Source organism: Pygocentrus nattereri, chromosome 24, assembly GCF_015220715.1.
Source record: "Pygocentrus nattereri isolate fPygNat1 chromosome 24, fPygNat1.pri, whole genome shotgun sequence".
NCBI classification, from domain to species: Eukaryota; Metazoa; Chordata; class Actinopteri; order Characiformes; family Serrasalmidae; genus Pygocentrus; species Pygocentrus nattereri.
The window spans coordinates 27,085,505-27,217,480 of NC_051234.1; the positions used below are offsets into that span (position 1 = coordinate 27,085,505).

Genomic DNA, 131,976 nt, shown 5'->3' on the forward strand with positions numbered 1-131,976 from the left:
AAGGTTCTTCAGTAAAGAAAATGGTGCTATATAGAGCCATGAACACCCAAAGACCCCACTGCACACTCTTAAAAAAGATGGTTCTTCCAGGGTTCTTTAGTAAAGAAAATGGTGCTATATAGAACCACGAACACTCAAAGAACCCTTTGCATGATCTAAGGGTTCTTTGTTCCATGAAAGGTTTCTTCAGATGGAGAAAGTGGTGTAGAACCTTTTTGAAAAGGGTTCTATATAGCACCCAAAGGCTTAAGAACCATTTCCTTTACTAAATAACCCTTGAAGAACCATCGTTTTTGGGATTGTACATCTATTTCCAATTGACATCTATGAGGCATTTACATTCATGTCATCACTTTACACAGGCAGGCTAAGGTAGTGTTAGGAGTCTTGCCCAAGGACTGTTATTGGTAGTGCATAGGGTGCTTGCCCAGGCAGGGGTCGTACCCCGTGCACTGTGCCTTCCATTGTTAATATGCCTACTCACCTCATGCACTGGTTCCACAAAAATCTTTGGAATGAGATTTTCTAGGTAAAGACTAGGATAAAAACCCTTCTGATGATGTATCTTGAAGGTAGGAGGGACTTTTAAAAAGCTGCTACTTTGGAGTGGATATATTGCGTTTCTGATAGTTTGATAACGCAGAAGGAAGCAAGATACCTAAAGTTAGTGCCAGGAAGCTGGATATCATATTCATTTTTGTTCCCCTCTGCATCAGTGGCTGAGCTACAGGATTTTTTAATCGCAGTGTCGGTGGTTCCCAGCAGTTGTATGATGTAGTAGCGTAATGCATGCTGCTTGTTATAATGAGAGTCATCCCAGGGAGGGTGATGCAATGATGCAATGCTGCTACAGAATACTACATAGCATGACAAATAACATACTAGGTATTAACATAAATTTGCCCTTTTATTTGCCCTTTTAATTCATTCCTTTACCCTCTAATCCCATAGCAGTCAATGTAGAAACAGAATTTAGACGAATGTAGGCTCACAATCTGAGACTGCCATGGAAAATTTGGCACTAAATGCAAGTGGGAAGGCCGACTTATTAGGGTGGGAACAAACTGATGTGAAGTTTATAAACCAATCCAGTGGTTTCCAATGGTGCGCTCAACACTGACCAAGAGGCAGCAAGCTTGTTATTAGCCCATGCATGCAATGTAAGTTAGCATGTGCATGGGGCAGTCATGGGCTGGAGGTTAGGCATCCAGCCTTGTGACCGGAAGGTCGCCGGTTCGATCCCCAGAGCTGACAGAACATGACTGAGGTGTCCTTGAGCAAGACACCTAACCCCCAATTGCTCCCCGGGCACTGCGGATTGGGCTGCCCACCGCTCCGGGCAAGTGTGCTCACTGCCCCCAGTGTGTGTGTGCTCACTAGTGTGTATGTGGTGTTTCACTTCATGGATGGGTTAAATGCAGAGGTGAAATTTCCCCATTGTGGGACTAATAAGGGTCTCTTAACTTAATCTGAATAGTCTTCCCAAAGACTCAAATTAAGTACACAGTGTGTTCCATGTGTAGAGAACACATTTACATGCAGTCAGAAAGTAACATTATCACTTGCAAGGGAAAAACAGTTGCTGGCTAGCTTGTTTTGCATGTTATCCATTGTACTGCAGATATTAAAAGAGGAATTTGGGGGCAGGTTGAAGAAGGGGATCGCCTGTTTGCAGTGGATTCCCTCAGTACCAAAAGTTTAAAAAGTTGTCCCTAGACATGTATTGTCTTCACCAGATCACGTCTGGCCCCACAAGACTAGAATAAATTCAGCATTGTAAATACTGTATGCTTGACTAATTACTAAGCCTGGCTATGAGATTAAGTACTAGAGCATAAAGCCGAGGTATATGACCACGTGAATGTGACTGACTGTGTGTGGTTACTGTAAGTGAGTGGTTCTTGCCGGACCGGTTTAATACAATGAACAATTGTGCATTGGTCTGTAAGTCTGTTAATAAGCCATAAAGCCAGTTATTAGGGGAACCCAGGCGTGTTGTTCAGTAAGCTATAGGTGTTCTACACCCCAAACCCATGCTGGATTAGGTTAATCTAGGAAGAAGACCACCCCCCACCAACTAATGCAGTGGGATTGAAGCTAGCATGGGCCATATGGGTTTGTGCAACACTTATACACAAGACACCACACTGGGGAGGCCACTGTACTCAGACACACCCATAACACCCTCTCCATTATAAGCACTTTTATAGACAGCGCTGTGCAGAAGTTTGTCAAGAGGCTTGTTGAGTATTGATGTCTGTGGTCTTTTATGGTTGAGAACGCAACAATAGGACTGGGCACTGACTAATCTTTAGAATTAGTGCTTGTTGTGACATTCTGTACGAAGAGAGCAAAAGGAGCAGCGCTATTGAGTTACACGCCAATACACACAAACAGTACCTCCCGCTCCATTGTCCCAATGTGTCACTTAGCCTCTGTGCAGGGCTTTGCCCTTGACAGTAACAGTGATGCTCAGCTGCACAGATGGAGCAAAACAAGTGTGCTAATCCAGCAAGCCAAAGCTAGAGATGCAGAAAAATGACAGCACCTAATAAGATGATGAAATGCAAATCGGGATGTTATCCAGAGTTACGGTGGAGTTCTGTCTTTCTCTTTTTCCCTCTCTCTCTCTCTCTCTCTCTCTCTCTGTCTCACTTTGTGGTTTTTGTTCATTTCAGATTCCTTTATCCCAAAGCAGAGATCTCAGAGGATGAGTAGCAGCCTAACGATGGCCTAAAGCAGTTTGTTTTTAGCTAAAGTATTTGAGCAAAATGAATATTTTTTATGCAAACAACATGCAAAAATGTATCTCTGCTACAAAAAACCTAAACTTTGTTTCCAGCTCCTATTCTGATGGCACATGTGCAAATATTACAGCTATCCTATTGGTAGGGTTCATGTTAAATGTAAAAGAGGGACTAAAATGGCTGGTAAATTGATGCAAAACAGTTCTATGCTGTTTGAACCAGACAAGCTTTCCTACCTATATACATAAATATAAATATTCCTCAGAATAAATATGATGAGCCAAAAGAGGCTCTGGCAAATTATATTTTTGACCAAGGTAATATCAGCACAATGATATAAATTGAAATAAAATATAATTGTACTTACATGGCATCTATGGTAACCTTCAAAAATGGGCTGGTTAAAATGTATATGGGGGTAATGAACTTCGCTCACTATAATCTCTCATTATATTCCTCTGGGATAAAGTATAGAGGCTGTACTTTAGCTTAGCTCTCACTGTCAGCTAACATGTTGCTGTGCTATAGGCACCAAGAGGCTGTTTACTATAATATAGGAGTGAATTTTGTGACTTAAACACACAGCCCAGTGACTGAAAAACACTTATGATTGCTTCTGTGCTAAAATGTAAGGGGGAATCTTGAGAAATATGATCTCCAGGGTGAATCTTGAAAAATGCCTGTCAAAATTCACAGATGACGTTGCTATGGGAATAGAGGAAGATGGCCAAAAGCATTTTCTACTTAAATCTGTTCATTTTTACAAAAATCCCATGTTACATTTTACCCTGTGCTAGACTGCCCTGCTCTGTTCCCTAGGGTCACTAAGACAATGACTGGAGATGGGTCAAGATTAGTGTGATTGGGGCAGCATTCCAACTTCTGCTTCACACTGACAGAAAAGCTGTGGGAGTGGGTGGGTCACTGATTTTAAAAATTCAGGCACAGAAGAAGATTTGGCCTGAATGATTCAGCCCTAACACTCCAAGGCGTAATAATGAAGGAGTCCCAGGATGAGGCAAGCCATGACGACTAAGTGCCAGGATAGCAAAGGGGAGGTGTACAGGGGAAGCTCCCCTGACTGCTACGTGAATGCAGGCATTGTTTCACGTCACTGACATGGAAGAGGGGGTCTGTGTCTGGGGGGTGGGAAGATGAAGAGGGGTGAAAGAGCGCATCCATTTCAGAGGAGGTTCATCCAGGATACCCGCCAGGATCCACCGGACGAAAAACAGAAGATATAAAAGGAGACAGGGAGAGCTGGTACACCCCGGTTCTTTTGGCCTGGGGAAACTTCGTTATTATTTAAATCAGTTCAAGAGCATGACTGTGCATGCCAGCAAGTCTTCTCTGCCTTTTGTGTCAAAATGATTCCAGTATTGAAAACCATGATGGAGAAGTGTGTAACAAAAGGTGGTCTAGACAGACTCCAGTCCTTAAAAACAGCGAGATCTCTCTTGCTTTTTTAACCAACAGACGAGCACCCGCCGACATGCAGGGCTGCTACTGAGCAAAAGTTGGGTGTAACGGGAGTCACCCTGTGCCCATATGTTGGAGGCAGATGGGCTGAGCTTGAGGAAGGGGCAACACGAGCACATGGAACATGATCAAGCAGCCCAGACAGTACGGGAGAGTTGAGGACAGTCAACAAGAGCGGTGCCTTAATCTCATTTAAATTTCATTAGGCCATTTCTGAGGTCCACTCTTCCAGTGTGTGTGTGTGTCAGCACAGAAGGAGAGATGGTGAAATATTTCACTAAATGAGCTTCGCCACTTTATCCCTGTAATTTCTCCAGTCAGCAGCATTATTTAAATCCCATGCACAGACACCAGAGCAGCTATTCAGCCCCATGTTTTCCTGAGCCCTCTCATCTGAGAGGGATTTTCAGCAGTGGCTTATTTTTGTTTACACTGGGGGGTTTTGTTCATTCACACTGTTTTTCCTCTCTTAGCGATGATGATCGCTTATTTTTGAAGGTTGTTGCATTTCTGTGTAAATCCGTATTGTAATAGCAGTATTTCTCTTCATTGACATTGTGATCTATGAGGGGAAACGTAACAGAATGTGCAAACAGTGCATCCTTCTCTCTCTCTCTTTCTTTTTCTCTCTTTCTCTCTCTGTCAGCGTATTCATTCTTCAGTGTCTGGTTGAAAATGCAGAGTACATATCAGCCTCGTTTTCCGTGGGATGGAGGGAATAAATCTAGGATGAGGAAATAAATAATGAACGTAAAGACAAGAGGAGAAGGATCTGCGATGCTGAAGAGGTGGAGGAGGGGGAGGAGGGGAATGGTGGGGGCGGAGAGAAAAGAGCACTGGCTTGCCTCCAACGCTGACGAAAGCGGCTTAGCCCTCCCAGTTACCATAGAGACTGTCATGAGCAGCCACCAGAGAAGAGAAAGAGAGAGGGAGAGAACACAGACGGGCAAAGGCAGGAGCCAGAACCACGGGGAAAGATTGAGAGCGGGAGAGAGTCTACAGTTAGAGATAGAGAGCAATAAAGTGAGCGATAGATATACAGAGAGGGGGATTTAGTAGAGCAGCCATGATGGAGGCTCAGACTGAATGTATTGAACCGCCTCCATGTGAGCCCCAGCCATCGGGAAAGATCAACAAAGCAGCCTTCAAGCTGTTCGGCAAGCGTAAGTCCGGCAGCGGCATGCCAAGCATCTTCTCGGTCAGGAACAAAGGGGAAGGAGGCAGCAAGAGCGGTGGCAAGGAACTCGTTAGGAGCCATACCCATGATGGTTTAACGACAGATGTTTCAGCTGAGTTGGAAGGGCAGAAGAAAGAAGAGTCCATCAGTGATCTGCTCCATAGTGCTCCAGTGGAAGGAATCTCGGTTGCCCCTGTGCGCAGTGCCATCACCAAATCGTTCAGCTTCTTTTCCTTGCTGCGCCGCAATAGCACTCGTGTTGGGGACGGAGCAACCACATTGGGGCACAGGGGCCGTGGGCTAAAGGGGCTGTTCAGCAGCATTCGCTGGCGCCGTAAGCCCCCACCACGGGATGACTCTTCTGAGATTCAGGAAGTAGCCAAAGAAGTGAAAGAAGGGGATCTCATCCCACGCTCCAGCTCCAACAGTGTCACTTCAGAAGTGAAGGAGAATGTGTCACTTACACTGGAGCCCTCAGTGCAGGTATTTGAAGAGTGTCCTCCTGTAGACAATTCTGGCACCTGGAGTGAAACCTCTTTGCAAGAGTTACAGGATAGTAATGGAGAGTGTGAGAAGAGCTCATCTCCCCTGGTTGAGGAGGAGGCCACAGAGGAGTCTCCAGCTCCCTCACCAATCAGAGTTCAAACAGGAGGACCTCTCAGGGCCCAACACAGCAGTCCAGCCTGTTTGACCTCCATACCAGCCACTGCTATGACCCCTCCACTGGAGCACAGCTTAGTAGACCCACCATCTGAGCCCTCAGTTGACCGCCTCTGCTCTATGTTCACTGATGTGACCTCACTCAAGAGCTTTGATTCACTAACAGGCTGTGGAGACATCATTGCTGACCCAGAGGAGGACTCTGGAAATGGGGGCAGTGCTAGTAGCAGTGGGACAGGGAGCAGTAGTGGTGGATGCGGAGGTCGTAGGGTGATTGGAGCAGCAACTGAGAGATGCTCCCCCGCTAAACCTCCCCTTCCTCCCCAAGTGACCAGCCTGACATCCATCTCTCCCTACATGTCATCTCACCAACGAGTGTGTCCACCAGCTAAAAAGCCACAAGGCAGTGGAATAGTTGCCTATATGGGTGGTGGAGAGGAGATGGCCAGTCCAGAAGGTGTAGATGATGCAGACATGCAAGGGCTTTGGCACATGCTACCACAGAAGGGGGAGGATTCCCCAGCTCTATCCCGTGCTGACCCCATGCTGCATCACCCACCAGTTCGGCAGGAGAAGAAAGCACCTCAGGTGAAAGCTCTTGGGCTCAGTAAGATACCTATTAGTGGAATCAGCAAAACAGGGAAGCAGCAGTCCGCCTGTCCTTCCTCTCCTCCAGCTGATAAAGAGCTCCAGGATGCCCCACCCAGTGACGAGGGCTACTGGGACTCTCCTACACCTGGACCAGAGGATGAGGACAGTGGCTTCCCACGGCGGGACGGCTTGCTGAGGGACAGCTGCTCCGGAGACGCACTTTATGACCTCTACGACCTTGACAGCCCAGGTGCTGCTGGTTCAGATGATGATGACATGAGTTCACCCACACCTTCCACGGGTGATCTCAAAATGAGCCCTCCCTCCCAGAACCCTTTGTCTTCCTCTTCTTCCTCTTTCCGTTCCATAAAGGGCAGCACCAGTCTTCCTCGAGACTCTAAGATCCCCATCAGTGTGAAGCAGACAACGCCATCTCACTCCTCTAGCCAGGGTGCGCTGTCTTCCTCAGTAAGCCCCACCACGGGCAACCCTCCCACAAAGAACGCTCCAGCACGCACTCGCATTCCTGTTTCCAAGGTCCCTGTCCGTCGCTCAGGCAACAAGAACATCAACACAGCGCAAAACAGGAAGTAGAACTCCCAGCCACCTCTAAAATGCTTCAGACAATATAGACCCTTCACTGAGAGCTTTAGGCCAAATTACTAATTACACCAGTGGTTCCTAACCCAGATCCTGGAGTACCACCTGTTCTGCACATTTCCGAGTTTCTTCTGCACCATACACACCTGAAAACACTTCATTGTGACGGGCAGGAGGTATTTCAGGACCCAGGATGGGAAAACTCACAGTTTCCACATCAGCGGGTCACACTGTCCTGTAGGACGCTACATCTTTACAAATTTTCCTGTGTTTCTTTTCGCATCAATACAATTAATATCTTGTAATGTGTCACATTACATGTGATGTAATTAATACATATGTAGACATAATTGCATTCGAAAACATATTACATTTGTAACAATAATCTGAGCTTGTTTGATTTTTTTACCATGCCTGCCAATCTGTGAAAAGATTATGTCTTTGCCACCCAACATACATACTACAGAAAAACGCTGAACCTCAGAATGTTCTCCTTAAAAAAACAACTCATCCCAACATGTCCCTCTGGAGGTCCTCTTCCTCCTGAACCAGCAAGCAATGGAGTCTTTGGCTCCACTACATAAAAAACCCTGTGCACTCTGGGAAACACAGCTGTCTCTCTGGGATTTACAAAAACAGAGTCAAAATGAGAAACCCTGCAGGATAAAGCAAGGCCGAGGACTTCAAATACTCCGAACCAAGCTTCACAGAATCTTTACTCCTCAATCAGGATCAGGGAACACAATCTTCTCTTTTCTTACCGCTTGAGACGACTTCCTATGAAAAACAGATGACTTCTTAAGAAAACATCTTTTTTATACCGAGTTCTTGCTCACATTTTTCTTACTCTTTTTTTACAAGACAGGCCTCACTGTGGACATGTAGACTGCTTGTTTTTATCTCTGCTGGACAACAAAAAGAAGATGCAAAAAAAAAAAAAAAGCAGGGTCAGGAGTGCCCCGTGCTTCCACTGACTTCCACAGCACTCACTGATCTACAGAGGTGAATGTAGCATGCCATCACTCTACACACACACACACAGCACACAAGTCTGTACGCTCCGTGAAAGAGAGCAAGAGAACGAGAGAAGCTAGAGAAGCAAGTCTGGGTCAAAAGTCAGCTGTCTTCCACCCTTGCAGCCATTCTCGGAGAGACTGTAGTCTCCCCTCCTTCTCTGGACACAGACTGACCCTGCTTTTGAAATAGCCAGAGGGTCCAAACGATCGGGAGCACATAAGGTTATGCTTCAAACACTGTCAGTGCTGGATGGTTTATTTTTCTCCTGGTAATTTTTTAAATCTGTCTCTCCGCTCTACACACTGTATCCTTGTTTGAGTTGTAACAATGCTCCTCTAGGAAGGAACGACTGTATTCTTCCTCTTGTTCCCTTCTTTTTTTGCTGTTTTTCCTCTTTCTGTTCCACTAATTTATGAATAAAACCCCGCTGTGAGTATGCCAAGGTGGTGGCTCCAGACTTGTGAATGTACGAGCATCCATTTCACACACACCACAGGGCCACGTGGGCAGTGAGCCACAGAGATGTGTGAAGCAGCACAGATGCAAGGCTTTTGCTGCCGGAGGGAGGTGGCTGCTAGGATAAGTGCTAAATAGGCATGTCAGATAGTTCAGTTGAGGGTTTATGATGGTGAGTTGAAACCTTCTTGTTAGAAAGTGGGATTCATTATCAATGTCGGTGTGGTCGTGGGGGGTTAAGAGTGTTTTAGCTGAATGCAGATGAGATAGAGGTGCGTTAAATGTTGAGTAGCGCTTCTTGTTGGTTAATGAAGTATTTCACAGATTTTTTAAAACTGTAAATGTACCAAAATCATTCAAAGTGGTTTGAAATGATGCATGAGAGGAACTTGCCAACTTTGGGGATGACTGTTACCAGGGGTCACAATAGCATAGCTATTTTATTTACTATCCAAAATGACCGCATCCTGAGTTTTTTAATTGCAGTTGTCGGAAGAAAACTTATCTCTAAAGTGGTAACTTTACAGAAACCTGCCTTACTTGTAATGTAAGTCAATGGAACCAGACTTTTTTCCGAGTCCTTTTGGGCCATTTCTTTTCGTCCATTCTTCATGAAATTTACACATAATGTATAGGTCAACAGGCATTTTCAAATCATGTCAAAAACTTAAAAAATGATATGTTGATAATAGTAAAACAGTGTTAAATCTAAAAACTTAAGTTTTCTTTGGGCATTACTTTGCCTTATAACACCCTCTCTGCTGGAAATGGCTTTTGAAAAATATTTCTTATGCCAAGAAGTTACCTCAAAACCATCATACAGCAATATTCCAGGTATCTGGCAGCATATTCATGCTGATTTTATGAAGTAACTTTCTGTGAGGTAGCTTAGAGAGGCTTCAGACGTCTGGTTCCTATCACCACTGTTGTAAACAGTTTTGCTCTAGAATACAACACTTCACCTCAGACACCTTTGAATGACTTTGTTTACATCTTAAACATTAACCATGCAAGCATTTAGCAGAATCAGTGGAATTCCCCTTTAAGGGGGTGAGAGCATGCATAAAGAGGTGTGTGCATGTGTGAGTGAATGGAGGGGGGATTTGGTGCAGTCCCCACTGTAATGGTGCAATGAGAAACACTCGTTCCTAATCATTCTCTCTCTGCAGTGTGGATCCTTATGTAAAGGCCTTATGTAACACCATAACACTCATCCATGACAGACCACGGTGCATGTTTGGCTGCTACTACGGTGACCATGGTTTGATGGATTAGGATAGATAGATGGAGCTACGCCTGAGTTTTAATCTGGCCATTGTATATCCAACAACGTGAGGCATTAACCACAGGAATTATGTGTACATTTTCATTAATCTCCATTACTGTGTGTGTTTATATGTGTATGCATGTGGGTGACTGTGAGTGTACGTGTGTGACTAATGGTGGGATGCCCCAGTTTTCAAAGACCTGATTCTGTGAGCTGGCAGAGAGAGAAAGAAAGGCACAATGGAGAAAAATGAACCCAGCTACTAGGATGGGGATTTTTTCTTGAAAGATTCTGAATCAAATCACAAAATGTCATAAACAGACTCCGCAATAACATAAACTTGTGTGCACTCAGAGACATTATGAAGCAGGATGCTTTGGCATAGCCTGGCTTGATAGAGAATAGAAAATGCAGGACCTCACTAATGCATGCATGTTAGCAGTCGCATACTGGACACAAATTTCATGTATATGAGGTTAAAGGCCCATCAACCATAGTGAAAATATCCTATGTAGTTACATGGCTTTGTTTAACAACCAGCTCAGGAGATGCTAACCAGCTAACAGGATTAAGCTTTAGTTAAGTGAAAAAATACACTGAGGGTTTCTCAGAGTGAGACATACCATCTGAAGAAAATGCTCAACATGCTCTGTACAGCTTAAGAGTCCCAGTGGTTCAGATGAACTGTAAAGTTATGAAAATATAACACTTCATGGTTTCCTACATTCATCTGTTGCTGAATTCTACTATGATGATAGTAGACACCTCATTTTTATCACGTAACGCCCACGGACAACTTTGAAACTCACACATTTACTAAGAACGAGCATGTGTGGCAGTCTGTTTCTCCAGCAGGGGGAGCTATGTGTGCACAAGTTGCTTTTGTTTTTGCATTTTAAAGCGAGAAAAAGAGCAATAATGTTCAAAAGCCCTGAATCGTAGCAGATTTCACCAAGAAACAAAGCCTGTTTTTGAACATCGCAGCTGTTATGGCCGATCTTTCTAGTTTGTGTGGGGTGTTTTGCTGAAGTTGGCAGTCTTCCCACGCCAATTCAATGTGTAGCAATAGTAGCAAGATTTGCATTTTGACTCCTTAATGACCTCGTAATTCAGAAGATCCAGATCCATACCTAGAAAAGATGTGCATTTGGCCAAACATATCAGATTTGGAATATTTTTGTTTACCACATTGTGCTATAGCAGCAGTTTTTGAAAAGCACATTCATTTTTCACATGGAGAAATCTGATTAGACCAGGAGTTCCTAATATGGATATGATGCTGAAAGCAAAATGATGACATGACTCTAGAGGTCTATGCATCTGTTTCAGTCATAACCCTTGACTATATATGTATATATAGCTCTATAGCTTATATATATAGTCTATAGCTTACATTACGACAGTAAAATTCATAATCCAGACTCTATAAATCAAAAACGGAAATGTATCAAGATGCATCAACAATCGTTTCATTTTGCCACTTTGAATCAAAAATCGAATCAAACCGCAAGGTGTCCTGAGAGTTGCACCCCCAGACAAAGACAAATGAGAGAAGAACAACATAAACGAATGATGTGAACAAACATGCAGCTGTTGTTAAAGCGAGCATGCGCTGTATAGAACTATGCTAAGACTGGAGGATGGCCAATGTGTGTCAGTGTGCTGAGGCCTGTGGACCCATATGGACAATAGGATGGTGTGATTGTGGCTGACAGCTGAGACAGAGGGGTTGGGGTGTTGGGAAGCTGTTGCTCATATTCTCATTAGCCTTGTATCCCACCTGGGGGCCACGCAGGCACCTCTGGGCCCAAGCTGCTCCCTCACTGCCGCTGACACTGAGGGAGGCCCGGTTAATGAGCTGCTAGGCCTACAGAGCGAATCTGTATTGGTGCCAAGAATTAGCGACCAGGGGAAGTGAGAAGTGCACAGGTCGCACTGTACGGCTGTGCCGTATTAGCCAGAGCTTAAATCGATAGTTCAGCGAAAAACTGAATTTATTTATTTTTCTACTTAACCCAAACGTTTATGATGTTAGTTTTGCACTAGAGCTATGCAGCTAAATATGAAAGTACACACTGAGATCTTTATTGGTCACAGCTTGCAGAGACCACAGCATGAATAACACTACAATATTAAGTACAGGCCATGCAAATCTGCAGAGCTGTCTGTGTGTCAAGCAAATGCTGACTGGCTGTCCCATAATGTTGGGGGTGGGGTGAGACCCAAACAATACTCAACCCATACCAGAACTAAGACAAAAGCAAAGGGACTGGGTTAAAGATGAGCTAGCAGACGATAACATTACGACCCGTCTTCAAATTATTACAAAACCGGTGAAGTGAGTATTAGGCTATGTTCACATTACAAGCCTCATTGCTGTAATCCACATTGTTCCTCAGATGGGATCTTTCTACCTTAATGGTTTGCATGTGTGTAGGTAAGTGATTAAAGTCGATGATTAATGTGAACAAACCTGCGTCCTGAAACACGCGTATATACACACACATCCTCATCAGTGAAGTCACATGTATAAACCACGTGCATTATGAACAACAAATAAACAGAACAAGCCTTCACTGTGGAGATAATAAGTTCCAAAGAACTCTCAGCTGTTCTTTATTAGAACAAAACGAAGATGAAAATGAAGCAGATGCGTTGCTTTTGCACTGTTTACTGACTCCACTTTTAGTTGAGGCACTGTTGTCATCTTAATGAAATAAACAGGAACCCTGATCTGACCGTTGTCATCAAGGTCGCAGGTCCACGAATCGGGTTTATGTGGCCGCACAGCTCTGAAAACATCAAATCTGTACGGAAGTCTGGAGAGGCCATGATGTAGTAATTTTCTGGGTTGTTATTTTGAGATAACAAGTTAACTATCTTGTGATCTCAGGATAACAAAGTTGCTTACTAGAGATAACGAGTTACGTGTCTTGTAATCTCAAGATAATGAAGTTGTTTACTTGAGATAAGTTTAGTGCCTTGTGATCTCAAGTTAAAAACGTCATTTTGAGATCACAAGACACTTAACTCGTTACCTCAAGTTATAATGAGAGTGTCTTGTGATCTCAAGGTAGCAAAGTCGTAGTGTTTAGGTAACAAATTATCTTGTGATCTTAAGGTAACAAAGTTGTTAACTTGAGATAACGAGTTAAGTGTCTTGTAATCTCAAGGTAACAAAGTTCTCATCTTGAGATCATGAATTAATCATTTTGTGATCGCAAGATAACATAGTTGTTAACTTGAGATAACAAGTTAAGTGTCTTGTGATCGCAAGGTAGCAAAGTTGTTGTCTTTAGGTAACGAATTATGATCTCAAGATAGCAAAGTTGTTATCTTGAGGTCACAAGATAATTAACCCATGGCCTTTACGCACTTTCCTAGATCTGTGTAACATGAAGGCAAAGATATCATGTTGGTGCCAGTTCAGCCTGGTAATGTGAACATGGCCTTACTTTTTTAGACGGAGAGGAAAAAGTGAGACCTCCTCTTTGTTTATTGTGCAGTCTGGTTTGCCACCTAGTGTATATGTTCACATTACGTGCCGGCACACATTTATGTGAACATGTTTACAGATAAACAAATGCAGAATTCTACTTTGATCTTATCTCGTTATGGAAGCTTTTACCCCCTTAATCACCACTGAGCAAACTGGACAAAAGTATGTCTACAGGCCAAATTCATGCTTCAACATGGCTGCTATTTGTAGCTACGGGACAAAGCCTACTTTTGTCCATTTTCATAGATAACAGCATGTCATGCAGTGTCAGAAGGCATAGAAGAAAGTTTACTTAAAATGTCTGAATGACAAAAGGGCACCATCGGGGTCTTCTAGGCCTTCAGATAAGGCTTAATGACTTCTGTGAAATAAAAATTATACAGGTCTGTAATTTTTGTTCATTTTTTACTTAATATAACCATCAACAGATTAACCACATCATCAGAAACTGCCATTGAAATCAACAATCCCATTTTTTCAAAGGGTTGGACTAAATTGGTGAGATAAAACCTCACTCTAGGCCTCCTGGAAGTCACTGACTATGAATACGAGAAACAGACTAACAGGTTTCAGTTTGTTGTTAGGAATGGAGAACAGCAGTGGCAGCTCTATTCCAGGATTCTTTACTTACTTTTATTTGCATGCAAATAAAATATATCGCTGTTGTTGGAAGAAAACCTTGTATCTCCAAAATGGTAACTTTACAGGAGAAGGAAAAGACATACTTTACTTTTAATGTAAGTCAGTGGAACCAGGTCATTTTAGGTCATTTCTTTTAGACCATTCATCATGAAATTTAGGCCACGGGCACTTTCAAATAATGTCAAAAACTGAAAAACGTCAAAAATGGAGACAGCAGCAATGCGGTAATATCTGTTACATGCTTTAAACAAAACAAGTGTCAAATCTGATTTGATCACATCTGAAGAAAGGGGAAAATGGTATACACACCCCACTCCACCAAACTGTCTCTTTAAGTGTGTGTGTGTGTGCGCTGGAGACAGTGTATGCGAGAGACCGAGAGATTGCCAAAGTGCTATTGGAGGGCTTTGGCAAGCAGGAATTTTGAATTTGCTCACCGAGCAGAACAGAGAGCAGATACAGAAGAGTGCATTTACACAGACGGGTAAAAGAGAGCGAGAGAGCTGGAGAGAAAGAAAGCTCTATTTCAGCGATGAGTAGGCGATTGTTCAGAGAAAACTACAAATGTCAACCAGTTCATAGACGAAGCCAAGGCAAAACAGCAACCTCACACACAGCTCCGGTGCCTGCTGGTGCGCGAGATAAAAGATTCTTGTTATGATATGCGCTAATGAAATTATTCAGAAATACTATCACTGCAAAATTACACATGGAAAGTCCCATTGACCCTTGAGTGGCCTTCAATTTTACCTCTTAGAAATGTGAGGTCATTTTTGGTATCTGGGTCAACTACAGTTACAATGAAATGATTTATTTACATGAGATGGTCACACATGCCATATGTTGCTATTTTCAGGAGACCCTGGGCTACTCAGATGTGCCATTATTTGACATGTAAACGTAAACAGAATTTTGATATCTTTGTGATTTTGCCAAATTTTTGATAAAAAGTGACATAGTGCCTGCAAAATCTTTGCCTATAGAGATCTTGAAGACAAGTTGCACCTCAGAGACCTTTTCAGAAGTTGTTTGTCTGTAGTGTCTGTGAGGTGAAAGTGCAAGAATTTTGATGGTGATTCATTTTATTGATCATTATTGAGTAAAAATAAGCAATTAGCATAAGGCAGCCATGTTTTTTTATTGATTTTTATTTTATATTTATGGCAAATGTTTTTCAATGTAAACAGAAAAACAGAGCTATCGATTTTATAATAATATGTATGGCATTTAGCGGGCAGTCATGGGCTGGAGGTTAGGGAACCAGCCTTGTGACTGGAAGGCTGCCGGTTTGATCCCAGAACCAACAGCACATGACTGAGGTGTCCTTGAGCAAGACACCTAACCCCCAACTGTTCCGGATTGCACTCCGGATTGGGCTGCCCACTGCTCCGGGCAAGTGTGCTCACTGCCCCCTAGTGTGTGTGCTCACTAGAGTGTATTTGGTGTTTTGCTTCACGGATGGGTTAAATGTGGAGGTGAAATTTCCCCGTTGTGGGACTAATATGGGTCTCTTAATTTAGTGTTATTTATCTGTTAAAATGTATTTTAGGGTCTTTTGTGTGATTCTGAGGGAAAGACTGTAGTCCACTCACTATGGTGGATTGGAACACCAACGCTGAAACAGGCATGGAGCACACAGCTAGTGTATATTGTTGTTATATTCAGGTTTGTGTCGTTATTTAGCTGTTAACTTCTCATTCAAGTCAATCAGAGGACTGAGTTCCAGATTGTATGTGTTGTAAGGCGTTTACATGGGCAATTAAAAGAGCATAAATGCAGGATTTGAATGGTGGTTTACTGAATTGGATTACTGACTGAATCTTCGCTGAACCTCCAGAAGGTCCCTCTGGACACACAGGGTAGACAGGGTGATCACTGTGATGTGTGAATTGCGTTTTTATTTTAACCCTTTTGTTGCCATATTAAGGACAAAGCAAAAGGCTAATAACAGGTTTTACAGTGGATCTGGCTGTATTCACTGTATTTCTGTAAGTGGTTTGGTAGAGATGGGATTTTCACTCTGGCTAGTCAGTGCAGGCTCTGCTGAGTGTTGTTGTGTGTGAATCAAGTCACTAGTTTCAACCCTTTGTTCATAACTCAAAGGCTAACAGCAGAGATGTAATATAACAGTAGCGAGTGGGTTCTGGGTGATTTTGGAGCTGGCTTACTGGCTGATGGATGGTCACAGGTGGAAGAAGCCACTCTGGATAGTGAGGGCAGAGTCTGATAAGTGCTGTAATGTGTGAATCATGTTGATATTTTCCCTTCCTTGGAATAGGAAGGCTAAAATCAGAGCAATAATATTAGGATTCAGGGTGGTTTTCCGAGCCGAATTACTGACGGGTAGACGTCAACTATGCATTTGCCAGCAAAGTGATGGCAAAGTTCAGGCCCAAGGGGTTAAAGGAATATTCCATTGTTTTTCAGCCTAATCTTTATGTAGTGCATCTGTAGAACATGATGAAGCCAAAGGGAGGGTGTTACAGCAGCCCATTGGCTTCTATTGTGGGTGTTTTTTGAGTTAAATGTTTTTTGTTCTTTTGTTAAGCACAAATAAGCCTGTCAACATTGTTGTCTGTGGTAATCATCTATATGCTACAGATGCAATAGACAGAGATAAGCTTGAAAAACACTAGAGTCTTCCTTTACATTCCTTTAAAGATCTCAGTCGCCCTCTCTGTTTCAGTTGAATGCTTATTCCTTCATCTCCAGGGGAGACCTGAACTAGTTGCCTAAAAACTTCCTGAACGTTTGCACACTGCTCGAGGCTCCAGTTCTCCCCAAGCCTGGAGTACAGAGGGGTGAAAAGTGCTTTTAAACTCCAGAAAAGCTGACACTGAGGAATCTCCAGCTCTCCCTCTTTCTCTCTCTCTCCACCAAGAGAGCCCTCTCCACACAGCTTCAGCTGGGAAAGACAGGCAGAGCTTCCGTTGTGTTAAGTAGGGCTAAGAAGAGGATACGCAGCAAAACAGGCTACATACACACATGAGCTGCTGCAAAACCCCACCATGTGTTTGAGAAACAGACAAAAACAGGACTAACCTGTCTATTCAGGAACTGAAACATAGCCTTGACTGTGTAAAGCAACATGTTTAATTTTTTTTTAAACTGAAAGATCGAAACCATTTCATTTTTGTTATTAAAGTGAAAGTTAAGGTTAGATTTAGAGTTAGAGTATACTCTAATACATATATATATATATATATATATATATATATATATATATATATATATAGGTTACCTATTAACACAATTTAACCTATTAACACATATTAATGCATATGGAACATATTAACACAGTATGTATAGGGACTTACATACTTGCATATATACAATAAATATGTGCACATTATTATTACATGCATTATATATAATACACATTATTATTATGTTATGCTATTATGTTACACACACATATATATATATATATATATATATATATATATATATATATATATATATATATGTAACATAATATCATATATATATATATATATATATATATATATGTGTGTGTGTGTGTGTGTGTGTGTGTGTGTGTGTGTGTGTGTGTTATTATTACACATTCACATGTACAGGATACATTATAAATATGGAAATATGGGACAATATTAATACATATAGGCACTTACATACATAACACATATGGGGCATGTTATTATTGCATGTAATTACATACACATACATGCAATACAAAAGGGACATATAATTATTATATGTAGGTACTTACGCATATGTAATTCATATGAGACCTATATTATTTTTCATATATATATATATATATATATATATATATATACATATATATATATATATATATATGTGTGTGTGTGTGTGTGTGTGTGTGTGTGTGTGTGTGTGTGTTATTATTACACATTCACATGTACAGGATACATTATAAATATGGAAATATGGGACAATATTAATACATATAGGCACTTACATACATAACACATATGGGGCATGTTATTATTGCATGTAATTACATACACATACATGCAATACAAAAGGGACATATAATTATTATATGTAGGTACTTACGCATATGTAATTCATATGAGACCTATATTATTTTTCAGAAAACAATGTCCTGAATTTGCGAAAAAAGAGAAAAGCTGGTCTAACCCACCACAAACATGGTCCTTAAACAGCAAAACATTTTGGTTGCTGAGAACATATTATTATTATTATTATTATTATTATTATTATTATTATTATTATTATATTATTATATATAGGTACTTAAACTTCTATAATACATAAAGGACATTATTATCATATATAGATACTTGCACCTATATAATACATATATGACATCATTTTTACATACAGGAATTTGCATATTTATATATGATACATGTTGGACATACTGTGTGCATGACCCCACATGCTGACATTGTATAAAAACAAATGTGTGTGTGTCTGTTTGTGTGCACATGAAATCGTACGGTGGGGGCCATTCACAACCTGCACCCCTTCTTTCACAGGCTTGTCCCACTACACAAGACTCCATGGCAACCTCAGTAGGTCATCCAATGAGAGGTGGGGGTGGGGCTGGGGGGAGCAAAGCGAGCCCACTGAAAATGAGGGAGCTGATTGGAGTGAGTGTGGCGCAGAATGTGAGTTTGTGCACATGTAGACACACAGACACACACGTACTCACCCACCACCACTCATGCAAGAAAGACAAGCTCTCAGATTTCATATGTTTCTCTCTTTTGCTGCAGCCTCTTGAGATTAACACCCTGCACGTGGTGCAAAAGGCAAAGGCTCCCTCTGCTTTCATCCCAATCATACAGCTGCTCTACAGGCCTATAGTGGCCCAAACTGGCCTTTCTCACAGTCATACTAAGGCCTAATAAGAGTACAGTTCCCAAAGGATGATGTCATGTTTTAAAAGTAGGTCTGACTCTCTCACGATATTGTTAAGTGGTTGTTCCGTCTTCATCAATAATAGATCCATTCCTTTGCCATCCTTGTGGTGTATTTCATAAATCATTCACTCTGAGTGGTGGGAACAAGCCTAAAAACAGGCCGAACTGTGTAAGGATATTGTGCAGGTCCGTACGGGTCTGAGAAACGTGTGTGTGTGTGTGTGAGGAAGATTTTGTTTTTGTACACTTGCAAGATGAACATGCTCTGAAAACTGGTCCTGACTTTGTAAAATAGTTTTTAAAAAAGCTACATATTTCATTATCTAAAATTGAAAAAAAAAAAAACTTTTTTGTTATGGAGGTTGAGGACCGGATTAGAATCAGGGCTTAGAAAGTCTTATTACATATATACATTACATGCATATGAAGGGTTTTGTCCCAACACTTTCTTTTGTATAACATATGTTGCTGGGGAGTGAACACATACAAGAAATATCAGTGATATATTATGAATAATATCAGCTTCATTAACCCCTTAACATCCCAGGTTTATTGTATACAAAGGCCTATTATTCTAGTAACTACAGGGACTTCAATGCAAACTAATGGAACTATTCTTAGGATATATCCATCCATCCATCCATCCATTTTCTAAGCCGCTTCTCCGTCAGGGTCGCGGGGGGGTGCTGGAGCCTATCCCAGCAGTCTTCGGGCGGAAGGTAGGATACACCCTGGACAGGTCGCCAGTCCATCGCAGGGTCATAGGATATAGAAGTGTGTAATAAACTAATATAATAAACTTATATATATATATATATATATATATATATATATATATATATATATAAAAGCATAAGAGGCATATTATTGTACCATATAGGTACTTACAGGCATATTATATGTATGGGACATATAAGACGTAATATTATTCCACATTAATCTTGATGTATGCACAAATGGATTGGGCAGATTTTCTCTATAAACACGCAATCAGGAATTTGTCAACTGATTGTTTAGATTTGAGCCAATGTGTTTCAATTTAATGAAAATGTTTTGGTTACATAACATAACATGAGCCAAGTACATGCATACATGCATTTTCATGAACGCTGCTGCTGTACCTACACCCAAATTGTCATAACATAATTATGCATGACTAAATATAAGACCAGAAGCCTCACTTTCAATATATCACTTTATTTATGTAAAAAGGCACATAATTGGAAGTTTAAATATAAACGCCAGTAAGAAAAAAATAAAATGTAAAAGTCCCATTAAAGATCAAAGATTGCTTTATATTATCATATTATATTGCGACTGTGGCTAATACAAAGTGCTAATGTACTTGTTTGGCATGTGCAATGTGGGCATCAATCTCAATGAAAAGAAATAATTCATATGGGACATATTATTACATGAAATACATACATATATATATAACACATATGAGAAATATTATGACATGTATATATATATATATATATATATATATATAAAATACATAAGGGGCATATGTATGATGCTATGTCCTCACATTGTACCAAAACATGTGCATGTGTGCTCCAAAATACAGGCATGTGTCTTCATCCATTTCTGCTCAGATGCTCCGGCCACATCACTGCATGCAGCTCTAACACACTGAGGGCACTTGGCTTGGGGCCTAGCATGCAGTGTGGAGGTTAATCCTCTGAAGAGAGATTAGAACAATCAATCTGATCAATATTCTGGATCACGCTGATCTGTCATGTCAACTTAAACATCCCATCGCCCAAATCTCCATTCTGGACAGGGAGTGGCGGGGTGAGGGTAGAGCGAGAGAGAACGAGCAACAAATTCATCTAGAAACTGTGTCAAGTTCCACTGGTGGGACACTTCATAAACATTCTCTTTCTTCTTCTGCTCCTAATTTGCTTCTGGACTGCTGAGTACCAGTTCAAGGTGCACTGAGCGGTTGAGTCAGCCTGAATAAATCAGGCCAGATCAGTCATCATCATCATTTTTATTTATATAGTGCGTTAAGATGGGGGTTTAATAACACAGGACGTTAAAGGAATAAAGGAATACAACCTAATCTCTGCCTGCTGCATCCACCACATGTGGTCAGTTATCATGTAAGATCATTTTGATGTGTTTACTTATACTGAAATAGTGAAGTACAGAAAACATAACAGAATATATAACACAAGCCAATAGGCAGGTGCTGAAGCAGCTTCTGGCAGGCTTCTATTATAAGAATTATTATATTATTCTATTATATTTTCTTTCTGCTATGAAACTGCCTCATAATGCAGCTCAACATGCTTTGGAGAACACAAACTGCCTCATAATGCGGCTCATCATGCTTTGGAGGAGAACATTAACTGCCTCATAATGCAGCTCAACATGCTTGGGAGAGAACACTGACTGCCTCATAATACAGCTCAATTTGCTTGGTGGACAACATGAACTGCCTCAGAATGCAGCTGAACATGCTTGGAGGAGAAGATTAAGTACCTCATAATACAACTCAACTTGCTTGGAGGAGAACACTGACTGCCTCATAATACAGCTCAACATGCTTGGAGGAGAACACTAACTGCCTCATAATACAGCTCACCTTGTTTGAAGGAGAACATTAACTGCCTCAGAATACAGCTCAACATGCTTGGAGGAGAACACTAACTGCCTCATAATACAGTTCAACATGCTTGGAGGAGAACACTAACTGCCTCATAATACAGCTCAACATGCTTAGAGGAGAACACCAGGCCTCTCTACCAAAAGACTGAAAACTATGAAACTGTAACAAGGTAAACTATATGCCAATATGTCTGTCACAAGCCTTGTGTAAAACACAGAAGGCCTTTTAGAAGCTTCAAATGTCTGTGTTTAATCTAAAACTGCCAAGAACTGTTCATGTGAATCACTGATAGCTCAGCCCTAACAAACTACTAGAATCCCATAGGGACACTAGCAGAAGTTAGGATTATTGTTGAGGTGGGGTTTTCCTCATGTTTTGACATTTATGGCTCGAATTAAGGGCCGAGCTTTAACAGTCAAGGTGCGCCACTGCTTCCAATCCATTCACAGACACTGTGGTCAATTTGTCTGTTTTGTTTCTGGCCACAAAGGGATAGAACTCTCTATCTCCAGGGCCAAAAACATCAAAATCATCATCTGTGGTACTTGACCGTAGATGCCGGTTGAAAAATATTGGGTTATTCCGCTAACAAGACTGGATAACCAGTCTCCTACATAATCTCACATTTATCAACAAAGGAGATGACATGAGTGACAGCACCACAGAAACAGCACATTCACAGGCAAGACGGAGGGAAAACATTTAGAGAACGGTAAAGAACATGTGTCCCGGCTGGTCAGGAGGAGTGAGCTTCATACCTTTGGAGCAGTCTTAACAGCAGTGAATGGAGATTTCTCACACTGTATCACTTTCCCACAGACAGCTCAGCCACAATCGCTTACAGTAGTGTCACATGATCAGGCCAAACAGCAGTTACATAAGAGGCAGTAAGTCCACAGCTGGTGTGTGCGTGTGTGTGTGAAGTGTGCTGCTGTCAGGATGGGGCAGTAAGGGGCTTATCCCTGTCCTGGCTAACCGTAGCCCACCAGTCAGCAGGCATTGCATTCAAAATACTCATAATCCCATACAAGACAGGACAACGTGAGGGTTTACTCTATTCTCTCTGGCTCGCACACACACACAAAGCAGCGGAATCATCTGATTTGCCTGTACCTGTAACCATAAAACCACAAATAAAAGAAAAACAGCAGTTAAGTGGAACTAAACAAGCATTCACAAGATTGATATCAATGTTTTCACTAAGAAAGGAGCCATTTAATCACAATGTATCAAATTATGTTAATATTATTTTAATATGCCATTCCTGTACAAATTCACAGATTTCACTTCATTAGTAGGAAAACCACACATTATGAAAATAATGAGGGAATGTTATAATATATACACAGAGCTGTAGATTATTCAAAACTGACAGTGAAAGCCATAAAAGACTGAGAATGAAGCTAAAATAAAACAAAGAATTTCTGTATTTGGAGAGTGACGACTAAACCTCAAAGCAGCTTGATGACAAATTATAATAAATATATCATAACAACATATTCTTTATTATGCAAACCAAACATACATGAAATGTCTTATACTTTATAATATTTAAAGAGCCTGTGTCCTACATTTCTCTTGTATTTCTTTATTCTCTCTAGAGCTCCACTTAGGGCTTTTGTGTAGGTTCATGTATCAAAAACAGTCATAACTCTTTTTACAAAACCTCTTATTTTCCCTTAGAATTCACTTCTGTGGCTCATGCAATACGTAGCCGCGGCTGAAACGCTCCCTATAACATCTGTGTGAGTGGGCGGGGCTAAACTAGCTGGTTTTTATGACATCATGAAAACGATGAATTCAGAAACAGGCAGTTTTTGGAGCTTCATGTCCATATATGGACTGTTTAGACTTGAGTAATCCATATGTTTGAAAATTTTAACAGTGTTTACTTAAATGAAGCTATTTAATAAAATAAATAAAAGAAAAAAATGTTCATGATATGAGCCCTTCGTCGGACGAGTTACCAATTCATGTAAAATAACAAACATGGTAAATATGACATGTTTATTTATCAATTAGTTTTTTTGGTGCCCCCAAAATACCTAAAACATTCCTTGAAATATTATAATATGAACAGAATCATGCTATGTGAATATTCTAATACAGTGTTAATCTTGTATATTAGGCAGGTTCTGGATGGAAACAAAGTGGTTAAATGAAATGTTAGCCCATCAGGACTTGTTTTTCTCCATTGTATCTCGGTAGATAAATCTAAGCGAGCTCTCCTATTGGTCAGAACTTCAAGAGGTGAAAAGAAGGCCTAACGTATTACATGACCTATTAGCATGGATATGAAGTGACAGAGGAATCAGCCATCATGCTTTGATCTCCAGTAGCAGGACTGATCTTGTGAGGACAAAAAATCAGTCTAGTCTTTTTGGAAGTCACACGTACGTCACTGACGGAGAATGAGAGTGGCAGCCTAAACTGTAGGCGTTAGAAAAAGAAAACAGTAATGGCTGCTCTTTAGCAGAGCTCATTGCTGAAAGACTCACTGTGAAACTGCTAAAAGGTGAACTACATGCTAACATGTCTGCCACAAGTCTCAAGTGAAACATGTACTGTGTTTTAGAAGATACAGACGTCTGTGTTTAATGTAGAACAGCCAAACAATGTTCATGAGAACTGGCGTTAGCTTGGCGCTAATGAACCTCTAGAATCTCAAAGGGACGCTAGCAGCAGTTAGCATTATCATACCGTATCACATAGGTGGGTTTTTTCCTCATGTTTTGATGCCTCTTTCATGAATTATATTTTTCAGAATGTATGTAGTTGACAGATATGTTTATATTTGTTTTCATTGATTAATTTGACTGGGGTAGTCCTCAGTACTATAAATGAGCCAGAGTTAGCCCTATAGGCCTAATTTTCATCTCTGGTCCCTGGCCAGTTCTTAAACATGGCAACATAAAATTATAATAAAATGATTCATCACAAATAATATATACAAATACATACAAACCTAAAATGAAGCCTATGGAAGTCTGGAGAGGCAATGAGCTGTTGCTATAATTTTCTAGATTGTTATCTTGAGATAGCAAGATAAATAACGCGTTATTTCAGGATAACAATTTTCCCCAGGACCCAAAAGATAAGGAAGGGCTTTAGATGATGTGTGTATGAGATAACAAGATAAATAACTCGTCATCTCAAGACAACAGCTTTGTTATCTTGAGATTACAAGATGAATAACTTGTGATCTTAAGATAACAGCTTTGTTATCTTGAGATAACAAGATAAGTAACTTGTTATTTCAAGATAACAATTTTCCCCAGGACCCAAAAGGATAAAGGCCTTAGATGATGTGTGCGTGAGATAACAAGATAAGTAACACATTTTTTCAAGATAACAATTTCATCTTGAAATAACAAGAGAAATAACTTGTTATCTCAAGACAACAGCTGTGTTATCTTGAGATTACAAGATAAGTAACTCATTTTTTCAAGATAACAATTTTGTCATCTTGAAATAACAGGATAAAAAACTCATTATCTCAAGACAACAGCTTTGTTATCTTGAGATAAAAAAAGATTATTAAGTTGTTATCTCAAACTAACAATCCAGAAAACTGTAACTGCCTCATGGCCTCTGGACGTCTGAACAAGTCAGTACAATGCAAACAACACACATTTAGCTAATATTCTAATGTTCATACAGCTGAAGCTTTTGGTTATTAATAATATTGGTTCCAATTGGATGTGCAGCATTTTAGAGTAAAACTGTTCATTTACTCTTCATTTCAGTGTCATCCACACAGCATAACTGACAGCTGCAAAGACACAAGGTCAAGTTCAGCTGGGCACACACTGCGACGAGGTCAGTAAAATAGACAGGACCTTTCATAGACCCCCTCACCAAACACACAAAGGCTGTGTGTGACTGACAGTCAAGGACACAGAATGGATCCTCACTGTAATCCCAGGACGGCGGGGGGCTCTAACTGCTAAATCATTCCCCAGTTACATTGACAGCCCCCTAACATAACACTGACCCCCCTGATGTGTAATGTCCCATAATGTGCCATTAACTGAAACAACCCTGATGAAATATTCATGCTGTGGGTGAGGGTTACGGGTTTGCGTGCGTGTGTGTGTGTGTGGGGTGGGGGTATGACTAAGGGGGTCTTCTGCCTCAAAGAGCAGTCACTGTTCATCCATACATTTTGCTCACCCCCACCAACCCCCAACAAAATCTCACCGCTCCAGGCTGTAGGTCCCCATCACAGAGACAGCTGCAACAAATGATATCTTGGCATTTGAAAGCAGCTTAAACGTAGATGATATTTCAAATATTTCCTAATGTGTCCTTGGATGAATATTATAATATTATATCTAGTTATTCAGCCTGTTTCTACACATCTTTGGTACAGTTAATTGATCATACCAAGTTAAATGATTTACTATATTATATCTATACTACATTTACCATATAATTTTTATTACCATTTAAACGTTTGAACTGTTCATTTTCTAAGAGAAGCTAATTTATTTAACAATCTTAAATCCAAAGTTGTTCTACAAATTTTAGTGCACAATTTTTATTAATTTGCTGAGGTTAGCATATTGGAAAAAATAATAACAGAAAATATGAAATGTGCCATAACTTTTGCACTGGCCACATTTTATGTTTTTTCCCCATATGTTAAATTCAGCAAATAAGCAGTAATTGTGCTTTAAAAGTGAAACCTGTACTAACACATGACTTTTACAAATGACTGCATAAAATATACCAGACTGAATATTTACATAGTTTAATAATAATAATAATATAGTGTAAGGGATCTGGTGCTATAGGTTATTTAATAGTATTAAAAAGAATCAGAAATACAATCATTACAGAAGTTAGTTTAAAATGTGATGATGTGATGAGTAACACTTCCCACAGAGGAAGTGAATGCTTTGCTGCAAGCGACTTTTAAAATCAGAGTGTGGTGTGCCCTTTCCAACACGCCCTGGGTCACATTCAGGGAACTGCAGATATGGACTGAAATCTCCCAAATTCGCATGTGACTTAGGCGCACCCTAGGCAGCTTTGCTGAGACGCTCACTGTGGTGGAGGTCCAGAGAGCCAGAGAAATTTAGAGTGAGCAACTGTGAATTTTACAGCATTATTGGGCATTATGCCCCCTCTCCAATGACACATTACTTTTTATTTGTGGTCATCAGGTCGCTTTGATTTGGTTTGAAAAAAAAAAGCTCAATGCCAAATGATACACTCCGTTCTACACTCTTAGAAAAAAAGGTATGACACTGTCACTGGGGCAGTACCCTTCTTGTCACTGGTGGTACCCTCAGGGATACATCTCTGTACCTTTAGTCAGGGAACATAACCATAACATAAACATAACGTACCATAATCCACTGAAATTATATTCTCTAAAATGAGACTCCACACACCGCAACTCGTCTCCAGCCTTTTTATTTTATTGCTCTGTTTTAAAATACTTGTTTATAAAAACATGCAAATATCTACTTTTTCACTAGGAATAACATATTTAGGGTACACAATTGGACCTTAAAACCCGGTTGTACCTTTGTGGGAACATTTACATTGTGTGTACCTTGATGAATGAATCATGCACCAGCATAATACCTTTATTTCTAACAGCGTAGACAAACTTACAGACTCCGATTTCTCTACAGTGGTAGTGATAGGAAATAGCAATTGCAACAACTATGAAGCAAACAGCTAATTTTATTTACTACCCAAAACCTCAAAAAGATCAGAGAACCTACAAACGTCTTCTTTATATATGCAATATTAAAAATGATAAACTAGTGGGAAATCTGAGAAAAAGCCTTCTCAACGCTATCGTAAAACTGTGTTTCATAACTTTGTGTTGCTTTCAGAGGCATTCAGATGTCTGGTTCCTATCACTACCACCGTGAACAATTCTGAGAATTAGTTTCTCTGGCATGAAACATTTCCCACCAAACCTCTCTGAATGACCTCATTGACATCTTACCCATTTTAATGATGCAGAATTGTTTTTAAATCAGTGGTATCACCCTTTAATATGACTTGCCATGAAGCTGGTTTTTGTGAAGGGGAGGTAAGACAGGGCAGGCCTGACCACAGGCTGAGTGTCTCCTGGGATCAACCTTAAAGGAAATTACAAGAACCCCATATGTGTAGCCCCTGAGGACACACACCGCCCTTCATATGTGTGTTTGGGTCAGACAGACGGTCTTCCCTCATTTCCACTCTAAACCTGACAGACCAAGCTTACTAACGAAAGGGCAGTGTCTGACCCCTGACCATGACATTTACTCATGCGGTTGAAACAGTGGGTTTATCATGCTCTGCTGGTAGCGTGTATGCGTGTGTGTGTGTGAGAGAGAGAGAGACAGAGAGAGAGAGAGAGAGAGAGAGAGAGAGAGAGAGAGCCTTGCTGTAGGATCTTGAAAGAGATCCGGTTAAACCAGGGGGAGGGCAAAACACAAAAGAGGGAGGCAAAATGAAAGAGCCACATCAGCAGATAAAAGACAAAAAAGATGGAGAAAATGGATAGTTTGAAGGGGGAGAACAAGAGACATGAAGGAGAACGGTGGTTGTTTGATGTGTCATTGAACGCGGCACGTCAAGTACCTCTTTTCAACGTGGGAGGAAAACAGAGAATCTGACAGGCTTGAGTTTCCTTGTGTTCATAAACCATCTCATAGCTCTGAGATGTAGCTCTGCTCATTCAGGATCAGTCTTACTTTAAAGTTAGTTTAAAAAAAAAAGAAAAGAAAAACAAATTCACACATTACACAGTCATTTTCACCCCACGTGCAGCTCATCAACCAAGACATGTGTCTATAGTTTGCTTCTTCAGTTTAACACCGGAGCTATGCTAATGGAGGCTAATGTAACAACTAATGAAGCTCAGAGTTTAGATTTAGCCTGTTTCTTCAGGCTTTCTTGTGGACGTTCAGTCAGCCCAATGGAAATTATTATTATATCATATACTAAAATGAAACTGTTATCAGATTCACTAGGACATGTTGGCTCTCTGTGTGTGAAATGTGACTCTGTGGAGCTGCTAGTGAGCAACGAGGGGTGAAAGGGGAGGGCTGAGAACCTCCTGCTCTGAGAACAATTCACACCTCTGAGGTAAAACAAACTAACACAACTGCTTTATTCATATCAGAAAATCATATATAACTGCCATAATAGAAACAAATAGCATTTAAACACAAGACACTTCTATACACCAATGAAGAAAATTTAGTTCATGTAAAGGTTTGTAAATCATACATTTCCTTTGAACTATGTTCCATCAGTTTTATTGAAGGAAAAAATGCATTGAGGGACCTCCATAACAGGTGGAACTGCCTTTAATGGTCACTGTGAAAAGAGTATCTAGTCATACTATAGAATAAAAGGGCTAAAAATGACATATATCATTAGCTCACACATTGTAGCATTACATTAGAGAGGTCTTCTCCAGTTACAGCAGTGACTCACTGAAATAAGGTGTGTAGCTCAAAACAGGTCATGCTTAATGCAGCACTATGTAATGTTTTTTGTTAAAACTGAAAGACGCAGCATTACTAAGTTAGGAGAAAAAGGAACACACTGAAATATGGTGAGTCGCCCTCTAATGCCTGAAATCATTTAAAAGTCAGAGGTACCATGATGGATTTGGTGGGAGTTTTTTGGATCACATCACACATATTGGCTCAAAAAGAAGGTCTGACTCAATGTTTAGGTCTCAAATGCCTAATCTATATTGTACTGATGAAGATATGACAATAGTAATTTACTTGCATTTTTAGAAGACGCGACCTTCACCAAGTTCGACTGAGTTCTCTTCAAAAACTCTTTCAACGCACTCACAAAAATCATATTCATCCATGATCATGGGGGTCTGAAGCACAACCCATGTTACAAAATGTTCTTCCACACATTGTGTACAATAACCTCCAGAGAGGGCTCCAAATCCCCAAATTTTACATAGTGTTGCTTTAAATCAGGTGTGTCCAATCTTATCTGCAAAGGGCCGGTGTGGCTGCAAACTGACTGATAAACGAGTGGAATCAAGTGTGTTATTCTTGTCTGGAAAGAACAAGACTGGACATTTGGTGGCCATTTGATTGGACACGCCTGCTTTAAATGTTTAATTGTTGATGTGTACCATCACCAGCAAGCTGACAGAACAATGACAGTATATTTCACAGCAGCACAAACATGAGCTATAACACAAACAGAACACTGCAAGAATTAAGTGCAAATCATTATTGAAGGACTCAAAAACAGCAAATATTAAATATATCTTACCTGAAGCTTTTAATGTGTACAGTTGCTACAGGGCTTGGAAATGGATGTCATCATTCTGCCATATGGGCATGGTTTGTTCTTTACTGTGAGAGTGTAAAGAATTTGCTTATTTATTACAGTTTTTCAAGCTTGTCATCCTTCATATCGTATAAAATAAAAATGAGTGTCTCTTAACCAAATCTAGAGTGATGTCAAACAATGATACAATTATTTACAAACTCCAAAACAATGAGTGGTGTAATGATCTGGACATGCTAACACTTCCTCTTTCTTTCACAGATTTTTCCTGGCTGGTGTGAGGTTTATGTGTCTGTTCCATTCAGTGGAACTAAAGTTTTAGGCCACTCAAAGACCATATACAGTTTACAAACAGTCCCTCGGCCATTGGCATATTTACCTCAGTTAGCTAACTTACTGACATCTTTCACTCAGCGACTGGCAGATTTTCCTCAGTTAGTTAGCTTACTGACATCTTTCACTCGGCCGCTGGCAGATTTAGCTCAGTTAGCTAACTTACTGACATCTTTCACTCGGCCACTGGCAGATTTAGCTCAGTTAGCTAACTTACTGACATCTTTCACTCGGCCACTGGCAGATTTAGCTCAGTTTGCTAACTTACTGACATCTTTCACTCGGCCGCTGGCAGATTTAGCTCAGTTTGCTAACTTACTGACATCTTTCACTCGGCCACTGGCAGATTTACCTCAGTTAGCTAACTTACTGACATCTTTCACTCGGCCACTGACAGATTTAGCTCAGTTAGCTAACTTACTGACATCTTTCACTCGGCCACTGACAGATTTACCCCAGTTAGCTAGCTAGCTTACTGATATCTTTCACTAAAATCCTAAAACCTAAGATCTATAATCTTCGAGATTATATATGAACACAGAGTCCGGTCAGCTTGATAAAAAAAGGGGTAAACACAACACAACAGCAGGACGCAAAACTCAGGATGAATAATGTAAGACCACCTGAGGCTGTATGTCCACTGTGCATATTAGAACTAGGCCAGTCACGAGCCAATCAGAGAACATCTGGTAATGGTTAAATTCCATCATACATGTACAGTGCGCTGATAATAATGAACACCTGAATGTGTTTGTAGTAAAATGCCTTCCCTAGTATTCTTAGCATTATTTACAATCTCAGAATTTGAGGTATTTCCACAGAACAATGAGTTCCACGATCAACTGTGAGGGGTATTTTTGAAAAGTGGTAGTGTTTAGAAACCGCAGCAACTTGGGCACAAAGTGTCAGACGTAAAGCTCCAGAGTGGCTCACTGAACACTGAGGCCCATAGTGCATGAAAGTTGCCAACACTCAGCTGACTCTGCAGAACCGTTCCAGCATGACTGAGCACCACTGCACAAAGCAAGGTCCATAAAGGCCTGGCTGGGTGAGTTTGGTGTGGAAGAACTTGACTGGCCCACACAGAGCCCTGACTTCTACCCCATCAAACACCTTTGGGATGAGCTAGAATGGAGATTGCGAGCCAGGCTCTCTTATCCAACGTTAGTGTCTGACCTCACAAATGCTCTTCTAAATGAATGGGCATTAAATTCCCACAGACACTCTCCAAAATCTTGTAGAAAGCTTCAGAAACTGGAGCACCTGGAGGACTCCCATGCTGACATGGAGAGAACATGCACACTCCACACAGAAGGAGAGCCTGGTCAAAATCGAAATCATATTTAGAAGTTGTAATTGTATAAATATCAGAACTTACAGGTTAGTTAGGTCACATAGTATCGGTACTTAGAATCGGCTGATGCTTAAGGATTTGATATCAGTATCTGTATCTAAAGGGGAAAAGTAGTATCGGTGCAATTTATCAACCTACACTCTATCTGCCTAACTAGAATCTTGTGGTCGAGTACCACAGACAACTGTTTTTGCAGCCTTAGAAGAGAAATGCTGTGGAACTGAAAGATACTTATAATGGAAGCCAATAACATCTTTTACATCAACACAATCACTGTGGAAATAATGGACACATTTCAGTGTATGTGAGTACGCGAAGTGCCCCAGTAATGAATGCGTGAGCCCTCCATCTGTTACTGGGTGAGTGTGTTTATAGTCCAACAGGCTAAAGCAGTAAATGTTCACGCATGGCCAAGTTGGGATTGCGGTGAAAAGCATGGCAAATTTTTACAGTAATCTGACTTGGCGGAACATCCACTGCATGCAGTAATCTTCTGATCGCTCTGAGAAATCCACTTTGCACCTTGTTATCGTGGAGAGCCTTCATTTGGTTTCGGTGATGACAGCAAAGCCTGGGCTTTTCTCTAGGAGAAAACAGGATACACATATGAACCTGACTCACAGGCGGTATCTTCACCAGCCCTGAGCCGCAAGGCCACAGCATTAACCAGAATTAGAGCAGGTTTAGGACTAAGCCCTACTGACATGGTCATTTGCAGAGGTGCCAAGGGGAGCATTTGATTTCCGCTGCATGTACTTCAGCATAACTGGGTTGTTATTGCTTCTTCTGTAATGTACATGAAACTTCAGGCTAAGGATGGAGCATCACTTGAGAAGGAATGGCTTCTGACACACAAAACAGGTCACGTCCTCATTACATGACCCACAAATCTATATACGTAGTCGTCATAGTTTCTTTCTTGCTTTTTTTGAAAGTTTCACATGCGATCACCCATCAATCCACACAGTCCGTATACAGCAACTAAGGTGCAAGAGCAGGCTGCTTCGAATTCATAGGCATGACTACAGCGGTGTTAAATTGTCTAAACTGAGTAGACCAAACAATAAAAATGGGATGACCTGACCAGTAACGTAGTATTTTTTGACTATTTGCTGTTTGAACACACATTTTCGTATACTTTTGTTGGTGTTTTGCTGTGTATACAGGTGCTGGTCAACGAATTAGAATAATTTGAAATAGTGCAATCATGAAATTCTTTGAATGCATTTTTTGTGCAGAAAGCAAATCAGGTGTTCACCGCACCTGTCCTACTCGTTAGACTAATCACAGAACTCGTTACCTGTAGAAAATTTGCTCAGCTGAGCTTTCCAAAAGGCCCATTTAGGCCATTTAACTGTGACACTGTTGTTTTATTGAATTAGAATAATGGAGTAACCGTTTCATTGAATTAGAATAAATGCTCGAATTTTTGTTTTCTGTGAAGAGTGTTCACTGTGCAGTATAAAGTCAGGGTTGAGTAAGCCAACAAGGCTTGACCCAAACTAAAATTGCTGAGCAGCTCGGCATCAGCCAGTCTTCCGTCTGCAAAGCTCTCAAGAAAAACTGCAGCAAGCGCACCAACTGTTCCGGCGTCCGAAAAACTTCTGCTCGCGACAACAAGCAGCTGAGAAAGATCGCAGTCAGCAACCGGTTCAAGTCCACTTCCGAGCTCACCGACTTGTGGAACAAGCAGACCGGCGCTGACGTCTCCAGATCAACCACTTACCGTCGTCTGCACGAACTCGGCTTCAAATCTCGCGTTCCAGCAGAAAAATTGATGCTGAACAAGAAACAAATGGAGAAACGGCTGAAGTGGGCCAAAGAACACAGCGAGTGGACTGCTGAAGACTGGCAGAAAGTGGTCTTCAGTGACGAATCACGCTTCTGCATCTCCTTCGGTGACCAAGGTCCTCGTGTCTGGCGTCGTGGTGGCGAAACCTACAACCACGAGTGCGTGAAAAGATCCGTCAAGTTTCCCCAGAGCGTTATGGTCTGGGGATGCATGTCCGCTCGAGGTGTAGGGAAACTCTGCTTCCTCAAGAAGACTGTCAATGCTGCCGTATATCAAGATATTCTGGAAACGTTCCTGATTCCGACTGTTGAGGAACAGTTCGGCGAAGAAGACTTCATATTTCAACAGGATCTTGCACCGGCTCATGCGGCAAAGTCGACCAAAGATTGGTTCACTAAAAAACAGCTTGAAGTTTTGGCATGGCCGGCCAACTCGCCTGACCTCAATGTCATTGAAAACCTTTGGGCCATCGTCAAGCGGAAAATTCGCGACAGAAAGCCTACTACGCTGGACCAACTGAAGCAGAACATCGCCACTGCCTGGGAAGCTGTGAGTGCGGAAACTTGCGACAAGCTGGTCAAATCGATGCCGCGGAGACTTCAGGCAGTCATACAAGCCAAGGGGGCAGCCACAAAATACTGAGAAAGTGATGATTGTAATTATAATAAAAATTATTCTAATTCAATGAAACGGTTTCTCCATTATTCTAATTCAATAAAACAACAGTGTCACAGTTAAATGGCCTAAATGGGCCTTTTGGAAAGCTCAGCTGAGCAAATTTTCTACAGGTAACGAGTTCTGTGATTAGTCTAACGAGTAGGACAGGTGCGGTGAACACCTGATTTGCTTTCTGCACAAAAAATGCATTCAAAGAATTTCATGATTGCACTATTTCAAATTATTCTAATTCGTTGACCAGCACCTGTATATGACAAAAATGCATAAACTCTCTTTAAAGTGCCCGTGAAAACAGAATTTACCCATAATATTTTGTCTGATGTAGTATGTGAACATAGTTCAAGTTTCAAAACACCATTAACTCTCCAGTCCACATATGGAAAATAAGCTGCAAAAACAGGCCATTTAAAACGATGTCACAAAAACCAACACATTAACATATTTCCACCTACTTTTATTCAACCTACTGCAGTTTAGCTTCTCCCAACTTACAGTTAAGTGTAAAGTTTAAGAACAACACAAGGCAGCCAATCAGAACAGGTCATCTACATATATCAGTGTTAAAAAGTAAATAAAAAGGCATATTTAGGTTGGAACATTAGAAACCATCAGTGGACAAAATGGAGAAAAAGACAATTACAGAATTTGGTCCCTTTAAAAATAAAAGGCAATCTCTATAGAGAAGTAGCAAAGCCACAAAGAAACTCACACAGGCTTGTTTACACAGGTATGACGTGATCTGGCTTTATTGTTCTGGACGCAAAAATACAGGTGCATGCACGGTAAACAATAGCATAAATATCGTCTCAAAAATAGGACATCCATTCTAATATATTCAGTCAGCTTTGTGAAATGTACAGCATACCAAAGCTCAGCAACATTCACCAATGGCGCCGTGTCAAAGGCTGCCGCTGCCCCCTGCTGGTGATATGTGAGTAGTGGCGTCATATGGAGTCCATCACTGTAGTGTAAATGCAATAGCAAATGAGAGACTGAATATCTCTCCATGACGAATGAAGAATTGTCAGTTTCCTGAATAAACTATCAGACCACAGGCAGGTGAAAGCAGAACTGTAACTGAACTTCTAATAAAACCAAGCCTAAAAAGTTTTCAGTCTTCACATACACAAAACAATATATACTGCACTTGAGCAATTGAGATATGAACTATTGTTATTTTCCAAACTATTTTAAATTATATTCCTAAATAGTACAGTTGCTAATAACAAAAGTGGTTGTCTTGCATACCCTGAAACACCATGGTCTTGACAACTCAAATGGCTAATTATGGTTCTGCTGCAACTTTTGCCACATAAAAAATAACATTAAAATATACATAATATGAAAGCATACATCATATATCACCTTTGGTTACTGTGAATATTACAAATGGCAAGCCTGGTCATCACACAACACTAAAACTACACTCCTCATTATATATATATATATATATATATATATATATATATATATATATATATATATATATATATATATATATACACATATATATACACACACACATATACACACACACACACACACACACACCCCTGTTGTGTAGTCAGTAATCCTTCAGTGTAGGGGGGCATTATAATGCTCTTATCAAGCTTCATCAAGCCAGTAGCTGGCAATTAAATGTCAATGATTACACAATAACAAGAGTGTATGTAGTATTTTCAGAGCATGTTTATGTTTGTACATCATAAACAGTTACCTAAACACTGGGTCTATAACATGCATAGTTTCTTTCAATACATATAAATAACCTCAATCATAAGATCACCAATGAGATCTGCTTCTGAAATCTAGACCTTGGGGTCTGAAGATTGAGTCTGCATGAGCAGTGCTTACAGTCTTATGGTTTGTGTTTTGTGGATTTTCTAAGCAAATAAGTTAACATATCCCCTACAGAGAACACACTTCGGCACATTTTAATGTACGATTACTATTTATTTGTTGAATTTAACATATTGGGGGGAAAAAACAAAACGTCATCGGTGCAAACGCTATGGCACATTTTCTATTTTATTTTTACCATTGTGCTAAACTCAGTAAATAAATAGCAAGTGTGCAGTAAAATGGAAAGAAAATGGTCATGTTTACGTGTGCTCTCTGTGGAGGACCGGTGACTTATTTTCACTTTGAAATTCAACTGAACATGTCATTCGGATGGGGGGGTTGTAAAACTGTTGCATACTACTGTATTAATGTCACTTCTAGCCAGTACACTGCATTGAGGCAAAAGATGCTAGCTGGTGTCTTCATATCAACAAATGAATTGCAAAAGATTATAATGAAGGAAAAAAAAGAGACAAATAAATACAACACATTAAAAATGAGCTAAAACCATGGCAAATGCTTCCAGACTAGCCACTGCTTAATGAAATCGTAATGTGCAGCCAGTTATATACAAGCTAGGAGCTTAAATAAGAGCATTACAGGGTAGGATAATGTCCCCCTGTAATCAAGTGTTACTGTGTAGACTCTTTACACAGACTTTGCATTGTGGATTATGTGTTTCCACTTGTCTTTGGTAGAAAAAACAGCATGACCCTTAATATCGCTGTAGACATCCCTGAGGACCAATACACAAGGTGAGGACTTCCAAACACATAAAAGCGTATGACAGTCACTCAACATGTAGCCCTTCAATGTTAGAATTAAGGTGTCCCACCAAACATGATGGAGAGTGCAGTGATCTCAGTCTAGAGTGTTCCATCAATGCATCATGCCTGGAACCACTTGGAATTCACTGCAATACAACGTTCCAGTGTGGTGACCGTTGTGGTTCCCAACTTTATAGATGTGGTTACATTGGCAGAAAATCAGTCACATGGTTACTGGTCACTTACATGAATGTGAGATGAATGTAAAAACATTTAATCTACCAAGAAAGTGATTTTGCTCACTTAATTTGGCAACACAGAATTGAACAAACAAATTTGATAAAGTCATTGTGGTGGACACGGTCAATATAAGACCAGGAATTAATTAAATTAAAAGAGAGACCATTTGGCCAAAGCATGGCTCAGATAGCAGCACTCAGCTAGCTAGCTTACATCATTTTACGTGAAGGCAGTGAAAGGCTCAGGCCTGAGGGTGGGCGAAATGGCAAAAATATAGTGGGGAAGGGGTCTAAAGCACAACCCATGTTACAAAATGTTCTGCATGTTGCATGCAATTACACATTTCCACCAGAGGGGTCTCCAAGTCCTCAAACTGGCATAGTATAGCTTTAAGACACCCAGCGATTCAACGAGGGGATCTTACAGGAGTATTAAAGTTAAACTCCAAAAGCTAAATAGATAGCATAGTAGAATTACTACTACTACTACTACTACTGTATCGTCACTGTTCAAAGAGAAAAAAAAAACAACAACTCTATACTATGTAAACATGGCAGTTGTCTTTTACATTGCGTACATTTTCATGACAAATGGATGAGTAAAATGGTCTAAAATCACTGGGAATAAAACTTCACATTACTCTTACCTAAAAAGTTAGGACCATTTTGCTTTCTTACCAGTTTGGAAAGACAGTTTTTTGGCAGCAACAATAGGAGTTGGCTAGTATTCTATCACTCTACAAAATTAGGCCTTAAATTAAACAAGTAATAATTCAGTGCTGCACTGATGGCACCTAATGACAAAGTAGATCGGATGCTGCCAGGGCGGACCAGCTTGGCAGGAGGGGAACATTCGGTCACCACACTGGATTAATCTAGATACCATGAGGGGGTTCTTAATGGAAACATGGCTACTCAGTGTGTATATCTCACTCTCTCCCTTTTCTCCCTCTCTTTCACTCTCGCTCTCGCTCTCTCTCTCTCTCTCTCTCTCTCACACGCACACACACACACACACAATTTTTGGCCTGTTGCAGTCGTTGGTTTTGGCTAGACTCTTAAAAATAAAGGTTTCTGCATTGTTCTCTAATCAGTCTCTAATCAGAACTGAAACTTTACACTGTAAACTGGAGGTTTTTAAAAGAACCTCGTTAAAATACACTGGAAGATTCTTTGGTGAACCAGAAGAAGCACTTGTATGGCATCACTTCAAAGAACCATTTTCGGTACCTTTATTTTTAAGAGTGAACTTAAAAAGTGTTCATGTAACAAGTAAGGCACAGACAGAATACAGCTTCATCAGCATTTGAAGGCACTTTAGATAGAGTCCATTAAAGCGCATTAGAATGCAATGCAAAGATACACATCCAGTCCATTACTGAGACCTTAACCTTGCAAGCCAGATGACCACCGCACCTACAAGTCAATCGGGGATACAATATCCAATGACACGGGAAACATTTGCACATCTACACAGGGCTCTGCCACTGGATCACGTGACACATCCTGGGTTAGAAGAAGCCCAGAAGCTGGAGGAGGTGCACAGCACCCGTCCATACCAGACTACTGAAGACATCAACACCGGCGGCCAACGATGGAGAGTGGAAGAAGTCCGGACTTTAAGGCACACACTGGAAAAGCCCTCCTAAATCATGAACTGAGTGTACCCCTCAGCTCCTGTGACGATGACATCCATCCAGATTCGCATGGCCTCAGGAGAAGGAGCCACCATGTAATACACACGATCATGAGTCTTTACGCTGAAGGTTAGGGACGGGTTTGGGCTCTGAAGAGGAGGCAGAAGAAAAAAAGAAACAAACATTCAGGCCACAAGGGGGCAGCAATATTATGAAAAAAGGACTAGCTTTTTAACCCCTTAAATCTGAAGCGTTCACATTCAGACCCACACTTCACTGCTCACAACTTATAGTAGTTTCACAGAGCATATAAACAAAAACAATTACAGTTCTCAAATCGACATTGACAAGTCATATGCTAACATTTTATACACCCCTGAAGAAATAATGTTCTGTTTATTCTCTAAAGTAAGTTATTCCACCAGTTTCACAAAATATCTTCATAATTAAACAGTGAAGACGCAAACTAAGCCATTCAGAGTTTTTGATTTGAAATGCTCCGTTTTACAGAAACTAAGCCAGGTCAGTGGTGGTGCTAGGAACCAGATGTCTGAAGTGTTTAATGCCTCTGAAAGCTCCCACACAGAAAGTTATTGCATGAAATAGTTATGAATACGTTGACTGGAGTCTGAGGCATTGCTTTCCAATAGTTCTGAGAGAAGGCTTCAGCCAAAAATCTTTCATGGAGGAGAGGTACATGCAGGACGTTGAAGGACATTCAATCAGTATTAGAAATGTTGAAATGTTACACAGCCTACCTTGTGTGCATTCTTTAAATGGTCGTAATACACCTCCTCAATAGCCTGGAAGTAAATAACTCCTTTCAGCTTGGCCTCATGCTTATCTGGAACCACAGCAAAGACATTAAACCAATATTAATTCACTATAGACTGACAAGATCTGACAAGATGCTGCAGACTCGTGGTCATGTACATTAGCCTGACCTGCGTAGTAGGACAGTGTCCTGCGGTTGCGGTCAAAGACAAACCAGCGCTTCTTCCAGGTCTTGATTTTGCCACCCATCTTGATGAGGAAGCCGCGGCACGTCTTCTCCGTGATGGACACATGGTAGCACGTCTCGATGCTGTGGCCGGCCGACTCGATGTGTCCCCGCAGGTCAAAGTCGTCCTTCCTCACGGGCAAGTAGCGAGTAAGTGGCCGAGACTGGACGGGCAAGAGCAACCGAGGCACACAGAAAGGCACACCGTCTTAGACAAAGTGATTTAAGTGAGTCTTGTCTTTTTTGAAAATTGTCAACATTGAAAGATGGTCTGGCAAAAAATCTTATTTATACTTTTCCTCTTACACCTAATGTAGTCAATCAGCCAAACTCAGCTTGCTTTTTTATTTTTGGACTGGAATGATGAGGCAAGTGTAGCTAAAAAGTAATGAAAGCTGTTTTCCCTAAACAGCACTGTCTAAACCGCAGGCCTCAGTTATTACACTCTTGCCTCAGAACATGAAAAGTAAGTACAGTAGACAAAAGCAGAGACAAAATCCACTGTTTTTCTTTATGCGGCTCACTTTTGTCCATTTTATAAATAACTCTACATCATACAGTGTCAGAAACTACATAGGTAAGTCTATTAGTGATGACTTAAGGGGCCAATATTATTAAAAAACACATTTTCCTCACATTTTGGAAATAAAAGGCTTTACTGCTTTAACAACAGTAGAAGTAGTGTTATTATATTACAATAGCAGTGTAATTGTATTGCACTTTTCCCAGTGCTTTTAGTCCACATATGGAATATAAACTGCAAAACAATCCATTTTAAACTGATTTATTGGTGAAACTCAATGCATTTCCTCATACCTGCCTATTCAGCCTGCAGCAGTTTAGCTCTGCCTTTTCACAGAGAAGTTACAAGTTAGTGTTTCAGCCTGCACTGCTTTTTGACCAATGCAAGGCAGCCAATCAGAACAGAGGTCATTTACATACAGATTTTTATTTCTAAGGGTTAAAGAGAGGCTGGCAAACAGTGAGGAATAATCAATTTTGATTGGTTTTGGTCCAGATATTCACACAGATGTGAAAAAAATGGAAGCACTTTATAACAACTTGACAGTTTGAGGTAAATATGTGATGCAGTTTCTACCATTTTACCATCTGCGAATTTTGTGGGCTTTAACCCAATATCAACCTCATAGCTTCACTGCAAAACTAAAGTGCAAAGCTGAAACTGATCAGCTATGCTTAGGGTAAAGTGTTAATTGTGTAAACGTTTTTCCGTTCACCAAACTATTGCTTTTCATCGTTTCTCTCACCTGGGCCCTCTGTTTCTCCCGTAGCTTCACCTCCCTCTCAATGAGTTTTTGCCGTCTGCTCGTTTCCTCCTGGAGCCGTTTTTCCAGGTCTTCTCTCCTCCTCCGCTCTTCCTCCAGAGCCTGCCGACGCACCTCTATCTCCCGCTCCTGCATGACAAGTAGAACACAAGGAATAAGGTTGGACAGAATCAAACTCTCTTTCTCATCTCCTCCCTACAACAAATATTCTGACATTTTATATATCCCTAACAGATCTGAATATATGTAAGTGGTGTGTAACCTTTAGGTGCTCTTGACCGAACAAGACTGATCTATTTAAGTACACATGTTAAATGTTAAACCCAGCCTTGCAGCTGAGAGCTTTACTTAAAACCCCAGAATTAGCACTATTAGAGCCTCTGCAGCCTCCCATGACACACCACAGGAAGAGTGGCTGATTTCCCACAGTGCTCAGGCCCAGTTTGTTCCTCTTGACCGGTGAACTTCTAACAGAGTAAATAAGCTCGCAGTTAAAGAGCTGTAAAGCCCTTTAGCAAAGAGGGACTGGTTTCATGTACGGGTTTACAGCCCTTGGCTGAAGTGTACTGTGGTCAGTAAGCATCAGCTGTACACTAAGCCTATTCAAAACAGCTGATTGTCCAATCTTTCATCTAAAATCAAGGGAGTTTATCTGTCACCTATGCTACACACTTCACTATTAGCCCCTAAGGATTTCTACCAGATGTTGGAACATTACTACTGAGGTACTGATGTTGGGTGATTAGTTCTGGATCAGAAATGCCACCCTAACTGTATTTTTTTGGTGCTCCATCACTCCATTGACCTGGCTTTCACTGCTCCACAGCCTAAAAGTGGTTGGTATAGAGTAGTGGGTGCTCTCCAAACAGCAGACTGAGGGTCAACTCCCTGCCTCTACACCCCATGTGTCAAACACAAGGCGCGCCACACAATCCTGTCTGGCCCGCAAAAGCCTTTTCATTTTCTATTAATATTAGCCTGTTTTACAATGCGCTGTCCCGTAGTATAATGCTGACAAAAAACATTCTCAATCAAATGTGCAACTAGTTTCAGAGCATTAAAAGTTTAAAATGATACTTATTTTTGTACTTTTTATTCATATGAAAGGTCACATTATCAGGAAATTTGAGCTTTTTGGCATGTTAGCGAAGATAATATTAGCACTGTGACCAATTCGTTGTCATTTCTAACCTGACTAGTTTTAGCTTGCCACATCATCAGCCAGCTTTGCCAGCGAAATATTTCTCAATAGGTTAAACTGAATGTAAATGTTCTGCCAACCTAGCAACAGCTGCTAGGAAAGAGTTTGCTTGGCTAAACCGGGGGACATAACATTATACAAAAATCTGAGTCCTGAGACTCACCTGAGACATTGTGTTCTGCTAGTATATATCATATACACATTTTTTTAAACTATATGCATTTCATGAATAGATGACTATACTATAAAGCATCCTATTTATCCGTTTCCAAGTAGTTTGGAATCTTAGGCTTACTATTTAATCAAGGCTATTTTCTGGTTTAGCCTTTAAGCTTTTAAGTTTAATCAAGAGCTGTAATACTTGTTTTTCTAAAGCAACAAAGTGAGAAAACCAATTACAGTTAACTTAAATAATTCAGATCGGCTCAAATAGTTGTTACCAGGTGATTATGTAATAATTGTGACCGGTAAATGTTCGTTCCACCACTGCATTTGAGTTGAGGGACGAGTATCTTACTCTGTGCTCCAGCAGCCGGTGTTTCTCGGCTTGAGCCTCGCGCAGAAGCCGCTCCATCTCTTCTATTTTGGCTGTATTGGAGGTGCTGGCACTGTAGAGAACAAATGAGATGAGGCTTTATTTTCTCCTTCATTACTGCAGACCTCCCATCCGTAGACAATACGGCAGTATGACACCGCACATGAGCTGCAATGACTCGCATAAACATCTTCAGTTCACGAGTTAACACAGACACACACACACACACACACACACACACACACACACACACACACACAAAGATGCTCATCCGTTTCAGAATGCAGCAGGAATCAATAAAGCTGGTCAGTGCTGGAATGCATTAGAGCCCAGGCGGCGAGCCGGAGCGCAGACCAGATTCAGATTCCGATGCTTTCCATTCAAACTTCAAAAGCAACATGTGGAACATATCGAAGCTGCCCCTCCTCCCCCTAAAAACCTGTCCACTTTCCCCTCCTCTTTCTCCTCTAAACTCTCCGTCTCCCCCCAACCTCTACAGACCCATCCCTCTCTGTCCAAATCCTTGCTCTCAACCTTGACAGGCCTACCGGTCAACAGTCTTGCAAAAACAGAAGACTCAATCAGACAGCGTGTTCCTGGAATTCAAACTCATTGCTTCAAGTGAGTTTCACTTTTCAATAGTTTCCCCTTTATCCCAAATATAGTCAATCATCCAAAACATGTTTATTGTCTGAAGTTTGCTTTGCTTAGTTAGTTTTGCTCATTTGCACAGAGGCTAATGAAGCTCACAGCCCACCAGTTAGCACTCCATGACTAAAGGGTCAAACACTTGCCTCTGTTTGGAAAAACAGGCTTGGTTAAGTGGGCAAAAGGACACTGTGTAGGAACTAACAGTAGTAGCGGTCATGAATTTTGTCGATACTTTTTTCTCTTCTTATAGCTAAAAACTTTATTTGTTAGTTATTTGTTTTTGTGGTTTTTGTCATAAAAAGGCTCGTAGGTAAAAAGACTTTTAGCCCAGTTATCACTTTCATTTTGCCTGTGACCTGTTGCCCACATGAGGGGATCTGATTGACTTACTCTCGTATGGAAGCCCACTCCAGCCAGGTAGAAGAGGGGGAAAAAATCCTATCGCTGTTGTTGATACAACTCCAAAATGGTAACTTCACAGCAGAAAGTAAAAAATCTACTTTACTTTTAACACAAGTCAATGGAACCAGACCTTTCTCCAAGCCATTTTGGGCCGTTTCTTTTGGTCCATTCATCATGAAGTTTACAAATGGCAAAAACTGAAACTGTTTTGTTCCAACAACAGGGATCTGCTTCCCCCCCATGTTTTCTGTATCTGGTAGCAGTATGCCAAAATATTAAGTTAATATCTTAAAATAATAACTTATTTTCTTGAGATTGAGATACTATGTCCATGTCCCTCTTTGTCACTACATTCCAAGAAAGTAAGCAACTATTTAATAAGCCATCATGACATACCACAATAGTATTCTGAATCATTATTTCAAGAAAATTAGTTATTTTATGTCATTATTTTGACACAGTAAGTCACTATTTTGTCAAAATAAACTTATTTCTACGTAGTACTTACATCAGTAGTTTGACAAAACAATTATTTCATCACAGTGAGTCAACAGGCCAATAAAAAGGGTCAGTATTTCATTCCAAGTCAACATTTTGACATACTGCTTCCAGAAACAGATGTTCTCATCTTCCTCATCTAGGCTTCCATACCATTCTTCTCTGACTGCAGGCGCGATCCAGGGCAGGTGTGAATCTACCCTGAACACCAACACCGCAGTTATGTAATGTAGCTGTGAGAGCACCTACTCTGCGTTTGACGTCAAACTGTTTGCCGTTAAGTGACCCCTAATTATTCTAGTACAGTGTAATCACAGCTTCGCTACCTAATAGTTACTAACAGACACAGACAACCAGCCAAGCCGCAGCAAGAAACAGTCCAAACCAGCATGTAGACATGACTGTACCACTCTCAAAATCCTTTGGCAAGAGTAGCTGTCTAACAACAGACAGACAGACATAAATCCTCAGTCCTGTCTTTCCTCCCTTCTTTTCTTTTCCTCCTCTCTCCATCCAAGCTGGCATGCATCTTGCACCCAGCATGAGGCTCAACATCTGCACACCTCCTCTCTCCTCAGCTCACACAATCACCACTGAAGCATTTCTTACCTGCGACGGTGTAAATGAACCGTAGTCATGTCTGCTCTAGAACCAGCAGAACCTGAAGAAAACCAGCTAGAATGCACTGCAGTGCAGCAGCACAAAGAACATGCATCCACCCCGCGCTCTGCTGTTGATTACATTCAAACTGGGGGAAAAAAAATCCTCAAAATCTGCTTCCTCCTGCTCCTGCTGTAATCCGAGCCCCCCTGTCCCGGGTTGAGTGATGAAGGGGGGGGACGTGCCCCCCACCCCCAAACATAGGTCCTGATTCTCTAGAACTCCAGCCTCAAATCCAGCACACGCTTTACATTAATCCAGCATATCATTCATATTACACCAGCAACAGACCCCAGCTCACACGCACATTTGTTTTTATACCTTGTGAGGACGTGGGGCCCCATATATACCACTGGTCTACATATTGTATCATACATGTAAGTACCTCTAACTGTAATTTTTTATTGACCCAAGTCTTAACCTTAACCTCAGTCTTAGTAACCGAAAACATGCAGCACTGGCCAGACAGTTTACAGCAATAATGCATGTAGATTTTGTTAAAAGCACCTTTCTGTTACTGAAAAGATCATTTAGCAGAGTTTTTCTCTGGTTCTCCAAAAAAAAAAAAAAAAAAATTAAGGATACTTTTGTCCTGGAAAGGTACAAAAACAAACACACACACACACACACACACACACACACACACACACACACAACATACACAAAAGTACGCTCAGCATTAGCACAACTCCACTGCTGTAAGACATGATCTCATACAGGCTTGTGTCACGTTTCCTTTTCTAAAGCTTCCTCAAGTAATCACTCCAAACACAGCTTTAGAGTGAACTGTACTGCAGCTATGGTTACATTTTTGCCTTTGGTCTTTGGTGTAGGAGGAGACTTTTAAGGGAATCTTGGGTGGCAAAAAATAAAATGGATCTCTGACTAAATCAAGCTTCACCTCTCACTCTGAACTGGAGCTTTTACGTTCAACATATTCTAAGAGGAACAACTTCATCAGAAAAAAATATACTTAGAACAGCTGAAGGTAAAAGAGGACGGCCAGGATGAAGATGGATGGATACAATCAGAGGAACCAGCAATTAAGAAGCATGAGGATCTAAACAGAACACAGGATATGCTGGAGGAACGCTATCCATATAATTAACAGAAGTAGGAATCTTGGACTTGACGACACATTTTTATTGTCCATTTATTATTCATTAAAAAAAGCCCATCATGCTCTATAATACTATAGATTATATTATAATATAATCTAAAATGCATAATGACACTGCAATGCAAAACTGTGACTATGTGCATCGTGAAGAATGAGAACATTCATTCTATTGATTATGGCATCTAAACTAAATCTATGGCAACTGAAAATCAATCAATGTTGTTAGTAAGTTGCTCAACAATATGATTATAGCTATTATTTTTCTTCATTCTAATTTTGTACAAAATATTGTCAGAAAGACCCAGTTTTGCAAAATCAAATCATGGGTCCTAAAAGAAGAAACCGGTTGCTGCAGCTGTAAATGGACAGGAGCTGAAGTAGGTATAACAGCTAGAGTTGTTAATTGTTCTAATAGGCCAATAGCAAAGGTCCAACTGACCACAGAAATAATCATCAGTTCCACAGCTTAGAGGTGATGCTTCTCATATATTGAATTTCTGCCGTTTCCATGCAGAAACTAGAGAGGCCGACCTGGAGATGTTGTCAGGTGAACAGGCGGAGATGCTGGTCTCCATGCTGTCAGAGCTGTCCACGCTGAGCGTGTCGAAGGCGTGGCCGTTGTCACGGTAACCCAGAGAGTCCAAGTAGACGTTGGTCTGTGAGGCAGCACGGCCACTCAGCTCATTCAGTCTTGACCGGTTCTCTTCCCCAACCAGCTGCTGACTGTAGCCTGAGAGAGAGAGAGAGAGAGAGAGAGAGAGAGAGAGAGAGAGAGAGAGAGAGAGAGAGAGACAGAGAGAGAGACAGAGAGAGAGACAGAGAGAGAGACAGAGACACAGAGAGAGACAGAGAGAGAGAGAGACAGAGAGACAGAGAGAGAGACAGAGACAGAGAGAGAGACAGAGACAGAGAGAGAGAGAGAGAGAGAGGGAGAGAGACAGAGAGAGAGAGAGAGAGACAGAGAGAGAGAGACAGAGAGAGAGAGAGAGACAGAGAGAGAGAGACAGAGAGAGAGAGAGAGAGAGAAGCAGAAAAAGGAAGAAAAGAGAAGGAAAGAAAAAAATTTAAGAGATAAACAATAAAAAGAGTACAGTGAGAAAAAGAAGAATGAAAGAAAAAGTAGGAAGAAAGATAGTACAAAACAGAGAACAAGGGAAAGAAAGAAAAACAAAAAGGTATAAATTAAAAAAAAAAAAAGAGTAAAGGGTAAGAATAAGAGAAAGCACGAAGAAAAAAAAAGAATGAAAGAGAAAATAGGAAGAAAGATAGTACAAGACCGTGAATGAGGGAAAGAAAGATGAAATAGGAAAAAAATGAAGGAAGATAAAAGGTATAAATAAGAGAATAAAAAAAAAAAAGTATAGAGAGTAAAAGCAAATGAAAGAAGGAGTAAGGAAAAAATGAATGAAAGGAAAAGAAAGATGGAGGAACACAAAAATGAGGGAAAGCAAAAGAAAAAGACAAAAGAATAAACAAGACGAAAAAAGAAGAGACAGTAAGAAAAGATAAATGAGTGAATAAATGAATAAGAAGCGAGAGAATGAACAAAGAATGAGAGACAAGAAAGGAGAGAGAGAAATGAGGACACGAGAAAGACAGAGAAAACGTGAGAGAAGCAAGAGCGAAAGAGATTAATGCCAAAGAAGTGTTCAAATCTAACATCAGACATATTTAATACACTCTAGACAGAAAAGAGTAGAAGACCTGAAATCAAATCAGGCTCTATTCCATTAGCAGTGACCCTCTAACCCATCCGTGGACCTTTCCTGTCCTTCCTCTCCACTCGTTTACCTGATCGAGCAGCGGGACCTTTCCCTGGGGCCCATACTTCTCCATGCTTGCCGACCAGGCTGCTGCCCACTGCCTGAGCCAGCGGCCCCTCTCTGTCCTCACACACACTGGCCACCGTGCAGCACTACACACACACACACACACACACACACACACACACACTGAACCTCAAGAGAAGCTAATACTAAAACTGCTGTCTTCGGCTTGGAATCCACAACATTAAAGAAGCAGTACGAAGCTCACAGACCGTACATGTAGCTCCAGACTACGAAGGTAAAGAGGTGTCCTATGGGCAGACTGGTCTATAGGTCAGCGCTGGCCGAGTGCGGTACGTGTGAGGATGGCTCCAGCAGATGTGTGACCGCAAAGGAACCTTGATATGGATCAAGCAGCACAGGCATGAGGACCGCCCCGCCCTGCTGATGACCCGGCCCAAGGGAACCCCAGATAAACCCTCCACCACGGCACAGCTACACTCTACTAAAAACTAATGCTCTAAAATGTCGGCACAGATGTGAAGTTCTAGGAAAAATAACACTTTGCTGATACAGAATCTTTACATTTTGTGGAGGTTCCTTAAAGATCTTTGCCCCATATACAGCACTGTGTAAGTCAGACCTACCTTCATTTATTTCATTTCCACTCTAAACATCCATCTTGTACAAGTTATTAGTTTTTTTCGATGCGCATATAAAAAAAAAGAGAAAGTCAAAGGAAAATCAGGTAAAACAAACAAAAAAAACTTTTCCATCCATCCATCCATTTTCTAAGCCGCTTCTCGAATTCAAAAAATGATTCAAAGATACCAAAAAATGGGACTCCTAAAAATCAAACAAGGCCTGGAAGACCATCAAAACTGCCCTCATCAGATAAACAGCACTCAAAGCCTTCATCTTTGAGAGAGAGGAGAAAATCAAGCTCCACTGTTGCTTCAGAACTAAAGAAATCCACAGCCAAAAAAGGAGAAAATATGAAAATCAAACTAAGAAGCTGCTGATGTTCTCAGAACAATGGACTGGCTAATCTGAAATGTGTTTGGAAGTACTGAGATCATGGGAAGCAGCAAATGCGACCGACTTCTAAGACCTTAGAGGTATGGAAAATATCTCTGCAGAACTGAAACTGTAATAAAGGTACGGATACAATACAGAAAAAACGTGATCATATTTAGTTCATGTCATTTTCTGTTAAATGTTTTCCTCTCGTTAACTGATGCTGAAAAATGTTAACTTTTGCCATTATGACAGACAAATGAAGGGGGATCTCTAGCTTCGGCACAGCACCGTATCTCATTTAAAGATCAGACTTTATTTGGATGCTCCCCTATAGATGATCTACAGAAACTTAAATTATTAAACTTTCTGGTGATACTCAGTTGAGTCTCAACAACATTAAAGTTAGGCTTAGGTTTAGGATTAAGTTAAGTGATACTTTTTTAAATCCCACAAACGCGGAAATTCCTCCTCCGCATTTAACCCATCCGTGAATTGAAACATCACATACACACACTAGGGGGCAGTGAGGACACTTGCCCAGGGAGCAGTTGGGGGTTAGGTGTCTTGCTCAAAGATAACCTCAGTCATGGACTGTCGGCACTGGGGATTGAACCGGCAACCTTCCGGTCACAGGGCCAGTTCCCTAACCTCCAGCCCACAACTGCCCCCCAATAGGTTAGGAGTAGGTTTAGGGTTAAAGTTAAGCTTAGGCTTAGGTTTCATATATTCTATTAGACTCAACTTCAAGTTCAGTCGCATTTCATTGATATTTAGATGAATGTTAGTTAAAGACAGACTGAGTACCCACAAAGCATCTACAGTGGACCACCCAAATAAAGTGTTATTGATTTTTTTTTAACAACCATTCACTTAAAGGTTCTCCAGGGAACCAAAAATGGTTCTTCTATGGCAGTGCAGAATTCTAGGAAAATGTTCTGAGAAGTAATGGAGAGATAATGGATGTTTCTTATCTGATTTGCAGCACTGCTAGGGCCACATTTAGGACTTGTTAATTGTGAAGGTCCACTGTGTGGTGAAAACAGGACATGAATGCCCATCTTTAACAACACCAGAACATTTCCTGCCTCTCATCTTACGGACATTCTTCCGCTATCTCGGCAAAGGAGTAAACAAATCCACAAAATCTCCGCCCTGACACATTAACCCTTCCACACCATTTAGCAACAGCTCAATATGCATTATATTCTGCCATCCTGTAGTACAACACTGTTAGTCTGGACACGCCTACTAGAAGAGTTTTTTTTTATAGTTACTATATGTTAGTGATAAAGAAATCCAAACGATTTTCTATTTTAGGTTTGTTTAAAAAGTAGCTCCTTTCATTGCATAATCTTTTCAAAATCTAATCTAGCCCTTCATCAGCTGTCAGCTCAATATTTTCGGTTGGCTGAGTTTACTATACACAATTGCTCCTGTGAAAAGAAAGAGTTCCATCCAACAGATTGTTTTGTTTGTTTGTTTTTTTTTAACAGGATGTTTTAATATTTCAAAAAGTTTGCAGTTCAAAAGTGTGAAAAGGGGAAACTCCCAACAAAATTTTATAAATGTGGATCAAACATTTTTCCATTTACCAATTTCCAAAAAAACCTATATCGGAAACTTTTATCCATCAAAATATAGCACATTTATGCAAAATTAAGTGCCATGTAAAAGATTCCCCTCAATAACAAATAGGTTTCATAAGGAAAACTGCCTCTTTTCAACATAACTGTTAAATAAAATTAAATAAACAAAATTTCCTTCGTGGTAGGTTACGGGGAAAGCAGAGAAGCCAAAAGTTAAATGTGTAAAAAAAAATAAATAAATCAAAACTTGTGACAACAGTTTTTGCATGTTTAAAGTATTGCTTGCAGTTTGTGTAGAAAGTCTATGGAAATGTAGCGGATGTAATACTTTGAGTAAAAAAATGTCCATTTCAGACATTTTATTACCCTAAATGTTTAAAATCTAAGCCTTATAAAGAATCTGTGGGATGAAAGATGAAGTTCTAAACATTCTGAGATGCTGTTTTAAAAGTACTTTTAAAAGGTTTTGAATTTACATTTTTTTTTGGAATTTGGAGGGAGCATAGTATTATATTTATACTTATCCATTTGTGATAAATTACAGCACATTACATCTCAATATGCCTTTCTGACCATACTCTGGATATAAGAGACTGACCAACTACATGCCATTACAAAGACAGCATGAGTCCCGTTCAGTGTGAAACACTGAATAAAAATTTTTGTATTCATTGTTTTTCATAGTATTTTTAAAATGGTGCACTACTGATTTTTTTTTGTTGCTGTCACTCATCAAACCTTGGAAAAACCTAAATATTGCCATACTTGTATTGCCATATCGCCTACCCTGTTTGAAAGTAAGTTCATACATAGTGATCAGCTTCACTATTCAGAATTAAATCAAACATTTAAGCGATTGAGTCTTTTATTTATAATGTGAGGCATTCAATCAAACGGTCAGTACCAATCAATTTAAAATGGCCCTTTGCTGCGCTGCCAGTAGTTTATCTGAAAGAGATGTACATAAGGTAGACTAGGCATGGTGTTAAAGGTTGGGTATTGAATGTCTCACCACTCTCTCTGAGAATTTTGACTCTGTAACCATGCCCAAGGCTCTCTGACAGGATGCGGTATCCTTGCCAAAGAGTCCAGTTACTTCTCAGCATGTAAACTACATCTTCGTTCTGCACTCTCTTCAAACTTCCATGCGCATGTCACACACAGCGACCAAAAATACACCCAAAAAAGAAGAAAAGCCCAGCAAATCCTATATAAATAGAACAAAAACATTCCAAGATTAAAAGTCATGTGTGTTATCCACATTTCATACAAGGCACTATCCTTGTATGTGTTTCCAAAACCACAATCCAAACCCCAAATCTGACATGCACTATACTGACCACATACAAACAGACTCTCCCACTGCAGAGGCACTGAATTCAGTCAGAGAAGCTGAGCTGACAGTGAACTAGGGCATGACCGATAAGGAAATTTTGCTCCCATTATTGATACCAATTATAAGGAGTTAAAAATGACAAATAATCGGTAACATCAGCTGATATAATTCCATAATGGTCATTAGTTTTGATCAAAAAAGTGTTTTACTGTTTCATAGAACTGTCACTTGTATATGACCATTTTCCAACCTCACTTTATCCCTCAGAATTAAACTAGCTTTTTTTGTTACTGTGCCTTTAAGACTGACATATGTAAATTGCCTTTGTTCTGACTGGCTGCCTTGCATTGTCCCTTATTCAAAAAGCTGTCTGAATGGGCAGGGCTAAACTGCTGAAGGCTTAAAGGTTCAGTACACAATTTCAATCCAAAACATTGTCAAATTCAGTGAACGTCTCCTCACACGGGCTGGACCTAACCCCCAACTGCTCCCCAGGCGCCACGGATAGGGCTGCCCACTGCTCCGGGCAAGTGTGCTCACTGCCCCCCAGTGTGTGTGTTCACTAGTGTGCCTTTATGTGGATGGCTGAGAAACAGCCACAGAGGACACAATCTGAAGAACAAAGATTGAGAAAGAAGTTCTTAAATCTGTTGAGGGTGTTTCGGCTGTGGAGAGACCTCTGAAAGTTGACGATGCCGTAGTTGGATTCCTATTCGCATTTTCTCATTCCACCTTAAAGGGTGCAGCAGTTCCACTCTGGCGCCTGAGGCACCTGAATGTTACTGCTGCATCACTTATTGTGGAATGGGGAAATTCAAAGACGCTGAGGTGGTTACATTAACCTACTTTTGCTGTGCCACAGAACCAATAGGGCAGTATTGTTTTGTCCCACTAATGTTTGTGATAGGAACTGGTTACCTTCGCAAAAGCAGCTGTAGCTACGGTTCTAACTTGCTATAGTGTTAACCCACAACCTAGCTAATGTTCGTTGTTAGTAAGCTAATGCATTACTTGCTGTGTTTGCTCTAGCAGTATGTCATGGTATTTGTCCATACAATGTTTGCAAAGGACTTTAAGGCCATGAAGATTTCAAATATAAATAAAACTACCAGGTTTGTCACCCCTGTGTTGTTTGCCTTGTCCATGAATTTGGGAGATGGAGCTTCTGAGGGAGCACCGAAGGAAGAAATATATTTTTCTCACTGTTGAGTTCAAATATCAACAATCATTCTCCAGAATCGTATACTGCGCCTTTAATAGGCGGATATATGTAAATGAGTTATTTTCCATGAACTCAGAAAATCAGTGGAAAGACAGCAATTAAAAACAACAAATACTGTAATGCTGGGGGTGGAGCTTTCCAGAATTCCTAACAGTCTTATTGGTTACTGTTAAGCTTTTCTTTTCTTCATCTCTCTACACAAGATTTTTTGGTGTAACATGCTATCCTAATATTAAATGTAATCAATCTGTAACCTTAATATTAACCAATTTCATCTTCCAAATGTATCAGCTATGTAGTCCACTGGCCGCTGAGAAATTCCTGTTGCGAGTGAATAAAATGAAAGCTGTGTGCTACAATTGGCACATCAGATTGATGTGCTACAATCCTAAATATATCACTGCAGTGGAAATTGTGTTATAGCTCTCTACTGTGGGCTATGAAGAGCTCAGACACTGGCCTGCCTTTCTTACACTTGCCTGCAGGAGGAGAGATTGAAGACCCAAGATCAGATGATGTCATACTTCAGAAGAGAATAGTACTATATTATTATGTGAAACGTTGTGTGTGTTTGTGTGCGAGAGAGCGAGAGAGAGAGAGAGAGAAAGCCTTACCCTTGTGCAGACGGCGTGTGTCCGTCTCTTTAGGAGACACTGTGAGGACCCGGTTCAACACACTGCCGCAGCTGGAGCTCTGAGCCAGTGGCAGGTGAGACTGAAAACAAAGTAAGTAAACAGTGAGGAAATATCTTTGACACAACAAGGTGTGCTTTCTTTTAAGACAAAAATATTGTAACCACGCAGGAAAACCACAAACAACAGCTACCAGCAAAATAGTTATGACGTTTTACTGTTAAAATCTATATCTATATATATCTATATATCTATATCTATATATATATCTATATCTATATATATATCTATATATCTATATCTATATATATCTATATATCTATATCTATATATATATCTATATATCTATATCTATATATATATCTATATATCTATATCTATATATATATATCTATATATCTATATCTATATATATATATATATATATATAGATAGATAAAAACACACACACAATATTGCCAAAAGTATTCGCTCGTCTGCCTTCACATGCATATAAAATTGAGTGAGGTCCCATTCTTAATCCATAGGGTTTAATATGATGTCGGCCTCTGTAGCTAGAACAGCTTCACCTCTTCTGGGAAGGCTTCCCACAAGGGTTAGTACTGTGTTTATGGGAATTTTTGACCACTCTTCCAGAAGTGCATGTGTTCCCACAAAGTTGGGAACATGAAATTGTCCAAAATCACTTGGTCTGCTGAAGCATTAAGAGCTCCTATTACTGAAACTAAGAGGCCGGGCCCAACTCCTGAAAAAACAACCCCATACCATAATCCCCCCTCCACCAAACCTTACACTTGGCACAATGCAGTCAGACAAGTACCATTCTCCTGGCAACCGGATTGCCAGACGGAGAAGCAGGATTCGTCACTCCAGAGAACATGTCTCCACTGCTCTAGAGTCCAGCGGCGGTGCTTTACACACGACACACTGCATTGTGCCTGGTGACGTAAGGCTTGGATGCAGCTGCTCGGCCATGGAAACCCATTCTATGAAGCTCTCTACGCTGTTCTTGAGCTGATCTGAAGGCCACATGAAGTTTGGAGGTCTGTAGTGATTGACTCTGCAGAAAGTTGGCGACCTCTGCGCACTATGCGCCTCAGCATCCGCTGACATTTTCTGTCAGCATCCTCTGTCATTTTACGTCGCCTACCACTTCGTGGATGAGTTGCTGTTGTACCCACGTACCCATTCTTTCACTAATATTTGTAGAAGCAGTCTGCAGGCCTAGGTGCTTGGTCTTATATACCTGTGGCCATGGAAGTGATTGGAACACCAGAATTCAATTATTTGGATTTGTAAATATAGTGTATACACACACACACACACACACACACACACACACACACACACACACACACACACACACACACAGACACAGACACACGATCAACAAATGCATTAGTTTTAGGCTGTGTTTTCTCCATCCTTTATATCACTTGGTTCATTTTGCTAAGGACTTATCGTAGAAGGCGGGGTCAGGTACCACCAGGGAAAGTGTGGGAGTATGTGAGAGCTTGCAGAGAGAGTAGAGAGATGTGAGACATGAGCCAAGTCAGAGAACTAGATGTTACAGATAAAACCTTTTCTTATGTATGGTGTGGCTGTGGCCAACAACAGCTGGAAAACAAAACCAAGACTTATGCGACTCTGGGGTGGTCAGTCCATTGTTCTGAGAATATCAGCAGCTTCTTTGTTTGATTTGCAAATGGTCTTTTTTTGGCTTTTTTTTCTTTTTTCTCAGTAGGAGCTTCTTGACAGCTACACATCCTTGCAGACCCAGTGTGTTGAGTTTTCTTCAGGCTGTGGATTTTTTCAGATCTGAAGCAACAGTGGAGCTTGATTTTCTCCTCTCTCTCAAAGATGAAAGCTTTGAGTGCTGCTTATCTGCTCATTTCTTTAATGATGCAGTTGTTAAAAGCCCAATTTTCTCTATATCTTTTAAACATTTTTTTGAACTCTAATAGTTGGAAACTCCCCCGCGACCCTGAGGGAGAAGCAGCTTAGAAAATGGATGGATAGATGGATAGTTGGAAACTTCTGGTTTTTTTTTTTTTTGACTTCCCCTCTCCTTATGCAAAGCAGATTATTTTGGATCTAATGTCATTAGACATATCTTCTGAAAAAACAGGAAAATGACATCTATTGGCTGTTTTGACTGGAAATTAAATAAATGAAATCTCCACCTTTCCACAGTTCTGTATATATACTACATATGAGATACATTACAAATAGGCACCCACATACACATAATATATGAGGCATATTATTACATACAGGCATTTAACACATATGGAGCATATGTATGACCCCATGTTCGAACAAAATATCTGTGTGTGTTTCTCACTTTTGAAGGCATGTTGCGGCCCAGTGTGGCACAGCTGAACTGAGGGTTCACGGCCGGCTGCGTCTTTTTCCGAGGAAGCGTGTCGCACAAATGTCCGTCCTTACCCAGCCTCCTCCTTTCCTCCATACTTCGGAAATGCTTAGGAGAAAACACACGTGCAGAGGAAACAATATCACATGAAGTCACACTCACCTGTACGCAGGAACACACACACAGAAAGCACACGTGTTTTACCTGCCTGTGGCGTGGGTGCTTTTTGGCAGGGAGAGGTGGAGGAGTGGAGTCAGGGAGAGGAGAGGGATTGAGGTAGGTGACCATATCCTCCGGCCAGTGCACAGAGGGGGGTTTAGGAGCAGGGCGAGAGCATGCAGAGAGAGAGGAGGAACACGGAGGACAGAGCAGCGAGCAGGAAGAGACACAGAGCTTTGTAAAGAACAAGAAAAGAAGAACAGGAAGAAGAAAGAAGAGAAAGATGAAAGTCTTAACCCCTATGACTGAACACCCATCAAAGATCAGTGGTTTGCCCCAAAATCAAATTTCCATGTTGTCCAATTTTATAGATTTGTCCGTTTCCCAGATCACAGTCATACAGTGCCTAGAAACCATTCAAGTCTACTTGAGAGTATTTATGATCCAGTTTCAGAGAAACGTAAGATGATTTATATTTGGTACACATGCACCAACAGCACTGCTGACATTCTGTCCATCCACTCAAGCATTCCAGCCCAGTAGGGGCTGTAATACCTCATAACATTTGATGTCAAACACTTCAAGCAGGACACTGTAAGCGTACTATGCAAAATATAGAATGTGCCACAAAGCCAAAGCAGAGATTTCCTAACAAAGTGAAGGCATCGTGTTAAAACCTCGACAGGCTTAGACTAATTCTATATCTCAAATCACCCCAAACTGCTGATCACACAGAGACAGAGTTCTGCATGCTCAACAAATGAAAACAGCTATGCACAATTAATGGTGTGATGTCACTGTTTTCAAAAAGCTGTGTTTTGCCCTAAAAATACAGTTTTCAAAAAAATTTTTTTCATGTAGGCTTTAGATGTGTTGCCAATTTTTAAGGTACAGGCTTCCATTACTTGTTAGCTCAGTGTTCCGCCCACACGGTTCACTGACATCAAAATGTTTATTTTTTCCTTTTTTAATACGATCCAATTGCAATTTCAACACATTTTCACAGATATTATTTTATATTTTTATGAATAAACAATGGCACATAATGTCACTGACGCAAAACAACACTTTTCCTCAAGGGAAAACCTAAACTCTGGAAGGTTCAACAATCATTTGTTTTTCGCCTTCTGCAAACATCCAATTAAGTAAAACAAATGCTATGATCAATCTGGCTGTCCATACTATCAAATAACCCCCATTGAGTTCCCTGCAGGAGAGTTTCAGATCTGTGGGAAACACTGTTGCTGCTTTAGTCTCCAGTGCAAAATTAAAGAGGTAAACCTTTGGCCTCTAAACAAGTCTTAAATGAATGGCTACACGCAGGCTAAGGGGAAAACTGTGTGAATTTGTCTTTTGGCCAAACCATCACTTTAATTACTGAACATAAACACTGCAATCTTGCCACCGACACTCAAATGACATTATGACCCAAATGACATAATGATGCTGTTGACAGCCACATGTGGAGGCTCCACATCAACGAGCATACACCCATTCACACACCTCGTCCTGTCCGGGTGGTGGGCTTCTGTCCTCGGGGAGGGGTTCAGGCCCAGAGGTGGGGGCTTCAGGGGAGGGCTGTGCTGAGGCAGGGAGGGGGGCTGGGGTGGGGTCTACCCCCAGCTGAGAATATAGTTCATTGATCTCACTGACTGTGACATAGCCCTGTGGAACAGACCATTTGAAAAACAGGAGGGGGTGGGGTTAAGAGGGTTGAAAGGAAAGACACATTAGAGTAGGTTAAATCATCACAACAGATGGCAAGCATTAATAACTGAAAACAAACATCACCATATGTTAAGCATCCAAAGAACGTTAAAGATGCGAAGATGCAGCTTAGGGTGGGGGGTTTCTGGCGGGGCTGATAAAAGCAGCGCATCACAGGTTACACAACTGAACTTGGCATCATGCAAGCCCATGCAGTGCAAGCACACTACTATCGCGATACCTCAATGCTCTTGATGGACAGAGAGGACAAGAGAGAGGAAAAAGTCAGGAGGTCAGCAGGATGTAGAGAAAGGCGTTTGTGGGCGTTGCTTAAGTTGCTTTGAGGCTGACACACGTCAGCCAATGAGGAGCTATCCTGGAACACAGGGAAAGAGACCCCATTTCCATACCACAGTTTCCATGGTCATCAACCAGGCACATTCCAGTATTAGGGTGAGCAACATGAGGGCGTGTGATAGGTGAGAAGACAAGGGTCCAACTAGTCCTTCTCGTGCAACTTTCACACTGTTTAAAAGTGCACGGAGGACGTGAAGCACAGAATCCCGACTAACACTGCAAGTGTAGTCCAGTGCAAGAGGGAAAGTATTATAGTCCTTATCCTCAGTGAAGGACTATAAACACTGCCAGAATATCAGTTAATCTTTCAGACCTACCTCTTTCATACTGAGGGGGTTGACAGGGAAGCCCCGCCCACCTGTGAGCTCAGCATACTTCTTCTCCAAGCTAGCCAGACTCTCCTTCTCCTATGAGAAAGACATGTTTGAGACATTTCAGTCAGCAACGGAAGAAAACAAGGTAAAAACAATCGCCCCTTTCACTTAGGAAATCCAGATTATTGCCTGATTAAAGGAATACGGCATCATTTTGAACATAATCCCTATCTGCTGCATCTGCAAGGTCCGTCAACTACTGTGGATAATCATTTCTACACTTTTCCCTAAACTGAAAAGAACTGAAAACTTATCCCAAACTCACTTATAATACAAGCCAATGGGCAGCTGCTGAATTCTTTGGCATATTCACACCTGCAGTTAGCGGTAGGCAATCTGACAATATCGTGATAAATATGCTATATTTTCTAAGCATATTGTGGGAATCTTAAGTACTTAAAAAAAAAAAAAAAAACCACTAACCAGCTTACTGCTTCATTCCAAAGTGATCATAATTAGGCCTGTTTAACTGGACTAAGGTTGACGAAAAATCATTGTAGCTGTAGTATTTTTGAGGCTCAACAGGTTCTATTTTGTCTGCTTCAACTATTGAATCTCAGAAATTGATGCATACTGTGCATCATGAAAACGTATCCACCCATCCCTACTCGCAGCTGATTACTGCAGAAAAGAAAGTGACCATGCATCTTCAAAAAGAATAAAAACTTCAAATAGAGACTGTTAACAAACAAAATACTAGCTAAATATTTTGTGCTGCATATACATTTTCTGGTAGGTCTACTTGAGTGAACATATTGCATCATGCTTTTTTTTTACAATTTATATTTGAATTTATTTAAATAGCTGATTCCAGTACTTGACTCTTTGGGAAAAAGCTGTCTGTAGTGCTTGCAGGCTGAATCGCTGTGTGAATGGCCAGTGTTTGTAAGCTGTAGAAGTCACGCAGAGGTAGTATGTGTGTGAAACAATCATTATACATATATTGATATTCTGTTTTTCTTGTTCACAATTTTGTACCCAGAACAATTTTACTAGCGCTCGGCCCGGTAAATCTTCATCGGCATTGAGCTCTTGGCTTGAGTTCACACACAACCCCATCTTAGAAAACTGCTGAGGGTAAAACTGCATGTGAAAAACGGGTTAATGGGGTCTATGCCATTCCTGTTCCTTATTCAGGGATGACATCAGTGTTTTCACTCAAAAAACACATTAGACATAAGAGTGCTGATACTGAATTACTATTTTGTGACCAGCATTGATAAAGAGGAATCTGATCCGAGTTCAGGGCTGCTTTGGTGAAGAAACTCACCCGCTGGAGCATCATCTGCAGGTTATTCTTCTCCTTCAAAAAGCTCTCCTTCTCCTTCTGGGCCTGCTGGATTATCTGTGCTGACTGCTTCTTCAGGGCTAGAAGTTTTTCCTGAAAGCGGAAGTTGTAAGCAGTCAATAGAAACACATATTACACATATTAAACACACTTCTTGTCCATTTATTGGACGTCACCTTAAAACATCATGTGCCCTGTACATTGTGTAAATGTTTCATGATGACTGGATCAGCAGTACATTTTTGAAGACACATTAACAGATGATGAGGTCATTTTTCTTTGTCCTGTTAAGTCAGTGCTTGGGCATATAGGATTTTCTTGCAACAGTGACAATATACATGCATGCCAACCCAACACCTGTTTGCGCTACCTTCCGGGTGACGGTGCTACGCTGGTACTCTGCGATCTCTCTGAGGATCTGCTGGGTCTGGGTCTCTTTCTCTTCGTCCTGACGGCTCTCCTTCTCCAGCTGCTGGAACTCCAGATCCTCAAAGCGTTTGGTCTCCACTTCTAACACTTCAGAGTCCTGTAACACAAACACATATCATTTTAATGGCTGGGTAAACCAGACCAAGTCCAGCTCTGAGAAACTGAACTTCACTGGTTAAATGTGGACATCTGAACCTGGTCCTCATCTGGCGAACAAGGCTCTCTCTCATTATCTGGTACTGTTTTCAACACCTCTATCTATTGGTTTGATATAATATCACATGCAGAATGTTTGTAGTCTGCCAACAATATCTGCCAGACATTTTCAGACATAATCACTTAATTTAGCATGTTTATGGGCCTAATTTGTGAGCTCTAGGGCTACGTACTAGCAGGTATCAGTTAAGGCTACTATTACTACCATGGCTAACTTAGGCTACTATTATATAATTATAACTAACTAGAATGACTTTGCAGCCGATTTCTTGCTGTGCTTAAGGTTCGACCTCCAGGCCTTCAGGACTAGACCCTTCATGATCATGAGATTCCAGCTGATGATTAACCACCCGAAACAATTTCCATAGATTTTTGCTCAATGTATGCTATTAAATTAAAATTAAATTAAAACAGCCAAATAGGCTGATTAGCTATCTTGCTTCCAAGCTGTCAATACTTACTAGCTCCCATTTGGCAACCAAAACAGCTCAAGCTCAAATAAACCAACAATACACACTGCTGCCCTCTAAAGGTGATGCACACGTTTGCACGTTCTTGGTTTTCTAAGACCCATGACGTTTCAATAAATTTGCTTCCTTTATTTACAGAAAAATTGGCCTCAACCTGACAAACCTATGACCGTGAAAGCCAACGCCCATGGAAAACATCTGGGATTAGCATAAATAATTACAATCGGGTCATTTTAATTGCTTTCAGGTGACAATGTAACAATTATGACAGGCCCACACAGGACACTGTACAGAAATGCGCAGGTTATCTAGTTATGTCAAAGTAAATTATGTTTCATTTGCCAGTTCTTTAGGGTCAATTTGGGTTTATTTGCACCAATTAATGTATTAACCACATTGCATGACGAGTATATGCGACACACTCCAAAAACACCCACATGCTCATACTTGCACACGACTGTGAGACATCTGGCTGTCTCCCCAGTCCCACCACCTGCAGCTGCCCAGAGCTCAGTCCACTCATTCCTGTCCCTGCAAGTAAGCAAAGTTTCACTCCGCCTGGAGGCAACCCCAAACACAAGCATCTGCTCTCCCGCTGGCCGCCACTCAAGACGAAGCAACTCTCACCACTGACACCCTGACCTTTACATAAATCAAGTCATCACACACATAACCAACCAGACCATCCAGACGACATTAAAAACAGCCGCCGCCCAGTGCGGCCAGAGTCACGGCCATCGTTCCCTGCATTCTCAACAGTTTTGTCACTGACTCCTGCCCCCATTAACCACACACAGTCCTCCCGCGCCTGCCTTTCACCCGCTGCGCGATAACTCTGCGTACAGACAGTGGGTGGTCTCAGACGCCATTACACAATGGTCATCAGCTTACTACAGTGTGTATGGAGCATGCAGGCATGGCTTGATAGCAACAGCACTGAGAGCAGAGCTGCACGATAATACCAAAATATATCACAATTAATAGATATTGCAATCGTGATGTTCTAGAAGACTCTGAGGGGACACAAACATTGGTCTGCATTATTTTGACCATTTGTCTGGTGGTAATGGACTACATGTAACATACACTCTTTAAAAAAGATGGTTCTTTTAGGGTTCTTTAGTCAAGAAAGTGGTTCCACATGGAACCATCAACACTTAAAGAACGCTTGAAGAAGTGTTCTTCAGATTGGTGGAGAATGTGCTGTAGATGGTTCTATACAGAAACTTCTTGAAAAGGGTTCTATATAGCATCAAAAAGACTTCCACTATTGTTACAAGCCACCGAATCCTTTTTTGGCATTTTCTAGAAACCTTTTTGCTAAGAGTGTAGATCAAATAATCTGTTGACAAATCTAACTAATTAGTAAATATTATAATAAAATAAAAAGTCGGACACCTGAAAATGTTATATGGAGATATTTAGATCAGTTACTTTTTCCAAGGTTACTATTTTTATCCTTAAAATTTGAAATTTCCCCCTCACTTAGACATTTTATCCTATATTAAGTCATTTACAAAATGGCACAAAACAAGTACGAAGAGTCATAAATCAGGTTATTATGATCCACAGTTAAGATATTAAATTAGGACTTTCAATAGTTTCAACAATATGCCTTCCCTTACACAGTATTACTTCAAGTTTAATTAGACAGTATCTGATTTTGATTGAAAGCGGTTGTAGTACAGAATTTAGGGGGTTAATTCTGGTACTACTTGATAACTTTCTATACAGTAGAAGGTATACAGATAACACAGTATCTGCGGCGTATTCAGCTGTGAACTGAAGTTAATAAAAGATATTCCGCTTTTCTGTTGCCCTATTTGGTGAGCTGACATGGCAGGCGAGGGTTTTATTTGACTATGATGTGCAACATTGCATCTCAGATAACTAACATTACAGTCTAGACAAGAGACACTGACTTATACGGAGTACCTGTAACACATTATTGGTGATGGAAACTGAATCTTGGATGCTTATATAAAATACTTACATGAATATTTCATATCAACACGAAATATTTACATTTTTGTCATTTTTTTACTATTGTGACATATTCTCTGAGGTCCAGTTGTGACAATTGTCTGCCTTTATGTAATAAAATCAATCAATAATTAATTTTTACATGACCATTTTTGAACCTCTCTTTATTCCTTAGAAAAGAACAGGCTGGTTTTATTACTGTGCCTTTAAGACTGATTTATGTGAATGACCTCTATTCGGACTGGCTGCCCTGTATCGTGCATCATTCATAAAGCAGTACAGACTGAAACACTTAAAATCTTTATGGGCGGAGCTAAACTGCTGTAGGCTGATGGGGTTGATATGTAAGTGAACTGATTTTCATAACATCACAAAAACAAATAAATTCAAAGGGGCTTTTTCTGCAGCTTAGTTTCGATATAAGACCTGTACGGACTGATGAGTGAATGGTATGTTTTGAAACTTTACCAGTAATCTACCCAACACTAATTATGACCAAATGTAACTATTTTTGCTGAATGTCTCGATTTATCCCAACAGCTATCAGGAATGTCTGTGATTGGTCAGGATCACAGACATTCTGGGAATTTGTTAAATGCTTATTAGCATTTTTTTAGCCTTCTGCAGTGTAATGATAATGGCCAAGATTATGATAATGATCAACAAATATTACATATCGTGCAGCTCTGATATTTGGAGTGAGTGAGCAAGCAAACACACACAGAGGAGGAGGAAGATGAGGAGGAAGATGAAGACTTCACAGAAGTACTGACCCTGGAGAGCTGGAGGAGGAGCTGCTCTTTCAGGGCCTCGGGGCACGTGTCCAGCTGAGCACGCTGATCGGCCAGCAGGGCGGCCAGCTGCTCTACCTTTACCCGCTCAGCATCGAGCTGGGCTTTATCCTTCATCGCACAAACAGGGCAGAGAGAGAGGGCAGAGGCGTTAGTGCAGGCGCAGGTCAGGCAGGCTGGGTTAGTTATTACACTGGGATCAGCAGAACACATGGAACATGGAGGAGGGTGATGGATGAGTTGTGATTACGTGTAGTATTATGGCAAGGGAAAAACGCACTATGGATTAGTGTGGCTTTGAAACAGGAGAAAAGCTTTTGATCTATTTGTGACAAATCTAAACTTTAAAGTTAAAGTGGTCATATCTTTACTCTCCCTCAAGTCCTATCACAATGTTTGTGCCATTTTATGAACCAAAAACAATGTAATTCATTACACACGACCAGTTTCTATTCTATTGCACGCATATGTTAATGACCAGATGGCTCCTTCACAAGCAAATCGAGGTGCACCATGTACAACCCCAATTCCAATGAAGTTGGGACGTTGTGTAAAACATAAATAAAAACAGAATATGATGATTTGCAAATCCTTTTCAACCTATATTCAATTGAATACACTACAAAGACAAGATATTTAATGTTCAAACGGATAAACTTTGTTTTTTGCAAATATTCACTCATTTTGAATTTGATGCCTGGACAGGAGCAACAAAAGACTGGGAAAGCTGAGGAATGCTAAAAAACACCTGTTTGGAACATTCCACTGGTGAACAGGTTAATTGGAAACAGGTGAGTGTCATGATTGGGTATAAAGGGAGCATCCCTGAAAGGCTCAGTCGCTCACAAGCAAGGATGGGGCGAGGTTCACCACAAGAACAACGTTTCTCAACGTGCATTTCATCATCTACAGTCCATAATATCATCAAAAGATTCAGAGAATCTGGAGAAATCTCTGCAAGTAAGCGGCAAGGCAGAAAACCAACATTGAATGCCCGTGACCTTCGATCCCTCAGGCGGCACTGCATTAATAACCGACATCATTCTGTAACGGATATTCCCACATGGGCTCAGGAACACTTCAGAAAACCAGTGTCAGTGAACACAGTTCGTCGCTCCATCTACAAGTGCAAGTTAAAACTCTGCCATGCAAAGCGAAAGCCATATATCAACACCACCCAGAAACGCCGCCGGCTTCTCTGGGCCCGAGCTCATCTGAGATGGACTGACGCAAAGTGGAAAAGTGTCCTGTGGTCTGACGAGTCCACACTTCAAATTGTTTTTGGAAATCATGGACGTCGTGTCCTCCGGGCCAAAGAGGAAAAGGACTGTCTGGATTGTTATCAGCGCAAAGTTCAAAAGCCAGCATCTCTGATGGTGTGGGGGTGTGTTAGTGCCCATGGCAGGGGTAACTTGCACATCTGTGAAGGCACCATTAATGCTGAAAGGTACATACAGGTTTTGGAGCAACATATGCTGCCATCCAAGCAACGTCTTTTTCAGGGACGTCCTGCTTATTTCAGCAAAACAACGGCAAGCCACATTCTGCACGTGTTACAACAGCGTGGCTTCGTAGTAAAAGAGTGCGGGTACTAGACTGGCCTGCCTGCAGTCCAGACCTGTCTCCCATTGCAAATGTGTGGCGCATTATGAAGCGCAAAATACGACAACGGAGACCCCGGACTGTTGAGCAACTGAAGTTGTACATCAAGCAAGAATGGAAAAGAATTCCACCTACAAAGCTTCAATAATTAGTCTCCTCAGTTCCCAAACGCTTACTGAGTGTTGTTAAAAGGAAAGGTGATGTAACACAGTGGTAAACACGCCCCTGTCCCAACTTCTTTGGAATGTGTTGCAGGCATCAAATTCAAAATGAGTAAATATTTGCAAAAAACAATAAAGTTTATCCATTTGAACATTAAATATCTTGTCTTTGTAGTGTATTCAATTGAATCTAGGTTCAAGGATTTGCAAATCATCGTATTCTGTTTTTATGTTTTACACAACGTCCCAACTTCATTGGAATTGGGGTTGTAATTCATGGCACAAAACAAGAACAAAAGAGCCATCAGTCAGGTTACTACGATTACATTTTCAACAGGTATGATATTAAATCAGGACTTTTTCACTTGTTTCAACAATATGCCTTCTTTTACACTGTATTGCTTCACGTTTAATTAGATGCCACCTGATTTTGTTTGAAAGCTGTTGTAGTCCTGAATTTAGGGGGTAATTTTCATATTACTTGATAACTTTCTTTGTTCTGACTGCTTCTAGAGGAAACAACTTCTAAGATTTCTGGCAAACACTTTGTTCTGTTTGGATTTAAATCCTCAGGGATGTTGAAAAAAATGAACTTCAGCTGCTCCTTTGGATATTTGAACCCTTCAGGTGATTTTCAGACGCCTTTTTAACCAGTATTCAGTATTTCTCATTCTGAAAAAGAAGCAGGACAATCTTTTTAGGGGGCTGGTTACCGCTTTTGATTGACAAGCAGGTAAACACCTGAAAGTGATTTGAGAAAATTGAAAGACAACAAACATTTTGAACGAACATACAACGATGAGCCAAAACAATATGACCAACATACTCTTGGTCTCTACGAGACCTCTCAAGGTGCCCTGCGGTATCTGTGAGGTGGAGCCGTGAAGGATCAGAGTTCTTGTTCCAGCACATCCCACAGATGCTGGATTGGATGGAGATCTGGGGATGTACCACAGTTTCCCTTCTGTCAGTTCGGACAGATGGGATAGTTGTTATTGCTCTCGCACTTTGATCAGCCTTGGGCGCCTATTACTCTGTCTCCAGTTTGTCGTTTTTCTAGGCTCATGCCACTGCCAGTAGGTACTCACCACTGCTGACTGGAAGCACCACACAAGCCTTGCTGTTTCAGACCTTTAAAAGTGCCGTTGTTAGGAGACAATCAACATTATTTGCTTTATCTCAGAGTGGTGATAATGTTTTGGCTCAACTGTGTATATTCATAAACAGCAAACTCTTTGATACATTCAAATTTGTGTGGAGTATTGAAAAATGTGGGTGTTTGAAACCCAGACGTAACTCTTCCTCCATGTAGGCCGAGAGACAAGAGACAGGGGAGGAATGTGATACTGACTGGTCAGCTACTGAAGAATTTTGATGATCTTTCTGGGGCGCCCAGCAAAACAGCTGAGTTTTTCAACCTAAACATGATTTATTATTAAATGATTCATGATTTATGCAGCATACATTGCTCATGCTATGTTATTCCATTAAAAAAACACATTAGAGAGAGTCAAGGATGAAAGGGGGCACCCGAATGTCCTCTCAGTAAGCTATACAATCATTTTGCTTACATCACAAACATGACTGGCTGCTTACGAACAGGTAAGGGTTCATAAGGACTAAACTTGTTTATAGTGCATAAAACATACAGTTTATAAGCAAATTTAGTTCCACTATGTAGGCCCTTCAACTTCAATAGGTACAGACGCCAACTTGCAGTGCTATCCTAGAGTCCGGCACCATCGAAAGACATTCCGAGCAACATTCACACTCTAACCTCTCTCTCTCTCTGTCTAGCATGGCAGATGGACCTTGAGTGTCCAAACAGCTGCCAGAGTAACTGGACGATGCCGGAAGTTGACCTGAACTCGAGCCTACAGATGAGCGGGGCCACAGGTGCTGTCAAATCACCGGCTGAGTGTCTGGAAACAGAACACACACAAATACACACACTCCACCTCAGTATAGATATACGAGGCTAGGAGTGAAACGGATAGGGGGAGCTTTCCACCTCTGAGTAAGACTGACTGGCTGCCATACAGCGTGTGTGTGTGTATGTATGCATGTATGAGCATATGCATGTATGTATGAAAGTAGTCTGTGCACACTGCAAATAAATTTGTCATCTTGGCAACTGAAATCCAATCTCAAATCAAGTTGATGCATCTAATTTCTCATGCTGAGATTGTTATAAAAATGCTGTAAGATATATATTTTAATAATTTATTTCTTGAAACAAGCCAAATTCTCGGCCAATAGAAGTCACTTCCACTTGACGTAATTACTTAAAACAAGCAAAAATATCTAAAAGTAAGTTGAATAATACTGATCAACCTAAATTAATATCCATTACAAATTCAGGATACACTAAGCTGAAAACTGAAACTAAACACAGCTTAAAAAATAAACCAAAATAAACAGTCTAAATGATATAAATGTAGTAAAATTATTACAGTATGCATGTTCACTAAAGCATGCGCCACAAAATCCAACGTCCTCGACAACAGAGGCTGACTGGTCATTCAAGGCATTAAATGTTGTTTTTGAATTTTTCATCATTTCAAAAATAGACAGCAGTCCGTTTTGCTGTATCTGGCTTGTCTAATGTCCCTCGTAGAAGCTGAAATGGATCGAATTGGCTGCCATTTTTGTTGCTCAAACTGTTTCAACTCAATATTGAATGCTTTCAAGATATTTGAAAAAATACATGCACATTTTTTGCAACAATCTCAAAACGAGAAATATTAGACATATCTAGATTTAGAATATTTTCACTGGGTACCATTTTTTTTTCCACAGTGTGCATGTGTGTTCAGTTGAATACCTGAGATTTCTCTGTCTGCACCTTCTTCTCCATGTCAGCCATCTTTTCTTTGAGTTTCTCCAGAGCATCCTTCTCCTGCTGCAGCTGAGCCATCTCAGAGTCCTGCTCTCCTTCCAAAAGAGCACGCTCCACCTCCATCTACACACACACACACAGTTATCCCAAAATTAACACTGCACCAAATGTGCTAGAACAGAGATTTTATATATATGTAACTTATTATTAAGTCTATTTGAACCTCTCACGTCGTTATTGTGTAGTCATGCTTGTACGAGGAACTGCTAGTCAAAAGTGTTCTAAACCGAAATGATTCGCTGGACATACATTTCCCCCCCAAATACCACTGGACCCTCTGGAGCCACTACTTTTTTCCCCCCACAGAGAAACCTGTAGTTCCATACAAAGGCCTGATGAGGACCACAGTGTTGATCGAGTTCAGCGGTCTATGGAAACAATTTCAATACTGTTTTCCAATCACTGCCAAATGACTGGGTTAGGCAGCTCACAAGCGGTGCAACCATCTATATGTTGGGACTGTTGTCGGCAGATCGTAAATGAAATCCCCAGTGATGCCACAGCCATCTGTCTCCAAGAGACATCTGTCACCGCCCGGCCACTGCGATCCTCCAATGAACGATTCCCCAATGGTGGAACAAGCTACCTTCGGTTGTCAGAGCAGGGGCGTCCCTCGCTATTTTTAAGAAACTACTGAAGACAGAGCTCTTCAGGGAGCACTTACTCTAATCGCCTCTTGCAAATCTTACCACTACCAACCTCATGTCCTTCTTGCCCTCCTTAGCTTCTCTACCCCGCTATTACCCTTTGGCCTCCTTTAAGGCCTGACTATGTTTGTTCTATGTACTTCATTATTTGTAAGTCGCTTTGGATAAAAGCGTCTGCTAAATGTAAATGTAATGTAATGTAAAAGAGTCCAAGATAGCAGAACTGGCCTGGCTCCCTCCCTGGTGGGCAGGATGGACCTCCCTCTCCCTCATTACTCTACAGTATGCAGGCCAATGTGGGCATCTACTGGCTGAAGTAACAGACCTGGCAATTAGTACTCTTCTCCAAGTGCATTGAACTGTCTGATGGCAACGACTTATCAGTAGATGTGGTGGTGCTTCTTACATAGAGTATACACATGCTAGCTTTTATTCAAGCACTGTGTGACAGGGAGGACAGGCTAGCAGGTGGAATTGTATATGATTACATTAGGATGAAAAAATGTGATTAAAAAAAACAAACAAACAAACAAACAAATAAATAAAAATAGGAGGATCTTAAATTACAAGATTAAATAATAAAATCTGGATCCAGAAGGTCTGGGGAGTTTAAATGGGTAAAGAGCAGATAAAGTTAGTAAAAACAATAGAAGTCCAGTGATGACATCCTTAGTATTACTAGGTCATATTCTGAGACCTCAGTCTCACACAGACTTAAAAATCTGCTAATTGTCCTACATTCTGGTCTCAGGAGAAGCTGTACCATGGGAAAAAAAACACTGTCTAATAGCCAAAGCTCAAAGAGTTACTAAAATAAATTCCTACTGAATAAGGGCAGAGAGTAACTGTCTTATTCTTCTGGCGACTATAACCCAGTCAACTGTACTGTACAGTAATGCAAAAGGGCTATAAGATTAACAAAGCTACCACTTTTCATTCTCTATAAGTACAATCAATTCTAGCACTCCTGAATGATGCACTTGTATTATCCCCTTCGGACTGAGGCATCATGATGCACTTTTATATCTTCCTGATTAATGCCCCACAATCACCCCAAGGCAGGGCAAAATGACTCCAGAACCAGAGTGAGCAAGCACTGACTTTGTGGGTGTTTTATGAAGAAACACAAAACAAATACACGGACTCTCTTTTTCTCTCAGTTACATGGACTTCTCTACCTCTCTGACAGACTCCTCCATCTGGTTGTCCAGCTCTTTGATCTTCTGCTCAAGCTCCTCCATGTTATTGAGCACTTGGATCCTCTCCTCCTCGATACGCGTCACCTCCTGTTTCAGCTCCTCCTCGGACCCCTGCGGATGACATCACATCCTCAAAATCCAAACACACGGTCGTACACCGATGCTGCTACAGTGTGGTGAATTAAAACAATAACTATGATCCTAACTACTATCTTAGCAGAGAAAGTCAGTGACTATTTCCAAAGTCTGGCTAGCAAGAGAGTCTGGGCTGAACCGTGAGTGCAGGAATCCCTGAGCCCCTCTCAGAATAGTGATGACAGCTGGCCAGCTGTCCACACACGCTCTTTTGCCCTTTAATTTAATAAACACTCTGCCTACACAGCATATACACCACCTGTCAGAAGTTGGCCTTCCTTTGAATGATTCTCTCTGTTATTTCCATTTAAATACTAAAGAACATCTGCAAAGTTAACAAACAGCTATTTGCCAATACTTTGGATATATTTAGCTTCAACACTTTTCCTCGATATGAAGGGAAGGTTTTGCCTAAATAAACGATTTGCCTGTTATTTCCCATTGTTAACAAGACAAGAAAATCCTCTGGACCAAAGCTCAAAGGTCTGAATGCTGGCATTCCAGCAAGGGGATAAAATGTGGGCCTTTTGGCTTCATCCTCAACGTAGCACTGACACGTGATACTGTTTTCCTCTAAATAAACCTGGTGGCTATGTCAAACAATAGAACTCCTCATCCCAGATCATTCATACGCACTTAAAAAGATGGTTCTTCAAATGGTTCTTTAGTAAAGAAAATGGTTCTATATAGAGCCATCAACACTCAGAGAACCCTTTGCACACCTAAAGAGTTCTGCATCTTGAAAGTGTTCTTCAGACTGATGGAGAGTGTGTTTTATATGGCTCTATACAGAGCCTCTTTGAAAATGGTTCTATATAGCACCAAAATGGGTTCTTCTTTTGTTACAGGCTTGACATTGTAACAATAGAAGAACCCCTTAGCGTGCCATGTAGAACGCTTTATCTTATCCAGAGCGACTTACAATTTGATCATTTTACACAGGTAGGTGAAGGCAGTGTTGGGAGTCTTGCCCAAGGACTATTATTGGTATAGTGAAGAGTTCTTAACCAGGCAGGGGATTGAAACCCAGTGTACAGCATAGAAGGCAGAGGAGTTACCCACTACACTACACTACACCAACCACAAGCATGAAAAGTAAATATAAGCATTTACTAAACGACCCTATTAAATCTATTAGCCAGACAAAGCAAACATTCATTATGTCTATGTTCATTACACTTGGACTTCCCACATGATAACCTACTGAAAAAAGTTCAAAAAGGTTCTATATAGAACCTCCGCGGCACACTCTCCATCAAACTGAAGAACACTTTCACCATGCAAAGAACCCTTTAATCAAGCAAAGGGTTCTTTGAGTGTTCATTGATCTATACAGAACCATTTTCTTTACTAAAGAACCCTTGAGGAACCATCTTTTTAAAGAGTGTTTTCAACTTGCATTCTTTCTCAGAGAGATAGACACAGAGAGATAGATAGACAGACACAGAGATAGACATAACTTTATTATAGCAAGACTCTAGTGTAAAGTGCATAGTGAAAGTGTCATTACAGTAGTAGTTGTGATACAGTATATCGCACAGTGTGTATGAATCGGAGAGGAGATACAGTGATGTGGTCAGCTCAGTTCAGACAGCAGGAAGCCCAATTACAAATTTAGACTTGGTCCATAAAACCTCGCTCCTAATGAGGGACAGTTTCAGTGCTGCAGTGTAAGTTTTCATTTTGTCCATCTCCTTTTCTCAGTGAGGTTCTTCTTGACAGCTACACATCCTTTCAGACCCATAGCGCCAAGTGGTCTTCTCACAGTGGAAGGATGGACAGAAACACCTGTGAATGTTTTCAGTTCTGAAGCGGCTTGATTTTCTCCTCTCTCTCAAAGATGAAAGCTGTAAGTGCTGTTTATCTGATGGGGAGTCTACCAGACACGGTTGCTAGGAGAATCATTTTCTTTTATCTTTTCATAATTTTTTGAACTACAGTTTTGGAAGCTCCTGCTTTTTCACTAATTTTCATTTAAACTTTCCACTTGCTTATGCAAGTGGACTTTACTGTATTTAATCTCCTCAGAATCATCTCCTCAAAAATTCATGAACTTGGCTGTTTTGACTGGTAATTATATAAATGAAGGGTCTCCGACTGCAAGTCTTCACAGAAACTTTCAGAACCGTAAGCACAAAAGAATGCAGACGGCAGTTAAGTGCACGTGCATGAGCAGAACAAACAGGTGAAGAGAGTGATGGGCTTTTCTCACTGTGGAGCTTTAAAAGAATGACGTGTCTAATCTCTCCCTCACTTTAGTACAAACAAACTGCACATAACCTCACTATATTTGGACAATGATGTTTATCTGTCAAGCGCACAGTTTAGGATATGGAGTCTCTCCCGGACCTGCACCACAACACACACACACACACACACACACACACACACACACACACACACACACACACACACACACACACACACACACACACAGAGTAAGAAGGAGAGAGACAGACAGTGACATGATGGGGAAGGGAGAGAGAAAGGAAAAAAAGAGAGAAAGTAGGTGAAAAAGAGAAAGAGGGAGGAAGGGATTGGAAAGAAAGAAAGAAAGAAGAAGAGATGGAATGAGAAAGAGGGGGAAGGGAGGGAGGGGGAGAGAAAGGAGGAGAAAGAGGAACAGGAGGGAAGGAGAAAGAAGGAGGAAGGGACGAGAGAGAAAGAAGGGCAGAGAAAAAGAAGGAGAAAGAGTGAGTGAAAGAGGGAAGGGGAGAGAGAGAGAGGGGAACAGGAGGGAGAGAGAAAGGAGAAAGGAGGAAGGGATGAGAGAGAAAAAAGGAGAGAGGTCAGAGAAAAAGAAGGAGAAAGAGTGAGTGAAAGAGTGAAGGGGAGAGGGAGAGAGAGAGGAACAAGAGGGACAGAGAAAGGAGGAAGGGATGAGAGAGAAAGGCAGGGAGGGAAGGGGAGAGAGAAAGAAGGAGAGAGAGAGTGAGTGAAAGAGGGAAGGGGGGACAGAGAGAGAGAGAGAGAGAGAGAGAGAGAGAGAGAGAGAGAAAGAGAAAGAGGGAAGGGGACACAGAGAGAGAGAGAGAGAGAGAGAGAGAGAGAGAGAGAGAGAGAGAGAGAGAGAGAGAGAGAGAGAGAGAGAGAGAGAGAGAGAGAGAGAGAGAGAGAGGGGGAGAGAGGGGGAGAGAGAGAGAGAGAGAGAGAGAGAGAGAGAGAGAGAGGGGGAGAGAGAGAGAGAGAAAAGGGGACAGAGAGAGAGAAGGGGAGAGAGAGAGAGAGAGAGAGAGAGAGAGAGAGAGAGAGGGGGAGAGAGAGAGAGAGAAAAGGGGACAGAGAGAGAGAAGGGGAGAGAGAGAGAGAGAGAGAGAGAGAGAGAGAGAGAGAGAGAGAGAGAGAGAGGGGGAGAGAGAGAGAGAGAGAGAGAGAGAGAGAGAGAGAGAGAGAGAGAGAGAGAGAGAGAGAGAGAGAGAGAGAGAGAGAGAGGGGGAGAGAGAGAGAGAGAAAAGGGGACAGAGAGAGAGAAGGGGAGAGAGAGAGAGAGAGAGAGAGAGAGAGAGAGAGAGAGAGAGAGAGAGAGAGAGAGAGAGAGAGAGAGGGGGAGAGAGAGAGAGAGAGAGAGAGAGAGAGAGAGAGAGAGAGAGAGAGAGAGAGAGAGAGAGAGAGAGAGAGAGAGTGAGTGAGTGAGTGAGTGAGTGAGTGAGTGAGTGAGAGAGAGAGAGAGAGAGAGAGAGAGAGAGAGAGAGAGAGAGAGAGAGAGAGAGAGACACACACACACACACACACACACACACACACACTTCACTTCCATATATATGTATGGACAGGGGATGTAATCTATGTATATTGCATTGAAAAACTCTGACACTTAATTACACTAACCCAACTTGGAGGAACACCCGCCCCCACATTCTTTTGTTTGTGTGTGTGTGTGTGTGTGTGTGTGTGTGTGTGTGTGTGTGTGCGCAAGCATGCCTGAGGAGGGCGGAGAGCGGGCTTGAAATCCCTCCAAAAGGCAAACGAATTAGCAGCAGGAAGAATGACTGCCTTTACTAAATATACAATTAACTTACAAGATTACACTCATCGGAAACCACATGAGGCGAGCTCAGAAAGACCACAAAGAAGACGCATCTCACACGGAGGTCACCAGAAAAGCACTGAAAATTAAATCAGCTGGGAGAACAAATGTCTTCAGACCAGTGTTATTCGTACTTGCACACGATAAGATCTCTTTTCTTATGAGCCATATGTCTGATTTTCAAAATATCCATTATGCCACTACTTTGGTGCAGCTGCGCATGGTTCTATTGCTCTGCCATAAAACCAGTGTGCAGATGTGGCAGACAGATAACACATCTGCACAAAAAGCTGCACATGCATCAGATAAAACACCTTCAGGTTTCAGGAAACACCGTCTCGTACGATTAGGCATCAGGTAAAATAGGCTCAGACAAAAAGGCCTCAGGTTGAACAGCCACAGGCTTCCACCATAGAGTTCCCGTGACATTTCCAATTCTGTTATTTTTTTACTAGATTAATTATAGTTTTATGATCAAATTAAACATGGCAACTTACTACAATCATGACTTTTAAGGAACTGTGGTTTAATTACCCTCTTTTATGTGTCAAAGATTGTCACATGCTGTCTATTTCCACATCCACTTCAGTGTAATGACTGGTTGTAGTATCACCAGAAGAAAAGTGCTAGTATTATTATTTCTGCCATTATTATTTCTGCTGTGAACACATGCGCTTAGCAGAAATACAAAAAAGGAAAGTCAAAGCAAAGCCACTTCACCATCTCCTTGATCTGATTTGCCCATTTGCAGCAGCTATTTTTTCACACAGTCACTTGAATAAGGTGATTTTGTTACCCAAGTCATTTTGGGTCAATACTATAAGACCCTTCTTCATGAAATGTTGAAACAATGTCAAGGACAGCAGGCATTTTCAAATGGTCTTAATAAAAACGTTACAAATATATATGATTGTGATTGTGTAACAACACCTTACCACTTTGTTCTCTCTGTTATAATCTTGTATAATCTTTTTACCTCATTTAGAATTTTACTGGACACCAACCGGCCACTTCACCAAGTACACTCACTACCCATTGTGTCAGCTCCACTTACCATATATGTGCACACTGCACTTCTACAACAGACCATCAGTTTATCTACATAACCTGTTCGCCCTCTTTCACCCTGTTCTGACCCCCACAGGACCCCCACAGAGCAGGTACTATTTGGGTGGTGGATCATTCTCAGCACTGCAGTAACACTGATGTGGTGGTGGTGTGTTAGTGTGCGTTGCGCTGGTCTGAGTGGATCAGACACAGCAGCGCTGCTGGAGTTTTTAAACACCTCAGCATCACTGCTGGACTGAGAATAGTCCACCAACCAAAAATATCCAGCCAACAGCGTCCTGTGGGCAGCGTCCTGTGACCACTGATCAAGGACTAGAGGACGACCTACACAAACTGTGCAGCAGCAGATGAGCTGTCTGACTTTACATCTACGAGGTGGACAAACAAGGTAGGAATGTCTAATAGAGTGGACAGTGAGTGTTTAAAATCTCCAGCAGTACTGCTGTGTCTGATCCACTCGCAACAGCGCAACACACACCAACACACCACCACTTGGTCAGTGTCACTGCAGTGCTGAGAATGATCCACCACCCAAATGATGCCTGCTCTGTGTTGGTCCTGTGAGGGGCCTGACAACTGAAGATCAAGGTAAAAGGGGGCTTGCAAGGTATGCCGAGTAACAGATGGACTACTGTTGTGTAGAGCAAAAAATGCACCTATATTTAAACTGGAGCTGATGAAATGGACGAGAGGAGATACAAGGAGGGGCACTTAATGAAGTGGCCAGTCGATGTTTATTGGGACACAGCCCTGTTGACAGCTCACCTTGCTGGTCTTGCTGGGCCGTATCAGTCGAGGAGAAGGGGTGGGGGCGGAGCTGTGAAGACTTATAGCAGGTGACTCCGCCCTCATGTCCCTCTGCCCGCTGCCACGACGCCGGCGTACCTGGAGCTCCTCACTGGCCTGGAGCTCCTGGGATCTGGATCCGTAGCCGTTCTCCACGGGACTGCCAGATGATTCCATGAATAGGGGCTCATCCTCAAACACCTGCAGCTTCTCCAGCTCCTTATTGATCTTCTGCAGGTCCGCCACGGCTGAGCTGCTCTGATCCCGCTCTGAGCACAGACTAAGGATGGTCTCCAGACGCTGGCGCTCCTGCAGGAGAGGCAAAACAACAGCGCGTGAACAAGCAAAACCCATGAAGTCACCTAAGAAGTTCTTGGTTCAAGCTGAGCGCAAGTATAGATCTGAGTGAAGTTTGTTTTGTATAGTTTTGCACTGCTACGGTATGTTTTACCTCACCAATTAGCATAGGGGTGTCAAACCCAACCACTAAAAGGTTTGCTACAATCCATTACTGACCAATGTTGACTCAAAATACACCACATTGTCAACAACAAAATACAGGCACTTGAAATTGAAATATTATATGAATATTTGAAATATTCAAAGTTTAAATCTATCCAGGTCTTTAAGTCTACCTCTTTGCTTGAACTAAACACCTGGCATCTTTTCTTTGCTGCAAGTTCATTAATTCCTGTACAATTCCTCAATTTCTGAGCTGCTGAACTGACATTAAGCGTTTATGTTGTTCGAACCGTATCTAAAATACAGCTAATGCGTTTGGTGACATGACTTGTGTGAAGTTGTGTAGAATTGAGGTGTAATCGCTGTCCCATAGATTATTGTTGGGGGAGGAGAGTCAGAGCACATATTGCATTGCAGTGCATGCTGGGGACTGTAGTGCAGCACATTGTGAAAAAGGCAAATATGCATTTTTATTAAATTAAAATACTTTTGCGGGCCAGATAGGATTGCGTCGTGGGCCTGATCTGGACAGCGGGCCCCGTGTTTGACACAAAGGGATTAACACTACACTAACCGCATGTTTATGCCATCACACGCTCGTCTCAAACCAATTTGTTAAATGGAATTAAAACATTTTTTTTGCATAATTCGGTAGTTGAGATGCAAATAAAGTTGCTCAGAGTGAGCTGATATATGTGAAATGGTGCACTGACAATTTTCTCTATAATGGTGGTGATGTGGATTGTGATGTCTATGATGCAAATATAACCATTTTATTCACTATCCAAAATGACCAACGAACCTACATGTGTCTTCTGAAGTTTTATAAGTAATATTAAATAATTGACTCAGAAGGCCCTGCATGCATCTCCCCTCCACAAATGTATTGTAGGAAATAAATATTATGCCAAAACCTTATTGCAAATCTATGGCCAAACAAAGTCTCAGGCAGCAGTCAATGTATTCATAATCATTTCATGCCATAACTTCCAGCTTTAAGAGGCATAAAGCTTCAGACATCTGGTTCCCATCACCACCACTGTGAACAATTCAGACTCGGTTCCTCTAGAATGGAACATTTAACGTCAACCCACTCTAATTGACTGTCTTTACTCTATATCCTCATTTAATAGCCATAATGTATGTGATATGGTATGCCATACTGGTTTCTATAAAAATGGACAAAATTAAAGATTATATTCAGGCTTCAAGATGGCTTATTGGCTTGAAGTGCGTCAAACAGTGTCAACCATATTTGAGATTACCTAAAAAAAAAATCTGTATGGTTCAATGCAAACAAACGATGATTTACAGTTAGCACAATGCTACTTGTTGGGCTACACTCTTCCATTACTTTGCAGCCACTTTGGCCTTACAGCTCCAGACAGTGAAAGTCTAACTGTGCAAATTGAATTTCTTGCAAACCATCACTTTGATATCACAACACACAACAGCTCACATCTCACATCTGTGGAACAGATACATTTCTGACTTGGAGATGCTTCAGAGAGATCCTTAATGAAGAACACAAACATTTCACACTCAGGATCCAGCTGCAGGTCGCACAAAGCTGCTAACTCACAACTTCGATCTCAGCTATGTCTTCTAAACTGTGACTCTCCGTTCGCAAGCGTTCAATTATACCAACTAATCCCTGTCAGTTTAATAGAGAGCATGGGCCTCACTGTCTGGCACATGCCCACTCTGAGCAGCAGAGAGAGAGAGAAACTGGAGCAGAGGAGGAGAGGAAGAAAGCCATGAAGGAGACAGCTGAGAGAACACGCTCCCCCCGGGAAGCTACTTTGAACCTGATTAACAGGCCGGAAAAGCCGTACACGTGGCCACTGCTGTGGAAATAAACACGCTCTCAACTGTTTCCATAACGCTTGCGTTGGAACTTTAAGCTGGGAGAAATGATCCAGCAGGTGGAGCTTCATATAGATGAGCCTCAGTTACAGAGTCCATGTAGCAGCCAATTAAAAGAATCAAACCCAGCAATAACTCACATGTGATGTTGAGCTCCTAGATACCTTCGCTGGTCTTCATATTGTAGAAGTTTTCAGCACTTACATCTGAACCTCCATTCCACCATTTTCATACACAGCCCCCCACTTTTAGGGGCTCAGAACTGTGAGCTCATATTCATTATTTCATTTCAACTCCAAATTGCGGTGGTAGACAACAATAACCTTATCAGTGTCCAAATATTTATGGACCTGACTGTCCACTCTCTGGTTGGACCATGTGGTAAAACTTTACTGTAGGGTACAGTACATAAGGCAACACGACACCGATATAAGCTTGTTATGACAACCAACACAGAACCTACATAGATGTTTATAAATGCTTATTCCAATAGGCGTCATTCACAATAAAGGTTTTATTTGCCAATTTTGATCAAAGTTAGTTAAAGCAGCCTTTATGACAGATAATGTCTAGTGGAATAAGCTTTTTATAAACATTTATATAGGGTTATGTCAGCTGTCATGGCAAGCTTATGTGGGTTTCGTGTAGCCTTATGAACTTACAGTAAGTGTTACCGAACATGCAGCCACTGGTACTCACACTGGATATCGATGACGAAAGTTGGAAACCGCGTTCATTCCGAAACCTATCCTGTTGATGTTCATTTGTCCATTCTCAGCTCAGGCGGTCACGATCATAGAATCTTAATTTAATTGTCATAGCACCAGTAAGTGTCACCAAGGGCAACAATGGCAAGAAAAACTTCCAAAGAGCAAGAGGAAGAAAGACTCCTCAAGACCAGGACAGCCAGCAAAACAGCATCATAAATAGAGCAATATGAATAAAGCATAAGATTTCACAGTTATAATACAACAGTGAATAATAGAAGTTATTCGTACGTTGCTATAGTTTTTGTTTACCCAAGTCCCATGATGCATTTCAGCAAATGCGTTTATTTGGTGTGGCTTAATACTGTGAAATCTAATGACTGTGGACAATGACTGCAGTCTGCAGATGATACTTAAGATTATTTGACCCTTATTAGTCCCACAATGTAGAAATTTCACCTCCGCAATCTAACTCATCCATGCAGTGAAACAACCCACACACACACACACACACACACACACACACACTAGTGAGGACACACACTAGGAGGCAGTGAGCACACTTGCCCAGAGCGGTGGGCAACCCAGAGCCCTGTCCGCAGCGCCCAGGGAGCGGTCAGGGGTTAGGTGTCTTGCTCAATTATTTGAGATGACGGGGCAGTCACTGGGGGTCGAACCTTCTGGTCGCAAGGCTGGTTCCCTACCCCCCCAGCCACTGACTGCCCAGTCATCTCAAAAAATTGTGATTAGGCAATTTTATAATAATTGTGACAGGGCTTCATATAGCTATAACAAAAGTACTGCTTCTTAAGAGTCAAACTAGAGTATGTTTAGTAAGACAAATGTGATTATTTGTGATTAACTACAGAATAACAACTACATAATAACCAATTATTATAGAGCCCTGGTAGTAATGGAACTGCAATATGACATTCCATGCACATCATGCTTCCCCGCAAGCCATCATATAGATATAAGCAATCATACAGAACAAGCCACACTCACCATGGCCACAGTCCCAGAGGTCAAGGGACCAAGGTGCATGGTGATGGCCCCACCACACTAAAAGACAAACACCACGGCTAGCCCGAGTCGAACCTGAACCAATGCCCAGAAACAGCCCTTTTAACAAGACTACAGATGATCCTTCTGCATGGTGGGAGAGATGTTTGACTGTCTGAGGGTCCAGCTCTGAGCAGGTGGGCGCTGAGTGAAACCAAATGCCCTCCAAAACATAGCTGGCACCGGACGGCGGAAGAGACACAAATATAGGAGCGAGTGATTTAATCCTTCCGCTTTCTCCCGTACCCCACGTTTTCAGCTGGCATTACAGAAGGGTGAAAAGTTCTCTTCAGCCCCCCCACACCCATCTCTGATCGGATATACATGACCAGCATAAACGTAAACAGGCCTAAAAGTGGAACGGTCTCTCTTCGCTCAAACATGACCCCTTTCGCTGCTGAAAGCTGACATGTTTTAAAAAGCTCGGACAGAGACCACCTTTTAATTAAAGCGAAGGGCCGAGAGGGAGTGGGCACAGCCCAAACCCACCGACACCACACTTAATTAACTTTTAAATGTTTAGAACTGGACGCTAGGTCTGGATCCCACTTGCACGCCGATGACCGTGACCTCGTCAGTGGGGGTGAGGACTGGGTGACCCCACTGCAGGAGGACAACTCGAATTACTCACCACACTCAACTCAGTGAGGGGGGCTCTTCTTGGCTGAGTGCTGGTCAGACATGCAGTTTTTGGTACCTGAGAAATTTGGATTTCGAAAGACATTTGCCTGGGCAGGGAGCATTTAACTGCCCACCAATGTTAGAATGCAAATAATATTAATAGACCAAGTTGTGTTGTCAGATTCATTTGACCATTTCTAAACTTCTCCTTGAGGACGCCGAGTAATCTATGTAGTCATCTTTCATATCCATCATATGTGGCTAATCGATACTTTAAATTAAATTAGATGTGCTGCTAATGGAATTTCATAAATCAATGCGATGGCTCTTTGTTTAAATTAGCTCACAAGATATCTACTTATCTAAATAAGAAATTCTTGTTACTTTGTACTGTATTTATGCTCATTTGTCCAATGATGAATGTGTTTTCTCAAGAAAAATCTAGGAACCAAATAGGGAGCATTACTGTTTCACAGTGTTGGAGAAAAGCATGTACTGAACTGTGCTCAGCTCCAACTGGTCATCGCCACAATTTAACACCGTAGCGTCAACACAGTTACTGCACACACCAAGAATAACATGGAAAAGATGTTTTGAGAATATGGAGATAAAGCTGGGTGAGTTTTCCATTTCTCTCAACATCAACAATTATCAATAATTATTTTATGCATATCCTCAATTTTAAGTCTGAAAAGCACTCTGAACCTTAAAAGACAGTTTTTGGTATAATAAGCATCAAAATAGAATGTAAACAACAAATAAAAATATGCATAAACAAATAAAAATGTAAAGATGCCATTTTTGTCACAATCTCCTCATTATGAGACAAAAAAAAGTCTTATTATTTCATTTCTATAACATCACTCTCACCGTTTAGCCATAAAGATCACATTGCCACCCAGTAGATCCATCAGAAAAAAATAAAAGCAAAACAAAAAAGCAGCTGAAAATCTTTGTGAGGGATGAGTAGCAGGGGCTGCCTCTTCAGATGAGCTGCTGAGCTAACACTGCAGCTAACCGGTACAACAGATGCTAATCAGGTATTGTTGTTTTGTACAGGAGGCGTTTTCTCCTCAGTGGACGACGTGCCAACGTATTAGTGTGCAGAGAAATATTTCATTGTGTTTGGACATAGCTAGAGTAGTTAGCCTAGTCGCAGCTTTATGTACCAGTCAGTCAGGTCCAAAACAACGTGCTCTCCTTAAAGCACTCATTCATTGCAGCAGCAAAATGTAATAAAATAAACATACTTACTCATAAATGCAAGCAAAACGATCACATATCTTTCTGTGACAAACCACAACAAATTGCCAAATTGTGATTTCATTATTTGACAGCTGGCACTTTGAGTGGTCAGCAAAGTATTTGAGTACCTGTGCACATTGAAGCAGAAGCAATAAGCCTTTGGTACCAATATCGAGTACAACTATAATAACACCAGTTAACTGTCGTGTTTTTAGCCTGGGGCTATATGAAGGCATGTCTCTATAACAGCGCACATATGCATCAACTTCTGACGTATCCGAGGCCTTTTAATAACACATTCGGAGCAGAGAATGTGTGTTTTCACCACAGCCTGTGTGCATGTATGCATTCATGTTCTTGTCTCCACCTGCAGTTCACTAGTGTTTACTCTTCTCAGAGCTAGCCTCTAATCCAGAATCGTAAAACTTCACCACAACTACAGGCCTGTAATGGCTAATGAGTGAGCGGTCATGGTGTATGGTCTGGCCCGGGCCCAAAGGGGCAATGGTACAGGTGGCCTTGCTAAACCCTGAGAAAGCGCACAAACATCGCCATCTTTCATCAGCACTCCACTTCAGCCAGCTGAGGAGCTAGAATAGGATTGCTAGGAGGGGCAGACTGCCAGAGAGCCCCGCCTCAGTGGTCGGCCTCCCAAGGCGAGTGTGTTTGAGAGGGTACAGTCAATGAAAGTGGATGCGGTTCGAGGTTGGCTATTAATAGGACGGGGTCCGCAGCTCCACCTCTGGTTGGGTCTCAACACTGTGGGGCCGTGCTCATTGCACCCGGCAGCGCGCAGGGTCTGTGTGTGTTTAAGAAAGTGGAATGCTGCCATGTTTGTGCGCAGACGAGGGAGGGTTTTCACCAAGAGATTAATTTGGAGGCAGGTGGAGGCCTCTCCCTTCCCGACCTCCACAGAACTCAGAATTCCATTCTGCACGACTCCTCACAGCAACAAAGAGCAAATATCAGGGAGGTCTTTGTATGCAGGGTATTTTGAAGATAACAGTTGGGTAATTCAGCCTTTCATTCCACTGAGTTGCTCTCCATGATAATACACAATGAAAATAAAGGGCAAGGCTTCAGGAGATCTTAGGACCTAGGCTACAGGACTTTTAGCTCATATTTAACCCAAATTTGCTCTTTCTGATCAATTTAAAATTTTTTGTCTCAAACTACAGAATTTTAGCCAGATTTTAACCTCTATTTGCCCCTTGTGATCACAGTCTAAAGCAAATTTCCATGTCGGGAGCACTATCAGAAGTGACATCAGAAGGATGAACTAGAGATGTGACGAGAGAAATGAGTCAATCTTTAGCCTTCAGATCTGGCACCAAAGTGATTGGAGACAAACAAAAAGCAAGTATGCCCGCCGAATAGAATAGAAGCCTGCCTGCAGAATAAAACGATTTCCATGTTTCTCAACCACATATTCATCAGCAGTTTAGCTTTGTTTGTGTGATAATGATGGGAGATTTGGGCTTTGGAGGGCTTGTTCATAGCCAAAACTGAGTGATGCCCTCAGTCTGAGTGATGCCCTCAGTGAAGTCTGAGATGCTCCGTGACATGTTTTTGCCCATTTTTACATTTAACAAGTCCACTTGAGGAAAGTATGTGATGATTTAGGCTTGCAGTTTTCACAACGCTAATCCGTGGGTACAAGGTTTTTTCACTCCTCAGCTACATCAGCCTTGTAGCTCTGATGCAAAAACTAAAGAAACAAACTAAACAAACTATTGGCTGATCAAGTACATTTGAGGTAATATTAAAACTGTGTACATGTGATCAATTTAAAACAGAGAGATGTCAAAAGAAATACATAAAACATCATTCTGACCCCTCTGTAACACAGTAGTCGATGATATAAGAAGAGTTCCTCACCAGTCTCTCCACCTCCTGCTCTCGTAGTCTCTCGTCACGTTGTCTCTGGTGGTAGTCCTGGAGCTCCTCCTTACCACTGAGGGAGCTGATGCTGCCCTTCCTCTCACGGAAGCCGCCTTGTGGGCCCAGACCGGCCTTTCCAAACGACTGCCTCCTCTCGCCCAGACCCGTCTCTGGAGATGGGGAGGGCCCATGGGCCACCAGTCTCTCAAAATCTGAGCAGGAGGCTCCGCTGGAGATCAGGCTGACCTTCTTGGCCTGCCGGGGGCTGGTGCTGGTGGTGGTACCTGAGGGCACGGTCACGTCAGGAGGCGCGGGGGCGCTTTTGGAGCTGGACCTGGTGGAGAGGGAGATGGATACCACCTCGGTATGGCCATTCTCGTGGTTTTGCTCTAGGGAGGGCCGAGATGAACGATTATCCAGAGAGCGACGGGGTGCAGGGAGGACGAGAGGGGCAAGAGGGGACTGTGAGGAGTCAGCTGGGCGATAAAGGCGGGGTAAAGAGCGGCTGTGCACGCCCAATCCGGTCAAAGAACCAGCTGAGTATTTCCTCTGGCGAGGTGCAGGCTCTGGAGCACCGTTTCGGCCTGTGTCCTGAGCCCCGAGCCTGCGAGCCAGTCGAGGGCTGGAAGGCATGCTGGTGGTCCCGCTGAAACTGCCCCCTGGTGGTGGCGGAAGGGAATCGCCCACATTGGAGGAGGGACCATTCCACATAGACAACAGAGAGCTGGACGCCTGAGCACGGCGACTCTCCGAGAGCAGGCTGTCCTGGGACTGGTTCCTGGTAATAGGCCGCGAGTACGGCAACGAGGGGTCCCGCTCCCGCAAAGGGTCCGAACGCCGAGGCGATGGGGGCATGCTGCCGGAAGAGTGGGTGGGCACTTTAACCGAAAGGGGTGGACGATCAGAGGTATAAAGACGCCTGGCCTGCTCCTGATAGGATGAGATAGGGCTGGAGGTGGTCACAGGTGACAAAGAATTGGGCGTAGTGGGTGGAGACTGGGTCATGCTGAAGTAGGAGGGGCTGGTGTCCACACTGGTTCGGAGGCTGTTCTCCAGAGCCTGTTTCTTTCTCTGCAGGGTGTCCATCAATTCACGCAGCTCGGACACAGAGCGCATGCCTCTGGAGCTGGGCCCGCCCATGCTGTGGCTGAAATCACTGCTGAACTTCAGATAGTCTAGAAAGAGAGAGAGACAGAGAGGCAGAATGAGACTATCAGGTCAATTACAAGTGCATACCTGTAACCTCACAATGATTCCGTTTGATTCTAGCTCTTTAGAAAATGATTCGGTTCAGAAATCTCCACCAGAATACATACAATTATTTCAGCATGATTCAAAGGAAGCGCACCATGAAGAACATTACGTTAACAAGGTCATAACAGATTCTAATATTTTAAAATAGATGCAGCCAAACTGCCAACCTTGGATCAATGCAGCGCGATGCATTGGTGCATTTTTACAACCCTCGTCAGTAACTTGGCTCCCTTTTTAAGGGAAATGTAATGAACAAGAGAAATGTGAGTCCCACATGTGTTCACTTTGGCAAGCATTTTAAAGAATTTGATACTGCTTTATAAACAGTTACAAAAGCTTACACAACCATCAGGTTAATGCCAAACTGTCTGGCTAAAGGAATGCTTTAATCAATGATTCCTAAGAAAGCACAGAGCCATTACTAAAAAGTACCTGAGACAGGTCTATTCATAGATTCATCCTCATGGAAGCAGCAGAAACCTGTCTTTAAATGACCCGGAACCCAAAAGCCTCAAAAAAACCTCTAAAAATAGAAACTGACTCAAAGCCCAGTCAGAACAAACCTTCAGCTTTAACTTTTGGTAACCACACATGCTACATGCAATAATCTGCTACAACCCAATGGTTAACAAACTATATATAATTTTTGTTCAGTATGCTGTCTATTCTTACAAAAAAACATCATTCAATCTTCTTGTATTTAATTTACACTCCGAACACCATTAACTACTATTAAATTATTAATTTTTCCAGGAGATATTTCTGAGGTGACAGCCCACTTTCATAATGAAGAAGAAAGTCAAAGGAAAATAAGTGATAAAAACAGGAGTTTCCAAAACTGAAGTTCAACAATTATGAAAAAAAGGTAAGGTGTGCAAGACCTGGTAGACCACCAAAATAGTCACCATCAGATAATTTAGACCATTTTGCCAACTGTGTTTGCACACTGTGGAATGACACCTCCACATTTAACCCATCCATGCAGTGAAACACCCACATACATGCACACTAGGGGGCAGTGAGCACTCTTGCCCAGAGTGGTGGGCAGCCCTATCCATGGCGTGGTTAGGTGCCTTGCTCAAGGGTACCTCAGTCATGAACTGTCAGCTGAGGGGATCGAACCGGCAACCTTCCGGTCACAGGGCTGGTTCCCTAACCTCCAGCCCACGAATGCCCCACATAAACAGCATTTAAAGCCTTCATCTTTGAGAGAGAGGGAAAAGATCAAGCTCCACTCTTGCTTAAGATTGAAGCTACAAACAGCTGCTGTTGATTGTGTTCTCAGAAGGATGGCATGTTCACCCCTCAACATTATTGTATGTGTTTGGGATTTCCTGGATGGTAAGAACTGAAAATACAACCACCTTCGAAGACTGGACTTCAGAGGCGTGGAAAAATACCCTTCATAACATTAATAGTTTTCAGAGTAAACTCAAAATATGGTAAGTTAAGCAAATGATGACAAAAGTAAACCTTTTATCCCAATTCAGCTTAATCAAGTATAATTACACAGATTATGAAGTAGCAAACCTTGACTATTTAGCATAAACTTGTTTAAAATAAATTATTTGTCTTATGCAAAAAGTAAAACTAACCTTAAAAATGTTTAACACTATTTATTATATGTATATCAAATTACATAACTTGTTGGCATCCAGGGTAATTGAAGTAGGCATAATATATGAACAGTAAATACACTTCGGTAACACTTCATTTGGATAGTCCACTTTAGAAGCTTTGTTAACTTAATTTACTTTGAAGTTACATTCAACTAAATATCTACTAAACTGACCATGATTTTCTTTAACTCTAAACCCTAACCCTAACCCTAACCCTAACCCTAACCCTAACCTCAACCCAAAACCAACCTCACCCTGGTCCTAGCCCTAACCCTGGTCCAAAGCCTAACCCTAACCCAATCACAGTTTAGAATCAACAGATATTACAGGGTGATTAAAAAAGATTAATCTGATTACAAAGCGCTATACTTTTACAACCATGAGGTGCCAAGGAACCAATCACATACCAATTGTAAGAGGGGGGTCATAGAGTCTCTGACCGTGACCAGAAGATGACTCCCTTCAATCTGCGAGGAGAGGAGACCTCTGAACAGAAAGCGTCATGTTCTTCATTTCAATAAGACTGAATCTGTCATAACTGTGTAATCTGATTTTCATGTGCAGTGAACCTACAACAGCTTAGAGCGTTTGTGGTTGGTCCCACAACACTGGACGATCTCCGAAATCACACTGAAAGAGCAGCGAGTTCAATGACACCCGACATACTCAATCAAGTATGGGATGAATTTGACTATGGTGTGGATGTTGTCGAATCTTTGAATGGATCTTTTTGAATCACCCTGTAGTTTCAACAGACAGTTTGTTAGACCTTTACAGTATCCTGCAAATACATCATACAGCTGTAAGCTAAAGTTTGGCCGCATTTGGTCTAATTTTTGCAGATTTTCTAAGTGAAAATAAGTGAACACATCCTCTACGGAGACACTCATCAGCATATTTTAATGCATAATTACGGAGTATTCAGCCATTTTCCAGAATTAAACATATTGAGAAAAAAATTAAACTTGATAAAATACTACAGCACAAAGTTATGGCACACTTTATATTTACTTTCCAGTATGTTAAATACTGTAAATACATGGAAATGATGCTATAAATTGGCATAAAATGTCATCTTTTAATTGTGTCCTCTCTAGTACTTTGACAGTGTGTGTTCAAACATTTGCATATACCTGAATAGTATGACCTACATACACACATACTAAAGTATACTAGAATTTAAGAGTGTTTGAATAATGCTAGTTATTCCAGTCCACCTGTGGAAGTGGACAAGCCAAAGATGAACGGCAGAACTCTCCGTTCGAAACTTTTTGGCCTTGTGCTCTCCGTCTGTTTCACTCACTCTCTCACACACACACACACACACACACAAACCATCTGCTCTGTCTCTGTGCTCTACAGTTCAGAGCAGCTTCTCTCTGCTACGTGCCAAGACAGTGCAAACAGATCAAAGGATATCTTCCAGCAGACGTCTGACACATGCACACTCGTACAACACGCATACCAGCAAAGACCATGCACTCACACAGGCTTCAGCCAAGAGCAGAGAAATCCCTTAAACCTGAGAGGACGAGGAGGAGGAGCGTGTACGCGCACAGTGTTTAAATCAGAGTTAAATCTCTACCATGCAAACACGAGGAAATGGAGCAGAACCTGAGAGATATCACCAGGTTCGGCAGAGCCGTTCAGGGAAAGGCATTTAAGAACACCCACAAACCCGCACACATGCACCTAAACTCCAGCACTCTGCCTCTTTATGCCATACATGGAAATATTTCAACTGTCCACTCAGTAGCACTCCAGATGCTTCACAGAAGCAGTCTCTACACTGGCCTGAAGCCTACATAAAACTACATTTCATAGTGCAAAATCCTGAAATCTGCCGTAACCATCTTAACTTTGTGAAAAAAGTTTCATGAAACAACCAGTCAAAATGCTGATGATGTAGAGGAGCATGAGGCTCCGCTCCTCCACAGAACGTGATCATGTTAAATATCATTTCAACTAAGTTATCGACTGCAACTGACACTTTATGAACAGGAAAATAAAATGGGGCCATTTCTCAGAGGGCTGAGAAGGAGGTCTCCCTTGCTGACTATGTAAGCTTAATAAACAGTTTTTCATTTTACCGCAAGTTAACATTAAAGGGGAAATGCCAGTTCTCTCAAATTTGCAAAAGTAAGTCGTTGAGGTGTAAAGAAAGTCATTCAGCATGATCTGAAGTGAAATTTGAGTGCCACCATGCCAACTCGTGGTTGAAATCTTCCCCTCAAATAAAAAAAAAAAAAACCCAAAAAACAAACAACAACATTACTTCATTAACAGGCTACTAGTGCTGCTCTGTGGGCGATCCTGCCAGTCTGCAGTGAGAGCAGAGGAGGGTTCAGCAAGTTCAGCAACGTCCCCACTTCAGGTAATTTAAGGCATCGTTTGTTTTCATTTATTATCGCCCACCCCAATTCTTCGGTGATATGAAGCTGAAGTCGGCTATTCGCCAGCTTTTTGTTTGAATTTTCCCGTTCCTTCTTAAATGGAGCAGCAGTTACAGCAGTTCTGGCGCTTCAGGGGTCAGAACTGCTGGACTATTTAAGGTGGAACGGGAAATTTAGCTAGCTAGCTACCGAGACATTGGCATACTATTAGTGATTTTTATGCTTGTTATGAAGAAAAGGACCATAATACATTGAAGCGTCATTAAACTAAGACAATACAGTGGTGATCATAATTTTTTAATGGAGAAAAAGGTCACATTTGTGGGTTTGTTTGGTCTCTTGTGCAGCCGTCTTGCCGTTTTTCTTCTGTGTGTGTCTGCGAGAAACCTCTGTTTAGAGAGCCATGGAGCCCTAACCCTTCTCCCCACCCCTCTGTCTTAACAAAAAAGTCCCTACCCCTATGAGTGAACGTGAAAACGGAGGGCTATGTGCTAAGTGGCAGTGGCGAGGGGTGAAGTGGGATTTGGCCCAAGACTGTTCTTAGCGACAGCCATAGGAACCAGACGTTTGAAGCATTTAACGCCTTTAAATAGTTACCTCACTGAGATACGTTAACTGATAACGGAAACCTGTGACAGTTTTGAGAAGATTTTGACCTGAACCTTCATTTTAGAACAATGAAGTTGGAGAGGTACATGGAGGGCTCTGGAAGGCAAAACAGCACCAAAGCAAATGATTTACCCCTAGTTTATCTTCAACATCACACACGAAACTCAAACTAAGTTTACCGGTTGTTTGGGCCGTATATAAAATTGCTTTGCTTGTGTTGTAGAAATGGTCATCCCTAGTTCCCATCACCACCACCACTGTAAAGACGTCTGCACATTCTTTCATAATGCACCCCGTCTCTCCAAACCACTCTGAATGACTTGCATATTATCCAATTCCCCTTCAGCATGACAGCTGTTTGTCAGCACTAGTCAGGCTTTGTTAGTTACTGTGATCTAGACAGAATCATGTGATAACTGAAAAAGACAAACTGCTAATCTTGCTAATTAGAGGAATAATCAAATGGGTTTATTGTGAACTGTGTTGTGTAACTGTCCAGCTCCAAATAAATGATGTTTCGGCCGACTCACCACTGCAACTTGTCAAAAGCCCGCCTTACAGTAGCCCCACGGGGAAGCGTAGATTCGAGATCGGGGCCTTTTCTCCCATCTGCACTGTCTGGGACAGCAGCAACAATGTGCATTCATTTCTACCGTCTACAATACAGACAGAAAATGATCTACAATGTAATCCCTCCCCCCCCGAACTATCAATCACCACGGGGACAGCAAACCACATCTGTATACAGAAGAGGAGGACCTTCCACACGACTGGCTGGCTGCTTGCACGCGGAGCATGTGCATGATTTGAGAAGAAATATCCGAAAAGACAGAAGATTCTTAAAAGGATTCTTGCACTTCAAAGGCTCAGAGACTGCTATTGTGGGAGTCTCCTGTGTGACAGACAATGCACACCTGTCCAGGACGAAGAGAGACGGCCCCCATTGCCTGAAACTGAACCCATTTTACACACACACACACACACACTCAAAAGGGGCAGGTGTGATATAGGATATGGGTTCTGTGAGGGTTCCTGGGGGTTAAGAGTGAAAAACAGGGGTCCTTTTGGCTACTTTTAGGTCTGAGCCAAATCATTTTATAATACTCGAGTACTGTTTTGTGACGCTGATAGCTGTTTCTTCGCTTAGTATTCAGAGATGAACACAGTTTCGGCGGTCTTGATGCCTAGTAATGTGCCTTCTGGGCTCAGTAATGAGACCAGGAGGACAGGCTGCATTAGCCAAGCAAAGTACCCGCCATGCTGCGTCTAGGGTGGTCTTCGCTGTGTTCATGTGAGCCTGTAGCTCCAAAAGCTCCTCAATCTTCCACTCCACTCTCCGAAGCTCGGCTGTGACTGAGCTCAACTAGGCCTGCATGTCAGCCTCACTGCTGCTTTTCATAATACAAAAAAGGACAAACTAGCCAAACACAGTCAATCAATAAATAAAAAAAACTAGCACCTACGTGACTCATAAAGGCTGTGTATGAAAGGAGGAGAAATTGCAGTAATGAAAGTATTTAAATTATGGGAAATTAAGAAACGCATATATTATTGTTTGTAAGGGTGGTTTTGAGAACTAGTGTTTGCATACTGGTTTGGAAAAAAAACCAAAAAAAAAACCCAAGTATTTAAATCATGTAACGTTGAGCAACAGTACCTACACACTTCATGACTCTTCAAGGGTTCTTTAGCAAAGAAAATGGTTCTATATAGAATCGTCAACACTGAAAAAGCTTTCAGTGCATGTTTAAATGGTCTTTTTCATCGTGAAATGGTTCTTCGTATTGATGGACAATGTGCTGTAGACGGTTCTACATAGAACCTTTTTGAAAAGGGTTCTATATAGCACCAAAACGGGTCCTGCTATTGTGATGTCAAACTTAGTTTTACACAACAGAAGAACCCTCTTGGTTGCTAAACAGAACCCTTTTTTAAGAAGTTCTATTTATAACCATACACAACAAAGTCTACATCAATCTGAGGAATGCTTTCATGATGCAAAGAATCATGCAAAGGGTTCTTTTATTGTTCATGGTTCTATATAGAACCATTTTCTAGACTAATTAGTGGTTGGTTTAGTGTAGCGGGTAACACCTCTGCCTTCTACGCTGTAGACTGGGGTTCAATTCCCTGTTTGGACAAGTACCCTACACTATACCAATAAGAGTCCTTGGGCAAGACTCCTAACACCGCCTTGGCCTCCCTGTGTAAAATGATCAAATTGTGAGTCGCTCTGGATAAGAGCGTCAGCCAAATGCTGTAAATGTAATTAGCCTTATTTGAACATAGCAAGCCAAATGTCGCAGGTTTGACGTACGTTAAACGATTAACGCATTTGAAATTGCAGGTAAAATCTATCAAAATGGTATAAATAATTTGTTCTTTGGCTAAAATAACACACAAACAGTTCTGCTACTGTAATGATGTCAAGCTTGTATCAATACAAAAACCCTTTTAGATGCTACAGAACTCTCTTCAAAAAGGTTCCATATAGAACCATCTACAGCACTTTCTCTATTAATTGCAATGCTTTTACAATGCAAAGAACCCTTTCATCATGCAAAGGGTTCTTTAAATGTTCGTGGTTCTATACAGAAACATTTTCTTTATTAAAGAACCCCTGAAGAACCGTCATTTTTAAGTGTATACCAGCCAACCAAAGCGGCTGACTTTTGTTTCAGACAAAAGAAGAAGACTGTTACCTGTGCTGTAGACCAGCGGAGACACGGGGCTCTTTTGAGGCAGCATGCTCTTCATCCGGTTGGCCTCTTCTGGGTGGTTGAAACGGAAGAAGTAGGATTTACCCAAACAGAGAGAATACCCTATACGAGAGACAGGGAGAGGGAGAGGGAGAGAGAGAGAGGGAGAGATTTACAGCCAAACCAGCCTGAGACACGCAACATTTGAGATGCTTGCAACCATCTGACCATCTATTTGGCCATTGTAAGCAGAGCTGCATTGGAATTGGCCATCAATTTGGATAAAAACCCAGAGCATTAAACAAACGTCGAGGTCACCACCTCACCGTGACACAGCCACAGCTGTCCAAACACCTCACAGCATGTATGAGGAACAGGGCCCAGCTAAAGACGCTCACTACCTCTCAAGACCACCATTCCTGAAGCATGCAAAGAAATGCTCTTCTCCATCAATCACACACATTTCATGGTTTATATAAGACTGAGGCATCTTTTTCCACTTGATGGTCAATGTTAGGGCCTGACTGGTGTATCGTCTATACTCTGGTCCTGCAGTTTAATCTGCGCTGGAGGAAATCATAAGGATTATCAGCAGTTTAGTAAAAGTGTAGTACTGCAAGCTACCGCCATGCTCCCCTAGGAGAGAGCCTAGGCCCACAATTCTGTTTTCCAGTGATTTGAAATCAGAGACCATTGAGCGAAAAAAAAAATTGAAGCAGAAAGCGGAATAACAGATTGCGGAAAATATTTGGGACCTCTTTTCCTCCTTTCCACCAAACCCCAAACCTCTGGCTTGAGGATTCTGAGCTGCTTGCTTAGAGAAGAGAGAGGAAGCTTGTTTTTGATGAGTAAAAAGGTTGCGGGGGATTCATGAAAGACCTCCTCACGTGAGAAACTCTCTTTTTGAGGTGGTGAAATAGTTGCGCGTGTCAAGTTTGGCGAGCTTCTGATACGTCAGAGTGCAAGTCACTGGTGTTCAGTGCTGGATAGACAGGCACTTCCTAACCAGCTGTGTAAAAACTCCCTGTCCTCCTTGCCTCACATGTTTCCCTCTTGCTGGAAAATGAAGAGTGTTTAGCCTACTTTCCTCCGAATCTGATTCCAAAGCCACAAGAGGACAGTGGAGCGACACAATATAGGGAAATGACTAGTATTGTAGTTATATTATTGCGTAGTGTTTCCGATGACCTTGGAGTATTTAAATGGGTGCTCAGGCTTGAAACGTACTTATTACGTTATGCAGTATTATGTAGTGCAGCATTATACTCCCTCAGCCTAAACAGTTTGACAGAATTCACAATTTTATATCACGTTTTCATTCATCAAAACACAGTCTCTGTGATGTCAACCAATCATGACTGCTAGCCTTGCCACCGAGCTAAGGGCTAATAAATACAACGAGCTGGAATTGTTATGATTCTCATCAATCAAAATTTTAAATGAAAACTTTGATTCAGCAAAAAAGATGCCAGAGAGTTTTTTTTAACCTTTTCAGTTAAAGCAAAGCCTGCTAACCTCAGCTTTTAGCTTGTTGTCCTCCTGATGTGACAAGCCCTTTCTATCATTTGGTTAATCCATAATCTCTACTGAAATGAGGATTTCAAGCCAGTTACTACAGCTACATAGTTGCAGAAACATCATCTTCCTAGTTGCCATCCTTCTGCAATTGCAAGCTAATGGAAAAAAGCCCCAAAAATCCCCCCAAAACAAATGTAGACCCCCCCCCCCCCCAAAAAAAAAAAAACAACACCATCAAAACAAGGACTTTAGTCTTTAACATGGAAAACCTCCCTGCATGGTTAAATACAGCAAAAAGCATTGCGACTGGTCAGAGGCTCATTTGCATATTGGAACCTTCTGCGATGATCAGTACTGCAAGAGCAAATATCATATTTATTAACGAACGATACGACCAACAATCTCTACTACTGTCCTCAGTCTGATTCCAAAGAGGACCACATGCACATGCAGAGGTATAGAAAGTTCTATGAAGAAAGTGTGGGCATGATTATTAAACCATCCAGCTCAAGCCAAACTGTTTTGCAGGCCCAAGATAAGCTACTTAGAAGGCTCTTGTCCTCCGTGACCCTGCACTTCCAAAACGCTTGACCAGAGGCTTTGTTAAGTCCGCACCTTTGTGTTTGAAAAGCTAAACCACATTTCAGTGCCCTCAGCTGAGAGGCTGGAGGCCTTGCGTGTCGTTAACATGCCAAAGGCCTGACTTTCAGCCTCCTAAATCTTCCAGATGCATTCCTCTGTTTGGTACACTGGCAGACTGCTCCCGTAAGGCTAGTCTGATTTCTTCTGGATTTTTCCATTCTGTCAGAGCCTTATTAAAAAGGGCAAAAAAGGACAAAAGCAGCCTCGACTGCGATGCCCTACGGATTTCACAACAAAACAGATGAAGACAATATGCCTGATGAATGCTTCATGCTGTGAGACGTTTCATCATCACAAAAATCCCCACAGTGTGTCTAAACAGTGATCTGAGAGATAACGCTGTCAGATAAACACGGCTTGGTACGGTGACCAAAACACGCATATCCATACACACAGCATGAAAAGGTTTCTCAAGTGCAGAGGTGAGTGTTTAGTCTGCACAGCTGTGATCCTGTGCCGAAAAACCTAAATAAATATGCTACAGGGAAAATGAATGGTTGACATTGTGTTCTACGTGTTGATATCTGTGTACAAGCTCTTGCTTTTGTAGTGCTTACCTAAATACTGAGGTCTGAGTCAGTGTGAGGACGTCAGGGGGTGGGGTGTTACAGTAGCATCAATAAAACCACTTCTAGGCCTCTTGAACTCTTGAATATGACAGTTAAATATCTGTGACTAACATCTGAGTTGTTTTTTTCCCCTGATCACTGCGTGTAGAGATTCAAGTCCAAGTGGCCAGATCAGCTGTCCTGCTTCCAAGTTGACAGAATTCACAGTTTTATATCATTTTCATGTTATCCAGCATGAAACAACTGGGAACGCCTGTGTTGTCACCCAATCCTGACAGCTTGCCTAGCCACTGAGCTGGCATTACTGCAACTCACACAACGTTGTAAAGGAAACAGTAACTACCTTTATTCAGCAAAAAACGGTTCCAAACAGCTTGAGCTCAAATAAACAAACAGCTCACGGCCGCCCCCTGAAAGTGTCACAGAACCAGTCGGATGTCAGAGCTTTTGTTGTTTTCATAAGATCCTTAGTTTCTCAATACATGAAGCCAAAGCTCACATCTCTAAAATGCTAACTTTACAGGAGAAGGAAAAACCACACTAAACTTTTAATGCAAGTCAATGGAACCAGATGTCTTTCCAAGTAATTTTGGGTCCTTTCTATTGGCTCACTCATCATGATATCTAGACATGATGTAAAGGACAACAGGCCTTTTCAAATAACGTCAAAAACTGAAAAATGACAAAGGTGGCGATACAAGGTTTCCAACAGCAGCCACATTCTGCTTTCCTTCATTTACATGCATTTGACTCCTAACCGATTAATGCCCCACAATTCACTTGTTATTTGTTGCTGAATGTGACAGACGTATGACTGTGAATATAACTGCCATCAGCTCAAACAGCTGCAATCAGACAATGTTTTTCATAATTGAGACGGGCCTAAACTCCCAAAATAGACATTGTTAGTATTATCTTTAATGAGTTTGCACTGGCTGTTTACTGTTTCTTCTCCAATTTCCTTCTGCACTGCAAATGAATCCACTCACTCATAAACTCCTTTCCTTGTATTAAAAAAAAAAGTGTCTTTGATCTGATAATTAAACATGCATGCTACTTTATATAACAGCCTTTTATAGAGATTAAATGACCTCAGGATGTCAAGCAGTCAATTTTCTGCTACGGTAAAAAGGAGCTGTTACATTAAGACTTCACTAACTTCTACAGACTTTACTGACTAAACCATTAACTCTCAACTGTGCCTAAACCCCACAGAGCTGACCAATTAGACGCTTTTATTAGGAGATAAACTTTAACAGTGTGCTTAAACGCACAATGATTAATCACGCCAACTGTATTCTCATTTTCTCCACATGCAGCGACGCTCGATTCAGTGAGTAAGCCTGAATGCTTCTATCTACCATGATGGTCAGATAAGCCAAGCACAAAAACATAGACAGAAGAAGCCAGCTGCAGACTACAGATGGACAACTGAGGGTTTTTTTTAACCCATTAATGCCAATATTTAAAAAGGAGTTCTCTAAGCTTTACTGAGCATGAATCATCGCATCAAACCACGTGGCTAAAAAGTGAGCCATGGTCACAGATTGTTCCGATTTCTGCATAAGTCCTGAAGACATAAACAAAGTCGCTCTAAGTGGTTGGATAATCGCTCAGTTCTAGAGAAAGTGATTCTTAATTCTTCACAGTGAAGGAAACCACATGCCTAAAGGGTTTAACGGTTCTTAAAGCTCCAGTACAAAAGGTTACACCATGAAATGATATTAATAACCTTAGTGATAAATCGCCTTACGCTTGAGACATTGTTTTATTACAGTTTTCAGATAAGGTTTAGGCCTAAGCTAAGGCAAAGTCATTTTCAGATTTACCACTTTACAACATTACACATACAAACGCATAAGGCATGTAGGTTCAATGGTCATTTTGGTCAGCAAATAAAAAGTCTACGTTTTGCGTTGTAGACATTGTGACCCCTGGTTCCCATCACCACCACTGTAAAGAAGCACAGCTTTCTCTACAGTGAATCATTTCACATCAAACCGCTCTAACTTTCCTTACATCTCAATGACTGACTTATGCTAAATTTGAAAGAATCGCTCTTTAATTATATTTTTTGAGCATGTGGGACTGCAGACTTTTAACAAAACAATGGAAAATCCATGTGACTGTGAAAGCAGGTACGGTAATGACATGCAAGCAAAAGGATTCTGTTCACTTTAACACATTTTCCTTATTGTTGTTAGACATAAACAGGCTAATATGTTAGTGTTGTATTTTTATGATCTTATGAGGCTATACTGGGGGCAATACTGTGATATTTTATCATCATCATCATGATTAATTACCTCACAATTTGCTTTTCTAAGCATATTGTAAACATTATCAGTACATAAAGAACACTACATGACAAAGTGGGCATAATGAGGCCTGTTTAATTGGATTTGGTGCGAAGCAGTTCGTAAAATATTGAATAAAAATCATTTTATTTGTAGGTTTATTATTATTTTGGCATTTTTACCTGTGGGCTTGATTCCATTTAGTCTGTTCCCACCAATTAAACCTCAGAAAAACAAAATATCGCGCGTCGTGAAAATGTATTGGAGTATCGCGATACGATATTTTGCCATATCGCCCATCCCTACTATGCTCCCATTTCAGCAGTGTTTCAGCGTGGAGGCCGGACGTAAACACGGCGCAAACAGTTCGATTCATTTGGACGGAATCGGTTCGACCGGCCTATGGAAATGAACTGGTTCAGATGAACCGATTCGTCCAGGTGAAGGACACAGTTAACACCTTTAGCATCGATTAAACCGAAGAGGCGAGCAACAGCGGCGTCACACAGCTTAACGAAGAGCTTTTAGACATGAAGTTCAGGTACATTTTACACAAAACGGAACTTTTTAACGTCAGAGAATCCAAATGGGCAGCCTATTAAAATTTAACTAGGATTAAAACCACCAAGTCGTCAAAGAAGTCAGCTTCTTATTCGCACTTTCCCGTTCCACCTTAAATGGTGCGGTCTGAGGCGCCAGAATGTAACGGCTGCACCGCGTAAGGTGGAACGAGAAAAATGCAATAAGAAGTTGATTTAAGGTGGAATGGAAAATTCGAACCACAAGCTGGCGAAGAAGCTCATTTAAGGTGGAACGGAAAATTAGAATTAGAAGCTGGGGAATAAGAAGCCTCGTTCAAATAGTAAGCTATACCTATTTTACGATAACGTTGTGTAGGTAAAATAAGTTTTGTGCTAAAGGTTTTTTGATAAAAGACTAACCTTCCACAGCTTGCCATTCAGAGCAGCTCTTCACAGCGGCTTTCTCCACACAGTGTGGGAGAAATGAGGAGAAAGTGACCGGCGTGTCCTCTGTGTTCCTGCTCGGCTCAGAGAGATGAATGAAGAGCTACGCTGAACGAGTTAAACGAATTAGGCTGCACCGTAAACTAGTCGAAAAGCATTTCTGCAAACTCTCTGAAAGTCAGTAATGGAGCTGTAGTGTAGTGATAGCCGACTGCCAGGAGTCTAGCGGAATGACTTGAGTTGAAGGAGTGTAAAAGGCAGACTCAGTCCCCGCCCCTCCTTTACCCCTCTTCCCCCTTTGTCCACCTCTGAAGATGGAGAAAATACCTGAAGGTAAACAGTTAAAGGAGAAGTCCACTGATTTGATCTTGAGGAGATGTAAAGTCATTCAGAGTGGTTTGATTGAATTCCGAAGACTCTAAAGGGGAATTCCACCAACTTTTCAAAATTTACAGCATTTGTCAGACGCTCTTATCCAGAGCAACTTAGAATTTGATTATTTTTACACAGGTAGGTGAAGGTGGTGTTAGGAGTCTTGCCCAATGACCCTTATTAAGATTAAGATTAAGTGACCCTTATTAGTCCCACAACGGGGAAATTTCACCTCCGCATTTAACCCATCTGTGAAGTGAAACACCACATACACTCTAGTGAGCACACACACACTAGGGGGCAGTGAGCACACTTGCCCAGAGCGGTGGGCAGCCCAATCCGCAGCGCCCGGGGAGCAGTTGGGGGTTAGGTGTCTTGCTCAAGGACACCTCAGTCATGTGCTGTCGGCTCTGGGGATCGAACCGGCGACCTTCCGGTCACAAGGCTGGATCCCTAACCTCCAGCCCACGACTGCCCCCATTGTGTATTGTGTATTGGTATTGTGTAGGATGTTTGGCAAGGTGGGGATTGAACCCCAGTCTACAGCATAGAAGGCAGAGATGTTACCCACTACACTAACCAACCACCTCATCTTAATTCAGTGCTTGAGATTCGTTGGAGTGGGTTTGGCGTGAAATGGTTCACTGTTGAGAAATGTACAGACTCCTTTCTTTGCAGTAGCAATGATAGAAACCAGTGATTGCCATGTCTAAAACACAAACATGGGCATTTTATTTACTATCCAAAACAACCAGTGACCCTGCATGTCTTCTTTGTATATGCAGTGTTGGAGGTGGTAAAATAGTCATTCTCTGGGGACTATTTTGCCTTACATCTTCCCATTTGTACCCCTCTACCATGGATGGATTCAAATAAATGGATTAAAATACGTTTTAAGTCAAAAACCCAACCATTCAACCAATATCTAACCATTTTATGGAATAACTGTCTGTGAGATGCATTAAACTCTTCAGACATCTGGTTCCTATCACCACCACTATGTGGTAAGTTATGATTGGGAAAAACTGTATGCGCATAATACACAAAATAAGGTTCATCGAAACTTGACACTTTTCCTGAAACATAAGTGTTCTACACATCAAGTACTGTTTACCTTCACCTTTTATCTCTAAATGTATAACCCTGGGGAAAATCAATGACTAGGACTGTTTCAAGAGCAGATCTGGAGAAGAACTTTGCTCCTTGTAGCAGGTTTGGTTTTTGCACAATGGGCCCAGATGTTTCTCAGTCTCTGCATTTGTGGGTCACGAGTGCACTTTGTGCCATCAGCGTCGAACGCACTGGGAGTGCAAGTATGGTTGAGAAACATGCAGTGTTTTTTCACCTTATCAGTGGCGAGGTAGAGGCTTGAGGTAGCAGGAAGGCCTCCAGCTCTGAGCTCATAATATGGACCGTCATTGGAAGAATTCTTACTAACTTAGTGCATAAAGAGGGAAATGTTGTTCCACTGTGTTTTGAAATGAATACTGGCTTAAAATTGTGGCTGGAACAGTAATGGTGTTTAACCATCAAGCTGACGCTGACAGGATATCGAGTTTCGTAATAAAAGTATTGGAAATGTAGGTGAAGGAAAGACCTTAGCTGAGCTGAGCAAGGCCCATGGTTTTGGGTGAATGAGGGCTTCCAAATAGTTGAGCAACTTTGCAGATATCCAATATTACACAGGCCTTTTATTAACTTTTAATGGACTAAAAAAATAGTATAATAACAACTGGAGCAGTCAGCACATTCAGTCCCTGCATGAATATTCTTTTCTGTTTTACCCAGACGTCTACAGACTACAAAGAAGCAAAATAAAAGTTAAACACTGAAACCAAAACTATATCTTTAACCTAAGTCTCTATCTAACCTAACAAAGAGGGATTTATGTATTAAATGTGTATTAAACCCAAAGTCAAGCTTGTCCAATAGGAGGAAAGATAAAGGATAAACCTGTGTGAAAATAAATGTTCAATCTTCTCTATTGACAGTCACCTGACCTATACCTGCTTAATCATGCAGTTTTCCAATCAGCCATTCGTGTGGCAGCAGTCACAGTGCATAAAATCAAGCAGACAGAAGCTCAGAATGGGGAAAAAATCTGTTTGGGTCATGGTTGTTGGTGCCAGATGGGGTGGTTTGAATATTTCAGAATGTGCTGATATCCTCGTATTTTCACAGTCTAGGTCTCTAGAGTTTAAACCAAAATAGTGTGAAAGCAAAAACGGAAAGTTCTGTGGGTGGAAACACCTCATTGAAGAGAGGGGTCAGGGGAGAATGGCCAGCCCCGTTCAAACTGACAGGAAGGCTACAGTAACTCAAATGACCAGTCTTTACAACAGTGATGATCTGAAAAAAAAAACTGAGGAGGATGGGCTACAACAGCAGAAGACCACCATCTCAAGATCACTGAACCTGGATGGTTAAAGTCTGGAAAAATGCCGCTTGGTCTGCTGATGGTAGGGTCAGAATTTGGTGTTAACAGCATTAAAAGCAGCCTGCTGTGTATCAGTAGTTCAAGCTGGCAGTGGTGGTGAAATGATGTGGGGAATGTTTTCTTGGCACACAGTGAACTAATACCAATTGAGCATTGTTGAAATGCCACAGCCTCTCTGAGCACAGTTGTTCACCATGTGCATCCCTTTACAGCCACAGTTTACCTCATTCGTCTAATGGCTATTTCCAGAATGATAATGCACTCTGAGTCAAATCAAATTGTTTTCATGAACAGGACAATGAGCTCAGTGTTTCCCATTTGTCCAGTTGATGCAACTACATGATGCAGTCATGTCAACATAGAATAGAACCTTTGAGGGATGATTTCAGCACCTTGCTGAATCCATGCCACGAAGAATTTAGACTATCCTGAGAGAAGAAGGGGCCCTACTCAGTAGTAGAATGGTGTTCCTAATAAAGTGGAAATATGTTGTAACATATTTTCAGTATATTCATTTTTTTTCCACTGTTTTTTAATTCGCCAATCCTGACTTTTTGCTCACGTTATTCCGCTGTACTGACAAATCCTGCTTTGTGTATTAACCCCCGATCAAGAGCTTTAACAGCCACTACGCCAGGCTTAAAATTTAATTCACTCGAACTGTCTAGTGCCTGGGGGCTTAGCCTGAGGACTGTTTCCATTTCATGCTTTCTGTTTGCATCCTTTACGCCAGCACGTGGTGCTCCACTGCTCTGGAGATGGGTGATGTGGTTTTGAGGTTAACCCCCTCCATCCTCTTGCTCTTTCCATCTCTTGCGATCTCCTCCCCCTTCCGCATTAGTCTCTCTTTGAATCATCCCCTTTAGTCTCATAAACTCTGGCTTCTCGCTCTCTCTGCAGTTCCTCTGAAAAAACTGGTGAACTCAGCTCTTAGCCACAGTTAACCAAAGTCCTCCAGCACTACTGATTCTGCACAGTTACCCCCCTTCCCAACCCTCCCTCCTCCACACACAGACAAAGACGTGCAAAAATTTAAGGCCCAATAGAAAATGCTGGCAGTGTTTGCAGTTCGCAACCAGTGCAAAAGCAAAGCAAATATTTGCCAGAAGGACTTAATCACTTAATCACAGCAAGTAATACCACACTTCAGTAAGCAATGGGACTAGTGAACAAGCCCAAAGCCGGTGATGATTAAGTAGAGAAAATGAGATAAAGCTCAGTCAGAGAAAAGTGGAATAGAATGGGCAATAATAGTGAGGCCTCCTGCTCTGCTTTGGTGCCTGTGGAAGCTCTGAGTCACAGCATTACAGACAGACAACACGGACCAGCGCTCCAAAACCACTCTAATTAAGCTCACTGTGACGTCTAAAGCCAGCTCGCTGCTGGAAAAAGACACATCAGTCACTTTTCCAACACACAGCATGCTTCACTGCTAGGGTCATAAACTCTAGACCCATTGAAAGATAGTAGCTGTCACTGTTGAATGTTAGTAATCAAGTTATCGGCTGGTTGTTTTGATGATTCATTGAATGATCTTTTTTTGTTGTTGTTTTTGTTTTGTTTTTTAACAAAGGCCCATTTAGTGGAAAAGAAACTACAAAGACTTTAAATGGAATTTATTTCTGTGGAATTAAATGGCTAAGATGTAAACAAAGTCATTCAGACAGATTTGCTCTGTTGCAGAAAGACCTAGGGTGTTCTAAGGCATAATAGCCTCCAGAGAAAACTTATTTTTTCAGATTTACCACTATTTTACCACTATCAACCTCACATATAAAAACTCATTTTGGATTGGAAACAAAATAGCTGCATGTGCCTTGTACATATCACAACCCCTGGTTCTATTAGCATCACTATAAAGCAATAAGAGCTGGTTGATTTCTCAAGGATGGAGCATTTCACATCAGACCACTCTAAAATATCTTTTTACATCTTAACAATTAAAATAAGCAGAAACAAAAACTAATTCAGCATTGGATTTCCCCTTTTAAAGTAAAATAGAGAAACACCATACAGTGTATAATGTACACAAAAGAGCGTGTCAATCAGGCTAGGTTTATTACCATAACAGAGACAAGGAAGAGCATATAAAATATGCCTAATAAGGAGTTGATGCTGATTCACTACGTTTTGAGTAATTGTAACATCACTGTAACATGTATTGAGATACAGCCCTAACTCCTCTGTCTCCAAACACAAACCAAATGTGTGATCGGTTGACGTAAGTCACAAGAGCAACAGCTGCGTTCCACATTTTAACCAGCAGGGGGTGGCAATATCGTTTATGTAAGGCTTGACCTCAAGGTCTAGTGAGTGCTCCAAAAACAGTACCATGGTGGTGCTCTTTTTTCAAACAATTAGGTTAACAAGGTGTTCCATGCAGGTCATAAACAGTAAAACAATGGCCGCTGTGTGAGCGGAGAGGCTACCTTGCGTCAGCTGGGTGGGTCTGGTGATGGGAACTCCATCAAGTGAACAGAGGTGTCCACAAGGATCAAGAGTGATGACCCCGCCTCTGTTCTCAATAAGGCAGTGCTCTGCCTCAATGCCGGGGCCTTCAATGGTGATATCCTGGGGCACAGGGGCGTCATCGCGGCCAATGCGCGTTATTCCTACAACACAAGAAGGATCAGTGAGGAATTTTAACTGGGTATAGTAGATCTGAAAAACCGGCCTTATTACAAGGTAAAAAACTATTAATCCTTCTTTGGCTGCCAGTTTCTCATCTTATCAGTGGAATCTACACATGCTGTGCCTGTTAGCTCGGCTGACAGTGATGCAGATGAAACCTATCTAGCTGTGTGGTTTTGCTCTGCCTTCTCTGCTTTGCCGCCTAAGGGCTCTTTATAATTGAATTTTGATGAAAACACAGGCTCTGTACGGGATTTCCCACTGGATGAAAGATGCCATCCTCCACGGTTTAATAGCGGAGAAGAAATACAGCCGCCTTTAGACAAACACTGGCAGCCAGACCAGAGACCGTGTTCTGAGGAAACAGTCTGTGTGGAAATGGCGCTCGGCGTGAAAAACTGTTCAACATTTCCACTCTGGACTGGCCAGCACATCTCCCACACTGCAGAAATGAGACAGATCCTCCTATAGGCCTCCCTTCAGCACCTCATGGCCTACAGTTACTACAATAGAGAACACAAGTCCGTTGTGTTGATATGAAGCAGTTAGTCATAAAATACTCTCTCAATGAGTTACAGAAGTGTCTGCGCATGACCATGTCCTTAGTTGGTCCACTCTTTGGCCAATAAGGTCCTAGATCAGCAGTCCTACTCTGAAAGGTTTTGTGAATATAGGCTCAGGCTCTTATCAGGGCCATCCTTATCATATTCTCAGGGTACTATGTTCCCTGGGTCCTTTATTTTCACATTGAAATTTCTAGGCAACAGCCCTGTTTCCAGACATATTGCTTCAAAATAGATCCCCGTATTGAAACACACTTTGACTGGACATTTGAGCACGAATGAGAATCTATTTAGTGATAAGGAACATTTAATTGTTTTTAGTCAGAATTTTATTTGAGCTTCACATTATTAAGAACATTGCAAAATGTCATCAAAGCTGGCATTCGTGCTAATAATGAAAGTGAGTAGCAAGCTACTGACGGAATTACAAAGTTTGCTTAGCTAGCTCATTGGCAGCCTGGTAAGTGCATATAAACTCTTACTCTGATTTCTTTCAGATTTCTCAGTCTGCCCATGTGCGAAATAAGCAAGCAGTGTTGCCTCAAGATGGCAGCAAAACACTTTTGCTACACACTACATGCTTGAGAAAATGAAGGATTTAAATATTCTTCATATTCTAGATGTTCATATTTCCAGGTGTGGTGTGATGTTTTTTTAAAATAGCTGTGAGTTTAAAGCTTAGGCTGGTTGCAAAACAGAAATCTGATTATCGCCTGATTCATGTAGAGCTGGAGTTTTTCATTATCTGATTACTCAAGTGCATGTAAATGTGCTGATAGGATTACTGACCAAATCTGATTTTCTGCAGTTATTGGATCATTAAGTGCATGTAAACACACCCAATGTGTTTTTCTACTGGATAATACATGCTCCCATTTGTTCACTGTATGGCCTTTGATGACCACTTAACATTATCCAAGAGCTTGGAAACCCTTTCAGAAGTTCTCTAAATGTATCCCTTTGAGATATGATGATTCCTAGAAAGAACTGAACTTAGGACCCTGGGAAGACATGTGCATTCCCTTCTTATCTACTCAAATCAGGAGAGATATATAAGCCTGAAACTTATAGCAAAGTTCACAATAGATAAGCTAATGAATAATGTATTAAAAACAGACAAAATCTGCCAAAATTCTATAAATAATTTGCTGTCTGGCTCAAACTACACATTTTTTGGTTGTTCTGTGTAGTATGCATGCAAATATCTCCACAACAAGGAGGCTTTTTCCTTGGTTACACCTTTACAGATGGTATGATTTATTGAAGGGTGGGACATCCTGAAGTACAGATGGCCATGCTGAGTGCTGTCAGGTCTCCCTTTCATATTTCAACCAGTGAACTTGCAACTCTTCTGAAAATGCCTCTGGCTTGCCCCTGTATCAGAAATCCAGGCTTTTATTTTTGCTGGCTCCCATCGGGAGGACGCAAGGTCGACGCCTTATCCTTTCTCTCGTCTGATAGTCCGTATTCTTCATTTCCTCTCTGTCTCTGATTGCATTCCTGTGTCTCCCCTGGCAGCAGTGATAACGAGGTCAGAGAGGTGGACAGCGTGACGGTCTGTTTTAGTACTGTTTTTAACATTCCCTCATCAGCTTGCCCTAATGCCATCCTAAGGGCTGTTAATTGCTGTTTTAGTTCACTTGGTAGATGACTTGGATGGGCAATGAAAAACGCTGCGATCTGATGCAATTTCTTTCTCAAGCAAGAAAAATGAACAGGATTGTCGATAAATTCGATGAAAAAGCTCCCACTGTTGTGGAGACATGCGCATGAATACTAGCCATCCTGAAAAGAGACATTTTTTGTGTGTTATTTTAGCCGAAAAGAAAATTATTCATACAATTTATTATACCATGTCACAACAGCAGAGCCCTTTTGGGTTCTATATAGAACCCTTTTCAAAAAGGCTCTGTATAGAACCAAATACAACACATTCTCTATAATCTGAAGAACGTTTTCACCATGCTGTGAACCATTTAAGTATAAAATAGTTCTGTTTAGAACTCATTCTCTTTACTAAAGACCCCTTAAAGAGCCACATTTTTGAAGTGTGTACTTCCTCTTTCGTAGCTACATGAGCACCAAAGTTACTTTACTCTGCTAGAAGACAACCCAGCTGAGGGCAAGTTCTCTACTGAAAAACAAGCCCCTTGTTTTCAACCTGCATTCTTAAAACGTGAATAGCCACGTGATTGGTGTAGTGTAGTGGTTAACACCTCTGCCTTCTACGCTGTAGACAGGGGTTCCATCCCCCACCGGGGTAAGCACCCTACACTACCAATAAGAGTCCTTGGGCAAGGACTAACACTGCCTTCGCCTACTTGTGTAAAAAGAGTGTCAGCCAAATGCCATAAATGTATAAAGTAGATACTACACACTTCTGACTCAGGGGATGAAGTTGGTGACGGCATGTTAAAAATATGATTGGCAGGCAGAGAGAGAGTGTACGCTTGGCATGCGGATGTGGCAAGACAAAACCTGGTGATCAAATGAAATCAAACCCAGGTGAAGCCTCCTCATCTTCTCTATAAGACAAAGGAAACATGAACTCCACCCTGTTTTGTGCTATGGGAAAGTCACCGTCAGAAAGGTGACCCCTCCCCCATCCTCCTTCCTCTTAGATAACCTTAGCATAGCATTCATCCTCTGTAGTGCCTTAGGCCCCCGAGTCAGCGCTAACAATAGAAGTCACATGCATCCTCTGTCCCACAGAGACAATCACTTTCAGCAGACAGAGCAACAAAGACAGTCTACCTTATTTACAGCCCAATAACCAACAGAAGCTCTTCACGTGGGCCACATTTGCTTGAGTCTTGGAAAGAATGTGTGTGTATGTGTGTGAGCGTGATGGAGGAAGACTTACCCTCCTTCAGAGGTAGTACAGTGATGGCCACACTTAGCCTACCACTGCCCAGACTGACCAGGTGAGGGGTGGCTGTCTGTACCTTCAGGCCTTTCCCTGTGTCAATCAGATCCAAGGGTGGGCTCTGCAGAGACAACCCCTCAGCTTTGAGGACCAGTTTGGCTAAAAAGCAAACACACACAATCTTCCCCTTGTCCAAAAGGGAATGCATTTCCAGGGTTTTCTTTAGTTTTACGCTGAAATTATGAAGCTAATATAGCTAACAAGTAATGGAACCTTATAACCAGGCAATCTCAAATAGTGTTATATACAGATGGATGACAAGGAAAAACATGATGAGCGCAGATGCTTCCAGACTGGTGTACTGCATGGTACAATTTAGCAGTTAACATCATACAATACTCTGTGACATGTCTAAAAATGGAGGCGCAGGTAAGCTCAATTTTTCGATCATATTTTAGATTAAATTCCATAATCTTGACAAGTGGGCGAGAGTATGTGAGAACAGAGCAGGCCTAAATGCTTGATCACTACAGTGAGGGCGTCCCATGGCTCTGCTATGGAGCGCATTTTGTTCTTACGTTTTGGGCCCACTTGTCCACTTAGAGGGAAGGATCACTGCAGCTGTCATCATTAAACCAACAATTGATGGGATGTCTTTTGGAAGAACGGTGTTCCCTCACAACGATACAATTCCAGCATAAAATCCATACCAAGAGACACTAAAGCTTTTATGGAGGTTTGTGGTGACCCAACATCTTGCTAAGGCCACCAGATATTTGTCTGTACTTTTACCCATTTTATAGTTAACAATGTGTCATGTAGTGATTGACAACAAATGATTACGTTTATTTAAGATTACTAAATAACTGAATCCAGTTTGAGGGAAGAATGTGATGATTTGGCCTGCATTTGGCAAAGCTAACTGCATAGTAAATCATCAGGAATGCTAATTGGTGCAACATAAGCTTTCATTACTTGTTAGCTACATTAGACACATAGATCCAGGGCAAAGCTTACGATGCACACTTCAGACATCATGCATGTCTTGGCAGATCAGCCAAATTTGGGAAAAATGTTTATTATTTGCCAAAATTAAGAAAAAAATTGTCTTATTATCGTTATCGCCTATTAGCATCACAAAATGTAATTCCAGTTCCTGAACAGTCGGAATTGGTGTACCAGGAGTTCATCACTGACCTTAGGAGACTCACGGTTCTGGTCAGATTCTGGTTGCAATATGTTCTCTGAACAGTCTGTCTCAATGTCCTGCAGAACAAAGGAAAATTTTAAGTTTCAAAGTCACATCTTTACACACACACACGCATATTAGGACCAGACGGTGCTCCAGATGCAGACCATCCGTAGAAGGGCTGTCTGCAGCTGGATGGCTGGATGACAGTTCAGATTGGAGCTGTACTTTGTCACAGAGCTTTCTGCAGTGACTCTCCCAGGAGCGCCCCCATCACTCTGTGACTAAACCATGAGAAACCAGATAAGGGATTACGTTTAATTGTACTAAAACAAGTGTATTTCAACACCGACACTAGCAGTACCCTGCACTCACACAAAAACAGACGCAAACACAAGACTTAGTCACTCTCAAATGCTCTGTAATATACGCTGGAATGTGTGTGTGGAGAAAAAAAACCTTCTAAGGGGAGAAAAAGTAAATGGCTGCAGAACAGGGGGTGGGAGGAACAGGCAGGAATGTTCTGGGCCTACAATTTCCCACGAATCACTGGGAGTGTTTGGCACATGGTGCCAGTGGAGGGACGGTGAGAATGACCTGCCCTCACTTTGGTCCAGCCACCCTGGAGCTGACTGTTATCATGGAGCTGGACACAGCAGCCCCACCCACACAGCCAAGTGTTCCATAGCTGTGGCACGAGACCCCAACACTGCTCTCTGTTAGAGCTGTTTGGTACAGCTAAGGTGGGGCACAGCTGGGTTTATGGGGGTCAGAAACTAAAGGTTTATTTATATCTTATTCATTCATGTTCCTCTGATTCCTACCGATATGACAAAATAAGCCCATATTCAACATTTTTCTCCTTGTTTTTTATTTGGGCCCCGAAGTCCATTTGCACAACAGTTAGTTCCCACCCCTGCAGTCAGATTGGTTGAGAAGTGTTATCACAAATAGCAGCACATTTTTATCCACAATAACTGTTTCATTCTCTTGAGCTAAATAAAAACATATCTGCAACTATCTGCTTTTGTCTACCGTAACACATAACACTTGATACCTATAACTTCAATATGATAATATTTGACCTGCAGCCAGTTTGGTCAGATTATAAAGAAGATTGTGACAGGAGGACTACATCAGATGCTGAACCTGCTGTTGCCTCAAGCAAAGTTTTCAGTCGACAGCTGTGATGGCAAAACAACAAAACAAACTGGAATTAGCCAGAAATGAATACAATACAACGCAACAAACATAATGAGCTGTCAAAGGCTTTGCAGTCTGACTGGAACAAAACGTTCAGGTTAATCTGGCAAATATTGAAAACACTGAGCTGAACCTGATATTGCCAGTTTTTTACTTTTAGAGCCATAGAACTGTCTCAGTTTGAGCTAAAAACTTTCAGTTCAAGCTACAAAACTCAAAATATTAAACACACTGTTCTGAATCCGATATGGCAACAGATTTTTTTTACTCTTAGAGCCATAGAACTGTCGCAAACATTGAAAACCCTGAGCTAAAACCGATATTTGCGACAGTTTTACGGCTCTAACGGTAACGCAAAAGGGTAATGCTTGTTTAATGCGAGGAATCGCCAGCATTAAAGCACATTTGATGTGACCACATCACAGCCATGATGTTATTTGTGACTCCCTTTGTTGCTTATTTATAATCCTTGTGTGGTTTTATATATCAAGAAAACAAAATATTTATCATTCATTTGTACATGAATATCTTCCAATCTTTTATAACTTTTAACTAAACTGTCCATTTTATATAGTGTGCCTTTGAGACTACAACATGTAAATGACCTCTGTTCTGATTCGCTGACCCTTTCGCAAGTGAAATGAGGCACACCATGTTCAAAAAAGGAGTCCAAGATGAAAGGAACAGGACAATTTGTTAGGTTTGGACTGAAATCCTCATTGACAAAATAAACTTAAGCTTCAGTGGTTGTGGCATCATAACCAAGATGAGTTTGGTTTGTTTTGGCAGCTTAGTGTCCGTAAACAGACAGGATTGTATGGAGCAAAGATTGAACAGCATGTATTAAAATATTTATATTGCGATCACACTCTTTTGTTTCAAAGTTAGTTTTTTTTAAATTGGCCTTTTGCAGAGTGATGCTATAGTTTGTTTACCATGTTACATGTTTGTATACTAAGTCTTGTGCAGCTTTAGTAACGTAAACCAACAAACAGCACTAATAAGAAGCCAATAAGACCAGATGAAGTGTGCCTCAAGTGTGCCTCAAGCCTGAAGAGAGTTTATTAGTGCCTCAGGCAACCCAGGAGCTTCAGGCTAACCCCCTGCAGCCCCGGTCGGGCTTGGAGAGAGAGGAAGGCCGGGTCATAGCCGGCTTGCAGGGTTCCCATTTCCTCGGATTGAGAATTCACTTCCCGTGTGAGGTCACTGCTGTTCAAACACTCTAGTCTCCGCTCACACGCTGGACTCCAGCTCAGACTGTACCGCTTATTGCTCTAATCTGCTTCCCCTTATCACGCCAAACACAATACACGTATCGTATTTCACCTCGTAAAGCAGCACCGTGTCAGTGCTTTTTGCTTGAGGCAAAACACAAGCGGGTTCTTTCTGCAAATGACTCATTCAGACGTCTTAACTTTGTTGATGGTAGTTCAATGGAGGCCAGTGGGAGGTGGGTACAGGATAAACACTTTCCAGATCACTGTAGATATGAATTTAAAGGGGAGTCAAACTGTCTGCATGATGTAGTCCTTGAGATGTAAACATCATTCAAATGATTTGGGATAAAATGATTAATTATAGAGAAACTTACATGGGATTTCTTTGGGTTTTTTATAGTGGCGGTGATATGAACCAGGGGATGTGATGATGCAATAAAGGCTTTTTGTGAACTGACCAAAATGACCAGTAATCATACTCATGTGTTTTTACATATAATGTTTATAATAGTAAAATACTGGGAAATCTGTGGAAATCAGTTTCTTTGAGGACTGTTTTGCCTTACAACACCCTGCATGTACTACTCTGCCATGAATGGCTTTTTAAAAATAGGCCAAAAGTCTCTCAAAGGTATTGCAGAACAAAGTCACAGGCATCAGGCAGTGTATTCATAAACATTGCATATGATAACTTTCTTTGAGGGAGCATTAATCTCTTCAGACGTCTGGTTCCTATCACCACCACTGTAAACAATCCTGACTCTGTAGGTTTCTCTACAATGTATGATTTCACACCAAACTGAATGACTTTGCTAACATTTGAACGACTTAATCATGAAGAAATCGGTGGGATTCCTTTATAACGTCCATATAGAGCCAACAACTTACATTTATACCAGAAAATAGTGACCAATTTTTCATTATGTTGTGTTAATTATTTATGTCTTCTTTGCTTGTTCATCTATTCTGTGTCAACTGGATGTCAATTCCTTCAAGCAATAAAATAGTATATATAAACTTTTTTAAAAATGCAAGTCAGTTGCTCTACAAGTTCATGTTTACTGACCTCTCTGGAAACGTCATCTACAACGACATGATCTACTTTCTGACCATGTAAGGGCCTCCTCCACTTACTAGAAGTCCAAGACCCCCCCCCATCCCCCAGGTAGGCGAGCATGTTCCTACAGGCCTGAGACTGTGTTATGCCTCTAAGAATCGCTCAGGTATGTCGCCCTGGGACATGCATTCTGCTGCCAGAGACATTCCTCAATGCCACAGTTCGATCATATCAATGGCCTTGGGTGAGGGTTTTACTCTGGCCAGATGAAGGTAAGCTAGGGGTCCAAGCACTGATTTCTATACATTAACACATTCTTCATGCCATTGACTTTTTCTTTAAAGAACTTGTGCGGGGGAAAACTGAAAGAATGCAGGCATGTTTAGCCAGCTACAGCCACATCAAACGGCAAAAAGAAGCTTCAAATGCTGCCTGTTTTGGCTATTTGCATGCAAAATAATGGTGTTGGTAGCAGGGATAGGAAGTGAGGGAGGATCTCTGGATTCAAAAACAGCGTTTAATTCTAAGGATTGATGAAAAGAACAGAAAGAGAAGAAACACCCAAGCACAATAAGCTTGAAAAAGATCAAGATGTCAGATGTTGGACGCAGACACAGAAGAGGAAACAGGGCTGGTACAAAGAGCTATTTGAATCCATGCTTTGTTTACTAGCTGCTGAAGTGGAAGGGAGCGTTGGAGGAAACCTCTATTTCAGCTGCGCTGAAAATGGAGCCATCAAAGGGTGTATGTGGAGACTCCACATCCTTGATTGGACTCCATAAAGACTCGGCTAGTGTTGTGGGAGCCCACACAAGGTGCCAAGGCCAATGGGTTGGATGGGTGGTGGTTTTTAAAAAGGGAAACTGTCTGTCAACCTTGCCCCTGTTTTCATTCCTCCCCCTCATCTAATCTAACACAAACATTGGGCTAAAACACGGCCACTTTCTAGGTCATTTCAGATCCTTTAAGCACAATCTGACCTTAGATTTGGTCCACAAAGTGGGAAATAGTAACATGGTAAAGCTGTACTATGTAAGATTGTTTTTTTGTTGTGATTGAAAGAAGTAGTATTACTCCATGCACTTCTGCAGTTCACCCTCTAAAGTCTGAAATAGTCATTTAAAAGTGAGCACTATCAGATTGGCTTTTGTGGGAGTTTTACGGATCATGCCATTCATATTTATGTACTAATGTCACACACACAAGCTCAAAAAGAAAGTCCAGTTTGGCTCCAAAATGCAAAATCAACATTATACTGATGAAGTTATGACAATAGTAGATAATTCACTTATATCCTCATGAGACACATCCTTCAGGAAGTTCAATACTCTTTCAATGCGCTCGCAGCCATCTAACTCATCCAAGTCTGAAGCAAAACTAAAGTTTTCTACCAGAGAGGTCCCCAAAATGTACATAGTGTAGCTTTATTGTAATGAGATTATATGACAAACATGGCTCTTTTCTAGGTTTTGCTGGGCCATATATGGCTTATACTGGAACACCATGATATTAACATCCATATCCTCAGATCACTTGCCAAAGTCAGTCATCCAGATGAAGTGCCAATCAGCCGTAACCACAAATGAAGTGTGCCGCAAGCCTGAAGAGAGTGTATTAGTGCATCAGGCAACCCAAGAGCCTCAGGCTAACACCCTGTAGCCCTGCTCGGGTTTGGACAGGGAGGAAGGCCGGATCACAGACGGCTGGCAGGTCTCCTGTTTCGTCAGAATCGGAATTCACTTCCTGTATATTGGAATACCATGCTGTCGACATACTGTACATAGACATCTATTAGATAATATGCATAACGTCCATAATATAATGCCCCTGAGATTGCAGTGTCCATGTTGCCAAATGGTTTTCATTAATTCTACTTTGGGCTTTGGGCAGGATATGTATGCAGTATATCTGATTTACTGGGTACTTCATATTGTTTTGAAATAAGTTTAAAATAAAAAAAAAACAAACAAATATAGTGTTTCCCACAGACTTGAAAGAAACTTGGGGGGACACTGTGGGGATGGAGGAGGTAATCTGAATATATAGATATCTGAACTCATTGCATTTGTTTACTTAACTGGGTATTCTAATAAGGCATTGAATAAGTAACGAGATAACAGGATGAAATCCCATAGAAGTGCTAATGTAAATGATCATTATTGGAACAAAGTGATGTTTAATTGTAATGTAATTTGCTCTATTTCGACCAGTTTATTTGCCATGAAATGTTCACACCATGTAAAAAGGAAAAGAAGAGCCAAAATAATGGTGTTATGGGGTCGGCAGTGACCAAATACCTCCTCATACTGCCCAATACTGCCACATCTGCAACGTCACTGCTTGAGATAACGCACTTTGACTGTGTTTTTGGGGCTTCCTGATGATCTCTTGTTTAACGGTTATTCTCTTTAACAGTCTAATGGCAACAACCCTACAAAAACATCACAGCTGTGTCTCAAATGCAAAAAAGTGTCAAATGTGACAATGTTCTCATTGTGTCTGGCCTCCTTCACTTTATAGGCTTCCATTCAGCATGCCTCACATTTATGAGGGGGCGAGTGGCAATTACTTTCCCCTAGACTCTCTCCCTCTCTCCTCAGTGATGTGGGGACCTTTAGACGGACAGAAATCCCTCTGTTCCAGGCCTGTCCCCTGCAAAGCCACTCTCACTAACTTTGACCACAGAAAAGCATTATGAAGCATTAGACAAGAGAACACAAATTCCTTCCAGTTTAACATTATGGGGGTTATGAGAAGCAAATGAAATAAAGATTATGAGTTTGAAACAATAATTCTAAGACAAGTATGTGGAATGCTGTGAAACACCCCCCCCTCAGTCAAATGACATGTTTTTAATTGCAATAAGCAAACACATTCTCTACAGAGAGCATGCTTAAATATCATTATAATTTTAGTGCAATTGGAGAATGTGTTAAGCATCAAATATAAAATGTTCTATAACTTTTGCACAGGACACATTTTAAGTTTTATTTTTTCCCCAATATGTTAAATTCAGTAAAGAGACAGTAACTGTGCATTAAAACATGCAGACGTGTGTTCACTTATTTTCACATAGAAAATCAACAAAACATGTAAATTGAGCATTTGCCTATTACTGTATGTAAATAAGCTATGTTCTGATTGGCTGCCCTTATCATGCCCTTATCATTTGAAAAGCAGTCACACAGTGAATAAGCAGGGCTTCACCGTGAATGGGCGGGGCTAAACTGTCTTGGGTTGAATAGGCAGATATACACTATATTTCCAAGAGTATTCGCTCACACACTTATAAACATGAGTGACATCCTATTTGTAATCCATATGGTTTAACATGATCTCGGCCCACCCTTTGCAGCTGTAACAGCTTCAACTCTTCTGGGAAGGCTTTCCACAAGGGTTAGGAGTGTGTTTATGGGAATTTTTGACCGTTCTTCGAGAATCAAATTTGTGAGGTCAGACACTGATGTGGGACGAGAAGGCCTGGCTCACAGTCTCCACTCTAATTCATCCCAAAGGTGTTCTATCAGGTTGAGGTCAGGACTCTGTACAGGCCAGTCAAGTTCTTCCACATCAAACTTGGTCAACCACTTTATGGACCTGCTTTGTGCACTGGTGTGCAGTCATGTTGGAACAGGAAGGGGCCATCCCCAAAATGTTCCCACAAAGTTGGGAGCATGAAATTGTCCAAAATCTCTTGGTGCTGAAGCATTAAGAGTTCCATTCACTGGAACTAAGGGGCCGAGCCCAACTCCTGAAAGTCAATCCCACACCATGATCCCCCCTCCACCAAACTTTAAACTTGGCACAATGCAGTCAGGCAAGTACTGTTCTCCTGGCAACCACCAAACCTAGACTCATCCATCTGATTGCCAGACGGAGAAACGTGATTCGTCCCTCCACAGAACACGTCTCCACTGCTCTAGAGTCCAGTGGCGGCGCTTTACACCATTGCATTCAATGCTTTGCATTGTGCTTGGTGATGTAAGGCTTGGATGCAGCAGCTTAGCCATGGAAACCCATTCCATGAAGCCCTCTACGCTGTTCTTGAGCTGATCTGAAGGCCACATGAAGTTTGGAGGTCTGTAGCGATTGACTGCAGAAAGTTGGTGACCTCTGCGCACTATGTGCCTCAGCATCTGCTGACCCTGCTCTTTGGCAATATAGTATATGTAAATACTGTTTTCATTACATCACCAATAACATTTTAAAAGGGGTTGTTTTTAATAGGTTGTTGTCCATGTAGGAGTGTAGAAACTGGGGTGTAAACAGTTTTGAACTTTAACAAAGTTCATATACTGCATCAAACTTGTTTATTTAAAAGAAGCAAGGAACATTTGGAAATAATAATAAGAATAATAACAAAATGTATTTACAGTTTATTTAGCACTTTTCATTTTAGTTACAAAATCTCAGCCACTTTTCAGCATAATGCTAGCTTGAACAAATATGTTCCTAGTTCATGAAACCTATTTATAATTTAATAATATATAGTTTCACTACCAAACAATACATTGTTTTTTATGGTATATATTGTACAATACTGAATAAATGTGTGAATTACATTGTAATCATTGTATTTCTTTTATTAATTTAATGTAATTTCTGTATGGTGGGGTGCCCATATGATCCTAGCCACGCCACTGATTCCAACCCACGTTTACCCTAATATTTCCAGTGTTTTCCCCCAGACATTCTCGTTATGAGATCACATCTGGCCTCGCAACAGTGATCTTTATGGTCAGTGTTATAGATTTACCCACTACTATGTCTGTGATGACTGTCGCATTTAAAAGTAGAGAAGGTTCTTTATTGCTACTGACATTTGAGAAACTGTTTTTAATAGAAAACAATATCTTTAAGAGGTTTAATTTACGAATGTGCATTTTAGATTAAGATTAATTAGATTAAGTAACCCATACTATTCCCACAAATGGTTAAATTCCACCTCCGCATTTAACCCATCCGTGAAGTGAAACACCACATACACACTAGTGAGCACACACACACTAGGGGGCAGTGAGCACATTTGCCCAGAATGGTGGGCAGCCCAATCCGCAGCGCCCGGGGAGCAGCTGGGGGTTAGGTGTCTTGCTCAAGGACACCTCAGTCATGTGTTGTCGGCTCTGTCGGCTTACACTGCATATAAAAATATGCATACACAGTTTTGTCAGCTCTATTAATCTCTAAGACAAATTATTCAGCAACTGCATGAAAATAATGCAAAATTTTTATTTATTTATTTATTTATTTATTGTAAAAGTTCCCCTCGGATTAACAGCAAATGTGTTTTATGATCACACATATTGCTATATACTTACAGTTTACTGCTGAAATCCAAAAATCTCTGACGCTCTTCGTGTTATTTTATAAAAGTAATGTTTCCAGAGCAGATCACTGAAGAGACGCCGTCTGTTTATAGTTTAGAGCCCAGATTTGGGGAAAAATGGGTCGACTTTAGGTAGAAAAACAAACTGAGAGTTCAACTTCTTTTATTATAAGGGTTTAAATTGAAATCACCAGCTATCTGACTGGAAAGAAGACGTTACAGCCTCATACGACGCCCAGCTTGTGAATGTAGCTTATGAAAAGAATATGACGAAGTGCATTTTGGAAGCACCGGTGGTCTCAAGGAGTTAAAGAGGTTAAACTGCTTCCTTGGGTCGAGGCTCATCGGAGAGGAAGTGTCCACACTCGCTCACTATTTTACTCATGTATTAATAATTTTGTTCATTAGGCAGCGAATACCTTCTATGTGTCACTGGTGTTATGTGCTTTAATGGCTGCGGAATTTGAATAAATGATTGACGTTTATCATATATTATATTACTGGTTTTAAATAGTTATACAAGGTCACATGACCCCCAACGGGTCAACCAGTTTACAGAATCCTCAGTTTTAACCAGAACGTCACTGGAGTGACAGTCACTGGTGTTACACCGCATTCATATCACACCAGTGACTGGAAAATATGTTCGGAATTAAGCTCTCCTTTCTGCATATATTTTTAAAAATATATCCATCTGGATTCCCACTCCAAATGGAGATTGACCCAAGGCCTTAAACTGTAGTTTTTGGCCACTTTAACTGGACGTCCTCCATTCAAATACATAGAGAAATCAGTGATTGATATTGAGCATTTTTACGAAAGCTGTTTAATCATAAAAAAGTTTACAAGTTACAGTCCTACAGTCCACCTGCACAGTTTCATGTTCTCCTACACCTTGAGACGTGCAGATTTAGACTGGTAACCTTTAAATCCAATGCAAACAAATGAAACAGACACGCCAATGTTGTTACAGCTGCATGTGGCTAAAATAATACCGGTCCAATGATTTAAGAAGCATTAGGAAATCCAAAAAACGGCCTCGAAAGCTAACGTAATGCTTTTGTTATGACTCCCTGCGTATGCATTTCACATTACTGTCATATTTGAAACATATCAGATGTCGAATCACTTTTGAATGTTTCCTTGAATGTGAATCTTTTCAGCTGACCGACTGCACTAAACAGCCCTTCTCCCTCTTCAGTGCCTGATTTTAGTGCGGCAGAACTTTAAAGACACTCCAGAAAGGAAGCATTAGTTCCTTTCCTGGTGCTGGAAGTAGAGTGACCGACAGCTTGGTCACACAGCACACCTACTTCCTGTCTTAGGGGAAATCAGGCACTAAGTTTCGGCATTCTCGCTCTTTGTGCTTTCCACACTGCAGCAGCGTGGTGCCAGCAGCGGAATGAGCTGGAGGCCTGTGGCGCTGCCATGATGGTGACCAATGCCTTGGCTACCATAGTGTTTAGTTTAGCGGTGTTAAGTCGTTCTTACAAAAAATATGCTTGCATATACTTTTCTTCCTCTGAACTGTCCAGGATTAAGATTAGCAGTGCTGAGAAAAGCAGAAGTTTCAGTCACACCACAGAACTGTTTTAATGGGTTATTCTCATCATGAACCCAGAGTACCTCAGTAAGCTGCTTTAAAGGGCCCGTCTCACGCAAAACTGGGTTTTCTTCACTTTCTTTGAAATAATTGAGTGTGAAGTGCAAATACTGTTTAAGTTTCAACACCTAATTTTCCAAAGGTGGAAACTAAGCTGCAAAACAACCCCAAAAACAGCCTGTTTGGAATCCATCATTTTTGTGATGTCACAAAAACCCACACATTTCATGTCTGGCCATTCAGCTTGGTGCAGTTTAGCCTTGCCAATTCATACTGAAGCTATAAAGAGGGCTATGGACAAGACACAGACATCGAGCAGCCAATCAGACGGGGGCACATTTACATTTATCAGTCTTAAAGGTACACTCTTAAAAAAGATGGTGCTTTAATGGTTCTTTAGTAAAGAATATATAGAACCATGAACATTCAATGAACCCTGTGCATGACTAAAGAGTTCTTTGCATCATGAAAGCATTCTTTAGAATAAGGGGCAACAGGCTGTAGATGGTTCTACAAAGAACCTTTTTAAAGGGCTCTATGTAACACGCAAAGGGGTTCTTCTACACACTTAAGAATGATGGTTCTTTAGTAAAGAAATTGGTTCTATATGTATATAGCCTTTAACACTCAAAGAACCCTTGGCATGATTCAAAGGTTCTTTGCATCATGGAAGGGTTTATCAGTTTGATGGAGAAAGTGCTTTGTTAAAGAAAGCGGTTCTATATAGAACCAAGAAAATTCAAAGAACCATTTACATGATTAAGGGGTTCTTAACATCATGAAAGAGTTCTTCAGTTTAATGGAGAATGCGCTGTAGAACGTTCTATATAGAACCTTTTTGAAAATGGTTCTATATAGCACCCAAAGGGTTTCTTCTACACATTTAAAAATGACGGCTCTTCCAGGGTTCTATATAGAACCTTTTTGAAAAGAGGTCTCCTAGCACCTATAAGATTCCTTTTATTGTAACAAGCCTGACATTGTAACAGTAGAAGAAGCTTTTCAGTGCTATACAGAACACTATTTTAAAAAAATATATAGAACCATCAACAGCACATTAAATATGAAGAACGCTGTCACAATACAGAGAACCATTTTTAAGTGTGTATTGTTACGATGTCAAGCTTATAACAATAGAAGAACCCTTCTTAGGCTACGAGACTTTTTCAAAAAGGTTCTACATCTACAGCACATTCTCCATCAGTCTGAAGAGCGCCTTCTTGATGACAAGAATCATGCAGAGAATTCTTTGAGTGTTCTTGGTTCTGCATATTCTGCACATTCTTTACTAATGAGATCCATCATTTTTAAGTATGTAGAAGAACCCTTTTGGGGTGCTATGTAGAACTCTTTTCAAAAAGGTTCTATATAGAACCATCTAGAGCACATTCATGCAAACTTTCCATCGATCTGAAGAACCCTTCCGTGATGCAAAGAACCACTTACTCATGCAAAGGGCTCTTTGAGTGTTCATGGCTCTATACAGAACCATTTTCAAACCTAAAGAACCCTTGAAACATCATGTTTTTCGAGTGAAACAGTCTGTTTGTTTCCTAGGGATGACGAGAGGTTGATAAATGGCCATGTAAAAATGAATCATGACTGTTTTTGGTGTATGAAACCGCAGCAGCCTCAGGAGTGACCTCAGCGCAACAGAAAAAGCCCGACAAACGTGCAAGATGGATACGGGCCCTTTAATAGGTGCAGCACTCAGTTCCCTGGGGGTTCCTTCATGATGGGTGTCCTCATACGACGGCTATCTCTCCCATCTGTGCTCTAGGCTACTGCATGGGGGCGCATGCAGCACAATACAAACACAAAGACATGAGAAAGGAACATCCTCCCAAAGACGACTTCTACCTTTGCTTTTTGGCACTTCAATAGATGCTTGGTTAATAACCGACACCTGCATCTGACACCAACAAGGGTTCTCACCTTTAAACAGAAAGGTGCCAAACAGGGTTTGGAGCGATGCCATAGAAGAACCACAAGTTCCCTACAGAAGCGTTCCACGGATGGTTCTTTAAAGAGCCGTTCTTGGGTGGGTGTGATGAACCATGTTTAAGTTCAAAGGTTCTTCTATATAATGTAAAGGTTCTATACTAAGTAAAGGAACCATAAGTCTAAGCCAAGAGCCGTTACTTGAAATACTTTCTCAGCTCATCCTGGCACAGAACAGGAGAAAGGTCTCACCATAGCTGTCGCTGTGGATGCCACTGGCAGCTCCTCAGGTGCGCCACGATCCCGTGTCCACGAAGTCCAGCAGAGGCTAACGCGCTTCAGGAGCTGAGTGTTTTTGCTGAATCAGCCCAAAAAAAGAGACCCCGTTGTTACTGACAGAGGCGGAGGGAGCGTCAATTTAGAAGCTCGTGTTGCTTTTCAGAGACGGAAAGTGTCTCTCTCTCTCTCTCTCTCTCTCTCTCTCCCTCTCTCCCCGCCAGAGGCGACTCGACACTGTGGAATGTGAACAGCTGGAGAGGGACACTGCTGGACCGCCTGATTTCTTTCCCCACCCGTATTGCGGCAAAGCCCCGCCCCCGCTGCGCTACTATGGTTCTTCAAGGGTTCTTTAGTAAAGGGAGCCATTCTGCCTTTATACACAGCCTTTTTATGCTTAAATGGTTCTTTACCAGGGCAAACGGTTCTTCAGATTGATGGCGAATGTGTTGTAAATGGTTCTATAGAGAACCTTTTTTGAAAAAGGCTCTGTGTAGCACCAGAAAGGCTTACACGCCGTAATGACACCGTAAGGACAGCAGAAGCCTGTTTGTTTCTACATAGACTAGCAGCCTTAAAGAACCATATCTTTTTAAAGATATATAGAACCATGGTTCTATACAGAGCTTGTTTGAACGTTTTAACTAACACCATCTATTCAAATCAAGTACTCAAACATCCTGAAGAGCTCCCATTGAAAAACATTCAATATATATATATATATATATATATATCTTTTCTAATAGTAGATTTTTTTACCATCTTATAGTTGATTAAAAGGTTAATTCCCAAAAGGTGAAGTGTTCTAAAGGTACCCAGAGCTAGAAAGATGATAAAGTGGAAGCGTTTTCTCAAAATCAAACTGCTAACATGCTAACTAGCTAGATTAGCATATATACAGACCACTCTACCGAATTAGTAACTGTGATCCCCCAGTAAAATAAACACATAAATAAATAAAAAATAAAAAATAATGAAGTATTTAGACCTTAGGTATTTACAGATGTTAGGTTATGATCAATTTCAACCCAAGGCATTACTTCATATAGCAATAAGCTAAATATCTTCAATGGAAGGTGTTTGTCGCAAACGTTAAGCCCTTCATTTACACTCGTGAAGATACTCATCTCTTTTGGTAACTTTAATACTTTTTTGAAAGATTTAGATTTAGATTTTGAAACACAGTTTTAGTCTGGGGCCGGGGCCGTATTTTAGCCACACCCCCTGTATTTTAGAGGAAGTGGGGCTGCATCCCTGTCTCTCAAGGCCACATGGTGACGGACAATTCCAAACTGCAGTTAATACAACACAACATCCTTCACAGAATTCATATTACAACTGACAAACTGCCTTTGATGGGATTCAACCACAGTAACAAATGCCCTCACTGTCCAGAGCTAACAGATAATTATTGCCATGCATTCTGGATTTGCCCTCGTATTCAAGATTTCTGGTTGAAGGTCAGGGGCAAATTATCTGAGATCCTGGGACTTGGGCTCCCGGTCTGTCCCGTCATAGCACTACTTAATGACATCTTCTCCTGCGTTACCCACACACCTTAAACCTGTTGTAATAATATCTCTCACCATTGCTAAAAATATGTTCTACTTAATTGAAAAGATAGATCCCAAATCTCCATAAATCACCCGCTCAAGCTCCTTACAGATCACTGTAATCTAGAACAAGGGACTACAAGATTAAAAAATAAGACAAAAGCATACAAAGAAACCTGGTCATACTTTACACATTACATTAAGAATTAACAACAGCTGTATTCTCTTCCACATCCTTATTAAAAGGAAATATAAATAAATAAATAAAGAGATAGATAATCAAAAATAGCTAAATTAATACATTTTTAATATAATGTGTTGTTATAGCAAAAATTGCAACTCTTTTTAACTTACTTAGGTATTAATGTGCATCTATGACTATTGTATGTCTGTCTGCCTGTCTTGTCCATGTTGGTTGTACAGCTGTGTGTCTTGTCTATGTCGGTTGTATATTTGTCTGTTTTGTCTGTGTCTGCTCCTCTCACGTTGTTTCACCAAATAGGGTACTAGCTCAGGGTGGTGAGGAGTGGATGGGAAATTATGGTGGATTTAAGGATGATGCCTCGCCACTATGGTATTCATATGACATCTGTACTACAATGGAGTACAAACTGGACGATAATAACAGAATGAAAAGATGTGTTATATATTTTTTTAAAGTGTCTGTATCTCGCTGCTGTCGGAAGAAAACCTCGTACCTCCATTTGTGTCATTTTTCAGTTTTGAAAATAATTTCAAAGGACCTGAAGGGAGCAAATGAAACGGCCCAAAATGACTTGGGAAGAAGTCTGGTTCCATTGACTTGCATTAAAAGTAGAGTAAGTTTTTTCTTTCTCCTGTAAAGTTATAATTTTGGAGATACAAGGTTTTCTTCTGACAACAGTGATATGTATGTTTATTCACGGATGTATGTAAAGATATATACAAGAATGTACATATATACATATATGCATGAGGAAAAAGATCTATATAAGAAGTTAAGCGTCCCCAATAGGGGGGGTAGTGGTGTGGCCAGCAGAGAGTGGCCTGGGGTTTAAAGAAAGAAAAAAAGACAAAAAAAGCCACATGGTAAACAGTTAGATCCCATTGGTTTTAAGTAAACGTGTCCTGAAAATCGGAATTAAGAACGGCCACTTCCCACACACATATTTTCTGCAATTAATTCAACTTTTCTGTGTTTGAATCAATGATATTATGATTTTATGTGTGTACAACTGGTCAAAGCTGTGTTTGCTCGTCCCGCACTAGCTAGCATTTTTGAGTTATTATGAGCTGAAATTGTCACTACCGTCACATCCATCCATCCATTTTCTAAGCCGCTTCTCCGTCAGGGTCGCTGGAGCCTATCCCAGCAGTCTTCGGGCGAAAGGCAGGATACACCCTGGACAGGTCGCCAGTCCATCGCAGGGCAGACAGACAGACACTCACACCCAGGGGCAATTTAGCATGTCCAATTGGCCTGACTGCATGTCTTTGGACTGTGGAAGGAAACCAGAGAACCTGAGGAAACCCACGCAGACACGGGGAGAACATACAAACTCCACACAGAGAGGACCCCGGTCACCCGGCAGGGGAATCGAACCCAGGCCCTCCTTGCTGTGAGGCAACAGCGCTACCCACCACGCCACCGTGCTGCCCTTGTCAGTGTCACATACTGAAACATTACTGTTATGATTGCTTTGGTAGTGACAAAACGTTCAGTTGTTTATTTTAATGCAATAAACATATCTAAGGTATTGGGTTACTCAAAACAAAAGAATACCAAATCGGTGAAAAGTCCAAAATGACTTTTGAACTCTGGCTTTGAATCAGTTTGGTAGAATGATCTATTATGTTAGCATTCATTTTTTTTGATAGGCCAACCTATAATGTTTTCTCATAGCTGGTCAACCCTACAAAGTAAACTTACAATAGTTCTTCTTTAGTAATATAAAAATGATCCAACAGTGAGTAGGCCAATCAGTAGCCAACACAGCCGACACAGTACAGGAGTACAGGTGGGGAAAAAAGTGTAACTCTTGCTGGCCAGAGGCTTCTTTTCACCAAGGCAGTGGAGGTCATGGAGGTCAGTGTTGACTGACACTTGAAATAAAAGCATAATAAGCAGGTGTTAACAGGTTGTGGTGATTTAGCTGGACTAAAATAGCCTAGGCCTACACTGAAATGGTTTTGTGACCTAAGGATAGCATCAGCAAAAGAGGGGCGCACTGTCTATTTTAATCATCAGGCGCCTCTGATAAAATGAGGGCTGCCAAACTTTGTGAGATTAATTCTCAGAGGAATTATATTTACATATATTTTTCAAAACATGTGCCAAGTTTCTGATATATTTACATATAGGATGCTATTAGCTAGATGTTTTTGGTGGTGGACTATTCCCAGTCCAGCAGTGACAATGAGGTGTTTAAAAACTCCAGCAAGACTGCTGTGTCTGATCCACTCAGACCAGCACAACACACACTTGCATACTACCACTACGCCAGTGTTACTGCATTGCTGAGAATGATCCACCATGCAAATAATACCTGCTCTGTGGTGATCTTGTGGGGGTCCTGAGAAGCAGATGGACGTCAGAACTGTAAGGTGCACCTAAGTGGAGCTGATAAAACAGATGATGAATGTAGATAAAAGGAGGTTGTTTTTATGAAGTGGATGGTCATTCTATTGTACTTGTGCATGTTTGTGCATATTTTGGCATATATTTAAATATTTAAAAGCGGCACAGTTAAATATATTTGGCACATATATTTACTGTATGGACTTTTTAAATGAACAACTATCTCAGTGCTGAAAAGGGCAAATCTGAAGTGCATTTACAGTCTTCATCCAATTTATCACCCACAGCTGTATAAGATGTTCAGGTTAATATGTTAAAAACTACACAATGTAAATGGACCAAACAAACAGGACATGGAAAGAATGGATCTAAGACCATAATAATACAATAGGGGGAAAGAAATCTGGGTTGGGAAATAACCTGTTAAAAAAACACAAGCACTTATTGATAAAACATCTCACAATATAGCCATGGTATAATATGCAGGAGCCCATTTCCTCTCCTGGACAGCTGGAGTCCAGCACAGTTTGGTGGGTGGACAATTTCCCCACTTTAACACATTTACAGGGGAATTCCACTGATTTTTCTACATTTGTCTATAGGTCAGTGATTAAGGTGTAAAGTCATTTAGGGGCTTTTTTATGTGAAATGTGCCATTTTAGAGAAAATTACTGACTTACCAATTTCTTTACAGTGGAGATGATAGGAACCAGGAGTCACCATGTCTACAACACAAATGTAGCCACTTTATTTACCACTCAACACCACCAGTCAATCTACATGTATGTTCTGAATCTTATATGTAATATAATATAATGTAGCACGTTCAAAAAATCCTGAAAACATATTCTTTGTCTGGGGCTATTTTGCCTCACAAAGCCCTACATGCACTTCTCTGTGAAACGAAAGGAAAAGTAATCGTTTTAGTTTAGTGTAGTTTAATGCTAAAAAAAAAACAAAATCACATGGACTGGTCATAAACAGGTCAACACCTCTACTATAGCTGCTCATTAATATATATGTATAATCACTTTTCTGTAGTTCTATCCGTAAACAATGATAAGCCAAAACATTACAACCTACTGCTTAAAATGCTGTTGGTCCTCAGCTCTGACCCAATGAGGCATGGACTCTACAAGACCTCTGAAGGTGCCCTGTGGCATCTGGCACCAAGACATCAACAGCAGATCCTTTAAGTCAATAAAGTAAGTTGTGAGGTGGAGCTGCTGTGAGATGTGCTTGCTGTTCCAGTACATCCCACAGATACTGGATTGGGTTGAGATCTAGGGAACTAGGAAGCCAAAGAAACACCTTGAATTCTTCATTACATTCCTTAAATCTTTCCTGAGCAATGTGTGTCATTATGCAGGGAGTGTTATCCTACTGAAAGAGACCACTGCGATCAGGGTATGTAACTGCCATGAAGGTGTGTTCCTGGTCTGCAATGATGATTAGGTAGGTAGCACGTGCCACAATGATGCCCACATGAATATCCAAACCCAGGATTTCCCTGCAGAACATTGTCCAGAGCATCACACACCCTCCAATAGCTTGTCTTCTTCCTACAGCGCATCCTGGTGCCATCACTTCCCCAGGTAAACACCACACATGGCCTGGCTGTCCATGTGATGTAAAGAAAATGGGACTCGTTTGGCCAGATGACCTTCTTCCATTGCTCCAAGATCCAGCTCCAACTCTCATGTGCATATTGTAAGTGCTTTCAGTGGTGGAGTGGGGTTAACTTGGGGCAGGCTATTCCTCTTGTAACCATCATTAAAAAAGTGGCCTTCTGTTGATTTGGACCTGACAGATTAGCCTTCATTGCCCTTTTCCTTCAAAGAGCACCCAGCACCGTGTCGTCTGTTCGTGATTTGTTCTTCCTTGGACCACTGTCAGTAGGTGGTTGGTATAGTGTAGTTGGTAATACCTCTGCCTTCTATGCTGGGGTTCAATCCCTGCCTTGGCAGGCACCCTACACTATACCAATAAAAGACCTTGGACAAGACTCCTAACATTACCTTCGCCTGCCTGTGTAAAATGATCAAATTGTAAGTCACTCTGGATAAGAGCATCTGCCAAATGCCATAAATGTAAATGTAATCACTACTGCTGACCACGGGCACCCCACAAGCCTTCTTGTTTCTCCTGCATCCAACATGTCCACTACAAGATCTTTTTGCTTACCTTATATATCCCAGACCTTGACATGCAACACTGTTATGGTCAAAAATAGCAGAATTTTAACTTTTTTTTCAGTAAGCCTGATTGCTTTTCGTTGGGTGGCTTTTGTAGCTTTTTTTTTTGTTCACAAATCTGCAGAAGTCATGCACTGTTTGAGTTAATGCTGCAATTTAGAGTGAAATGAATCACCTCCCTCGCCAGCTACTGGCCACTTTGGCCGTGTAACTTGTGCATGTCGATTTGGGCTTGTCACTATAACACAAGCAGGAGTTTTAGCCTGTTTATGTGCCCTGAAGCTGCCAAATATTGTTTAAAAAATTGCACACACATACTCATCGCCCACTCCCTTCCATTTTTTCCATCCCAGGGCATGACCTCACATCAACAATCTGATTGGCTCAGCTCATTTGCATAAAGCTTTCAAAATGTGCTTCAGCTGCGGCTGCTGTGTCTTGTCGTCTCTTATCATCTCTCCTCAAACAATGCAAAAGAAAAGGTGTTGACATTTAACACAATGTCAGAATGTTCGTCAGACACAGTATATGCAGCTAAAAGTGTCAGCACCCAATTTAAAGCACTTTCTCACCTTGCCGTGTGGGCCACTAGCTGAGGATAATTAGAGTTTAAAAGCCATCTGATGTGGCTTTTCAGTTTCCAAGGCTGAAAGATGAGTCAACACAAAGCTAGTGGCACATGTAGGGAACATTAAGGGAACTTAAACATGTTTCCATCTGTGATAAAAGGAGCAAACAGCTTAAAATCCTTGATCTGTTATCTACCATCACCACCCCCACTCACAGAGCTATCTGCCACCACAGCAATATCCTGAAATTACTCACTTGTAACTCTTGCTGCCGTCATTCAAGTAAACATAGGTCAGACAAACTAAATGGAAAAGTGACTGCATAATATTATAATAGGGGAAAAGTAAAAAAAGGTCAAACGTAACGGCGCACATGCCGGGAACACTGAGAACGCATTTTAGTGAAAAGTGCAAACGGAATCCAGCCAAAGTTGGAACATGAAACACATTAATACAGAGTGTATCACTGTGACCCTTTGTCCCCCTGTTTACACCTGGTGGTTTCATGTGTTCTGAGAATCTGAATTATATCCAGATAGAGATTATCCACATTAAAATGCAGGTGTAAACAAACCAGCTGCATTTAAAACAAATTTCAATCCGAGTGCTCTTCAACTTCAGAGGGTGGTCTGTAAATGCATCTGTCTGCCGAGACATGCAAAATGCATTTCAAATAAAAAAGATACCAAATCATAACCTTTTTTACAGTGAATCAATATGTACAACAGTTGTCTTTGCCATATTAAAGGTTCATTTGCTAATATTTAAAATTAAGATTCTGGAATACAAGCTCATTTCAGACGGTATCCAAACAGTAAAGTGCCTTAGACAGTATAATGGCTACTTTCATATATATTCAAATATATTTGGTTACATTTATAAACATTTTGCTCTTGTTGGAAGAAAACCTTCTATCTTCATTTTTGTTGTTTTTAAGTTGCTCTTTATACTTTGCGTAACTTTCATGATGAACGGACTAAAAGAAACTGCCCAAAATGACTTGGAAAAAAACTGACTTCCATTAAAAGTGAAGTAGGTTTTTTCCTTCTCCTGTAAAGTTACTATTTTGGACTATTTTGGGTTTTCTTCTGACAACAGCGATGGACTTTTTTCTATGATGCATTCCTATGTTTCCCCATACATTATAATATAAATGTATTTTAAAATATATTTGGTTGATATGGCAGTATATTCTGAGATATATTTTATTGTTTCAAATGTATTTTTGTGTGAATTGCAATGTATTTGAAATGTATTTCAAATATATAAAATATGTCCATATATTTTTTCCATGTAAGAGTCCACTTTCCACAACTGCCAACCCCCAAACATTACTGCAACAGCTCCTCCCTCTGCTGTTCTAAAAAAAAAAAGTTTGATTGGATGTTAAATAAATGAGGAATGTCACATTTCAAACTCTGTCATCAAATCATCACTTTCAGATCAATGCTTTTTCTGCACCCTTAATACAATTACCTGCACAACAGATGCAGTGCAGATGACCGCTGCCCACTGGAACAGTCAGCAGGTGCCTATAAAGCTTGGCCTCACCCTGGAGACCGGGTGAGCCCTGCAGGATCCTCAAAAAAAGAGCGAGAAGCAGAGAAAGTTCCGAAAACAAACAAAAGGGCCGGAGCTCATCCGGCTCTATCTGACGCGCCAGTCCAAACCCACAGGCCTAGAGACATGTGTTTAATTACACTGTAATTAGTGTCCCTTTATATAAGTTACTGCCTCATCGGCCGCATGAAACAATGTCAACAATGCTGTAATTCCTTTCATGATCTGGATCCTACTGGCTGCACACACAACAAGAGGGAGAGAAAAAGAGAGAGAGTAGGAGGGAGCAGTGAAAGAATGAGTGAAAGTATGAGTGGGAGCGATGAAGAGAGCAAGAGGAGAGGGAGGGAGACATGGAGAATGTCAACTTTCTCACTGTGCCACCCACAAGGAGTAGTGTAGTGGTGTTAGGGCTACGTCATAGAGAGAAGGCTCTGTCATAGAGTTGAATGGGTTAGTATTTACCTTTTAAAGCGATGGTACCCCCTGACAGTTCATCAGCCAAGACATGTTTGAAGTCTAAAGTTTGCCCTGGACCCTCATAAAATAGACATATGAATTTCACATGTGAAAAAAAGGATGTATTTGCAGACTTTACATGTAAAAATGTATTATTACTTGTGAAAAAGTATGTGGGGAAGGCCAGAGAGGCTGTAAGGTAGTTATAATTTTCTGGACTGAGATCACAGATTTCTTATTTTGAGATCACAACTTACTTGTCAAAAGTTTTTTTCTCTGAATAATCTCGATAATCTTGAGATCAAAAGAAAAAGAAGTTGCGTTATTGAGAAAACAACTTTTGTTATCTTGACATCACCAGACAATTGAATAATTTTGAGTGAGCATTTATAGGCATAAAACTCTTCAGATGTCTGGTTCACCACCACTGTGAACAATTCTGACTTGATAAGTTTCACTAGAACTGCACATTTAACACCAAAGCACTCTGAATTGCGTTGTTTGCGCTTAATGATATAATGATGCAGACACTTAGAAACAGCAGTGAAATGCTCTTTAAGTTGCTGTTGTGTGGTCATCCCAAATAGACATGCATGATGTCTGACCACAGTATGTGTCACAGTTAAAATAATAGAGGCAGCCATCCTCAAGTTTGAATTTTGTCAGTACCTTTGTCCATTTTCATAGATAGAACGTATGTTGTAATCAAGACAACTTGAGTCCAGTCCGAGTCAAGACCAAGACTGGGGTCCCATCAAGTGTGAGTGAAGACCAAGGCCAGGACACATCAATTCCGATTCAAAACCAAGACTGGGATAAATCGAGTCCAAGTCTAGACCAAAATTGGGAAACATCAAGTCTGAGTCAAGACCAAGACCAGGACACATCAAGTCCAGGTCAACACCAAGACCAGGACACATCAAGTCTGAGTCAAGACCAAGACCAGGACACATCAAGTCCAGGTCAACACCAAGACCAGGACACATCAAGTCTGAGTCAAGACCAAGACCAGGACACATCAAGTCCAGGTCAAGATCAAGACCAGGACACATCAAGTATGAGTCAAGACCAAGACCAGGACACATCAAGTCCAGGTCAAGATCAAGACCAGGACACATCAAGTCTGAGTCAAGACCAAGACCAGGACACATCAAGTCTGAGTCAAGACCAAGACTGGGACACATTGAGTCCAAGTCAACACCAAGATTGGGACACATCAAATCAGAGTCAAAACCAAGACTGGGACATATCGAGTTTGAATCAAGACCGAGACTGAAAGTAGTCGAGACCGGACCAGACCGAGAGTCGGACCAGGAGTGCCCGATACAGAAACAAGACCAAGCATACTCATTTGTGGCCTGATGACTGGTCTTCACTAATACAAACTATAAGTTAGTATAATGTTAATAAGTGTGTAGAAGCTTCCATTACTTGTTAGCTAGTCAGCCTCACAGCTCCAGTGGCAAAATGAAGAAGCAAACTTGAAATGATCATTTAGGTCTAGTAGTATTATGAGATGAACGGGTAATGTTCCTTGAAAGTGTGGTTACATGTGACAGCTGCAAACCTTTGCAGACATTTAGGAGCAAAGTTACCAGAAGCACTCAGATCGTACAGAGGAAAGATCTGAGCCAGTGACAAATAATTAAAAGTCTGACTGAAAAAAACTCAGAAAAAAGACTTGGAGGATCGTCACCATATTAGAAGTAATGTTTTCATTATTAGCAGCCTTCCTTTCTCTAAATACAGTACTTAGTAATCATCATTAAGCTCAGAGGAGTCACACAAACTATAAAGCAGGACATCTCTGAATGAGGAACCCAAACAACTTTAAGGATGAGACTGAAAAGCA

At 41.3% G+C, this 131,976-nt stretch overlaps 2 protein-coding genes across 5 annotated transcripts; one reads left to right on the forward strand and one right to left on the reverse strand.

The window, feature by feature from the left end:
* Window positions 1–5,123: 5,123 nt before the first annotated feature.
* amer2 (APC membrane recruitment protein 2) lies at window positions 5,124–8,728 on the forward strand. Its single transcript, XM_017716293.2, has one exon. The coding sequence runs from the start codon at window positions 5,293–5,295 to the stop codon at window positions 7,246–7,248; it is 1,956 nt and encodes a 651-aa protein (XP_017571782.1). The 5' UTR covers window positions 5,124–5,292; the 3' UTR covers window positions 7,249–8,728.
* A 27,012-nt stretch (window positions 8,729–35,740) lies between these two features.
* Window positions 35,741–121,445, reverse strand: phldb2b (pleckstrin homology-like domain, family B, member 2b). Of its 4 annotated transcripts, XM_017716249.2 has the most exons (22): window positions 121,208–121,445; window positions 108,617–108,685; window positions 107,417–107,540; window positions 103,789–103,971; window positions 92,563–92,682; window positions 83,983–85,160; window positions 76,121–76,450; window positions 70,105–70,236; window positions 68,205–68,342; window positions 63,600–63,728; window positions 60,099–60,254; window positions 59,711–59,821; window positions 58,384–58,473; window positions 57,506–57,667; window positions 55,814–55,951; window positions 53,452–53,551; window positions 46,439–46,637; window positions 42,559–42,649; window positions 40,823–40,969; window positions 39,499–39,718; window positions 39,313–39,398; window positions 35,741–38,703 (listed from the first exon to the last, which is right to left on the reverse strand). In XM_017716249.2, the coding sequence occupies exons 1-22, from the start codon at window positions 121,208–121,210 to the stop codon at window positions 38,563–38,565; spliced, it is 4,047 nt and encodes a 1,348-aa protein (XP_017571738.2). In that variant the 5' UTR covers window positions 121,211–121,445; the 3' UTR covers window positions 35,741–38,562. The 4 variants fall into 4 exon arrangements, with proteins under 4 accessions (XP_017571738.2, XP_017571747.2, XP_017571755.1 ...); XM_017716258.2 differs by lacking the exon at window positions 63,600–63,728; XM_017716266.2 differs by lacking the exon at window positions 57,506–57,667.
* Between the last annotated feature and the right edge of the window lie 10,531 nt (window positions 121,446–131,976).

Bases quoted from the DNA above. Each gene is read 5' to 3' on its own strand.
- amer2 (XM_017716293.2), top strand. From the start codon at position 5,293: ATGATGGAGGCTCAGACTGAATGTATTGAACCGCCTCCATGTGAGCCC.
- phldb2b (XM_017716249.2), bottom strand. The intron at 59,822-60,098 runs GTAGCGCAAACA...TTCCGCTTTCAG, and splicing joins GTAGCACCGTCACCCGGAAG to GAAAAACTTCTAGCCCTGAA. The intron at 39,719-40,822 runs GTGAGAGAAACG...TTGCCCGTCCAG, and splicing joins GGGAGAAACAGAGGGCCCAG to TCTCGGCCACTTACTCGCTA.